Source organism: Hyperolius riggenbachi, chromosome 2 (assembly GCF_040937935.1).
Source record: "Hyperolius riggenbachi isolate aHypRig1 chromosome 2, aHypRig1.pri, whole genome shotgun sequence".
In the NCBI taxonomy this organism is placed as follows: domain Eukaryota; kingdom Metazoa; phylum Chordata; class Amphibia; order Anura; family Hyperoliidae; genus Hyperolius; species Hyperolius riggenbachi.
In genome coordinates, this window is record NC_090647.1 from 541,941,917 (window position 1) to 542,086,095 (window position 144,179).

General features: G+C 44.2%; 1 protein-coding gene across 4 annotated transcripts; it reads left to right on the forward strand.

Moving 5' to 3' along the window:
- The first annotated feature begins 9,395 nt into the window (after window positions 1-9,395).
- Window positions 9,396-113,404, forward strand: LOC137547311 (transient receptor potential cation channel subfamily V member 3-like). Of its 4 annotated transcripts, none has more exons than XM_068270760.1 (22): window positions 9,396-9,483; window positions 21,266-21,334; window positions 31,632-31,706; window positions 32,137-32,211; window positions 32,468-32,560; window positions 37,114-37,188; window positions 37,304-37,384; window positions 41,969-42,090; window positions 46,531-46,707; window positions 60,034-60,210; window positions 64,490-64,630; window positions 75,183-75,460; window positions 83,639-83,815; window positions 84,974-85,129; window positions 90,290-90,382; window positions 94,966-95,039; window positions 96,800-96,965; window positions 97,925-97,991; window positions 99,708-99,982; window positions 108,760-108,869; window positions 111,256-111,335; window positions 112,460-113,404. In XM_068270760.1, the coding sequence occupies exons 2-22, from the start codon at window positions 21,315-21,317 to the stop codon at window positions 112,552-112,554; spliced, it is 2,607 nt and encodes an 868-aa protein (XP_068126861.1). In that variant the 5' UTR covers window positions 9,396-9,483; window positions 21,266-21,314; the 3' UTR covers window positions 112,555-113,404. The 4 variants fall into 4 exon arrangements, with proteins under 4 accessions (XP_068126861.1, XP_068126860.1, XP_068126862.1 ...); XM_068270759.1 differs by lacking the exon at window positions 9,396-9,483 and adding an exon at window positions 19,118-19,242; XM_068270761.1 differs by lacking the exons at window positions 9,396-9,483; window positions 108,760-108,869; window positions 112,460-113,404 and adding an exon at window positions 19,118-19,242.
- Window positions 113,405-144,179: the final 30,775 nt, after the last annotated feature.

Genomic DNA, 144,179 nt, shown 5'->3' on the forward strand with positions numbered 1-144,179 from the left:
ACTGACAGGCTTCAGCCTATCATATGCCGACTATTCCCAGCCAATCAGAGGCCGGGGATCGCCGATCTCCTTTGGGCCAATCAAAGCGCCGGGATTTCTTCCCCACGTGTTTACATTTAGCTTTCGAGCTGCGATCGGCGGCTCGCAGGCTTTTCACAGAGACACCCTCCGTAAACTGGCATGGAAAGGCAGCTCGAACAAGCGGCCGTTTCCATGCTAAACCACTAACGACCTGCTGACGCCCATCGACCTTAGGCGGTCGTTAAGTGGTTAAAGCTCGCTATTGAAATTTTTGGGACATTGGGCTTTTATTCATCAAGCAGAGCAGAGCTAAAGCAGAGCAGCTTAATGAGAGGAGCGCGAGCTCAGTGCACGCTATGCTGCGGTAGTGCAGCATAGCGTGTGCTGGCAACTTACGCACACTCCTTGTAACTAACGGCTCCACTCATCCCGCCCTGAGTCCCGGCGGGTCCAGTGGTGTTCTAGGACGTGATCTCTGCATCTTGATTGGCCCAATCGTCAGCCAATCGGGCCAATCAAAGTACTGGGATCACGTCCATTAAAGCCACTTCAACTGCCGGGACGAGTGGAGCGGCTGTTAGTTAGCCCTGGGCTCTCTCCAGGCCCTAGTCACCTGCCTAAGTTGCCTTGTGGGTGATCTGGCTCTGTGTGCATCCCTCTGTGCCTCCTTCTACGCACATTTTTTCTGTACATTTTCGCATTTACGCTTATACGTAATTACGATTTGTAAATTCAATTGGTCTCATATAGTCATGTGTTATTTCGTCTAAAATGTTGCGTAATTTTTGCGTAATTTCGTGCTGACTTTGGCAGTGAATAGCAAAGCCCCCATACATGGTAGTGACACCAAAATTACTACATATGTTAAAGGGAACCTAAACTGAGAAGGAGATGGATTTTTCCTATTAAAATAATACCAGTTGCCTGACTCTCCTGCTGATCCTGTGTCTCTAATACTTTTAGCCACACCTCCTCAACAAGCATGCAGATCAGGTGCTCTGACTGAAGTCAGATCGGATTAGCAGCATGACTGACAAGGAGCAGCATGACTGATAAAGAGATCAGCAGGACTGACAAGCAAGTGGTGTTGTTTGAAAGGAAACATCCATAACCCTCTCAGTTAAGGTCCCCTTTAAGGAGAATAGTGGGTACAAGTCAAAAAGTTAGTGTAAAGGGCACTTCAGATAGTGTAAAGAGCGCTTTGTTACACTTCGTTGCGTCAAAACTCATTGCAACTCACATAGTGTGAATGAGCCCTAAGATGTATTAAAGGAAACCAGAGCTGTGGTAAAAAGAAGATTTGATACTCACCCACAGCTTCCTCCAGCAGCATACACACGTCTGAGCCCCACGCCGTCCTCCCGCGGTCTGCCGTTCAGCCGCGATCAGCCCCTGTAACAGGCTCAGTAGTGTCCAGTCTGGGTCTTCTGCGCATGCATGGACCTCCCGCACATGTGCAGTAGTCCGGGACTGACGCGACGGATGCAGTTACCGGGGCTGATCGCAGCTGAACAGCAGACCGCGGGAGGATGGCGTGGGACTCAGACGTGTGTATGCTGCTGAATGGAGCTCCTGAGCACACTGCTGGTCATTCGGTTATCTTGCAGTGTTTAGCGTTTAGCCTAGCTATGATTTACCAAACACACAATTGGTGAAAGTCACTCCCAAACAGTTCTCTGCTGCTTTATACAGCCTGCAGGCTGCTTATAAGCCAATGAGAAATGCACACATATAATACACCTAGCTTGCAGTGATTAATCAAGCAGAAGCTGAGCAAGTCAGCCAGTCAGTTGGAGAGGGCTTCAGTTGCATATAGACAATGGCTATATGACCAGCAGGGGGCACCAGCGTGCAGGATATTCCCTCTCATCTGCCCCCCTCCTGTAACGATCGGTGAAGCACAGAGAGGACCTGATTACCAGTGATCTGCAGAATCACTGGGAATACAGATGTATACCAGATTATACATGATCTGCAGTATCACTGATAATCCGATATACTAGCTAACCTCTGTCCACCTGAGTAGAGTGTAGTGTTTGGTGTAACAGTAACACTTTGAGGACTAGGCCTCAGTGCAGCAAGGAGTACTGCACAGATTCCTTCCGCAGACCTGAGCTCTCCAAGACGGGAGGAGTCAGACTGACAGTAGGAAGGACAGACTGAAAGTAACCTTCAGGAGAAAGGATCACTAACAGAGCGAGGAACCGCCTCTAACAGTAAGGTCGGTTCTCGAGGTCAGACAAGCCAGGTCGTACACACACGGACAGATAAAGTACAAGATCAGAAGGCAAAGGCGGAGTCAAAGTACAGGCAGGGTTCAGCAACGGGGTATCAGAAATATCGGGGTACAAAATCAGGAGGCAGAAGCAGAGTCAAGGAATGAGCCGGGGTTTGGCAACAGAGTATCAGAAATATCGAGGTGCAAGATCAGAGTTCAGGAGGATAGTCGAGGCAGGCAAAAGTCATAACAAATAATCACAATCAAACCAGTACTTTAGCTATCAACAGAATCTAGCTAAGTGTAGGATTACAGCTCCAGCTGGTCCCGGCACACTTGCGGATCTGACTACAGATCTGGGTGCTCCCACATATGTGATCGCACGCCAGACAAAGAGCAAGTGAACAACCAGCAGTATATATACTCTAGGACCTTTCCAAGACCTCCCTAATTGCTGGTCCAATGGGAGCAGTGGAATTTGTCAGCTGACCCAGCTGGTCAGCCGACACCCTTCTAACTGCTATTTAAACTCTGCCTCTGTGCTCGCGCGCGTGTAAGTCTGAATCTTGGTGGACTATCAGTCCCAGCCACACCAGTACTGTTTTGCAATGTATCCAGTGAACTGAGTGCGGGAGCCGCCTCCAATGCGGATTCCGCCATTCCCAATGCGGATTTCGCCGCTCTGCCTAAGCGGCATGCAGCGTTTTTTCCGCGTTGTGACGCCATGCTGGACGCGGAAACAGCCGCCTCGCCTTGAGAGACAGCGGCTTTTCCGCGTTTTATCACACCTCCTAACTAAACTGCATGGGATACTACAATAAAATTAAAAACAATGGTGCATGAGCCAGCCTGGGGCCCCGGGAACTCTCACTGCCCGGGGCCCCAGGTTAGCCTAGCTATGATGTCACGAAGCCTGCTCCACCCGGAGCATTCTGGGAGACCAGGTGTTATTTCGGCTCACTTCGGAACACACAACAAACATTCTGCAGTGATGCACCTTGTCCGCAGTAAGGATGCTGTCACCTGTGACAAATTAAAGAATGTAAATCAGAGTAAGGAAAGATTTTCCAAAGGGCAATAGGAATACTGTAAAAAACAAGCAGTTTTGTTAATCTAGTTGAATTCAGTTCCTCTAACTCCCTTCGTTCATGTGTTCCCAGTTGCTTCTCTGCCATATCCTCTTTCAAGACCTCTCGCTTCCTAAAACTCAATATGAGTAAAACGGAACTGAAAATGTTTCCACAATCTCTAGCTACTCACATAACAATAACAACACTGCATAGGCATAATATGTGATTCCGCTCTCTCAGTTATTCCTCACATTCACTCTTTAACCCCCATACATCATCTTCAACTGAAAAACATATCCCGCACCCCATCCTTATCTCCCCAGGGGATAACTATAATCTTAGTGCATCCTCTCATAATATTTTGTCTTGTCTACTGTAATTTAGGATGTTTCGAAATTCTGCGGAATTTCAGAAATTGGCTTTCTTGGCTGCTAGTTCTGTTATATTTCTTGTTTCCTGTTACTGCAGTATTTTGTTAATTGTATGGTCTGAAAGCCTAGGTTCTCAATGTGTGGTACATGTACCCCAGGGGGTACTTCTGATGGTACCAGGGGGTACTCAGGCTTGATATACTTAACAGGCATGGTCGGAATAGCCCATTTCCGTTTCCGGCACAATTCCGCATTCCGTCATATAGAAATTCCGTTACCGTTCCGACGGTATACCGGGGCAGTTCCGCGGAATTCCGACTTATACGGAATTCTGTCGGAAAAATGTTATGGTCATGGTCATGGTCTAGAGGTTAAGACAGATACCTACTACACACTAGGTCCTGGGTTCAAATCCCAGCTATGGTATATAAGCATGCTTTTCAAAAAGTACAAATTCTTAATCATGCTACTTTTTCTATCGAATTGATCATAATGGAAGTATGGTTTATGCTACCGCCAGCTTTAGCATGTAGTGTGGGTCATGGTCTAGAGGTTAAGACAGATACCTACTACACACTAGGTCCTGGGTTCAAATCCCAGCTATGGTATATAAGCATGCTTTTCAAAAAGTACAAATTCTTAATCATGCTACTTTTTCTATCGAATTGATCATAATGGAAGTATGGTTTATGCTACCGCCAGCTTTAGCATGTAGAGTGGGTCATGGTCTAGAGGTTAAGACAGATACCTACTACACTCTAGGTCCTGGGTTCAAATCCCAGCTATGGTATATAAGCATGCTTTTCAAAAAGTACAAATCCTTAATCATGCTACTATTTCTATCGAATTGATCATAATGGAAGTATGGTTTATGCTACCGCCAGCTTTAGCATGTAGTGTGGGTCATGGTCTAGAGGTTAAGACAGATACCTACTACACACTAGGTCCTGGGTTCAAATCCCAGCTATGGTATATAAGCATGCTTTTCAAAAAGTACAAATCCTTAATCATGCTACTTTTTCTATCGAATTGATCATAATGGAAGTATGGTTTATGCTACCGCCAGCTTTAGCATGTAGTGTGGGTCATGGTCTAGAGGTTAAGACAGATACCTACTACACACTAGGTCCTGGGTTCAAATCCCAGCTATGGTATATAAGCATGCTTTTCAAAAAGTACAAATCCTTAATCATGCTATTTTTTTCTATCGAATTGATCATAATGGAAGTATGGTTTATGCTACCGCCAGCTTTAGCATGTAGTGTGGGTCATGGTCTAGAGGTTAAGACAGATACCTACTACACACTAGGTCCTGGGTTCAAATCCCAGCTATGGTATATAAGCATGCTTTTCAAAAAGTACAAATCCTTAATCATGCTACTTTTTCTATCGAATTGATCATAATGGAAGTATGGTTTATGCTACCGCCAGCTTTAGCATGTGTTGTGGGTCATGGTCTAGAGGTTAAGACAGATACCTACTACACACTAGGTCCTGGGTTCAAATCCCAGCTATGGTATATAAGCATGCTTTTCAAAAAGTACAAATCCTTAATCAGGCTACTTTTTCTATCGAATTGATCATAATGGAAGTATGGTTTATGCTACCGCCAGCTTTAGCATGTAGTGTGGGTAATGGTCTAGAGGTTAAGACAGATACCTACTACACACTAGGTCCTGGGTTCAAATCCCAGCTATGGTATATAAGCATGCTTTTCAAAAAGTACAAATCCTTAATCATGCTACTTTTTCTATCGAATTGATCATAATGGAAGTATGGTTTATGCTACCGCCAGCTTTAGCATGTAGTGTGGGTCATGGTCTAGAGGTTAAGACAGATACCTACTACACACTAGGCCCTGGGTTCAAATCCCAGCTATGGTATATAAGCATGCTTTTCAAAAAGTACAAATCCTTAATCATGCTACTTTTTCTATCGAATTGATCATAATAGAAGTATGGTTTATGCTACCGCCAGCTTTAGCATGTAGTGTGGGTCAAGGTCTAGAGGTTAAGACAGATACCTACTACACACTAGGTCCTGGGTTCAAATCCCAGCTATGGTATTTAAGCATGCTTTTCAAAAAGTACAAATCCTTAATCATGCTACTTTTTCTATCGAATTGATCATAATGGAAGTATGGTTTATGCTACCGCCAGCTTTAGCATGTAGTGTGGGTCATGGTCTAGAGGTTAAGACAGATACCTACTACACACTAGGTTCTGGGGGAGGGGAGAGAGAGATTTTTTTGTGCTATTACGGAAAATTCCGTCGGAATTATAAAATTTCCGCGGAATTCTGTTTGAGAGGTATAGGAATTCCGATTTGACTACCGGAATCGGAATTAACCTGATTCCGGCCGGAATCACGGAATTCATTATTCCGCGGAATTTTCCGAGCATCCCTAATACTTAACCAAGATTAACAAATAATACGATTAAATATATATTTGTCAAGGGGTACTTGTGATAATCTTTACTATGCTAGGGGGTACTTGGTGAGCACAGGGTTTTAAAAGGGGTACATACCAATAAAATGTTGAGAAACACCGGTCTAAACTACTGTATTTTTTGGACTATAAGACTCACTTTTTCTTCCCCCAAGAGAGGGGAAAAAAAGTCCCTGCATCTTATAGTCCAAATATAGTTCCTGACTTGTGATCACCTGCCAATACGAACCTCCAACCCGCCGCAATGTCGGGGACTCCCTGTACTGTGTCCATGCAGAGGAGAACACAGGGGGACAAACAGAGGACACTCAGGGGGACACAAAGGGGCATAGACGGGAACACAAGGAGGACAGAGGTGGACACAAGGGGGACACAGGAAGACACAAGGGGGGCACAGGGAGACACACAAGGCACAAGGGAACATGAGGTACAAAGGAGGCATAATCCACAAGATGCCCCTTTACCGTGGATGCTCCAAGTTTAGTATACATATATTTTTCCCCTGGTTTTTGTCCACTAAACCTAGGTGTGTCTTATGGCCAGGAGCGTCTTATAGTCCGAAAAATACGGTAATTACTCTGCCTCTGACTTCTGTACCAAAGACAGGCTGCCTTACGTGAAATGGATCCCCAGCCACTGTTGAAGGCCATCTGAGGACAGACAGAGAGAGGGGCTGTGCGGCCAAGTTACCAAGAAGATGTACTTCTTTATTAACCACACTCAGGCAAGAACCTGTCTGTTCTGCAAGAAGCTATAACAGTATAGCAATGATAATAAGACACATCAAAGAGTAACAACCCATATGCAAATCACTTTTTCTCCTTAGTTTTCTCCTAAGTGATATTTTCCCACCTTGTCTATAAAATACCCTTTAAACCAGCAGCAAGCAAGAAAATAACCAAAATAATTTTGTATCAAACGCAGATAGAACAGAGGCGCCAAAAAGAGTAAAAACACTATTATTTAAAAACAGTAAAAAGAGGGAAGGTAAGGTGGACTTACCTCCCTCTAGCAGTGGACAACAAAACTCTGAGGTAGAGTAGAATGCATTTATTAAACAGTGTAACTCCTAAAGATGCAACGCATTTCGCGGGCCACAGCACCGCTTCCTCGGGCTATACAGGAGTTCAAAAAAGCTGTATCCAATTCAAGTATTGAATGAGCGCCTCTGACAGAGACAGAGGCGCTCATTCAATACTTGGATTGGATACAGCTTTTTTGAACTCCTGTATAGCCTGAGGAAGCGGTGCTGTGGCCCGCGAAACGCGTTGCATCTTTAGGAGTTACACTGTTTAATAAATGCATTCTACTCTACCTCAGAGTTTTGTTGTCCACTGCTAGAGGGAGGTAAGTCCACCTTACCTTCCCTCTTTTTACTGTTTTTAAATAATAGTGTTTTTACTCTTTTTGGCGCCTCTGTTCTATCTGCGTTTGATACATATTACTTATTCACCCTTGGTGGAGGGGTACGCCCCCTTTTTTCTCCTGTCTACAGAGAGCGACTTTTATACCCGAGTGGGGTCGGGTACCAATTCTCCCCACCTGCCTTTCAAGTGGTTGCCTGCTGGTGACCCTTTTTTGTGAGTACAATTCTGCACGAACTATCTAGACAGATTTTCTCTGTTAAAACTATATTGCACTATTGGGCTCTCGGTGCCCTGTTTTTTCTTTTGTTTTAAAATAATTTTGATAGTACTTTTTCACCTATATTTTGGTATTTTTTTCGATTACAAAATGCTAAAAAAGAACTTGAAAAATGATCTCCTAGGAGAAAACTCTTTATAATTCAAACCACACTGGTCCTTTCTACTCTGGTTCATTACCCGTCATATTAACATTTGAAAATAAGAAATATAATGTGATAAAACGCGGAAAAGCTGCCGCGTGTACTGGCGGCAAGGCGCCTGATTCCGCGTCCAGCGCGGCGGTTTGCACGCAGCAGCGTGCGTCTGAGGTGGCTTGGTCTGTTAGTTCACACAGGCTGAGAGGCAGAACCTTCATGACAAACAATGAGGGATCAGCTGACCTCAAAGCAAGTGGCTATTGGTTGATCGCTGATGGGTGGCGCCGGAGAGTGCCGCGCTATATATAGTCACTGCTGGTCAGTCTCAGGTTGTCTGCCGTTGCGAACACTTACGTGGAAGCACTCAGACTAGTTCCAGGGTGTCGAGACCACGGACCTCACACCAAAGATTAGGGACTTTGTGTTATCATTGTGTTATACTTCTGACTAGTTCCAGGGTGTCGAGACCACGGACCTCACACCCAAGATTAGGGACTTTGTGTTATCATTGTGTTATACTATTGACTAGTTCCAGGGTGTCGAGACCACGGACCTCACACCCAAGATTAGGGACTTTGTGTTATCATTGTGTTATACTTCTGACTAGTTCCAGGGTGTCGAGACCACGGACCTCACACCCAAGATTAGGGACTTTGTGTTATCATTGTGTTATACTTCTGACTAGTTCCAGGGTGTCAAGACCACGGACCTCACACCCAAGATTAGGGACTTTGTGTTATCATTCTGTTATACTTCAGACTAGTTCCAGGGTGTCGAGACCACGGACCTCACACCCAAGACTAGGGATACTGTGTACCATCATATTATACTCCAGACTAGTTCCAGGGTGTAGAGACCACGGACCTCACACCCAAGACTAGGCATTGTTTGATATCTGTTATGACCTATTGCTTTTCTGACTATCCCTCTGCTTTCTGATTCGGTACCTACGCATATCTGATTATCTGTTGCCAACCCTGCCTGCCTTTGGATACCGAATCAGCCTTCTGTCTCTGTACCTTGTCTGTCCGTGTGTTGCCGACCTGGCTTGCCCGACCTTGAGAGCTATCTCTCTTCTTAAGAGATGGTCTCCAGACCTGCTAGTGACATCCACCTTTCAGGTGTCACTCACTCACTGGTCTTTCCTAATTTCAGCCTGGGACTCCACCCCTTTGGAGGTCTCAGGCTGCTGGAAGGTTTTTGCACTTCTCAGAAGGCAGTATCGCCCATACTGCCAAAGACCACCTGCTCCTCGGGTGGTCTTACTCAAAGTCATTACTGTTGCACCAAACACTCACATTATTAAGGTGTCCAGAGGTTAGTTATACTTAGATTATCGGTGATTCTGCAGATCATCAATAATCAGGTATAATCTGTATTCTTGGTGATACTGCAGATCACCAATAATCAGATTCTCTCTGTGTGCTGACACTGATGCTGGCCAGCCTTCCTGCTCGCTGCACATTATTTTGGCAGTTGGATGAAGAAACTGCCATTCACTAAGTGCTTTTAAAATTAATAAAACCCTGAGATCCCCCCTATGAGAAGATCGGCTAGTCCAAAATCTGTTGGTAATGTCAGATTTCTACTACTTACTGTAATGATCGCTGCTGCAGCAGCTATTGCTGGAAGTAGTGCTGCAGCTCAGGCAGTTCTGATCTATTTCCGTGCAAGCTGCATAGATTTGTCTGTCTTTCCCTGCTGTCAGCTTGTGACTGATTATCATTCACCTGTGTGGGAATCTGCATGTCTGCTCCCATTGGATGACCTCAGTATAAAGATCTGCTTCCTGCAGGGTTTCCTTGGGTTTTCATAGCTTCAGCTTAAGCCTGTCTTGCTGTCGCTTTAGCCCCCGATCGTGTTTCTTGTTAAAGATACTTTGCTGGTCTTTGCATCATATATTGGTTCATTGCCAATATATATGCATACCAGCACGTTTATTATTTTCCTTGTATTTGTGTTACGTTGATATATCAGTGTTGCTGATATATACGTACACGAACTGTTTATTTCCTGTGTTCAGTTAGTCAGTTTTCCAGCACGTTTTGGTAGTTTGCGCGTACCGTGAACACCCGTGCTGAGCTAGTTATCCTGTTCCTGGTCCTGTTTGTGGATTGCGTTCATCTCTGCGAAGAGATAACGAATCCTTCTGAATCCTGTTCTGTTCCTGTTTGTGGATAGCGTTCATCTCTGCGAAGAGATAACGAATCCTTCTGAATCCTGTTCTGTTACTGTTTGTGGATTGCGTTCATCTCTGCGAAGAGATAGCGAATCCTTCTGAGTCCTGTTCCCTGTATTACTCCAGTCCTAGTCAGCGTTCCTGCTTATGTCATATATCAGTTCATTGCCGATATATACATATGTTAGTCAGAAGTTACAAATAGTTTCATTGATAGCTGTAATTGTAATACGCTAGGAAAACATACTTATTGTATATTTATCTGTGTTACGTTCATCTATCTTAATCCTGCTATTTTCTGACTGTCCTGTCCTGTCTTTGTGAGGCACGCCATCGCCGCAGCGCATTGGCTGCCTCATTCCAGTCTGTCTGGTTTTGGACGCTTGCTGTCGCTAAGTAGCCGCTAGCTAGCAAGCGTTCATTCTGTCTACCTGTCCTGATCTCCTCAGTTCTGGTTTATGCGCTCAGCGCTACTTTGCGCTGAGACGTTATAACGAAAGCATTGTTTGTGGCTGTCAGATCTGCACCGGCTCTGTGCGCCACAATCTCCTATTGGAGTCAGTCCTCCCCTCCACTATACTAGGGATAGCCTGTTTCCTGGTGCTAGTGTGTGTACCTCCTCCACGCCAGCTCATGCGTTGCATGCTGACTGTGGAGAATACACCACCAAGCCTTACGTTATGAAAACCCCATTACCAATCCCCATTGTGGGGGGGATTCCCAGAAAGTATGACACTGTTAATTATGGTTCCTGTTCCTTTAAGAAATTTGAAGAACTTAGCTCTGAAACAGAAAATGAGTTTTTCTCTGAATGTACCAGGTTCCTGACCAATCCTGATCTCCAAGCGACTCCTGTTTCAACCTGGGCACTCCAACTAAGTTATATTTTGTTTAAAGGGGAATTATTCCAGTGGGCATTTGATGTTCTCAATCATTCCGATTTGAAAGATAGACCGCTGGAATTTCTAGCGTTTGTGATCCATAACTGGTTGCGCATAGATCCATTGCCTTTTCCTCTTAATGAACTCCTGGCAGCAAGCCAATCAGCTGCTCCTTCAATTGCTTGCAAGAATGAGCAGCAAGCAGAAAGTGTTACTGATAATTTTCCTGCAGCTTTGAATAAATCACCAAAAACCGCAAGGTCAAAGGCAAAACGCAAACGTTCTAAGAAACGTGTCCAATCTGCAGAATCGTTATCCTTAGCGACTGAGACCTATAATGAGATTCTGCCATTAACAGATAATGAAATGCAATTGTCTTTCAGGGGAGTTAAATGGACTTATGAAACTACTAATGAACTTTCCTCCCTGGCTAGGGAAAATAAAGATTTTTGTTTAAAAGAATTATCTGAGTATGATTATGATGAGATATTACAGAGTATTGAACAAATCAACTTATTTGTGAACCAAGGGAAGTTTGCATACACTACAGTTCAACACTTGCTACAGGTATTGGAGATTCTTAAGAATAAGGAATCTGCCAATCACCTGCTAATTAACCCTATACATGTGCCTGCCACAATCATATCTGCAAACCATGATCTGCCTGTTAAGTATGCATGGGATCCTCCATTCGAGAGGGGAGAGATGGAAGCCCTGGTCTGTGAATGGAAGAATGATTCAAGTTCATTTTGTCAATTTTACAGTGCAAAAAGTGAAATGGTATTGAACGCATGCATTAAGTCAGCCTATAACCTAATAGAGGCTGGTGTGTGTAGGTATGACTGTGTGGCTCCCTTGATTGATGTGTGGGAACTGATTTTGGATGATTTTTATGTGACTCCGAATTCGCAAATTTGGCGTTCTGACCCGCCTGCTTCAGCACCTTTGGCTGATTCAGCAGGTGATTCGGAGCTCTTTTTGTGTGAAATTGAAGTTCCTGCAATTCCACCCTGTACCATGGATAACTCAGTGTTACTTCCCAGTAAAACAGAAGCCACTGATACATTCTTAACCTTGCCCTGCGCAAATTTCTCAGCAGAGAATCCAGAGGTCCTGCTGACTTCCGAGTCCAGCCTAGCCAGTACTCATGACTCTTTGTTTAGTGAAACAGACACCAGAAAAATCTTGCCTGTCTCTGCAAACACTTCTGCAGAAATTACCTGTGTTAATAAAGTTCAACTCCTGTCTGATCCAGCAGATGCCAATAGATGCACTACATCAGTTTCCGAGTCCCAGCAATCCTGTCTAGTAAACTCAGAACCCCAGCATCTGAATTTTCCAATTTTACAAATGAATGCTGATTCAGATGCGCAAACATTGTGTCTTGATCTTCCTGTTTCTACACCTCGCTCTAGTTTCGTGAATAGCTCAGAGCATCTGCTATGTGAACCTGAAATCGCAGAATTATTACCTTGTTCAGAAAATTTTCCAATAAATTTGCCCTGTACCATGAATTGTGCAGTAGATCTCTCCAATGAAACTCAGGTCACAGAATCATTATGCTGTCCAGCAGGTGCTTCCATGGTTTTGCCCTGCAATATGGACTGTTCAGTGATCCTGTCCAGTGAAGCTGTGGTCGCAGAGTCTTATGCTTCACCCAGTACTTTGGATACTTTAAACCCTCTAGCAGAGGAGGCTGAAGCACTGCTTACCTCAGTTGGTGTTGCAGTAATATTCACTTGTCTAGCAGCTGTTTTGGAATTACAGTCTGCTCTAATAAAACTTGATGAATTTCTGCCCAGCAAAGCAGAAGCCATTGAAATATTGTCCTCGTCAGCAATTGTGTCAGATACCTTGCCCTGTACACAGTCTGATTTAACCAATGTTGAGTCCCTCTCCAGTGTTGTAACAGCCGAGGAACTCCAGCCCTGTCCTCTGAATGTTTCAGAAGTCTTGCCCTGTAACATGGATAATTCTGATTCTCTGGTCAAAATAATAGAAATCTCAGAATTTCAGTCCGGTCTGATGTGTGTTCCTGAAACCCAGCCCTGTATCCTGAAAGATTCTGGTTCTCTGGCCGCTGTGGCAGAGGTTCCAGAGTCCCCTTCCTGTCCAGGGAATTCCTCAGTTTTGCCTAGTCCAGTGGGGGCTGCTGCAATGCTGACTTGTTCTGCAGCGCCTCATGAGCTCCAATCCAGTGTATTAGATGAGTCTCTGTCCAGTCCAGAGGTAGTTGTGGAGTCCCTATCTGGTTCAGTGCATACATCAGAAGATTTGTCCTGTCTTGTTAGTGCCCCTGAATCTGATTTGTTACTGACTTTGCTGGAATCAGCGACATCTAAGTCTGATCCTGCATTCTCGTGTAAAAATCCAGTAGTTGCGAAGTCTAGTCATGATGATTTTTTTTTGGCCAGTCCTGGTTTTGGTCCTGTCTTGGCTGACCCTGAGGCTCACAGTTCCTTGACATGCCCAGAGGTTTCTCTTGTGCCAGTGTGCCCAGATGTTCTTTGTGTGCCAGAATGCCCAAGTGTGTTTAAGGTGTTAGCGTGCTCTGATGCTTCCTTAGTGGGAACATGTTCTGATGTTGCCAGTCTGCCTGCATGCCCAGAGATGGTTCTGGTCCCTGAAAGCCCTGATATTGATGTTTGTCCTTGTGGCCCTGACTCGGGAATTGCCCTAGGTTCCATAGGGGTTCTTGATAGTTCTCCATGTGAGCCTAAAGGGCATTCTGACCTATGGGGATCTCTTTGGAGCTTCAAGGTGTTCTGGGAGGTCTCTGAGAAAACTTGTCCTGGTGCCTTGGACTGGTTCAACAGTGGGTTTTGTGTTGGTAAAGACAGTACCGGTGGGCATTGCAAAGGCTTTGGCGTTTCTGAACGGTTCCTGGAAGGCGGTGGGTATCGCTCAGGGAGTTTCGGAGGGCTTTCTTCTGGAAATCATGGTTCTGATGGGTGTCACACTGGGGCTTGTAGTACTGATGGGCATGGTTCTGTAGGTTCTGGTTCTGATGGGTCCAGTCTTGTGGGGACTGATTCTGGAATTCGGTCTTGCCGGGCTGTCCCGGTCATCATGAATTATCAGTCAGACTGTTTTGTTGGAAATTTCAGTTTTGAAAAGCGTCTGGAATCCGCTTTTAAAGGCGGGGGTACTGTAATGATCGCTGCTGCAGCAGCTATTGCTGGAAGTAGTGCTGCAGCTCAGGCAGTTCTGATCTATTTCCGTGCAAGCTGCATAGATTTGTCTGTCTTTCCCTGCTGTCAGCTTGTGACTGATTATCATTCACCTGTGTGGGAATCTGCATGTCTGCTCCCATTGGATGACCTCAGTATAAAGATCTGCTTCCTGCAGGGTTTCCTTGGGTTTTCATAGCTTCAGCTTAAGCCTGTCTTGCTGTCGCTTTAGCCCCCGATCGTGTTTCTTGTTAAAGATACTTTGCTGGTCTTTGCATCATATATTGGTTCATTGCCAATATATATGCATACCAGCACGTTTATTATTTTCCTTGTATTTGTGTTACGTTGATATATCAGTGTTGCTGATATATACGTACACGAACTGTTTATTTCCTGTGTTCAGTTAGTCAGTTTTCCAGCACGTTTTGGTAGTTTGCGCGTACCGTGAACACCCGTGCTGAGCTAGTTATCCTGTTCCTGGTCCTGTTTGTGGATTGCGTTCATCTCTGCGAAGAGATAACGAATCCTTCTGAATCCTGTTCTGTTCCTGTTTGTGGATAGCGTTCATCTCTGCGAAGAGATAACGAATCCTTCTGAATCCTGTTCTGTTACTGTTTGTGGATTGCGTTCATCTCTGCGAAGAGATAGCGAATCCTTCTGAATCCTGTTCTGTTACTGTTTGTGGATTGCGTTCATCTCTGCGAAGAGATAACGAATCCTTCTGAATCCTGTTCTGTTACTGTTTGTGGATTGCGTTCATCTCTGCGAAGAGATAGCGAATCCTTCTGAGTCCTGTTCCCTGTGTTACTCCATTCCTAGTCAGCGTTCCTGCTTATGTCATATATCAGTTCATTGCCGATATATACATATGTTAGTCAGAAGTTACAAATAGTTTCATTGATAGCTGTAATTGTAATACGCTAGGAAAACATACTTATTGTATATTTATCTGTGTTACGTTCATCTATCTTAATCCTGCTATTTTCTGACTATCCTGTCCTGTCTTTGTGAGGCACGCCATCGCCGCAGCGCATTGGCTGCCTCATTCCAGTCTGTCTGGTTTTGGACGCTTGCTGTCGCTAAGTAGCCGCTAGCTAGCAAGCGTTCATTCTGTCTACCTGTCCTGATCTCCTCAGTTCTGGTTTATGCGCTCAGCGCTACTTTGCGCTGAGACGTTATAACGAAAGCATTGTTTGTGGCTGTCAGATCTGCACCGGCTCTGTGCGCCACAATCTCCTATTGGAGTCAGTCCTCCCCTCCACTATACTAGGGATAGCCTGTTTCCTTGTGCTGGTGTGTGTACCTCCTCCACGTCAGCTCATGCGTTGCATGCTGACTGTGGAGAATACACCACCAAGCCTTACACTTACTGTAAGTGACAGCAACATAGGAGAGAAGTCATTTGTGGCTCATTTTACTCTGGGAGAAATGTACTTCTTATTTCTATGTGTTTTAAATTTTAAGATTTTCGCGACAGTTCCTCTTTAAGAGGGGACAGTTGGGAGATATGCTGTTTGATTTCTAATGTAGCAGCCATTTTGTCTTCTAGACTCCATCTTGCTTTTAGACATGGATGGATGGATGGATGACTAGATGGATGGATGAGAGCTCTGCACAGCAGACTTGTACCACACGGCATAGGAACAGATAAATAGGAACACTCTTGCCGAATTAGTTTTTGTGGTCAGGATATTGCAGATGAAGATTTCCAGGAACTATACCCAGTTTGATTATTTCAGTTCCCTTTCACTACTTGGAAGAAAAACAATAGAGTTGTGCTGAGAAACTAGAAGCACAGTTAAGCACAAATTATTAAGTGTTTTTTGCAGTAAGATTTCCTTTATAATTATTAGTAACCATTTCATCACTTCATGAGAATGACACGATATTGACATAGTAATAAACAGGACCACAGAGTAGTGCAAAATGTGAACAGTGCTTACAGTCATGGTCAAACATTTAGAGAATGGCACCAATTCAGTTTTTATGACAGCAATTTGAATATAATCCAGAATGTTATGAAGAGCGATCAGATGAATTGCAAAATCCTCCCCATAATAAAAAAACAACATCAAAAATATTTCACTGGATTTCAGACCCTGTCACAAAAGGAACTGTGGAGATCTTTTCAGTAATCATCTCGTCAACACAGTTGAGAGCAGGGATGTAACATTAGCTCCTGCAAGCGTTGCAGCCACAGGGGGCCCTTTGGGGGAGAAGCCTGGGGGGGGGGGGCTTGGCACCCCAGGGCTGTTTTTAGGGGAAGGAGGGGGCGCAGTGCAGGAAGGGGAAGCAGCAGGCACACACAGGGATGGGGAGGGGGGCCCCAACTCCCCCCCATCTTGGGCTCCCCCTTCAATCAGCACTCCCCCCTCCAGCAATGACAGCACCGGCATCGGGCAGGGAATGCGCACTCACCTCATCCGCAGGAGGTCCGCTCTTCTCTGCAGAGGCTCACTCTACTCCATGAGCTAATAAGGAAGTAGAGTGAGCGGTGCTGCAAAGAAGAGTGGATGTCGCATGAAACGCGGAAGAGGTGAATGGGCTTTGGTGAGAGGGGCACCCAAAGTTTTGCAGGAGGTCCCAGTGATTTTTAGTTACACCCCTGGGTGAGAGTGTTGAAGAGCACAAGGCTGGAGGTCATTCTGTACAATTCTGGAGATCATCATGTCATGCTGAGTTAGAATAGCAGAGTGGCCACTTGAAAAGGGAGGGTGATGCTTGAAACCATCCTTCTTCCTCTGTTAACCATGATTACCTGCAAAGAAATGTGTGCAGTCATCATTGGGCTGCATTAAGAGGGCTTCACACAAGTCATTTTCTCTGAAGAAGCCCCTTTCCGAAAGTTTGGGGCATCTGGCAAAATTATTTTCTGAGGAAGAAAAGGCGAGTCCTACCATTAGTCCTGGTTTATGCCAAAGCAAAGTATTGTGAGACCAGGATTTCTTTTTTAAATTATCCAAAAAAAAATGTACAAAATAAAACGTATCCATTTAATGATGAGGGGGTGGTGTGTGTGTGTGTGGGGGGGGGGGGGGGGGAGGGGGTGGCTGCCGCGCAAAGGGGAAGAATGCATATGGAATAGGGAGACTGCAAATGAGGAGACACAGAATGGGATGGGGGGTCTGCTGCACATGGATAATCCACATAGAAGAGGGGGCTACATGTGGAATGGGAGGGACTTCTGCACATGGAAAGGGCAACATCAAGAACAATTGCCTAAAGACGTAAAATGTACAAATTTGGACTTAAAGAGAGTCTGAAGCCAAATTAAAAATGACTTTTAAGCTTATATTCAGTAGGGGCCTGTTTGCCCCTGCTAAAACGCCGCTATCCTGTGGCATAACGAGGGGTCTTTACCCCCCAAATCCCCCCTGCTACCTCCGGGAAGCGCTTCCGTGTGAGGCAGGGCTATGAGCTGCAGCCCTGCCTCACATGCGTCTATCAGCGGCGGATCTCCGCCTCTCCCCCGCCCCTCTCAGTCTGCCTTCAATGAGAGGGGCGGGGGAGAGGCGGAGATCCGCGGCTGATAGACGCATGTGAGGCAGGGCTGCAGCTCATAGCTCTGCCTCACACGGAAGCGCACAGGGGCAGCAAAATCCACAACCAAGTTGGTCGTGTATTTTGCAGGGGGAGATTTGGGGGGTTAAGACCCCTCGTTATGCTGCGAGATAGCAGCGTTTTAGCAGGGGCACACATGCTGAATATAAGCTTAAAAGCCATTTTTTTAATTTGGCTTCAGACTCTCTTTAAATGTTTAAAACTAGTAAGGCTTTGTTCACATTTAAAATCAAAATCGCTGACAGCAGCGATTTTTGATTTTTTTTTTTAGCATTTTTTCACCCCCTCCCCCGCGCTCCACTGCATGGTACGATTTTGTAAGCGCTTTTGCAGAGCAATTCCGTTAACCATGGGGAGGGTAGTGAGCCATGGTTAAAAGCGCATCAATACTAACCTGTGCAAAATCGCATGCAAAATTGAGGTAAAATACGCATGCGGAATCGCACCCGCATGTGATTTCGTCAGCGGGTAATCAGCGGCGATCCCGCACCACACAAGTGGAAACGGGTCCTAAGGAGGCTGGCTGGCATCTTAGCAAAGCATAAAGGTAATACTGAGATCCCCCATTAGGAGATGGACTAGTCCAAAATCTGTCAGACATGTCAGTGTATTACTACCTACTGTATGTGAAAGCAACATAGAACAAAAAGTAATGTACGAAAACTAAAATACATTTTACTATGTATTTTACATTTTAGAGGGAATCTGAAGTGAAAATAAACGTATAAGATAATGAATTGTATGTGTAGTACATCTAAGAAATAGAACATTAGCAAAAGAGATATGAGTCTCATATTGTTTCCAGTACAGGAAGAGTTAAGAAACTCCAGTTGTTACCTATGCAAAAAAGCTTCACTGAACGCTTTGACTTTCAAAGTTGCAGAGAGCTGTCTTCTGAAGCTTATTATCTCAAGTGTCTGTCACTATATTTTGTTTTTTTCTGCAGAGGAAAGTTCAAAAGATCACTAGCCTGCTCTGTGAAATCATTTAGAATGCTGAGTGTAATGTGTACACTGCACATATTAGAGAATGATGCAATGTTATAAAAAAAGCTATATAACTGAAATTTTTTTGACTATTTTCTTTGCTGCTAATGTTCTATCAACTATCTATACTACATAACCGATTCATTATATCATATTTTTTTTCCGCTACAGTGTCACTAAGATTTTCATGATAGTGATCTTTTCTTATCACTAATTAGAAGCAGATAACTCCAATATTGTATAAATACAAATTAACTTTTCTCAAGTAGTGGCAAGAAATGCAACTTACTTCCCTCATCTGTAACAAAACAGACTGGGTGACTTTCAGGAGGAAGTCCCTCCCCCACTTTGAAACCTTCTAGCTGTTTGTACATATTCAGTGCCCTATCAGTCAGTGCTGGAGGCATGCTGAACCTGCTAGACACGCAGGGTGAACAGACTGGCATTAAGGTTTACTTCTTCTAAGCTGTTTATGTTGCCTTATCACAATGACTTCTGAAACACTCGACACATCATTCACCACGACTGAGAATTCTCATGTCATTGAAGGGTATGTAGATATAGTACATCTTTCTTTTATGCTAAATGTGATTTTACTGTATTTATTTATTTTTTTAAGAAATGTATTTGAAAGATTTGATCACAATGTTTAAAATTCATTATTCACACATTTTATATCTGGACAGCTCGAGTCTTCTTTATGTGTGTGTGTGTATTAGGGATGGCCCTGCTTAGGAGAACTCATGGAGAAGCATGTGATCAGCTGATAGATTTGTAAGGTTCTGATTTGCTGGTCCTCACCAAGTGTTAAATAGGAAGTCATCACAGCAAATCAGGACCTTACAAATCTATCAGCTGATCACATGCTTCTCCATGAGTTCTCCAGTCCTAAACTGGGCCATCGTGTGTGTGTGTGTGTGTGCGTGCGTGCGTGCGTGCTTGCGTGCGTATTCTGCCCTAGCCTGCCACCTTTAGCTATCAGCACCCAGCCACTCACCTACACATCCGCACTCAGCCAAACACCTATCAGCACCCATTCACTCACCCATCAGCATCCAACTGAAAACAGGTATAGGGTCATAAAATGTCAAAATCAGCACCACAGTAAATGATGGCACTATATACACCATCATTAACCTTTTAGCAGCCCTGCCCAAGTTGCTTTGTTATGGACAACTTGAGGCAAGACAATGTAGGCCAGCAAAACTCAGGCTGCCTAATGCAGAGCGGGTGCAGGGAGCACTTTCATATTTACCTGTCTGGACACTGGATTGGCTCTCCTCTTCCTATGGAACTGGTGGTGCAATGCCGACATCATCTTCTGGGTTCCGATCACATGATATGACAAGATCGAGATCTAGAGGATAGTGTCAGCATTGCATCACCCCTTGGTGGTGGAAGAGGGGTGGCTGAAGGCATTCATCTAACCGCGAGCATCACTGCAATGCTGACACCATCCTCTGAGTCCCAATCATGTCATATCCTGTGATCGGAAACCAGAAGAAGATGTTGGCATTGCAGCACCTGTTCCGGGGACCAGAGAAAGAGGAGAGCTAATCCGGAGAGATAAATATGAAAGCGCCCCCTGCACCCACTCTGCATTATATCTGCTGGGGGAGGCACACTGGAGAGCCAAACTGAGGGGAGGAGTTAAAACAATGTGGCGCACACTGAAAAAAAAAAGTTAATAATAATAGTGATTATATTTTTGGGACTAGAGCTCTCATCAAACACATCACAAGGTGGACACAATTATTTTGTTTATTTTCCGTAAGTAGTATATAGTACCGGACTTGCTATAGTAGCAGGTGTTGTGGCCACACTTTTAAAGTGAATGGGAACCCGTATTAAAAAAAAAAAAGTCAAATACTCACCTAAGGAGAGGGAGGCTCTGGGTCCCATAGAGCATTCCCTCTCCTCTCCCAGTCCCCGCTATTGTCCTGGCTCCCCCATAGCGGTATTCGACCGTTTTGGTCAAATACCGCTGTCTCCCGGCCGAAGGGAGGCTTTGGAAATGCTTCGGGAGCCCGAGTGCTCCCAAAGACGGGCCGCTCTACGCTGCGCACGAGCGCGCGCCCTTTATGATGCACTCACGTGTGCGCCGCCTGTCTTCGGTAGGACTCGGCTCCCGAAGACTTCCGAAGTCCGCTCGGCGGGGGATGTGAACGGAGGAGCCAGCGCAGCACCAGGGGCACCGGGAGAGGAGAGGGATGGCTCAATAGGACCGAGCCTTCCCTCTCCTTAGGTGAGTATCTGACTTTTTTTTATTTAATAACCGATTCCCATTAGCTTTAATGTGTGGAGGAGTCATGGTGGCAGCACTGTTATAGAGAAGATGATAGAGGCCACACTATTTACCTAATCCATTACAGGTGCACCCCTAGACATCAGTAAAGTTCAGAATTTGCAGAGTAATCCATTTTAACCTTGACTGATGAATGCAGAGTGGTGAACCATGGATGAATTTTTTAATTGTACCTATTTCAAGTCATATGTTACTAATGCAACTGTGTGTAAATTGCAAATTTGTACTTGAATTTAAATTATAACACATTTATGTATCTCCAATTCAGTCTTTATGGACCTGAGGAATCTATTGCACTTCAGCACATCAGCATCCCTATGGAATGTATTACTGAAGGGTATGTAGACACATATATGTATCTCTTTTCTGCTCAGAGAGCTTTTAACCACTGCAGCTCTCAGGTTTGTTTTCCCCTTATGGACCACAGCCACTTTCACCTTTCAGTGCTCTTCCCATTCATTGGCCTATAACTTTATTACTACTTATTACACCTAAATGATATGGGTTTTTTTGACACAAATTATACTATTGTGGGTGATATTTGTTTTAAGTAATTATGTTATTTTCTATGCATTTTAAATGGAAAAACAAGGAAAAATTGAAAAATACACTATTTTTCCAATTCCACCCCTTATAGTTTTAAAATAATCAATGCTACCACATATACAAACCAACACATTTTATTTGCCTATTTGTTCTGGTTATCACAACATTTATTATGTTCCAAGTACAACACATATCGACAATAGATTATCTGGAAATAAAGATGTATTTTTTCTGCATTGTGGCTTTGTGTTTTTTGTTTTCTTACAATAACCTATCAATAATTGCAAGCCCTTATTTGCAAAAATAACAGTAATATACTCTCATGACATACATATTTAAAAAAGCTGAGTCCCTAAGGTCACTTTTTATGTTTTTTTTTTATGCTGACACTTTTTTGTTTGTTTTGTGTAATGATCGCTGCTGCAGCAGCTATTGCTGGAAGTAGTAGTGCTGCAGCTCAGGCAGTTCTGACCTATTTCCATGCAAGCTGCATAGCTTTGTCTGTCTTTCCCTGCTGTCAGCTTGTGACTGATTATCATTCACCTGTGTGGGAATCTGCATGTCTGCTCCCATTGGATGACCTCAGTATAAAGATCTGCTTCCTGCAGGGTTTCCTTGGGTTTTCATAGCTTCAGCTTAAGCCTGTCTTGCTGTCGCTTCAGCCCTCGATCGTGTTTCTTGTTCTAAAGATACTTTGCTGGTCTTTGCATCATATATTGGTTCATTGCCAATATATATGCATACCAGCACGTTTATTATTTTCCTTGTATTTGTGTTACGTTGATACATCAGTGTCGCTGATGTATACGTACACGAACTGTTTATATCCTGTGTGCAGTTAGTCAGCTTTCCAGCACGTTTTGGTAGGTTGCGCGTACCGTGACCACCCGTGCTGAGGTAGTTACCCTGCTCCTGGTTCTGTTTGTGGATTGCGTTCATCTCTGCGAAGAGATAACGAATCCTTCTGAATCCTGTTCTGTTACCGTTTGTGGATTGCGTTCATCTCTGCGAGGAGATAACGAATCCTTCTGAATCCTGTCCTGTTACCGTTTGTGGATTGCGTTCATCTCTGCGAAGAGATAACGAATCCTTCTGAATCCTGTTCTGTTACTGTTTGTGGATTGCGTTCATCTCTGCGAAGAGATAACGAATCCTTCTGAATCCTGTTCTGTTACCGTTTGTGGATTGCGTTCATCTCTGCGAAGAGATAGCGAATCCTTCTGAGTCCTGTTCCCTGTGTTACTCCATTCCTAGTCAGCGTTCCTGCTTATGTCATATATCGGTTCATTGCCGATATATACATATGTTAGTCAGACGTTACAAATAGTTTCATTGATAGCTGTAATTGTAATACGCTAGGAAAACATACTTATTGTATATTTATCTGTGTTACGTTCATCTATCTTAATCCTGCTATTTTCTGACTGTCCTGTCCTGTCTTTGTGAGGCACGCCATCGCCGCATCGCATTGGCTGCCTCATTCCAGTCTGTCTGGTTTTGGACGCTTGCTGTCGCTAAGTAGCCACTAGCTAGCAAGCGTTCATTCTGTCTACCTGTCCTGATCTCCTCAGTTCTGGTTTATGCGCTCAGCGCTACTTTGCGCTGAGACGTTATAACGAAAGCATTGTTTGTGGCTGTCAGATCTGCACCGGCTCTGTGCGCCACAATCTCCTATTGGAGTCAGTCCTCCCCTCCACTATACTAGGGATAGCCTGTTTCCTTGTGCTAGTGTGTGTACCTCCTCCACGCCAGCTCATGCGTTGCATGCTGACTGTGGAGAATACACCACCAAGCCTTACATTATAAAAACCCCATTACCAATCCCCATGGTGGGAGGGATTCCCTGAAAGTATGACACTGTTAATTATGGTTCCTGTTCCTTTAAGAAATTTGAAGAACTTAGCTCTGAAACAGAAAATGAGTTTTTCTCTGAATGTGCCAGGTTCCTGACCAATCCTGATCTCCAAGCGACTCCTGTTTCAACCTGGGCACTCCAACTAAGTTATATTTTGTTTAAAGGGGAATTATTCCAGTGGGCATTTGATGTTCTCAATCATTCCGATTTGAAAGAGAGACCGCTGGAATTTCTAGCGTTTGTGATCCATAACTGGTTGCGCATAGATCCATTGCCTTTTCCTCTTAATGAACTCCTGGCAGCAGGCCAATCAGCTACTCCTTCAATTGCTTGCAAAAATGTTCAGCAAGCAGAAAGTGTTACTGATAATTTTCCTGCAGCCTTGAATAAATCACCAAGAACAGCAGGGAAAACAGCAGGGTCTAAGGCCAAACGCAAACGTTCTAAGAAACGTGTCCGATCTGCAGAGTCGTTATCCTTAGCGACTGAGACCTATAATGAGATTCTGCCATTAACAGATAATGAAATGCAATTGGCTTTCAGGGGAGTTAAATGGACTTATGAAACTACTAATGAACTTTCCTCCCTGGCTAGGGAAAATAAAGATTTTTGTTTAAAAGAATTATCTGAGTATGATTATGAGGAGATATTACAGAGTATTGAACAAATCAACTTATTTGTGAAGCAAGGAAAGTTTGCATACACTACAGTTCAGCACTTGCTACAGGTATTGGAGATTCTTAGGAATAAGGAATCTGCCAATCACCTGCTAATTAACCCAATATATGTCCCTGCTACAATCATATCTGCAAACCATGATCTGCCTGTTAAGTATGCTTGGAATCCTCCATTTGAGAAAGGAGAGATGGAAGCTCTGGTCAATGAATAGAAGAATGATTCAAGTTCATTTTGTCAATTTTACAGTGCAAAAAGTGAATTAGTATTGAATGCATGCATTAAGTCTGCCTATAACCTAATAAAAACTGGTGTGTGTGGGTATGACTTTGTGGCTCCATTGATTGATGTGTGGGAACTGATTTTGGATGATTTTTATGTGACTCCGAATTCGCAAATTTGGCGTTCTGACCCGCCTGCTTCAGCACCTTTGGCTGATTCAGCAGGTGATTCGGAGCTCTTTTTGTGTGAAATTGAAGTTCCTGCAATTCCACCCTGTACCATGGATAACTCAGTGTTACTTACCAGTAAAACAGAAGCCACTGGTACATTCTTAACCTTGCCCTGCGCAAATTTCTCAGCAGAGAATCCAGAGGTCCTGCTGACTTCCGAGTCCAGCCTAGCCAGTACTCATGACTCTTTGTTCAGTGAAACAGACACCAGAAAAATCTTGCCTGCCTCTGCAAACACTTCTGCAGAAATTACATGTGTTAATAAAGTTCAACTCCTGTCTGATCCAGCAGATGCCAATAGATGCACTACATCAGTTTCCGAGTCCCAGCAATCCTGTCTAGAAACCTCAGAACCCCAGCATCTGAATTTTCCAATTTTACAAATGAATGGTGATTCAGATGCGCAAACATTGTGTCTTGATCTTCCTGTTTCTACACCTCGCTCTAGTTTCGTGAATAGCTCAGAGCATCTGCTATGTGAACCTGAAATCGCAGAATTATTACCTTGTTCAGAAAATCTTCCAGTAAATTTGCCCTGTACCATGAATTGTGCAGTAGATCTCTCCAATGAAACTCAGGTCACAGAATCATTATGCTGTCCAGCAGGTGCTTCCATGGTTTTGCCCTGCAATATGGACTGTTCAGTGATCCTGTCCAGTGAAGCTGTGGTCGCAGAGTCTTATGCTTCACCCAGTACTTTGGATATTTCAAACCCTCTAGCAGAGCAGTCTGAGGCACTGCTTACCTCAGTTGGTGTTGCAGTAATATTCACTTGTCTAGCAGCTGTTTTTGAATTACAGTCTGCTCTAATAAAACTTGATGAATTTCTGCCCAGCAAAGCAGAAGCCATTGAAATATTGTCCTCGTCAGCAAGTGTGTTAGATACCTTGCCTTGTACACAGTCTGATTTAACCAATGTTGTTGAGTCCCTCTCCAGTGTTGTAACAGCCGAGGAACTCCAGCCCTGTCCTCTGAATGTTTCAGAAGTCTTGCCCTGTAACATGGATAATTCTGATTCTCTGGTCAAAATAATAGAAATCTCAGAATTTCAGTCCGGTCTGATGAGTGTTCCTGAAACCCAGCCCTGTATCCTGAAAGATTCTGGTTCTCTGGCCGCTATGGCAGAGGTTCCAGAGTCCCCTTCCTGTCCAGGGAATTCCTCAGTTTTGCCTAGTCCAGTGGGGGCTGCTGCAATACTGACTTGTTCTGCAGCGCCTCATGAGCTCCAATCCAGTGTATTAAATGAGTCTCTGTCCAGTCCAGAGGTAGTTGTGGAGTCCCTATCTGGTTCAGTGCATACATCAGAAGATTTGTCCTGTCTTGTTAGTGCCCCTGAATCTGATTTGTTACTGACTTTGCTGGAGTCAGCGACATCTAAGTCTGATCCAGCATTCTCGTGTAAAAGTCCAGTAGTTGCGAAGTGTAGTCATGATGATTTTTATTTGGCCAGTCCTGGTTTTGGTCCTGTCCTGGCTGACCCTGAGGCTCACAGTTCCTTGACATGCCCAGAGGTTTCTCTTGTGCCGGTGTGCCCAGATGTTCTTTGTGTGCCAGAATGCCCAAGTGTGTCTAAGGTGTTAGCGTGCTCTGATGCTTCCTTAGTGGGAACACGTTCTGATGTTGCCAGTCTGCCTGCATGCCCAGAGATGGTTCTGGTCCCTGAAAGCCCTGATATTGATGTTTGTCCTTGTGGCCCTGACTCGGGAATTGCCCTAGGTTCCATAGGGGTTCTTGATAGTTCTCCATGTGAGCCTAAGGGGCATTCTGACCTATGGGGATCTCTTTGGAGCTTCAAGGTGTTCTGGGAGGTCTCTGAGAAAACTTGTCCTGGTGCCTTGGACTGGTTCAACAGTGGGTTTTGTGTTGGTAAAGACAGTACCGGTGGGCATTGCAAAGGCTTTGGCGTTTCTGAACGGTTCCTGGAAGGTGGTGGGTATCGCTCAGGGAATTTCGGAGGGCTTTCTTCTGGAAATCATGGTTCTGATGGGTGTCACACTGGGGCTTGTAGTACTAATGGGCATGGTTCTGTAGGTTCTGGTTCTGATGGGTCCAGTCTTGTGGGGACTGATTCTGGAATTCGGTCTTGCCGGGCTGTCCCGGTCATCATGAATTATCAGTCAGACTGTTTTGTTGGGAATTTCAGTTTTGAAAAGCGTCTGGAATCCGCTTTTAAAGGCAGGGGTACTGTAATGATCGCTGCTGCAGCAGCTATTGCTGGAAGTAGTAGTGCTGCAGCTCAGGCAGTTCTGACCTATTTCCATGCAAGCTGCATAGCTTTGTCTGTCTTTCCCTGCTGTCAGCTTGTGACTGATTATCATTCACCTGTGTGGGAATCTGCATGTCTGCTCCCATTGGATGACCTCAGTATAAAGATCTGCTTCCTGCAGGGTTTCCTTGGGTTTTCATAGCTTCAGCTTAAGCCTGTCTTGCTGTCGCTTCAGCCCTCGATCGTGTTTCTTGTTCTAAAGATACTTTGCTGGTCTTTGCATCATATATTGGTTCATTGCCAATATATATGCATACCAGCACGTTTATTATTTTCCTTGTATTTGTGTTACGTTGATACATCAGTGTCGCTGATGTATACGTACACGAACTGTTTATATCCTGTGTGCAGTTAGTCAGCTTTCCAGCACGTTTTGGTAGGTTGCGCGTACCGTGACCACCCGTGCTGAGGTAGTTACCCTGCTCCTGGTTCTGTTTGTGGATTGCGTTCATCTCTGCAAAGAGATAACGAATCCTTCTGAATCCTGTTCTGTTACCGTTTGTGGATTGCGTTCATCTCTGCGAGGAGATAACGAATCCTTCTGAATCCTGTCCTGTTACCGTTTGTGGATTGCGTTCATCTCTGCGAAGAGATAACGAATCCTTCTGAATCCTGTTCTGTTACTGTTTGTGGATTGCGTTCATCTCTGCGAAGAGATAACGAATCCTTCTGAATCCTGTTCTGTTACCGTTTGTGGATTGCGTTCATCTCTGCGAAGAGATAGCGAATCCTTCTGAGTCCTGTTCCCTGTGTTACTCCATTCCTAGTCAGCGTTCCTGCTTATGTCATATATCGGTTCATTGCCGATATATACATATGTTAGTCAGACGTTACAAATAGTTTCATTGATAGCTGTAATTGTAATACGCTAGGAAAACATACTTATTGTATATTTATCTGTGTTACGTTCATCTATCTTAATCCTGCTATTTTCTGACTATCCTGTCCTGTCTTTGTGAGGCACGCCATCGCCGCATCGCATTGGCTGCCTCATTCCAGTCTGTCTGGTTTTGGACGCTTGCTGTCGCTAAGTAGCCGCTAGCTAGCAAGCGTTCATTCTGTCTACCTGTCCTGATCTCCTCAGTTCTGGTTTATGCGCTCAGCGCTACTTTGCGCTGAGACGTTATAACGAAAGCATTGTTTGTGGCTGTCAGATCTGCACCGGCTCTGTGCGCCACAATCTCCTATTGGAGTCAGTCCTCCCCTCCACTATACTAGGGATAGCCTGTTTCCTTGTGCTAGTGTGTGTACCTCCTCCACGCCAGCTCATGCGTTGCATGCTGACTGTGGAGAATACACCACCAAGCCTTACATTTTGAAAGTGTTTTCTTTTGGTAACTACTGGGGAGGAGGGTTAGAAGGGGTTTATAACTATACTAAATGTATTTTTCTATGTATTTTTATTTCAGTTTTAATCATGTTGCAAGGAAGTGTTTGGTGTCTTTTTCACAATCATTTTTACTTTCATTTTTATAATGAATATGGTTCCTGATTGGAGTCACGTTCATTCATGCATAGGCACTTTAATTGGCTCAGGAAACACATGTTAACATTCCCCAATCAACCACATGTAACTAATTACAATTTGGGATTTCCATTGATTTCTTGTAATCTATTTGTAATTTTACATAGCCAGGATCAGAGTAAATGGGATCTTGTTGGACGTCTTCTGCATCAGTAATGGTACTAGACAGGGCTGCCCCCATTTCCCATTATTATACATGATGTGCAGCAAACACTTTGCAGAGGCACTTAGACCATATCCCAAAATTAAGGGCTTACAAACAAGAGGAGGAAATTCCAAATTAGCACTATACACCGACGGCCTTCTATTATACATTCACTTACCCACATATCTCTTTCCCAAATTTGTTAAAGGTGGCTGAGATTACATTTTAATGTAATTAAAAGATTATTCCTTAACTTTATCTGGAAAGGTAAACGGGCCAGAATAAAATATGCCGCTATGGTTCTTTCCAGGTTACAAGGAGGTTTAGCAGTACCAGATGCTAGGAAATATCATGCTGCTGCCTGCCTGGTCAGGATGGTCGATTGGCATAGGCATACTGCTCAGAAGAGATGGATACAAGTAGAATCTGCCTTGGTTGATCAAGATCTTACACTTTTACCTTGGTACTCAAAGTCTCCACCTACAGAATCTCTATCAGTTAAATCTACTCTAAGTAACCTTTCGAAATATCGCATGTTAAGCAATCTTTCCCCTTGGCCCTCACCCTTAATGCCTATACTAGATAACACAATGTTCCCCCCAGGTTGTCGCAGTAACGCATATGTACCCTGGAGGATGGGCACTGCTCTTAGGGCAAAAGATCTCCTAGTAGGTAAGACATGGCGTACAATTCAGCAGTTACAAGATCAGCGCAACTGCCCATTTCTAGACCCATGGAGTCTGATGCAATTTATCCATTTTGCGCACTCAATCGGAACGAGGGACCAACTGTCCAGACCTCTAACACCTTTTGAACTACTATGTAGTGGCCAAGGTCCAATAAAAAAATCTCTGACCTGTATATATCAATTATTATGCTCTGATGAGACCTGGTCACACTCTTTGAAGGGAAAATGGGAAACAGAACTACAGGTTTCCTTTACAGATGAGCAGTGGGAAAAAATAATCTTATTAAACCATAAAACCTCGATATGCTCAAGGGTACAAGAATCTAACTACAAAATATTAACTCGCTGGTATCTTACACCCAGCAGATTACAAAAAATATATCCCACTGCGGACCCAAAGTGTTGGAGATGTAAGCAACATACAGGGACGTTGCTTCACATCTTATGGGATTGTTATTTGATTAGAGATTTCTGGACTAAGGTACAACTATATATCAAGGAGCTCACGGATGCAGATCCGATATCAGATCCCGCTTTTTATCTATTATACCACACACAGAAACCAGTTAAAAAAGTCAAAAAATCCTTAATGAAACATCTACTGCAGGCTGCACGAGTCTCTATAACCAGACACTGGAAAGATACTAATCCTCCATCAATCCTAGAATGGATAGCAGAGCTCAAATTTATCTGTGAGATGGAATCATTAACCGCCTCCATTCATAACACTACTGAGCAATGCTCCCGCACCTGGATGCCTTGGCATGAATTTTTGGAATCTGACAAATATAAGGATCTGCTCTCTGCCTCTCATTCGTGAGCACTTTGACATAAGCTTCCCCTCCCCCTACATTGTTATTCAATGAAACTAGGTGAGCTAGCACCTATCTTACAGCTTGTAGGGAGGGAGGTCCCGCCACATAAACCTAAATCTAAACTTTCCTGTCTTGCTCTTCTCTTTTACTTTTCTTCACTCTCTCTTTCTACTAATGTCCCTGTTCTCAAGATTACTCATGTTCAGCTAGGATGAGTTCCTAGAAGTATCTCTAAGTAAAAGTTTTACGCCACTACGTTATAAATAAAGCCCTGGCGTAAGAGATGTGGGCCCTACTATCTTATAATCTCTATAGGTGCCCTGGGATGTGAGTTCCCCTTTGGGCTCCCAGACACCTAACAGTTTTTCTAAAGGCTAAAGACCCTCATCTGATGTGCTATTCTAATCGGATAGCGTTATTGTTTTATCTTGTGTATGTGAAACTTGATAGGTTATGTATACATTCCTATAGGTTCAGCGCTGGCTTGCTGAAAAATTGTGCATTGTATTTATCGCACTTATACTTGACCATTTGTTGTATACTCCTCCTAGATATAAGATTGTATCAATGCAAATATGGCTTTGTATATCCTTGTTATACTGTTAAAAAATAGTTAAATAAAGAATTTACAAAGGTGGCTGAGATTGTCAGCGACCTCAGCAACTTTAAAATGAATTTCTAAGTCAGAAGCTTGAAATATCTCTTGGACAGGGATATTGGTTCAGTCTGTTTGAAGACCTGTCTGGTGATAGAGTTCGACATACTTTTAATCTATGTCTACCTATAATGCCCATACTAGATAACATGAATTTTGGCCCGGGTCTACACTTGAATTCCTTTGGCCTGGGATAGAGCTACATGGCCCCAAATATGTCAGTTTGTCTCGGGGAGGCCTTAGTCCATCAGCAATGGCCCATCTCCCAAGATATACCTAGCCCCACCTAGTTTCTCCAATTACAGGTCACCCAATAGTATCGTTCTCTCAAGCCATCTCACTTAATACGTAGATGCCTGACAGAGTTTAAAAACCTCTAAACCACTAAAAATAGGTCTGAATAGGTTGTCTCTCAGATATAGTCGACACTGGTAGTCCTTTGCAGTGTTACCTTCAAAAAAAGCAAAGATAAGTGGCACCTTGATTTGGGACAAAGAGGACTGGGACAAGGCTTTAACTTTATTATACAAACGGCCAATGCAATTCACTTTTCTCCTAAGCTTTTGTTATAACGTGGCACTGCATGGTGCTGAAGTCTGACACTTTGCTCAAGGATGACACCGTACCGGACTAGATCTTGTCCAATATTGGTCCTATGGAGGAAAATGCCAATGTTGGACATAGTGTGACATAGGATTTTAAAGGGTTTAGGACATTGTTGGACATTGTGCGTATCTGTTCTTTTTCATTGAACATTGTACTGGGTTTGGCATAACTTAAGGTCCTGCACTGTCCACTGTTGTCTTGTGTGGTTCTGAGCGGCTATCTGGATTCTCTGATTTCATGAAAGTTGGTTAATGATTTACAGTATCTTTGTAGACCTTACTTGTGTCATATTTATCAAGTTAATTCAGTCGAGGTTGTAGAAATCTGGAATTCACTCATGAGATTATTCTGTACACACAATGCAAATTATAATATTACTGTTTTCTTTGTTGATCATTTTTTATAGCAAAACACGTGAAGAAATGGAGTCATTGTCATCTGAAAAGGAGTCCATTCACTTGATTGACAAAAGGGAGGCAAGGTACTTACTACGAAGTAGAGGTCGCCAAACATATGCCGTTGATACAGTAACATATATGAAATCAAATATTGTACATACATTTGCAGCAGACACAGGGTTTTCAAAGGTGATAAAAAAAAGCAAATTGAATAATAATCAAAAATGTATATTATAAATAAATGAATTTTAAATTTAGCAACACTCAGAAAATCATGTTTGGATATACAAAATACATAAGATACCAATAGATAATAGTAGTTTTTTAATCACTGGGCCCCCCTATGATCGTAGGTACTGCTCCACTTTAGTTACGACCCTGTTTGTAGACCTTACTCGAGTCATATTTATCCAGTCATTTAAGTTGAGGTTGTAGAAATCCGGAAAATGGCTCATGAGATCATTCTATAAATGTATTTTTTATTACTGTTTTTTGTTTATCATTTCATCATAGCGAATCACATGAAGAACTGGAGCCCCCTTCAGGTGAAGATGAGAGAAACAGCTTGGTTGGCGGATCAGACACCAGGTACTTAGTACAGAGTTGAGATGGTCTATGAGATGTTGCTAACAGTGTTTGTGAAAAAAAAATTGTGAAAAACGTGAAATATAACAGAACTTATTTTCACCTCAAAAATCGTATTTAACATTGTTTTCGTGAAAATTCATGCAAAAAAAATATTGGTATTTTCACACATCAATGGTTGCTAATTATATCTAACTTGCATTTTCTTACACCGGAGGTCTACTTTAATAAAAAACACCTTTATGTGTCTCAAATTCAGCCTCTCGGGACCTGAAGTACCACCTATGGCTTTCTTGAGTGCTCGCCACCTATCATTCAGCGCCCCTATGGATTCTAATGTAGATGTAAATAGGTAGGTAGACCTATGTTTTTGTTTTGTTTTTTTCTTGTTGCTTTTGTTTTGGCTGAAAGAGATTTTAAAGTGCTTTTTAACCTCATCAGTACCATGGGTCGCTGGCCTCTTAAAGCGGATCTGAACTCAGAACTTCCTCTCTGCTCTAAAAGAAAAGCAATAATAACCTTTAAAGAAAAACATTTCTTTGTTACTGCTTACAGAACTCCTACAATAAATCTACAGTGTCTACTACTTGCTTTCATGGAAGCAAATTAACGGTTAACATCCTGTGTTTACAAATTAGCTGAGGCTGCCAGGACTGACAAAATCCCTGTGCTGACACACCTGAGGGCTCAAATTACATTGTGATTACTTGCAGCTGAGGGGGAACACAAGCAAGGTGGATTACTCTGTGTTTTCCTTGTGTTGTGAATGAGTTCAGGCCCAAATCTGTAATAAACAAAAAGAGCCCCTGGGGGGTACTTACCTCGTGGGGGATCCTAATGAGGATTCCCGGTCCTTTTCACCCTCCAGGTTCCAGTGCTGACAGCCCCCGAACAGCGGCTGAAATATTGACCTTCCACACTCCTGCACAGACGCAATAGCTGCTTTCCGATGGGCTTCGGTGAAAATAGCTGAGCCCGATCGGGTCTACTCTGCTGTGTAGGCAACTTGCTACTGGACCTGCGTCACAGCCAGCTGATTTTTCAGGGGCTGCAAACGCTGGATTCCGGATGGTGAAGAGGACATGGGAAACCTCATTAGGATCCAAATGCTTTCCCCCTTCTGAAGTAAGTATCCCCAGGGGCTCTCTTTTTTTGCTACAGTATGAATTGTAAGTTTAAAAAAAAAAAGATACACTCCCAGAGGTGGCCTTAGAGTATGCGGGGCAGGTGCAAGTGTCATATGCAGGGCCTAGAGCCATAAGTGTAGGCCATATACCGTACCACCACAGTCACGGGCTTGTCCACCTCTAATGCAGTATGCCTTATTATTGTTTAAAAACTTGGCCACTAAGCCAGCCAATATAGGAACTGACCTAAATGCCCCTGGGCCTCTCAGGCTGAGGCTCTTGCACGTTACCTTAATCTTAATCTGACATTTGGCAAGCTTCATGTCAGAGCAGAAATTTATTACAAAAATGAAAAAGGCATAGTACAGTAAAGTATGCTGAAGACAAAAACCTAAGCAATAAAAGGGAGGTTGGTGCAAAATATAAGGTGCATAAAACAAAATAGGAAGATCTGAGTATTTGTAAATGAAACACTTCTCAGAACACGAACAACTAGACTTCTGTAGACCTTTCCTTCACCACCACCACAATGAGTATGGTATAGCGGGCATGACATGCGGGGTTCTCTTCAGATGCGGGGCTTGGGACAATGACCCAACTTGCCCCCCCAAAGGCTGCCTCTGTACTCACCTATGGAGAGGGAAGGGTCTGGGTCCTGTAGAGCCTTCCCACTCCTCTCCTGGCCCCTGCATTTCAGCGTTGTCACCCCGTAAGCAGCATCCGACTAATCGGTCGAATACTGATCCCTGCCACTGCGGGAGGCTTTGGAAGTCATTGGGAGCCCGAGTAATTCTGCAGACGTCCAGCTCCGCTCACACATGCGAACTACAGAAGTGCAGGTCATTGTAAATTAATTATTTTTTAAATTTAAGTTTTTATTGAAACTAGCCAAGAACATACAAATTAGATCAAACAGGTCCTCAAACAAAGTACAATTAACAGGGCTTATATTTAAAGAGAACCAGAGACGAAGCACCCTCATGTATTTTATTACATTTATCAGTGGGAACATGACAGTAAACAACTACCCTGCTTTTAGTTTTATTCTTCTCTGCCTAATCTGTCTGTTATCAGCTGTGATAAGAATCCCCGACTGAGCATTCAGTCTAGGTTTGACCTGGAATCATTACAGCTGAGTCAGTCTTCTGTGGAGTCTTTTCAAGCCCAAGCCTGCCTCCTTGTGGCTCAGCTTTCCTGCTTTGCATACTTAGAGCTCTGATGACATGGGAGGGGCTGCTGCTGCCGAGAAAGATGCTCTGAAACAGACAAGTGTATCTGTGTGCACTGTGCAGCCTGTCATTATCTACTGTATGCAGTTTAATTTCTATGAGAGACACTTCCTACAGGCAGCCACACATCATACCAGAATAATAAAGTTGAAAGCACACAGATGAAAGGCTGCAGTAGCAGCCCTGCTTGTCTATAGTCTCATAGAGGCTAGACAGCACATCCAGAACAGCTTATAACCTGGAAGCAGAAGGGATATGAGCCGGCGGCCATATTGGATTTTTCCTGGAGCAATAATGGATAAAAAACACTCAAAAAGGCACACCAGAGTGGCGAAATTATCAGGTAGAGCATTTATTCTTTTCAAGCTATCAACTGATATGTTTATTTTGTGTGAATCATTCATCTCTGGTTCCCTTTAAGAGTTTCTAACATAGATAAACTATGCCGAGAACCCATGTGAACAGTATTCATCACCAAAGTGCTTATGTAACCATAATTTTTGGGTTACCTCTGAGCCAATTTAGCAATCCTTAAGTCAGAGAGAGAAGAAGAAAGAAAAAGTGAAGACCATACGACGAAAACAGAAGGTCCTCACGTCAGTCATGAGACAAGCAATAGCAGATGTGGAGAAGGATACTGTGTGACATACCTTAGAGAACAATAACTAAGGATCCTCACTCAGATTCCACGGAATTGGAATTTCGGCATTTCCCATCGGAAAACGGAGTTCTGCTAAAATACTGCATTACCACAAATCAGTAATTTTGGACCAGTCACAGAACTCAAAAGCATTGGACCAATCAGACAAGGCAGAATTTTTATCGCAATAATTTTAGACCAATCACAAGAATTCCGAGTATCCCCGAGTTTTGTGAATGGCCTATAATTTCCATGGTATTCTGATTACTACAGTAAAATTCTATTGTTTCGGATATAAAAACCGGGAGTGCCCTTTAAATTGCTTTAAAAACGTTTTTAAGGGTAAATGAAGCATGTAGCATCATTATTTTTTAAAGGGGAACACTAACTGATGATGTTGGGACTTAAAATCCCCCCCTCCCCCCCCCCCCAAAAAATGGCTGTCAATTAACATTAGGCCTAGGTTCCAGACAGCGGTCGTGCACCCCACATTGTGTCCAAAGTCCAACCGCACAACTGGGACATGGCAGTTTTCAGCCAAGACACCTCCAAAAAATTACAATTGCAATTGTGTTTTAGGTTAAATATAGGTGGTATCAGTGGCCTGTGGCATCCTGGCCTGGCGGTGGGAGCTGCACAGGCAGCAGGAGCAGGGCAATGCAGCAGCAGGTGTAACGTGTGCCAGGAGCATGCCGGACATGGCACATGGCAATTGGCACTTAGAACGTGTCACTTGCCAAGTGCCGAGTGACAGTCAGACAGCAGAGGAGAAGACACTAATGCACACTAACTGTCACACTGCCACTGCTCACAGCACAGCAGTTCTGTAGAAAGCTGACACAGTAGTACTACTACTCTAACAACTACTAGCACACTGACTGCAGTACTACAGTACTAACTACACAATAACACAGTAATCCTCCTATCCCCTAATCCCTAACCTACCTAACCTATACCTAAGGCTAATAGCTGGCCAGCAGGCAGCAGCTGGCCTGGTCTGTGCAAAGCACACAAACAGACACATAGCAGCTGCCTGCAGCACACACTGACTGTCTTACAATGACATCAATCAAGCTAATTAACGATTTAACAATAGTGTAGTGGTAGTGAAGGGGTTAATCACTGAACAGCTTATCACTGTGTACAGCCCTTTCTACTAGGCCCAGCAGCACTGGAGCACACACTCTGACTGTCACAGTATGACATCAGTCAAGCTAATCAACAATTTAATAATAGTCTGGTGATAGTAGTGAAGGGGTTAATCACTGAACAGTTTTAGGCTTTAGGTTTCTAACTGTGTACAGCCCCCTTGCTAGGCCACCAGCACTGGAGCATGACTCTCAGTGAGCATTCAGCAAGCTAAGACGATATGTCTCATCATGGCAGCCCTCCTTATTATACAGGGGGGGTTGGCCAGTGTTCCTTTCTGTGATTGGCTGCCAGGGTGTAGGCTGGGAGCCCTCGGATTGGCTAAATGAGGTTAGGTGGGGCTGGTCAGGGTTCCCCTCTGTGATTGGTTGCTAGGGCTTCTGCTGGGAGCCCTCTGATTGGCTCCAGGATGTCATCTCCTTAGTTACAGTATTTCGTATCTGGATATCCGCAATATCCGCAGATATCTGGGTTATGCGGCTAAATATCCGCAGATAGCTATCCGGATTTCTATAGAAATCCGGAATCTGATCCAGATAGCGTAAAAATGTTTGGATATCAAGGTTACCCAGATATACGGAATCCGGATGAGCACCCCTGATGTATACAACTATTTGTGCGGTTGGTTGTGCGTTATGCTGACGTGTGTATGAGCCTTTACTTAAATCAGATTTATGCAGTCATTTAGGTTGAGGTTGTAGAAATCTGGCAAATGGCTTATGGAATTATTCTATTGTATTAATGTATAATTTTCTCATAGCGAATCACATGAAGAATTAGAGCCCCCTTCAGATGAAGATAAGAGGATCAGCTTGGTTGGCAGATCAGACACCAGGTACTTACTACAGAATTGAGATGGTCTGTAAGATGTTGTTAATTATATCCTACTTACATATTTTTACATCGGAGGTCTGCTTTAATAAAAACACCTTTTTGTGTTTCAAATTCAGTCTCTGTGGACCTGAGGAAACTATTTCTTTTATGAGTGGCTGCCTATTATTAAGCTCCTCTATGGATTCTGTAGATGGAGGGTATGTAGACCTATGTTTTGTTGTTTGTCTTGTTTTTGCTGAAATAGATTTTATAATACTTTTTTTAAGAAATGTATTTGACAGATTTGATCACAATCTAAACTTCTCTCCATTCATCCCTCCTTATATTCATAAGGTTAAAGAGAAAATGTAGATTGGCACCAGATGCAGGGCAAACCTTCTGGGAGGTCTTTGGTGACTCACTGTTCCTCCGAACCAAGTAGTAATGATACCATGCAGAAGGAAAAAATTCCGGGCACCAGATGAGTTGCAAAGCAAACCACCGCTTTATTTCATCCCACCATAACAGATACAGCTACAAAAGATGGTGGCCTGACAGCCGTTTCGCAAGCACAACGCCTGCTTCCTCAGAGACTAAACCCATCACCGTTACAATGCAATCTTAAATACATACATTAACATTAGGACAAGGTCAGGGGAGGGGAAGGGGAGGGACTCATCGCTACCATATGCTTCCCATTACCGAGCATACAATGCAATCGCACCGCTCCGAGCCATCCAAACCACCATGCGGGGAAACAAAAGATCCACCCCTTTTCCGGAGCTAATCCAATTGGATTCTCCTCTATTCACCGCCACAGCCTTCTCAGCTAGTGATATCAATCTGCACGCCGGCAGAACCTTCAACAGTATCAATGGGAGGCCACATACGTTCCAGCCTGGTATGTTATTATGGCAGCGCTAAATAACGCGGTAGTCTATTCTCCCTGCAAGAAGAAAGATGAAAAGAGAACAATTAAAAACACATACATTGGGAATGAGTATACATATATAAATATAAACTCCAAACAACTTATAATATACAGATAACTCAAGTTATTGTAACGCTCGGTGAAGCACAGAGAGGTCTGATTACCGGTGATCTGCAGTATCACGGGAAATACAGACGTATACCAGATTATATGTGATCTGCAGTATCACCGATAATCCAATATACTAACTAACCTCTGGTCACCTGAGTAGAGTGTGTGATTGGTGCAACAGTAATATAGAGGACAAGCCTCAGTGCAGCAAGGAGAACTGCACAGATTCCTTCCACAGGTCTGAGCTCTCCGAGACGGGAGGAGTCAGACTTACAGTGGGAAGGAAAGTCCGAAAGTGACACTCAGGCGCAAGTGTCACTAACAGGACGAGGAACCGCCTCCAATCGTGAGGTCGGTTCTCGAGGTCGGACCAGCCAGGTCGTAAACACACGGACAGATAAGGTACAGATTCAGTAGGCAGAGGCGGAGTCTAGGTACAGGCAGGGTTCGGCAACAGGTATCAGAAATATCGGGGTACAAAATCAAGAGGCAGAGGCGGAGTCAAAGTACAGGCTGGGTTCAGCAACGGAGTATCAGATATAACGAGGTACAAGGTCAGAGTTCAGGAGGATAGTCGAGGCAGGCAAAGGTCATAACAGATAATCACAATCAAACTAGTACTTTAAGCTATCAACAGAATCTAGCTTAGTGTAGGATTACAGCTCCAGCTGGTCCCGGCACACTAACGGATCTGACTAACGGATCTGGGTGCTCCCACGTATGTGAACGCAACGCCAGACGAGGAATGAATGAACAGCCAGCAGTATATATACTAAAAGGTGTCCCCCAGCACCTCCCTGATTGCTGGACCAATGGGGAGTGGAGCTAGAGTCAGCTGACCTGCCTGGACAGCTGACTCCCTCTTGAGTGTACTAAGTCCTGTCTGAGTGCGCGCGCGCGCGTCACTCTGAACCCTGGGGGACTACGAGTCCCAGCCACGGCAGCCCCGCTCTGCGGTGTCTCCGCAGCGGGGACCTGCCGGCTACCCGCCGCATCCAACGCGGCGGTTTCGCCGCGTTCTGCAGGCTGATGCACGGAGGCAGCCGCCTCATGATGCGAGGAGGCGGCTGCCTCTCCATGCGAGTAATTGCTGAGTGCGGAAGGAGCCGCCCGCCGCTGGCTCATGGCGGCGGCTCCTCCGCGCTTTCTCACAGTTATATATTCAGTTTGACACATGATCTGTACTGGAACTGCACTATTATTTAGTATTATTTGGTATTCGGTGGAGGCGGTGGGGGTGGTGTCCTGTGAACACCACTATACTACATGGTTGAGGCATTGAAAGCGGTGTCCGGGCTGGGAACACCATTATACTTTATGGTTGAGGTGGTGGGAGCGGTGTCCGGGCTGGGAACACCTTTATACTTTATGGTTGAGTCGGTAGAAGCGGTGTCCGGGCTGGGAACACCTTTATACTTTATGGTTGAGGTGGTGGAAGCGGTGTCCGGGCTGGGAACACCATTATACTTTATGGTTGAGGTGGTGGGAGCGGTGTCCTGGCTGGGAACACCTTTATACTTTATGGTTGAGTCGGTAGAAGCGGTGTCCGGGCTGGGAACACCTTTATACTTTATGGTTGAGTCGGTAGAAGCGGTGTCCGGGCTGGGAACACCTTTATACTTTATGGTTGAGGTGGTGGAAGCGGTGTCCGGGCTGGGAACACCATTATACTTTATGGTTGAGGTGGTGGAAGCGGTGTCCGGGCTGGGAACACCTTTATACTACATGGTTGAGGCATTGAAAGCAGTGTCCGGGCTGGGAACACCATTATACTTTATGGTTGAGGTGGTGGGAGCGGTGTCCGGGCTGGGAACACCTTTATACTACATGGTTGAGGCATTGAAAGCGGTGTCCGGGCTGGGAACACCATTATACTTTATGGTTGAGGTGGTGGGAGCGGTGTCCGGGCTGGGAACACCTTTATACTTTATGGTTGAGTCGGTAGAAGCGGTGTCCGGGCTGGGAACACCTTTATACTTTATGGTTAAGGTGGTGGAAGCGGTGTCCGGGCTGGGAACACCATTATACTTTATGGTTGAGGTGGTGGAAGCGGTGTCCGGGCTGGGAACACCATTATACTTTATGGTTGAGGTGGTGGGAGCGGTGTCCGGGCTGGGAACACCACTATACTACATGGTTGAGGCATTGAAAGCGGTGTCCGGGCTGGGAACACCATTATACTTTATGGTTGAGGTGGTGGGAGCGGTATCCCAGCAACACCATTATATTACATGGGGCGGAGTCTACAGGGGTGCAAGGCGAAGGGAGTTTTAATGGAGACGCAGCTTGGCATCTGAGGAACTTGGATTGCAGAGGTTGAGGCGGTGGGAGCACTATACTACATGCTCATATTCTCCTATAGGTATATTGTGAGCACAATATCTGGTTTTAACTTTTTTTTAAATAAACAGTACGTCACTATTATTGATATTTTTGAGTCCTAGTGCATTGCAGATTGGAGGTCATTTAGATCCCGCTGCCTGTCAATACATTACTGAAAAAAACCCTAAAGCGATCTATACTCCTCTTGCCTAAGAGGATGCCGGGGTGAGTGCGTGCTGAGTGGGGGGTGCCTATCTCTTATCAGGTGGTCTGTTATCTTGTGAAGGTGGCATTTTGGATCACAGGTGTAACGGTGATGGGACTTTGAGTCTGTACAGTGCTACCCTATGCATATTTTCTCAGGGACATATTTGTGACTGATATTGTGGTGAAACCCCTCCCATAGTGTGATGGCAGGGCCATGGCCATGACAATTTCCTGTCTGTGTGAACCTCGTTGCATTGTGCTAAATAATGGCCATTTCTTACTTGCAAGCAAGCAGTGCACTCTCAGTTACCGATCATTCCGCAGAGATCACGTGGCAGTATTAAAAATGTTGCCATCTGTGATTAACTTCAGAATGTAGATCGGGGAGAGGAAAGATTTTACAACGGGCAAACACTGACTAAGTAATCTATAAATTAATATTGTAAAAATAAAAGACCTATATTCATTATTTTCACTACAGTTCTTCTTTAACCACTTGCCGACCGTGCACTCATACCGCGCGTCGGCAAAGTGGCAGCTGCAGGACCAGCGACGCAGTTCTGCGTCACCGGCTGCAGGCTAATTAATCAGGAAGCAGCCGCTCGCGCGAGCGGCTGCTTCCTGTCAATTCACGGTGGGGGGCTCTGTGAATAGCCTGCGGGACGCCGATCGCGGCTCGCAGGCTAAATGTAAACACAAGCGGAAATAATCCGCTTTGTTTACATTGTACAGCGCTGCTGCGCAGCAGCGCCGTAAGGCAGATCGGCGATCCCCGGCCAATCAGCGGCCGGGGATCGCCGCCATGTGACAGGGGACAGCCTGTCACTGGCTGCACAGGACGGATAGCGTCCTGTGCAGCCCAGATTGCCAGGGGGGACAGGGATGAGAGGGAGGGGGGGAATTTCGCCGCGGAGGGGGGCTTTGAGGTGCCCCCCCCACAACACACAGGCAGGCAGAAGCGATCAGACCCCCCCCAGCACATCATCCCCCTAGTGGGGAAAAAAGGGGGGCGATCTGGTCGCTCTGCCTGCACCCTGATCTGTGCGGGGTAAAGGGTGGGTCCTCAAGTGGTTAAAGCCTGATTAAATTTGGGCCACTTGGAAGAGCACTGTGAAATCTCTCTGGGCTAATTTCTGCAGTGGCAGTACATTTCTCATTGGGTGTGAAATGCAAATTTGTATTTGATGCTAATAAAAACATCTTTATATGTCTCTTTTCCTTCCCATTCTAGGAGAAATGACTTCACGGAAAAGCGACGGGATTGTAGGCGCCTTTTATCACAAGCTTTTTCTGAAGGGCGCAGTGAATCAGTCAAGAAACTTCTGAAAGATATAAAAGATCTATCTTCAAAAGGTAATTAGCAAGTATGAAAATAACTTTTTCATTTTCCATTTCAAAATAACATGAGAAAACACAAGAAAACGAGTGGCTATGTGTTGGATGTAGACAGAAATTGAAAAAGTCTCTATATCTGATATGACTTGTTAGCTTTGATAAGTTTCCCTTCCCTTTCGGCGCCCAGCGGATCATTCACAAACAGCCTTATCAGTCTGCCGACAGTGCGTACACACGCGCTACTGTCGCCTGAAAGTCCGCCCAGCGGGAGGGTCTGACGGACTCGTCGTTGGCGGCCGTAGTGCGTGTGTATGCACCTTTAGTCCTTGTGTCCTTTAACAGAAGATGGAAGGCAGATAAAATAACTCACCTAATTAGACTTAATTCAAACACTTTAACGCACCCAATTAGACTTAATTACCCACAAGCGTAGATCAAACAAATCCATTAAGCATTATGGGGGGGGGGGGGGGGTATGAGTAAAAAGATTGTACTTCGAACAGAAACAATAGCCACACATGAATTTTACACCAAACCTTGGAAATTCGCAGTGAAAAGGAAGCAGGGTGGTTAACATCTCAAACATGGCAGCCCTTTCAGCTATTTGACACCAGGAGCTGCTAAGATCCCTTTAAAGAGGAACTCCAGTGAAAATAATGTAATAAAAAAATGCTTCATTTTTACAATAATTAAGAATAAATGATTTAGTCAGTGTTTGCCCATTGTAAAATATTTTAAATCCCGGATTTATATTCTGACATTTATCACATGGTGACATTTTTACTGCTGGCAAGTGATGTAGCTGCTGCATGCTCTTTTTGGCAGTTGGAAACAGCTGTAAACAGCTATTTCCCACAATACAGCAAGGTTCACAGACAGGAAACTACCAGGAGTACGTACTCAAGAGTCACTACAATATCAGTCATACAGCCCTGATGGTCTGTTTGTGAAAAGGAATAGATTTCTCATGTAAAAGCGGGTATCAGCTACTGATTGGGATAAAGTTCAATTCTTGGTCGGAGTTTCTCTTTAAGTGCTTTTTTTTTTCTTGTAGGGTGTTTAAAATGATTTGTATGCATACGGTTAAAATCAGATAAGTTATGAGGTTTTGTGCAGGGAGGTCACTACAGGGGACTGAGGGGAGCAGCCCCTGCGACTGTAGGGGGGAGGCAGATATAAGAAAGGGGGGGGGATATAAGGAGTGGGCAACCACTAACCTTCCCTCCCTCCCATACTCCAGATCAGGTGTTTTCATGGCTGCACTTGTTATGGGTGGGAAGATCCTGATGGCCACACTTGTTTTGTGGCCCATATAAGATGTAAGATGGTGAACCTTGGTGACCCTAACAGCATGGTGAGGTTCATCAAGGGGAGGCAAGGGAGAGGTTATGAACATTAACCTCCTTGGCAGTAACGAAGAGCTCAGCTCGTCCATTACTGCCGGAGGGCGGCGCTCAGGCCCTGGTGGGCCGTTTTTTGTTTTTTTTTATAAATACACGCAGCTAGCACTTTGCTAGCTGCATGTCTACCTTGATCGCTGCTGCCCGCCGCCGATGCGCCACTACCCGCTGCGTTAGAGGGCCCCCCCGAAACTCCGTGCTCAGCCTGGCCAATCAGTGCCAGGCAGCGCTGAGGGGTGGATCGGAACTCCCAATGACATCACGACATCGATGACGTCATCACGATCGTCGCCATGGCGACGGGGGAAGCCCTAAAGGAAATCCCGTTCAGAACGGGATTTCCTTCTGGGAAGACGACGTGGCGGCAATCGGAGGGGCTGGGCGGATGCCGCAGGGAGGGGAGAATCATGTAGCTAGCGCTAGGCTAGCTACATGATAGAAAAAAAAAATAAAAAAATAATGCTGCGCATCCACCCTGGCGCATTTAATAGAACGCCAGGGTGGTTAAGGGGGGCCCATCAAAGTTTTGCTGGGGGGACGGGGACATGATTTGTAGTCATGCCCCTGGTTTTGCATAACAGCCCCCTTATGTGTTTATCTTACAGACTATCTCCAAATACCAAGTTATGTGATTTGAGTTTTTTTTTAACACACTGCAGGGAATAGGTTGTGAAATTCTGTACAAAAGCCATGCTGCACTGGCAGTCTTGCATGTGGTTTTGCACACGTTTTACAATGTCTGTAGGGTGTCAGGCTACAAAGACAAATTAGTCCTCAAGCTCCCAAGACAAAGAACCCCATCTCACATTACACTTTGATTGCGTTCTTAAAGAGAACCCGAGGTGGAAAGTAAAAGCAAAATCTGTGGAATTGGAAATCGTAATTTCCGACCTTCCCTAGTGGTCCCTTTGTACTCTTTACCGCCCAAGGCCACTGTCACCAGCCGCCTCCCTTTGGGATAGGTAGCGAGATGACCCCTCCCCCCTTTCCTTCCAGTATAGGTAACCAGATGATTCCCTTAATCCCTCCTTCCCCTCCTCCCCCCCCCCCCCCTTTCAGTATAGGTAGCCAGCTCGCCTTCACACCGCAGCAGCTATCAGTGTCACTCATTTCTCTGCTCATATCCAGTGCAGAAGCACTTCCTTTCTGTCTCCAATGCTGCCCAAGTCCATAGCCGCCGGCCACAATGCAAACACAGAGAGCAAGGTAGCAGCTGCACAGGCAGCTAGCAGCAGAGTACCGCGTTCAGACGTTCACCTGATCTCCCTGCACTGCAGCATTTGCAAGCTTGCACCATTTTACCCGGCAGCTTTGGTGCCCTTGCTCCTGTGGTGCCCTAGGCCATGGCCTAGACGGCCTTGCCTTAAATCCGGCCCTGCTAGTGGTGCATGTGCAGCTTCCTCTGCGCTAATTACATACGCCACCTAAACCAAAAGGCTTGGGTCCCACTTGTGCAGAAAACCTACCCGATCGGTACATTTACTGCACCTCCGCTACACGCAGAAAGCAGATTTTAGTTTTAAAAATAGGATCCTCTTGTAAAAAAACAAACAAGATGCAGAGTCCCAACCTGCCGCATTTTTCTGGAACGGATCACACAGCGCCGGGTGCATGGACGCAATTAAAGCCAGACAATGTCCATTCCCACTAGGCTGGTCAGTACATCCACTACATCTTCTCTGAGTGTGATTGCTGCCACGCAAATATACACATGTCCCCCGGTCCTGCTGTTGACCCCTCCGCTCAGCCCCGGTAAACAGATCGGTGCCAGGCAGAAGCATGGGAAGACCAATGAGAATTCTCAGCAACAGGGAGGATTCTCATTGTTTTATGGTGGACCAACTCAAAATTTCCCTGTTGCTAGGGAGACTTAGTCTCCTGTAATCAATCCTATGAGGAGACCCATGCTCCTGCCATCCTCCGGTCTGTGTGCTTCAGGACAGAGGCGCTTAACTTGAATCCTTGTGCAGATCGCTTGATACTCCTCCCTGTATTGCCTGATGAAGCGGGATTGAGCCTGCGGAACGCGTTTAATTTTTTTTGGGGAGTTTCTAATAAATGTGTTTGACTGTCTGAATCGCAGTAGTTGTCGTATCTGCTTGAGGGAGGTAAGACCACCACTTCCTCCTTCAATTTTGCCAATTAAGTTGGTTTTTAAGCTAATTTCATCTAATTTTATACTCTTGGCGCCTCTGTTCATTGTATACCATTCAGGACCAGGGGGATGGGTCAGCGGCTGCAGAAGTGAGGGACACGAGAGCATAGCGTCGATATATGTGGGCGGGGCACAATGCGATGGAGCAGATGCAAAACGAATAGGGCAGGTGCGGGACGGAGAGCAGCCAGGGCCGGATTTACCATAAAGCACTGTAGGCACATGCCTACAGGTGCCTATTCATGAAAAGGCATCTCACTCCCCTCCCCTAGTGCCTTCCTCCCTCCTTCCCTATGCAGATTCCTGCTGAGAGTGTAAATGAGAGGTTACTCTCCCTGCTCTCAGCATTCCACTGACCTATCATTTTAGTCCGGGGCACCTCTAGCTACCTAATACTTTGGGGGACCACTGGCTACTTAATACTGAGGATAGCTATGGCTACCTAATGCTAAGGAGCACCTGTAAATACCTATGACGGGCAAAGGAAGTAAGGGAGAAGTGACAGCTAGGCCAGCCAGCTCCCCTGTGGTACAGTTTGGTGTGTGTGTGTGTGTGGGGGGGGGGGTTGTAGATTCATGGAGAGCGAAGTGTAGAGCGCCAGGACATCTGCGCCTCTAGGCTTCTGTGAGGTTAATCTGGGCCTGAGTGCATCATTGCGCTTCCCGTGCTGTTTTGCAACCACTCTAATGGGATCCGAGCCTTACTCATTGCAGCACCCATAGCTGGTGCCTCTCCCGCCTCTGCCTTGACCGACCCTGACCTCTAACATAGTTTTACATTACTGTGTGATTTTTTATTGTGTCTTCTCAGTAACAACGCCAACTGCACAATAAAAGATAACGCTGATTGCTATATCCCGTCTTCTCAGATCGTAAACCTAACAAAGTGTGCATTTCTTCACAGATTTTTTTCTGGATACATTCACATTACAGGACAACGGGCGAACCTGTTTGGTGAAAGAGTTACTGAAGATAAACAACAACAGACTGGAAATCGTGCACATCCTGGTCTCATTCACTGCAAAGCATGGATTCTTAGAGCAATTCCTTAATGCTGCCTGCACAGATGAGGAATACGAAGGTAACTCACATTGTGCCCAGAGATGACTATTATGCAACACACAAAACTGGTGTATTATACTGTACAAGTAGAAGTTGCCTGTTACGGTACGGGGACTGTTGACCGCCCCACTGCTGTTTGGGACACCTGAGCACAGAATCTAAGTGACCACGGGTCTTCACCCACGACCCCTTGAGGGGGAAGCAGGACCACAACCCCAGGAGGGGGCTGTGGGAACTTCGCTGCCTAGTGCCCACCAGGTTGCGCTCAGAGTAATCCCACAGTGGGTTGGAGAACAGGAGACACTGCGGTATGGAGGAGATAGTACACGTAATCCAGTAACAGGCCGGGAATCAAGGCAGGCGGCAATCAGCGGAAGGTCGGAGTCACAAGCAGAGGTCAGGGCAGGCAGAGATCAGAGGATAATCGGGGTCACAAGCAGAAGTCAGGCCAGGCGGAGATCAGAGCGTAGGTCGAGGTCACTAGCCGGGGTCACAACAGGAAATAATCAGGATAATAATGGCAGGAGCACAATAGCCAAAACTGTCAGAACCAACAGCACTGCCATAGAGGGCAGTGCTGTTTATATACTATGGTTAATTGAACTTGGCGCCGAAACTGACGCCTGCGCATGCGCAGTGCGCCGTGCGTCATGCGCGTCATGATCTGCGCATGCGCGCGTGCCCGCTTGTGCGCACGCACGCACGCCGTAGCGCCGTACGCCCGGAGTGAGGAGTGTGGACTACAAAGCCCAGCGCACCCGCGCGCGCGCGCGTAATGACACGCGCCCGGGAACGCCAGACAGGAAACCCACGGTGAGTATAACATTGCCCCCCCCCTAGGGGCAACCTCCGGGTGCCCTCAGGACATGGTTTGTCTGGAAATTTCTTATGAAATTGTCTAATCAACCTGGGAGCGTGAATATTCTGGGCTGGTTCCCACGAGTTCTCCTCAACCCCAAAACCCCTCCATTTGATCAGGTACTGAACGGAATTTCTGATCCTTCTACTGTCCAAGATCTTTTCTACCTCAAACTCTTCCGTTCCATCAACTAGAACTGGAGGAGGTGGACTGGAGGAACGGTTGGCAAAAGTACTGGGTACCACTTTTTTCAGGCAAGAAATATGGAAAACTGGATGGATCTTTAGCGTGTCTGGCAAGGATAATTTAAAGGCTACTGGGTTTATTTTCTTGATGACTGAGAAAGGGCCAATGAATTTAGGACCCAACTTCTTAGAAGGCAAACGAAGTCTTAGGTTTAAAGTAGAGAGCCAAACGAGATCTCCCGGAGAAAGATCCGGGCTCTCTCTCCTCAATCTGTTGGCAAATCTCCTTCCCTTTTCTTGTGAGTGTCTTAGTTCTTCCTGTAATTTTGAGAAATTGTCCACCAGGGCTGTGATTCTTTCTTGTACCTCAGGAATATTGGAATCAGGGCAAATTCCGGGCAGAAAAGAGGGATGGAACCCGTAGTTTACAAAAAACGGAGATTGCTTGGTTGATGAATGCACAGCATTATTAAAAGCAAATTCAGCAGTGGGTAAGAGGGAGGACCAGTTGTCTTGGGAGGCTGAGGTAAAACACCTGAGGTACTGCTCAAGAGTCTGGTTAGTCCTTTCAGTCTGACCATTTGTTTGCGGATGAAAACCAGAGGAGAGGGAAGTGTGGATTCCTAGACTCTTACATAGTCCTTGCCAGAACCTTGAAGTAAATTGAACGCCTCGGTCAGACACAATATCAGTAGGAAGTCCATGGAGTCTGACAATCTCTTTAATGAAGACTTCCGCGGTCTCGGCCGCGGTTGGTAAGCCCCTTAAGGGTAGAAAATGGGACATTTTAGAGAACCTGTCTACTACTACAAGGATGGTGGTAAATCCCTTGGAAGATGGTAATTCCACAATAAAGTCCATGGCAATACTCTCCCACGGCCGTGTGGGAATAGGTAAGGGGTTTAGTAGACCCCAAGGCTTGGCACGAGAGCTCTTGGATCTGGCACAAGTCTCACATGAGGTGGTAAAGTGGTTACAGTCCTTAATCATTTCAGGCCACCAGAAGACTCTCTGAAGTAACTCCAAGGTCTTAGAGATCCCAAAATGTCCCGCTAGTTTGTTGTCATGACAGGCCTGTAGAACAAGGAGACGAACCTCTGGCGGGACAAAGATCTTGTCTTTGAAGTAAAGAACACCTTCTCTGTTGATCAAATTGGTAGGAACATCTTGATGGGAAGAGGATTGTTTAATAGCTTCCAGCAGACCGGATTGCAGAAGAAGAAAGTGCTGCGGAGAAAGGATGTGTTCTGGCGTTGACTGGGTAGTAGACTCAGATTGAAACATGCGCGACAAGGCGTCTGGCTTTGAGTTCTTGAGGCCCGGACGGTAGGTCACATGGAAATTAAACCGGGAGAAGAAGAGGGACCATCTGGCCTGTCGGGGTTTAAGTCTCTTAGCGGAACGGAGATATTCAAGATTTTTGTGATCGGTAAGAATCAGTACAGGATGCTCTGCTCCTTCCAACAGGTAACGCCACTCCTCCAGGGCTGCCTTGATAGCTAAAAGTTCTCGATCGGCAATGTCATAATTCCTTTCGGCCGAGTTCAGTTTTCTGGAGAAGAAGGCTATAGGATGCAGCGTGGCCTTAGGATCAAAACGTTGGGAAAGGATGGCTCCAATGGCGATTTCAGAGGCGTCTACCTCCAGAATGAAAGCTCTAGACGGATCAGCGTGTCTTAGAACTGGAGCGGACGTGAAGCATGATTTTAATCTTTCAAAAGCGACTTGGGCTTCGGATGTCCAACGGAAGGTCTGGCGGGTGCTCGTCAGCTGGGTAATGGGAGCCACAATCTTAGAAAAGTTCTTTATAAAACGCCTGTAGAAGTTGGCGAAACCAATAAATCTTTGTACAGACTTTCGATCACATGGTATTGGCCAATCCAGGATAGAAGCAACCTTTTGGGGGTCCATCTTGATTCCTTCAGGGGATAACTTCAAGCCCAAGAACTGAATGGACTCCTTGCCAAACTCACATTTCTCCGCTTTTGCATAGAGTCTATGGGTCCGAAGACGGGCCAGCACCTTTTTGACGTGAGTATGATGTTCTTCAATGGAGGAGGAAAATACGAGTATATCATCGAGATAGACCACCATGAAGTCATCGATAAAGTCCCGGAAAATGTCATTGACAAAGTGCTGGAAGGTGGCCGGGGCATTGCATAGGCCGAAGGGCATCACTAGATATTCAAAGTGCCCAAAACGGGAGCGAAAAGCGGTCTTCCATTCGTCTCCCTCTCGGATTCTCACCAGATTGTAGGCCCCCCGAAGATCTAACTTAGAAAAAACTCTGGCCGTGCGAAGTCTCTGAAACAGGTCAGGCATGAGCGGTAAAGGATATCGGTTCTTAATAGTGATATTGTTCATTTCCCGATAATCAATACAAGGGCGTAGGGATCCATCTTTTTTTTCGACAAAGAAGATGCCCGCTCCTGCGGGAGAAGTAGATGGTCTGATGAACCCTTTCTTTAGATTTTCATCGATGTAGTCCTTTAGTACTTGAGTCTCAGGTTCAGATAATGGATAGATCCTCCCAAAAGGAATGGAAGCCCCGGGCTGCAAGTCGATAGGGCAGTCATAGATGCGATGTGGTGGGAGAACATCAGCCCCCGTCTTATCAAAGACGTCCAGGAAATCATGGTACACGGCTGGGATAAAATCCTTCTTGGGAGAGTTCAGACAGAACAGAATGCCGGCCCGGGGGTAGCAATGTCGTGCACAATATTCAGAACGGAGGGAAACTTCACCGGTTCTCCAATCAATTACGGGGTTGTGGGTTCTTAGCCAAGGCATGCCCAGAATGACTGGGAACAAAGGGGAAGGAAGCAAATCAAAGCATAGGTATTCCTGGTGTTCCTCCTGGATAGTGATTAGAAGCGGAAGAGTTTCAGCAGTGATAGGACCAGAGTGGATGGCCGATCCATCGGCCAATTGGATGGTCAGGGGCAGGCTTTTTTGACGCGTAGGAAGCTGAAGTTGTTGGGCGAGTTCAACATCAAGGAAGCAGGAACAGGCCCCAGAGTCTATGATGGCTCTTATCTTAATGATCTTTCCTTGGAGGCCCTGCAACGAGAGGGTAAGGGGTATATGAGAGGAGGTCGGGGTGATGGGAACATTATCAATGAAGCTTGGAAACAGAGGCTCACCCGTGGGTCTAATCGGGCAGTTGACTCGGAAGTGTCCCGGAGCCCCACAGTACAAACAGAGGTTAGATGCTCTTCTGCGCTGTCTTTCTTCTGGAGACAAGGCCGGACGGGCCAGACCTAATTGCATAGGCTCAGGGATGTCGAGAGCAGAAGAAGAGGAAGAAGGCACTGGAGCATTCATAGCTGAGGATACATCAGGAACGGTGGGAAACCAGATAGGACGTGATGATCCGGACCTCTCCAACCGTCTTTCTCTGAGTCGGCGGTCAATTTGAATCGACAGATGGACCAGTTCTTTTAAGGTTGTGGGTACACCGACCCTGGCCAGTTCGTCCTTCAATTGATCGGAGAGTCCTTGCCTGAACTGAAATTTAAGGGCCGACTCATTCCAGCTGGTATCTCCTGACCAGCGGCGGAAATCTGTCACATACTCCTCTACGGGTCTTTTCCCTTGGCGGAGGGCCTGGAGCGCGATCTCAGCTGAGGCGGTTCTTCCAGGATCGTCATAGAGCTCACTCATAGCCTCAAAGAAAGTATCCAGGCTTCCGAGGGAAGTGTCACGTTCTTCGACCAGACGGAGGGCCCAGGCCTGGGGTTCCCCCTGGAGAAGTGATATCACCGCCCCGACCTTTACTTCTTCATTAGCGAAAGTTCTAGGCAGCAGTGAAAAGTGCAACCGGCAGGCGCTCTGGAACAAACGGAACTTCGACCGATCCCCAGAAAACCGATCAGGCAGAGGTAACTTGGGTTCAGGAATGATGTTAGCGGCTGCCTCCATAGGAACAGGTCTCGGCAAGACTGCAGGAGCTGGAGCGGCCATTTGAGCTGGAGCAGATGCTGAGCCCGGAACTGGGCCACGTAGCTGTTCTCTGATTTCAAGGTAGCCTCTCTGGACTTCATCAACGGAGATCCTGAGCTGAGAGACCAGTTCACAGAGAAGTTCCATCGGAGAATTTCCTCCATCAGTGTTCATACTGGCTGTTGGTTAACTGTTACGGTACGGGGACTGTTGACCGCCCCACTGCTGTTTGGGACACCTGAGCACAGAATCTAAGTGACCACGGGTCTTCACCCACGACCCCTTGAGGGGGAAGCAGGACCACAACCCCAGGAGGGGGCTGTGGGAACTTCGCTGCCTAGTGCCCACCAGGTTGCGCTCAGAGTAATCCCACAGTGGGTTGGAGAACAGGAGACACTGCGGTATGGAGGAGATAGTACACGTAATCCAGTAACAGGCCGGGAATCAAGGCAGGCGGCAATCAGCGGAAGGTCGGAGTCACAAGCAGAGGTCAGGGCAGGCAGAGATCAGAGGATAATCGGGGTCACAAGCAGAAGTCAGGCCAGGCGGAGATCAGAGCGTAGGTCGAGGTCACTAGCCGGGGTCACAACAGGAAATAATCAGGATAATAATGGCAGGAGCACAATAGCCAAAACTGTCAGAACCAACAGCACTGCCATAGAGGGCAGTGCTGTTTATATACTATGGTTAATTGAACTTGGCGCCGAAACTGACGCCTGCGCATGCGCAGTGCGCCGTGCGTCATGCGCGTCATGATCTGCGCATGCGCGCGTGCCCGGTTGTGCGCACGCACGCACGCCGTAGCGCCGTACGCCCGGAGTGAGGAGTGTGGACTACAAAGCCCAGCGCACCCGCGCGCGCGCGTAATGACACGCGCCCGGGAACGCCAGACAGGAAACCCACGGTGAGTATAACATTGCCATACACTGGTCAGTGGCGCCTCCAGTTTAAAATTTTTTGAGGGGGCACAAAGGGGGCACAATGGCTGCTGGTGGGGCCATTTTGGTGATAAAAATCGATGTTTGTATGGCGAGCTTTAGATTTTTTGCCTACTCAGGTTATTAAATTAAAGAAAACCTGTAACGAAAAAAAAAAAACCTCCCCTGGGGGGTACTCACCTCGGGTGGGGGAAGCCTCCGGATCCTATTGAGGCTTCCCCCATCCTCCTCGGTCCCACGGCGGCGGTGATAAAGTTCCCCTAACAATGGGGATGTAAATATTTACCTTCCCGGCTCCAGTGCAGGCGCAGTATCGGCTCTCCGCTTGGTGATAGGCGGAAATAGCCGATCGCTGTCGGCCCGCTTTACTGCACAGGCGCAAGTCTCCTGCGCCTGGGCAGTAGAGCAGACCCGACAGAGATCGGCTATTTATGCCTCTCTCCGTGCGGAGAGCTGCAACAGCTCCCCCGCTGGAGCCAGGAAAGGTAAATAAATCAGCTCTTATCAGCGCTTGTCAGGCTTGTTGAGGGAGGATTGCCGGACACTGGCGGGAGAGCCAGCGCTGGATTGCCTGCAGCTACAGGGGAGGGGGACCCTGAGGCTTCCCCCTCCTGAGGTGATTACCCCCCAGGGGAACTTTTTTTTGTTACAGGTTCTCTTTAAGGTATCACAAACACACCTCAGAGGCTTTTGAGCAGAGCAAATTATCCAAATGAAGATGTTATTATGGAAGAAACAATATCTACAGATGTACTTGGCTAGTTTGCTGGCATGCTTTAATCCTTACTCGCTAACAAGCTGCTCCTGTGTGGACAGATCACAAACAAATCATTCCAGCCCCCATATCTATAAGAAAACGGAGAGGGAAGAGACAGGAGGGAGAGAAACACTGTGTGTGTAATGAAGAAAACAGCTAAAATTTACTGATCACCTTGCCAAATACCAATTCACTAATTACCACAATAAAAAGTAAAATTACTGACTAGTGAGGTAAATTACCGACTTGTGCGATACATAGCTCAAGAAATGTCAAGAAATTGCAATTCACAAAGATTAAAGGATTCGGTAAATCAAGCAAAAGTGTTTGGCATTTACCTCCAGCTCTGACCAGCCAGCCACTCTCTCCATGTGGTAACATTGACAGATGTAGCGGACAGACAATAGGGAGAGCCACACAGCCCTGCTCCTCACCCCATTTGGTCAGATACTCTGGAGGGCCGGACTTCAGAATGCAGAGCAGGGGAAGGAGATATTTTTAGGCTTTGTTCGCATTATAAATCGTAAGAGAGATTTATTGAGCTTTTCTAAAATCGCTTTTCAATGCGCTTTGTGCTTAAGAAAGCGTTTGCTGAGCCATTCATTTTTTCACTTCCTGACGTCAGTAAGGAAGTGAACTCTTTGACCCAGAAATAAAAAAATACAATGTATTTATTCATAAAAGCGCTCGGGAAATCGCTATACAAAACACTTTTTCAAGTGCTTTGCGATTTCGCCATTACGCCAAAGCGCTCAATGGAAGGTAATGGCGCTGCAATTTCAAAGAAAACGAAAAGCTTACATGTTAACACTCTCATAGGTAAACATTGCACAAGTGCCTTTAGGACGATTTCTAAAATCGCCAGCGCTTGAAAAAAAATGAAACGCTCATAGTGTGAATGAGTCCTTTAACTACCTTGGCGGTAATGACGAGCTCAGCTCATTGGCGGTGGATTGCTCAGCCCCTGGAGGGTCTTTCTGCACCAAATTTTCGGAGGGGGTGTAGCTAGCACTTGGCTCCCTACATCACCTCTCCAATCGGTGCTGGCCTGCTCTGACCCCCCCCCATCGAAATTACAAATTATTAATTTTATGATAATTACAAATAACAATTTTGTGTCATAATTACAAAAATGTGAAATTTTGTCGCTAGTTAACTCTAAAACAAGTGAGGTAACAATAATGATTAATAAAAAGAACAGGTTTGAACCAGTCCAAATCTACATGACGATCAGTTGAGATTGTTTGAATTGGTAGACATACTGTAAATGGCACACTTATTACATTAGCTAACATCAGGGGCGTAACAATAGACCCTGCAGGGGATGCAGCCACAGGGAGGCCCAGAAGCCGCAGGGAGCCCCATGGAGAGGAGAAGTTTATTTTCCCTGACCTGAGAGACTGACAACTAAGGACAGGGAGAGAAAAGGCTTTCTACTCCATGCACAATTGTTCTGATGACTGCTTCTGCTCAGTCACTGATAAAGTTTTGTAGACAGAGATTTGTAGACAGTCCCTATTCAGTGTGCAGCAGGCTCTTCTGTACAGTGTCCAGCCCCCAGCCTCTCTACCCCTCCCCAAGTGCTGTGTACTGTAGTGATGCTGGAGGAGTCTGCAAAATCAGTTCTGCTCCATCAGAGATGGACAGAGTGAGTGTAAGAACCTGTGGCTGGGAGAGCACTCGTGTGTCAGTTTTCTGTAAGTGTTTTTTTGCACAAATGGGGCTTGAGTCACTAAGCTGTGAAACTCAAATATCACACTTATGAAAAGATATCACACCTTATCAAAGATATCACACCTTATGAAAATATATCACACCTTATCAAAGTTAACACGCCTTATCAGAGTAGTATAACGAGCGCTACGAACCCGCAGGGGCTCAGGGCAGGACGAGTGCCATTGCCAATTAGCAGGCATACGTTTGTAGCGCTCGATATGCTACTCTGATAAGGTGTGATATATTTGATAAATATTTGATAAGGTGTGATATCTTTGATAAGGTGTGATATCTTTGATAAGGTGTGATATCTTTGGTAAGGTGTGATATCTTTGATAAGGTGTGATATCTTTGATAAGGTGTGATATTTGAGTTATCACAGTTTAGTGAATCAAGCCCATGTGTGTCTGTTTGTGTGAAAAATTCCAGTTTTATCTAGGGATGGTTGGAAATGCCAATTTCCGATTCCGCGGTAAATCCGCATTCCGCCATTGCCAATTACCGATTCTGCTTTCCGCTACCAATTTCCGCATTCCAATTCCATTCAGAAATCGTGGAAATTCTGCTCGACTTTAGCATCGATTTTCTCAAAAACTATAAGGTCTTTTTGAAAACTTTTTTTGCATCTTGTTTACAAGATTCAGTTTAATAAACCCTGAAAATTTGGTGTTTCTAGGACTTACGGGGGCTTTGCTATTAACCGCTAAAGTCGGCAGATTTTTACTGTAATGTAAAATGCAGAAAATGGGCAGATGCAGATTTTCTGCATTTTACATGACAGTAAAAAGCCGCCGACTTTAGTGGTTAATAGCAAAACCCCCATAAGTCCTAGAAACACCAAATTTTCAGTGTTTATTAAACTGAATCTTGTAAACAAGATGCAAAAAAAAGTTTTCAAAAAGACCTTATAGTTTTTGAAAAAATCGATGTTAAAGTCGGGTGGAATTTCCGCGATTTCCGGCGCACTTGCATTACCGATTTCCGCATTCCGATGCGGAAATGCATTTCCGATCGGAATTTCGGAAATTGCATTTCCACGGAGTCCGAATGAGCATGCCTAGTTTTATCACAGAGGCTTATGTAATTGATAGAGAAAATGCCTGCAGTGCTTCACTGCTGTCATTTTTTTATCTGCATAGGGAAAACACATTAGTTCTAAGTTTAGCTGTGCAGAAAGTGGGGAACTGGGCGAGGTGAGTGGGCTCCATCCAAAGTTTTGCAGGAGGGCCCACTGATTTCTAGTTATGCCCCTGGCTAACATATATGGCCACAAAAAGGGTCAAGGTAAATTTATTCAAAACTCAATACAGTGGAGTCCGGTTATCTCAATTAACCAGCAGTCTCCACCATCAGCACAAATCACCGGCAGCAGTACTGACAGTGGTGCAGTACTTAAAGACTGGCTTTCATCTGGTCTTAATGGCTAGCAGCACACGGTTCTTTGGCGCGTGTGAGGAAGATAGAGTCATCGACTCCTATAGCATTCGGGGATGGCAAGTTCACCTATTATTGCAAATGTTATTTTGTATGCTCGTTAGTCAGACCTACATGTATATAAGTTGAGTGTTATGGATGTTGTTTTTAATGGAAAAATAAATCGGTTTTAAATGGTTTTACACTATTGAGGCGTATTCTTTTGCATGATTTATGGGAACATCACATCCTTTTGGAGAACCTTATGCTGCTAGCCATTAAAGAGAACCCGAGGTGTGTTTAAAGAATGTTATCTGCATACAGAGGCTGGATCTGCCTATACAGCCCAGCCTCTGTTGCTATCCCAAACCCCACTAAGGTCCCCCTGCACTCTGCAATCCCTCATAAATCACAGCCGTGCTGTGAGGCTGTGTTTACACCTGTAGTGTCAGTCTCAGCTGCTCCCCCGCCTCCTGCATAGCTCCGGTCCCTGCCCCCATCCCTTCCCTCCAATCAGCAGGGAGGGAAGGGATGCAGGCGGGGACTGGAGTTCTGCAGGAGGCGGGGAGAGCAGCAGACTGACACTATAGAGATAAACACAGCCAGCTCTGACAAGCTGTTTGTCAGCAGCGTGGCTGTGATTTTGAGGGATTGCAGAGTGCAGGGGGACCTTAGGGGGGTTTGGGATAGCAACAGAGGCTTGGCTGTATAGGCAGATCCAGCCTCTGTATGCAGATAATATTCTTCAAACCCACCTCGGGTTCTCTTTAAACAGAATCTGTACTCTCAAATTCTTACAATAAAAAGCATACCATTCTATTCTTTATGTTCTCCTGGGCCCCTCTTTTGGCCGTTTCCACCGCTCCCCGCCGCGATCCTGGCTTATAATCGCCAGTTTTAGGCAGTGTTTACAAACAAAAATTGCCCGCTAAACAGCAAGTGATGTTTGTAGATATCTCATGTTACAGTATACTACAAGTTTTTATTACATAGAGAATTATCTGCACTCCAGTCTGGAATTCCCACAGTTCTCAGCATGAGACAGGCAGCTCCATCCCCCTCAGAGAGCTCTGTCTGTGAGAAGTAAACAAAGCACACAGAGCCTGGAGGGGGCGTGGAGGGTGTGTGTATAACTTCTCCCTATCACAGCAGAGGCAGCACATTCCTCCCTGGATGGACAAAGTTTGACAAAGAAAAGAAGATTAGATATATTACAGAGACAGTGCAACTAGAAAAGGCTGCAGTAGTCCAGACCACATTAGAACAGGTATAGGAACTTATAGGATAGAAGAAATAAGGCTGAAAATTTTGTTACAGAGTCTCTGTAAGACCAGACAGCTCTACATTTACACGCTTTATGACAGTGTGCTCTGTCATTACATCTGGTGAGTGAGCACCGGAGTAGGGTGTGGAGGAAGCCTTCAACTATATGACTAAAGTGCACGTTTACAAGCTTGTGGATTCAGCGCCAGATCGTTCTGTTTACTTCTGCATAATGGTCACAGTGCCAATAACGAAAACAACATTTTCTCTGAACTCTCTAACAGTGCTATCATAATAAAACCTGACTCCTCAGGAAGGGAAAAGTCACGGTGAATGTGCTAACTTCCGGCCTACCTTCTTGATTAACACGTATCTAAAAATAAACAGAAATTCTAGCATTTTGATTGGACGGTATAACTGAAGAACATCTAGGACCTCAACAAACATAAATTAGAAAAAAACAACTGTGCAAAAAACATCTATTTATACAGCAATAAGCTTCATTTAGCAATGTCAGAGCAACCAAAGAGAGAGCATTGTGGTCACAATCGATGCCAAAATATCTTTTGACCGACTTACTGTAATGGAAGTTTTATCTTTGATGCACTTTAGAATTATGTTCTTGGTGTCAACTTCATTGAAAAAAATTTGTAGATTGCTTTACTATATGATTTTTATTGTAGCTAGTACATAATAATGTTAACTGCACAATCACGGCCTATTTCCACTGTGTGCTGCATCTGTTTTTGAATTGGTCCCGGTACCCGTGAGGCTGTGAAGTTGCCGTCCAATTGCCACAACCGTGCCATGTGCGACTTCAGGGATTCGGATGTAGTCTGTGGAAGATAGGTTCGTGATTTTGTATGCAGCCTATTGATTTCAAAATAGGGGGATTTTTTGGATTTGTCAGAGGCGCCCCCATTATGAAATCTTTCATGATTTGTATTTAAAGGACCTCTGTGTTGAAAAACATAAAATTTAAAATACTTGTAAACACGTAAAAATAAGAAGTCCATTTCTTCCTGAGTAAAATGAGCCATAAATGACTTTTCTCCTATGTTGCTGTCATTTATAGTAAGTAGTAGAAATCTGACATTACCGACTAGCTTTAGGACTAGCCCATCTTCTTATGGGGGGGTTCTCAGGGTTTTCTTTATTTTTAAAAGCACTTAGTTAAAGGAAGTTGCTCCGTCCATCTGCCAAAAACGTGTGCTGCGAGCAGGGAGGTTGGCCAGCATCATTGTTTAAATCTTTTTCAGGAACTGTCTTTATAAAGAATAAAAGCCATGCTGAGAATCCCCCAGTCATCTCTGTCAGATTTCTACTACTTACTGTAAGTGACAGCAACATAGGAGAAAAGTCATTTATGGCTCATTATACTCTAAGAGAAATGTACTTTTTATTTGTATGTGTTTTTGCGACAGTTGCTCTTTAAAGGGAACCTTAACTGAACGGGGGATAAAGAGTTTCACTTACCTGGGACTATTACCAGCCCCCTGCAGCAGTCCTGTGCCCTCGGAGCCGCTCTGGAATCCTCCGGTCCCCCGCTGTCACTTAGTTTCGTTTTTGACGACTCACCAGTCGGCCGGCCGCCATGCGTATTATTGGACGCATTCCCTACTGTAATTAGCGTTGTTGCAGACCGCAATGCGTACAAAGATACGCATTGCCACATATCTACACGTGCGGAATGCGGCAACGCGTATCTTTGTACGCTTTACGGTACGCAACCACGCTAATTGCAGTAGGGAATGCGTCCAATAATACGCATGGCGGCCGGCCGACTGGTGAGTCGTCAAAAACGAAACTAAGTGACAGCGGGGGACCGGAGGATTCCAGAGCGGCTCTGAGGGCACAGGACTGCTGCAGGGGGCTGGTAATAGTCCCGGGTAAGTGAAACTCTTTATCCCCCGTTCAGTTAAGGTTCCCTTTAAACATAAACAAAAGAGGTATCTTACATCTTCAGATGAATAACATCAAATTGTGAGAAAAGATTTTTATTGAAACCAATTAAACTGTTGACAACGCATTTCAACAGTCTTTGCCCTCTTCTTCAGGTCAATAATCCCAGATGAAAGCCTTATCTTATCAGCTATACAGAGCGCAGGCATCTCTATAGTCAATAGGCTGCGATTCCGCATCTGAAATCGCATGAGGAAAGCAGCCATGATTTACAGTTAGTGGGGATAGGCCCTAAAAGATAAAGCAGTTTGTTATGTCTTGCGTTGTTAAATCAGAAACTGTGACTAACAATGTCTGCATTTGATTTCAGATTTTTTTCTGGATAAATTAACATCACAGAAGACTGGGCAAAACTGTTTGATGAAAGCCTTACTCAACATAGACAGCGACACGCCTAAGATTGTGCGCACTCTAATCTCATCAGCTGAAAAACATGGATTCCTAAAGCAATTTATTAATGCTGAATACACAGATGAGAATTACAAGGGTAATTTACATGTCAGTCACCTGTATAATATCCAATCATTATCAGAAACACCTGATCTGCTGCATGCTTGTTCAGGGTCTATGGCTAAACATACTGCATTAGAGACAGAGGATCAGCAGAAAAGCAAGGCAACTAGTATCACTTAAAAGGAAATAAATATGGCAGGGTCCACATTTATTTATTTTTTATTTATTTATTTATTACCACTTGCTTCAGGTTCCCTTTAAGTCAAACAGTTGTCTTGTATTTGATGTAGAGTGTGTGGTACCAATGGAGTCCGAGGTCCTTCCAAAGAAGACAAAAAACGAGACAGGGACACCAGGAGCCCTTGATAGTGTAGCACATTGAGGGTATGGGACACTCAACAACAGTATGTGCAGAATACTCACAAGAATAGATAAGACCAGCAACTACAGTGTAACGGCTGGTGAGGAAAACCCGTCCTCACTTGGGTTCTTTGGTCTTCGTCAATGTAGGTCGCTCTCCAGGAAAAGAAAAAGGGGTGTAAGGGTTCCAAGGAACCAACATACACGGCCAACACCTCGAGCAGAGGGGGTTGGTGTGAGATATTACTGGGAGGGAGGAGGAGCCCCAAGATGTGATGTGTTGAATGGATAATATTAGCTGGATAAAACATACAAAAATAGGCTTACCTCTAAAAGAAGAGGGTAGCCCAAAAAAAAAAGGAATAACATTTTTAATATAAACCAGACACTTTAATGATAACGCGTTTCGCGGATCGCAGTCCACTTCCTCGGATCAAATAACAAAAGTGTTTCAATACTAGCGATTTGCAAGCAGGGAGCGCCTCTATTTAGCCTCTTTCTATCTCTATAACACCAACAACAATAATGTCAGTAACGTCTGATCTGCTGCATGCTTGTATAGCTAAACATAATAGAAGCAGAGGATCAGCAGGGTAGCCAGGTGACTGGTATTGCTTAAAAGGAAATAAATGTGTCAGCCTCCACTCTAACCTCTAATTCACTTTAGACTATGCGCTACTGCTACTATCATATATGTGTCACACTGTCCAATCTTGGATGTATCTATAATGATAGGAGTTTCAGCAGAATCAATATGATTGCTGTAAGTTAACGTAGACTAATTCAACTTTCACCACAAGATGGCAGTAGTACATAAATGAATATTCCAAAAAAGCAGAACTATAGTGCTCACTTGTCATCCCATATAAAGAGGAGGTTGCTTACCACTGTGTATTTATTCAACTATTAGAAGGCCCAGTTTATTCAGATGTTAAAGGGAACTTAGACTGAATGCAGGAGAAAGTTTCACTTACCTGTGGTTTCTGCCAGCCTCTTGCAGCCGTCCTGTGCCCGGGCTGGCCCTCAATGATCCTCCGGGCCTTTCCCCCACGGCTCAGTGTTGCTTCAGCCAACTGATCAGTGGGCGGGGCACAATGCCTGCGTGGCTGCGCGTGTCTTCGTTCGCACTCCTGTCATCGACCGAGTCTTGCGTAGCAAGAGAAAACCTTGCACTGAGCCTGCACATGGCACTCTCACCGTCAGGAGCACGAACGAGGACGTGCTCAGCCAAGGCCATGCAAGCGCAGTGGCCCGAGACATCAGAAGCGAAACGGAGCCGCGGTGGGGGACTGGGGGATCTTTGAGGACCAGCGCGGGCACAGGACCGCTGCAAGGGGCTGGCAGAAGCCAAAGGTAAGTGAAACTCTTTCTCCTGCGTGTATTTTAGGTTCCATTTAAAGCGGTATAAAACCCTGACATAATATTCAATAAAAACATGTTTTCCTACTTTTTATATGCCATACAGTTAGCATATTTGCTTTTGTGCATAAGTATATTATTCATTTCGAAACTATACATTTCTATATACACTTATTTTACTCTGAGAGCTGCCTTTGCATTTTATTTATAACTGCTTTATTCATCCTCTAACTTAATCAGAAAGCATCAGAAAGCATTTATGCTTGTCAGACTTTGTTCAAGGGACCCCGCAGTGTGAGAGAAGGCTTTGTTTACATTTCTCACTTGATACAATTAGAATGTCCACTTGAAGCAGGCACCACCAGTATAAATAAACGTCTCTTTATTGATCACATCAGTTAAAAGCAGCTATACAACCACAGACCGCTGTTTCGAGCTTCCATGCTTGATACAATTAAACACAAGATAACATTATGTAAAGTTCAGAAGCGGCAGGCTCTGCAGGCATGGAAGCTTCTAAAGCCTGTGTTAACCCTTTGAATGCAGTTCTAGTAGAAAAAAAATGCTTTTTGTATATAATATGCTGTAAATAATCTATTAGAGCAAAGTAGAAATGCTGGGTTTCATTCCGCTTTAAAGAGACACTGAAGTGAAAAAAATATATGATATAGTGAATTGGTTGTGTACTATGAATAATTACTAGAAGATTAGCAGCAAAGAAAATATTCTCATATTTTTATATTCAGGTATATAGTGTGTTTTCTAACATTGCATCATTCTCTAATATGTGCAGATTACACAACACTCAGCATTCACAGCAGAAGAAATAGAGAAAAATATAATCGTATTATAGTGTGATTGCTTTTCTCACTGCAAAAGGGCCCTTAAAGGTGCATACACATGTCGGATTTTTTGGACGTTTGAACGTCCGGTCATTTGGACGTCAAATCGGGCTTATGTATAATCGGTCGTTCACCTGATAAGACTGGTTTTTGCGGATCGTTCAAATCCAGTCTTATCAGGTGAATGACCGACCGTACACACGCCCGATTTGACGTCTAAACGACCGGACGTTCAAACGTCCAAACAACCGGTCGTTTGGGAAAATCTGACGTGTCTATGAGCCTTAAAGGATACCAGAGATGACATGTGACATGATGAGATAGACATGTGTATGTACACTGCCTAGCACACAAATAACTAGGCTGTGTTCCTTTTTTCTCTTTCTCTGCCTGGAAGAGTTAAATATCAAGTATGTAAGTGGCTGATTCAGTCCCGACTCAGACAGGAAGTGACTACAGTGTGACCCTCACTGATAAGAAATTCCAACTATAAAACACTTTCCTAGTCGAAAATGGCTTCTGAGAGCAGGAAAGAGATAGTCAATAGTTCATAGATTTTAGCTCTGGCATATTTCAGTGAATGTGTCATTGAGCAAAAACAATAAAACAGTGATGTAAACATAAAATAAAACTGTGGAATATCTTAAAAAGTCATTTTAGGAGAAGGAAGATAGATACAATTGTTTTTTTCATTAGTTTTTTTTTCACCTTGGGTGTCCTTTAAAGCTTGATTGTCAACCATAAAATCCATTTACCCACTGCTCTGTGTTTATTATGCAGCCTGAAACCTGACCCTGCATTGCAAGCATTCCAATATAGTCATAAATGTTTGTGCTGTACAAAAATCTTATCTCAGTCAGCTTGGCGTACATTGCCGATGAGAAGGAAGCTTGTTATCTCCCCTCCTACATTCCTGCTCCTCGGTGATTGGCTGAGGGAAGTTCAGTGTGACATGAGGATGAGAGGTGAAATACACCTTATTCCTCTGCAGAAGCTGCTGAAATATGGTATGCTCACATGTGTTTACAAATCAAGCTAGATATGACAGTGCAGTTGCTAGGAGAAAAAAAGAGTTAAGGGAGGAAATGTACTCAGAATTGGCTTCAGTCAGAGGCAGCAAAGATGGAAAATGTCTAACTTTATTTACTATATAAAATTCACTGAGATCAAAACAAGGACAGTACAATACATGTGTTATGTAAGTAAAACACATTTATCTACTTATATATGTGTGTTTTTTTCCTGGGTTGGGATAGTATGGCTGGCCCTGCTGCTTTAATATTTTTAACGTTTTTTTGCATAGGACTGATCAGCAGCCATGGGCTCAAATTCGGATTCGGGTGATCCGGATAGTTGCTATCCGGATTTCACCCAGTAATGCTGTGCGGGCTCAAGCTTACATGTCTGATGTCTTTTTTGGTGGTCCGTCCCTCGGCGCCTCCCACGATGCGGTCCACGCACGTCACGTGATTACAAACACTTCCTCCTTCAACCCGGAAGGAGGAAGTGTTTGTAATCAAGTGACCGCCGCTTGCAGCGCATCGTGGGAGGCGCTGAGGGGTGGACCGAAGAAGACATCAGACAGGTAAGCTTGAGCCCCGTCCCCCCCCCCCCCCCGCCCAGCCCGCACAGCATTACTGGGTGAGATCCGGATAGCAACTATCCGAATCACCCGAATCCGAATTTGAGCCCATGGCTGCTGATCAGTGAAGGCACACATGAATAGGAACAATATTATTTATTGTATTTTAGGTCAGACGGCCCTACATATCGCTATTGAAAGAAGACAGCTAGATATCGTGGAGTATCTCATTGAAAAAGGGGCTAAGATAAATGTACTTGCACAAGGTCGCTTTTTTCACCCGAGAAATAAAGATGGAGGGTTTTATTTTGGTAAGTATACAATATTCTTGTCATCTGTAATTAAAATATATAGGAGAAATGCAGGGATGAGCAGAAACTACGCCAGTGTGAATTTAAGCATCGTAGTTTGCATCTACGCATCGTAGTTCGTAGGTGAAGTGGCAGAACTACGCTTACGAATTTACGCGTAGCGAAGTACCGCTACGCGTAGCTTACGCTTACTATGTGTAGTTAACATGTGTATTGCGCGTGTCTATTTTTCTGCGTACGATTGTATGCTTACAAATTTACGCAAGAGTTCCCGGGATAAGCATTTTAAGAGGAATTAATGCGTAAAATTTTCTGCATACGGGCATAAGCATCCGCATACGTAGTGTAGCTTCACACTACGCGTAATTGCGTGTTTTAACGCGTATTCTACGAAATGCATACCAAGCGAATATTTGATTTTAAAGCCGTAGTTTGGCGAAGCGTAATTGCATAAAACTACGCGTAGTTCCAGCGTAGCGAAGTTGGCTGACTATGACCATCCCTGGAGAAATATGGCTGAAACAAACTAGGCATGTTGGGATCTGGTGGATTTGGTACAGAGGGGTTTTAGGAATTGGTCTTTTTGCCATTTGCAGTAATACTGCAGTGTGGTGGGTGGCACTGGTACGGAGGTGAAAAGGAGATGTATTCAAAAGATCTTAGTGAAGGTATGGGGAATTGGGGTGTCTGCTACTAAGTCAAGGGCCCATATGCAATTCACTTTTTCATTTGAGTTTTCTCCTATGTGGTATTTTCAAACTTGTAAATAAAATGCCTTTGAAACCACCAGCAAGAAAGAAAATACTCAAAATAATTTTGATAGTACTTTTTTGGTACTTTTTTTGGTACTTTTTCAATTGCAAAGTGCTGAAAAGTTATTCTAAATCAAAGAAGAAAAATTATCTCCTCAGCAAAAACTAAGGAGAAAAAGTAAAAAAGTGAACTGCATATGGACCCTAGGGCCCTATAGATTAGCCACACTATTATAAGTTGTCATAATAAACTTTTTCATAAATGCATGTAAGGGTTAATAGGTTTAGTTTCACTTTGGGCTGGGATTCTCAGCTATGTGCTGGACTGAGCCCAGTGAGCTCCACAGGCCCCCAAAGATTGCTGATTTATCTTTGATTTTAGGAAATCAGAATGATTTGCACCAAAGGGCTTTTATGTATAAAGCAAACTGATAGAAAGTTGTACATATCAGAAAAATAAAAGACTGAACTGGATATTCCATCATCATCATACAAGATGGCAGCTTTCAGTACTAACTGCTGTGAACTGTGGAGGATTGTCATTTTCGCACAGATAACATTTCTTTGGGTTAAAGAGAATGGCTGAGCGCCTTAAAAAAAAACAAAAAAAACAAAAAACAGGCACAGTAGTTCTGTGCCTGCGCAGTACACTCCAGAAAACGTGGACTTGATTGACATAGGGCTCTTGTAGGCGCAGTAGTTGGCCTTTGCACCGGTGGGGACCTTGGGCCGGCGGCTGAGAGTGGAGCTGCGGCGTGGGACATATTGGCTGCAAGGGGCTGGAGGAAGTAGATTTTTTTTTTTCAAGAGCTTGGACATTCCCTTTAAAGGCGGGTGAGATTACAGTGCTGTTGGGAGAAACCAGACTCTAGTTCTACATCAAGTTTAGATAAAGAGGGTCGGGGGGGGGGGATAGGATTGTTGGTGGATGAGTGAGAGTAATTTACTCTGTTAGGGCTGTTAATCTAGGGTTAACTACAGGAAGAAGACATCAGTTAGGAAGGTAAAGTTAAAGGGGAACTGAAGAGAGAGGTATATGGAGGCTGCCATGTTTATTTCCTTTTAAGCAATACCAGTTGCCTGGCAGCCCTGCTGATCCTCTGCCTCTAATACTATTAGCCATAGCCCCTGAACAAGCATGCAGCAGATCAGGTGTTTCAGACTTTAAAGTCATATCTGACAAGACTAGCTGCATGCTTGTTTCTGGTGTTATTCAGATACTACTGCAGAGAAATAGACCAGCAGGGCTGCCAGGCAACTAGTATTGATTTAAAGGAAATAAATATGGCGGCCTCCGTACAGGGCCGGCCCTAGACTTTTTTCCGCCTGAGGCAAATTTAAGAGAAATATGCCTCCGTATACCGCTTACTTCAGTTCCCCTTTAAAGAAAACCTGTGTGATTCAGAACACAAAAATATAGATACTTATTTTGGTAAAGGGGAGACTCTGGATCCTCCAGAGGCATTCTATGTTCTCCTCCGGACCACTGATCCAGCTGTGGGACCCTAAGAAGTTTGTAGCCCTGCTTTTGTTTGTGAACGAGTGTGGTGATGCGGCCACTCATTCATGGACATGAGTGTGGCTGTGCGCTTCTCATACAGGCCTTGTCAGCATGGTTTCACGGTCCCAGCGCTGGATCGGTGGAGGTTGGGGGAGGGGAGAAGACTCTGGATAATCTATTAAGGTAAGTACCCATTTGGGGCATGTTTTTCCCCAAATGGGTACTTACCTCAATAGATAATCCAAAGGATAAGCAAGGCAAGAAATTAAATCTAGCTATACTTACCTGGGGCTACTTTCTGCCCCTAGAAGTCGCACTATGCACCCGGTGACGTGGGCGCATCCTCGTGGGGGGCGGGCATACGCCCGTTCATGCGGAGAAGACAGCGTTCCTTAGACGCTGTCAGCATGACCCCGGAGAAAACCGGAGCTGTGGTGAGGGACACACGTGACTTCTAGGGGCTGGAAGAAGCTCCAGGTGAGTAGATTTAATTTCTCGCCTCGCTTGTCCTTTAAAGGCTGACATCCGGAATAGGGATGGTCAGAATTGCTGAAATCTGAATCCAACAAAATTCTGACATTTCCCACGGAATTATTAATGAAGTCCGAATTACATGGATTCTGAGTTTACATAGCAAAATCAGAATTTATTGTGAATATATTTTCACACTCACGTACAATTAGTAATGGTTAGTGCAAATTTGTAAAAAAAATATGTTCACAATAGCGTACAATTTCCTTTACAAATGTTGCATTCTCTAATAGAAATTTTTCATTCAGGTCCCTTGGGAATGCTCAGTAGACATTTTCATTATTCATGCAAAATAACAGAAGGTAAAAGATGTGAATGGCACCCAACACAGATAGGCAAACTCACTCCGGATTACACAGCTCCACCGTGCTCACAGCAGAACAGCAATTGAATTGATCCAAAGTAGAGAAGAGCTGGGCACCAATGGGTTAATGCTAGGTGAATTAATTTTATTCCTTAAAGTGTACCAGAGCTGATAAAAGATAAAAGTTTTATACATACCTGGGGCTTCTTCCAGCCCCATAAGCTCGGATAAGCAGTCTACGCAGGAGAAGTGCGCCCTCTACGTATCTCTGTTGGAGAGATACACAAACAGCGCACTTCCCTTATGCCAGACTGGCTCCGACTGACTGAAGTGACAGGACCCAGTTCCTAAAGCTGCGAGAAGCAGAGGACGGCGGCGTGGGAGCGATCCAAGAGGATGGAGCTGGAGGAAGCCCAGGTATGTACACAACTTTATTTTTTTCAGCTCTTTAAAGGGATACTGTAGGGGGGTCGGGGAAAATGAGCTAAACTTACTTCTGGAATTTCTGACTTTAAAGTCAGAAAACCACTGCGCCTGCGTTGCCGTGTCCTGGATCCCGCTGATGTCATCAAGAGCACACAGCGCAGGCCCAGTATGGTCTGTGTCTGCGCAGTACACTCCTGGTGACATCAGCGGGAGCGAGGACACGGCAACGCAGGCGCAGTGGTTTTCTGACTTTAAAGTCAGAAATTCCAGAAGTGAACCGGAGGCGGGGCCGAAGCATCGGTGAGTGGCTGCACAGGCACAGGATGCCTGCGGGGGACCATTAAAAGCCCCTGGTAAGTTCATCTCATTTTCCCCGACCCCCCTACAGTATCCCTTTAAGGAACATACAATACAGACAACAGGAGGGAAAGGATGGACTAATAGCCGTTTCACAGGGAACCCCCGCTTCGTCAGAGGCCTATTTTAGGCCTCTGACGAGGGGGGTGGGGGTTTCCCCTGTGAAACGGCTATTAGGCCACCCTCTCCCTTCTGTTGCCTGTCTTTGATGTACCTTACAGAATAAAACTATTTCAGCATGAACTCATTGGTGCCCAGCACTTTTCTACATTGGATCAACATAACATCTGTGCATTACACAAACATAATTTCAAGTAATGGAGTTTATGTGGCGGAATTTTAGAATTCCAACTTTCCAACTTCCAAATTGTACAATTCCGATGCAGAATTCGTACGTCCATCCTTTATCAGTAATGGTACCCATACACGGTACAATAAAAAAGTTTGATTTTCCAGTTTTTTCGACCAAAACGATTGAATCGAATGAAGGTTGAAATTTATCAGTTTTTTTTTCTATAAAAATCCAATCAGACATGTTGGAAAAATCTTTATATTTGATCTAACAGAATAATCAAACTAAATTATCTAATCAAAAAAATGAAAGAAAAAAATGAAAACTTTTTTGAATTGTGTAACATAATGAATGAAATTGCTTTTTTTTTCTTTACAATATTTATTTATAAATCATTTAGTCAGTTTTTGGCCATGAAATTTATTACAGGTGTTGACATCGTTATTGGTGGCAGATGCATCCCTGCAAAATTTTTGTTTACTGTGTGTTCTGAAGTCAGCAGAAATACAGTTGTGTTCAAAATTATTCAACCCCCAATGCTGTAAAGGGTTTTAGGGAATTTAGTGTACATTTGTAATTGTGTACAGAATGAAATCTTACAAGGACTTTTTAAAGAACCAAATGCAACTAAAATGACATCAATTGTTTTTGTAATACAGTATTAAATGTTTTTTTGTGTGTGTGATTTCTTCATTGACACAATTATTCAACCCCTTAAACACTACCACTCTTAAAGGAGTTGTCAGGCAATCTATAGTAAAATGAGTGGTACTTACCGGGGGCTTCCTCCAGCTCCTAGGATGTCCCTTGCCGCAGCCCTGCCCGCAGCCGTTCGCCGCAGGTCTGTCCCGGGCCCCGGCGATGACGTCAGAGCGACCTCCAGGCCGCTCTGTACTGCGCCTGCGTGAGTGACGCTGTCAATCACAGCCACGTGGGACTGCGCAAGCGCAGAACTACTCACAGCCGATCGCGCTGATAGGTTGGCCAGGGGAGGGAGAGAGGACGGGTAGTAAAAAAAAAAAAAAAAAAAGCAAGATTATTTAAAATAATACAAATAAATATTTACATATGAAAAAAACAAAAACAAAAAAAAAAAACACAACATCTGGGGGACGATCAGACCCCACCAACAGAGAGCTGTGTTGGTGGAGAGAAAAAGGGGAGGAGGGGGAAATCACCTGTGTGCTGAGTTTTACGGCCCTGCAGCTTGGCCTTAAAGCTGAAGTGGCCTATTTAACCACTTCCCGACCGCCGTACATACAATTGGCGGCCGGGAAGTGGACCCCGCAAGGACCGCCGTATTGACAAATGGCGGCGGTCCTTGTAGGGGCATGGGCGGAGCGATCGCGTCATCAGTGACGCGATCCTCCGCCTCCGCCTGGCGCCGCTCACCCGCCGCAACATCCCGCCGGCCATACGGAAGCGCCGGCGGGATGTTTACAAAGTGTATTATACAGGCTGCCTCCTGCCCTGGTGGTCCCAGTGTCCGAGGGACCACCAGGGCAGGCTGCAGCCACCCTAGTCTGCACCAAGCACACTGATTTCCCCCCCCCCTGCCCCAGATCGCCCACAGCACCCATCAGACCCCCCCCCTGCCCACCCCCCAGACCCCTGTTTGCACCCAATCACCCCCCTAATCACCCATCAATCACTCCCTGTCACTATCTGTCAACGCTATTTTTTTTATCCCCCCCCCTGCACCCTGCTCCCTCCTGATCACCCCCCCACCCCTCAGATTCTCCCCAGACCCCCCCCCCCCAGACCCCCCCCACCCCATGTACTGTATGCATCTATCCCCCCTGATCACCTGTCAATCACCTGTCAATCACCCATCAATCACCCCCTGTCACTGCCACCCATCAATCAGCCCCTAACCTGCCCCTTGCGGGCAATCTGATCACCCACCCACACCAATAGATCGCCCGCAGATCCGACATCAGATCACCACCCAAGCGCAGCGTTTACATCTATTCTCTCCTCTAAACACCCACTAATTACCCATCAATCACCCATCAATCACCCCCTATCACCACCTGTCACTGTAACCCATCAGATCAGACCCTAATCTGCCCCTTGCGGGCACCCAATCACCCGCCTACACGCTCAGATTGCCCTCAGACCCCCCCTTATCAATTCGCCAGGGCATTATTTACATCTGTCCTTCCCTGTAATAACCCACTGATCACCTGTCAATCACCCATCAATCACCCCCTGTCACTGCCACCCATCAATCATCCCCTGTCACTGCCACCCATCAATCAGCCCCTAACCTGCCCCTTGCGGGCAATCTGATCACCCACCCACACCAATAGATCACCCGCAGATCCGACATCAGATCACCACCCAAGCGCAGCGTTTACATCTATTCTCTCCTCTAAACACCCACTAATTACCCATCAATCACCCCCTATCACCACCTGTCACTGTAACCCATCAGATCAGACCCTAATCTGCCCCTTGCGGGCACCCAATTACCCGCCTACACGCTCAGATTGCCCTCAGACCCCCCCTTATCAATTCGCCAGGGCATTATTTACATCTGTCCTTCCCTGTAATAACCCACTGATCACCTGTCAATCACCCATCAATCACCCCCTGTCACTGCCACCCATCAATCATCCCCTGTCACTGCCACCCATCAATCAGCCCCTAACCTGCCCCTTGCGGGCAATCTGATCACCCACCCACACCAATAGATCGCCCGCAGATCCGACATCAGATCACCACCCAAGCGCAGCGTTTACATCTATTCTCTCCTCTAAACACCCACTAATTACCAATCAATCACCCATCAATCACTCCCTATCACCACCTGTCACTGTTACCCATCAGTTTAGACCCTAATCTGCCCCTTGCGGGCACCCAATCACCCGCCTACACGCTCAGATTGCCCTCAGACCCCCCCTTATCAATTCGCCAGGGCATTATTTACATCTGTCCTTCCCTGTAATAACCCACTGATCACCTGTCAATCACCCATCAATCACCCCCTGTCACTGCCACCCATCAATCACCCCCTGTCACTGCCACCCATCAATCAGCCCCTAACCTGCCCCTTACGGGCAATCTGATCACCCACCCACACCAATAGATCGCCCGCAGATCCGACATCAGATCACCTCCCAAGTGCAGTGTTTACATCTCTTCTCTCCTCTAAACATCCACTAATTACCCATCAATCACCCATCAATCACCCCCTATCACCACCTGTCACTGTTACCCATCAGATCAGACCCTAATCTGCCCCTTGCGGGCACCCAATCACCCGCCTACACGCTCAGATTGCCCTCAGACCCCCCCTTATCAATTCGCCAGTGCAATATTTACATCTGTTCTCCCCTGTAATAACCCACTGATTACCTGTCAATCACCTGTCAATCACCTATCAATCACCCATCAATCACCCATCAATCACCCCCTGTCACTGCCACCCATCAATCACCCCCTGTCACTGCCACCCATCAATCACCCCCTGTCACTGCCACCCATCAATCACCCGCTGTCACTGCCACCCATCAATCAGCCCCTAACCTGCCCCTTGCGGGCAATCTGATCACCCACCCACACCAATAGATCGCCCACAGATCCGACGTCCGATCACCTCCCGAGTGCAGTGTTTACATCTGTTCTCTACCCTAAACACCCACTAATTACCCATCAATCACCCCCTGTCACTGCTACCTATCAGATTAGACCCCTATCTGCCCCTAGGGCACTCAATCACCCGCCCACACCCTCAGAATGCTCTCAGACCCCAGCCCTGATCACCTCGCCAGTGCATTGCTTGCATCTATTCCCCCCTCTAATCACACCTTGAGACACCCATCAATCACCTCCTGTCACCCCCTAACACACCTACCCATCAGATCAGGCCCTAATTTGCCCCGTGTGGGCTCCTGATCACTCGGCCAAACCCTCAGATCCCCCTCAGACCCCCTTCCGATCACCTCCCCAGTGCATTGATTGCATCTATTTTCCCCTCTAACCACCCCCTGAGACACCCATCAATCACCTCCTGTCACCCCCCTAGCACTCCTATCCATCAGATCAGGCCCAATACAACCTGTCATCTAAAAGGCCACCCTGCTTATGACCGGTTCCACAAAATTCGCCCCCTCATAGACCACCTGTCATCAAAATTTGCAGATGCTTATACCCCTGAACAGTCATTTTGAGACATTTAGTTTCCAGACTACTCACGGTTTTGGGCCCGTAAAATGCCAGGGCGGTATAGGAACCCCACAAGTGACCCCATTTTAGAAAAAAAGACACCCCAAGGTATTCTGTTAGGTGTATGAGGAGTTCATAGAAGATTTTATTTTTTGTCAAAAGTTAGCGGAAAATGACACTTTGTGAAAAAAACAATTAATATCAATTTCCGCTAACTTGTGACAAAAAAAATAAAAACTTCTATGAACTCACCATACTCCTAACGGAATACCTTGGGGTGTCTTCTTTCTAAAATGGGGTCATTAGTGGGGTTCCTATACTGCCCTGGCATTTTAGGGGCCCTAAACCGTGAGGAGTAGTCTTGAAACAAAAATGACCTGTGAAATCCTAAAGGTACTCATTGGACTTTGGGCCCCTTAGCGCAGTTAGGGTGCAAAAAAGTGCCACACATATGGTATCGCCGTACTCGGGAGAAGTAGTACAATGTGTTTTGGGGTGTATTTTTACACATACCCATGCTGGGTGGGAGAAATACCGCTGTAAATGGACAATTGTGTGTAAAAAAATCAAAAGATTGTCATTTACAGAGGTATTTCTCCCACCCAGCATGGGTATGTGTAAAAATACACCCCAAAACACGTTGTACTACTTCTCCCGAGTATGGCGATACCACATGTGTGGCACTTTTTTGCACCCTAACTGCGCTAAAGGGCCCAAAGTCCAATGAGTACCTTTAGGATTTCACAGGTCATTTTGAGAAATTTCGTTTCAAGACTACTCCTCACGCTTTAGGGCCCCTAAAATGCCAGGGCAGTATAGGAACCCCACAAATGACCCCATTTTAGAAAGAAGACACCCCAAGGTATTCCGTTAGGAGTATGGCGAGTTCATAGAAGATTTTATTTTTTGTCACAAGTTAGCGGAAATTGATTTTAATTGTGTTTTTTCACAAAGTGTCATTATTTGAAAAATGTCAGCACAAAAAGTTAAAAAAATCATTTTTTTGCCAAAATTCATGTCTTTTTTGATGAATATAATAAAAAGTAAAAATCGCAGGAGCAATCAAATAGCACCAAAAGAAAGCTTTATTAGTGACAAGAAAAGGAGCCAAAATTCATTTAGGTGGTAGGTTGTATGAGCGAGCAATAAACCGTGAAAGCTGCAGTGGTCTGAATGGAAAAAAAGTGGCCGGTCCTTAAGGGGTAGAAAGCCCTAGGTCCTCAAGTGGTTAACTAAAAAGGGCCTGGTCTTTAGGGGGGGTTAACACTGCGGTCCTCAAGTGATTAAAATAAACACATGACGTACCTGCAAATCAATATTACATACTTACCTCACCGTCAGTTCCTCTTAGAAGCTCACCATTTTCTTCAAACAATGATTCCTTCCATTTGAGACAAGATTTTGTCAGAACTGAAATATATCAGTTGATGTCAGTTATATATCAGTTGCTGTCAGTTATAACTGAAAGGACAACTAATGTGCAAGGTAATGCCCATGTTTCCTTATGGCTCAAGTGGGTGATATTACATTTTAACAGTGTGCTGACCCGGAAGCTGTTACAGGGTCATTGCCATTTTTGATGGAGAATTCCATTGATCACAGTAGACAAATGGAATGGCAGGAGAGGAGAAAGAGTTTGAGGAGTAGACTACACCGGAGGTAAGTATGACATGTGTATGTTTATTTTGACTTTTAATTTTCAGTTCAGGTTTGCATTAAAGAGGTGAAAATAATGTAATAAAAAAGTGCTTTATTTTTACAATAATTATGTACAAATGATTTAGTCAGTGTTTGCCCATTGTAAAAACTTTTAAATCCCTGATTTACATTCTGACATTTATTACATGGTGACATTTTTACTGTTGGCAGGTGATGTCGCTGCTGCATGCTTTTTTGGCAGTTGGGAACAGCTGTAAACAGCTATTTCCCACAATGCAACAAGGTTCACAGACAGGAAACTGCCAAGAATACGTACTTTTCTTGTTTCTTGTGGGAGGGGTTTCACCACAATATCAGCCATACAGCGCCCCCTGATGGTCTGTTTGTGAAAAGGAATAGATTTCTCATGTAAAAGGGGGTATCAGCTACTGATTGGGATAAAGTTCAATTCTTGGTCGGAGTTTCTCTGTAAGGCTAGTTCAGAAGTACTAATGAAAATACTGTTTAAATGGAATATAAATTAATACAAAAGATAAAATAAGCTTCTTTTTTCCCTTGAGGTGAAACCCCTTTGGCCCTTGCCGCATGTACCAACCAACCAGACATAGTGGACCTGCTGATGGAGAAAGAACCAACCTGTGTCACCATGCAGGACTCTGCCGGGAATACCGTGCTCCATGCTCTGGTCACCACTGCTGAGGAGTCAGAAGTTCAGAATAAATTTCTAATAGACATGTATGAGAAAATCACACGTGGGTGTAATCATAAGTTAGAAGACATTCGCAATAATGATGGCTTTTCACCAATGCAGTTAGCAGCAAAGACTGGAAAATTGGAGGTGAGCTCTTTTTGGTTATTTATCATAATTGAATTGCTTTCAATAATCTCTCTACAAATATGTAAGTTGTTTTTTTGCCTTTAAAGTGAACCTTAAGCCAGAAAAAAAATGAGTTTTACTCACCTGGGGCTTCTACCAGCCCCCTGCAGCTGTCCTGTGCCCTCACAGTCACTCACTAATCCTCTGGTCCCCCGCTGCCAGCTAGTTTTGTTTTTGCCGAGAGGCCCGTCAGGACTGGCCACGCATAGCTTTTTCCGCATTCCCGACTGTAATTAGCGCTATTGCGGGCCGCAACGCGTACAAAAATACGCGGTGCCGAATATCTATGCGTACGTAATGTGGCAACGCGTATTTTTTTATGCGTTGCGGTCCGCAATAGAGCTAATTACAGTCGGGAATGCGGAAAAAAGATAAGCGTGGGCAGTCTTGATGGGCCTGTCGGCAAAAACGAAACTAGCTGGCAGCGGGGGACCAGAGAATTAGTGATGACTGCGAGGGCACAGGACTGCTGCAGGGGGCTGGTAGAAGCCCCAGGTGAGTAAAACTCATTTTTTTTTTCTGGCTTAAGTGTCTCTTTAAAGGAAGGCTGTTAGGACAGAAAATAGCAGCCGTTGTCATTGTCAAAGGCAAATACCTGTATAATCATTGCTGGCTGTCTGCATGTGTCTTCACTCTGCCCCCCTTCCTCTGCTGAATAGACGTGTCGCCCTGGACACAGCTTTGTCACTTCAGCAGAAAAGGAGGGGGGAATAGTGAAGACACATGCCTTAGAGAGCCTCAGCTGGCAAAGATTACATTTGCCAATGACCAGAGATAAACAAGCTCCTCTTGCTCTCTGCAGTAAAAATACTTTTGTATGTTTTTGCACACAGGGAATGCTTGGGAATGCTTTCATTTTTTTATGTAACTAATGGTGCCCATACACGATACAATAAAAACGTTCGATTTTACCTTTATTCGATCTAAATGATCGAATCGAATGAAAGTTGAAAATATTTTTTTTTCCATCAAGATGTTCAAATGATTATCCCGTTTGTTCGAGAAAAATCTGATCGGACATGCTGGAAAAATCTTTATAATCGATCTAACGGAATAATCGAACTAAATTATCTGATCGGAAAAAAATGAAAAATTGTACCATGTATGGGCACCTTAAGAGTAGTTAAGCAATTTTAGTTTTGGGAGTATAATCCCACTTTACGTGGTCCTGGTCATGCTGCAGAAGAAACCTTACTTATGGCATGGTTAACATGCTTGGCTGGACCTCTAAATATAACAACAGATCCCTGGTGACATCTGACATCTAGTTTTGCTTGGTTTTTGTGCACATTTTTGTACATTTTTGTACAAACATGGATGCTTTATTTTTAATATACCCAGTCTGTTCCTCCAGACCATTTTTTGAATCGTGCCATCCGTACCATCCAGTGTCTGAAGGTTTTGATTAAGAGATGTTGGTATGATCTCCCAGCAAGAGATAGATGCAAATATAATGCATGTGGTATGCAACTTGGAATTGTAACAGTCAAAATTTACAGGAAGCAGATTTGATTGGCCCTGATCTACTGTGCATACAATTAACATGTTCCTGCAAGCAGAATGTATTGACATGTCAATGGCCATCTCTTCTCCTCGCCCTTGGCATTGGATACTCAGATTGGTGCAGAATGGGTGAGTGTTGCTATAAATCACCTGATGTAATCCTATATAATAAAACCCCTCTGTCCCTGCTTCATCCTCCTGCCCATGTGTCCATGTGTTTTAGCTACTGCGCACGTGTTGGGAGAGGAGGAGGACGGGAACAGGAGAGCGGGTGGGCGTTGGTGCGCGCGGCGGACAACGCGGCTGTGTGCTCACGTGCAGTGGGAACCATGGCTGGGCACGTGCACGGCATGGAACGCGCCCGTGCGCCCTGGGGTCACGTCACAGCCCTATAGCCCGCTATTTAAGGTGCGGGCTAAATAACCAGTCATTAAATACTTCTGGACGAACGGTCGCATTAAAGAATCCTGTTAGAGTCTCTTACCAGCTCCAAGATGTTTTAATGCGTTGCTCGTTCCCGCCGCCGATGTGCATGCATGCGCGCCCCCGTGGCTTGTTACCGTCGGGACACCATGATCAGCGATTGGGGAAGGGGAATGATCCAATTGCAATGCCTGGAATGAATGGACATGACCTCGATCAGGGGCCATGTCCATTCATGAAACAGGAAGTAGTTAAAACATCTAGTAGAGTGTGTAAAAAAAGTGAACACTTCCTGTAAAACAGGACAGTGCTTGCATCACCATCTAGTGGCCAAAAAGTTAAATTGCACGCACATACATTCGAATACATTTATAATTAAAAATGAATCCCTTGCACTTCCAAACCGACCCCCCACCCCCAACACACACACAGAAAAAAAAGTAGAAAAAAAAATAATACATAGATAGTTGCCTTGGGGATTCAACTTTTTTAATATGTATTTTAGAGAGTATATTTCTGTTATTTTACTACATAAGGGCTTGACATTATGGACCTGACACACACAAAAAATAAAAACAGAAAAATTACACCTATATTTCCAAATAATGTATTATCAGCATACATTGTGATAGGGACATAATTTAAACAATGTAATAACCAGGACAAATGGGCAAATAAAATATGTGGGTTTTAATTATGATAGTATTAGGGCTAAAAACTGAGAAATAATGATTTTGTCTCATTTTTTTCCGTATTATTCATGTTAAATTGCATCCTCTATAATAAAACCCCTTTGTCCCTGCGTATGCTGTCTCTGTGTAGCTGGGTCCGTGCTTTTTGCTACTGCACACGGACACAGCCTAACAGAGACAGGAGGACAGGGACGGGGCCAGGGAGCCAGGCGGACGTGTGAGCGGGCAGCCGGGAGTGTGCACGCAGCGGCTGCACGCACGTGTGCGTGCGCTGTACATGTGGCGGGCAGCGCCGAAAAACACAGACCCTAGAGCCAGTTTTTAAATGGGCCTGGGTCCGTTAGTTTAGAATAAAATAGTGTGTACCACCCAAAGAAAGCCTAATTGGTGGCAAAAAACAAAAAAACAAAAAAAACAAGGTGTAGATGGGAGGAGCGCTGACAGGTGATAATTGCTCTTGTCCATTAAGAAAAGCCACTCAGGGTGAAGTGGAGAAAGTGTAACTATAAATATAGTTGAGAAGAATAGCATTATGGTAGTGAATATGTGTTAAATATGTGTGAATATCGGTTAAAGCTATGGTCTTCCCAGTAGTAACATATGACTGTGAATGTTTAACCACTTAACGACCGCCCCCAGCCGATGGGCGGCGGCAAAGTCCTGGCCCAAACGACCGCAATACGCCCATCGGCGGGGGCGGCTGCGGGAGTGGCTATGCGGCGATCGCGTCATTTGTGACGCGATCAGCCGCCGGGGACTGGCTCCGCCCACCGCTCGCTGTAACCCGCCAGCCGTTCGGAAGCGCCGGCGGGTTACTAGCTGCCCGATCGCCGCACGGAAAGTGTATAATAGGCTTTGTAATGTATACAAAGGCTATTATACTGGCTGCCTCCTGCCCTGGTGGTCCCAGTGTCCGAGGGACCACCAGGGCAGGCTGCAGCCACCCTAGTCTGCACCCAAGCACACTGATTCCCCCCCCCCTGCCCCCTGATCGCCCACAGCACCCCTCAGACCCCCCCCCTGCCCACCCCCCAGACCACTGTTTGCACCCAATCACCCCCCTAATCACCCATCAATCACTCCCTGTCACTATCTGTCAACGCTATTTTTTTTAGTCCCTAATCTGCCCCCTACTCCCTCCTGATCACCCCCCCACCCCTCAGATTCTCCCCAGACCCCCCCCCCAGACCCCCCCCCCCCCCGTGTACTGTATGCATCTATCCCCCCTGATCACCTGTCAAAGTGTCAATCACCCGTCAATCACCCGTCAATCACCCCCTGTCACTGCCACCCATCAATCAGCCCCTAACCTGCCCCTTGCGGGCAATCTGATCACCCACCCACACCAATAGATCGCCCGCAGATCCGACATCAGATCACCTCCCAAATGCAGTGTTTACATCTCTTCTCTCCTCTAAACACCCACTAATTAACCATCAATCACCCCCTATCACCACCTGTCACTGTTACCCATCAGATTAGACCCTAATCTGCCCCTTGCCGGCACCCAATCACCCGCCCACACGCTCAGATTGCCCTCAGACCCCCCCTTATCAATTCGCCAGTGCAATATTTACATCTGTTATTCCCTGTAATAACCCACTGATCACCTGTCAATCACCCATCAATCACCCCCTGTCACTGCCACCCATCAATCACCCCCTGTCACTGCCGCCCATCAATCAGCCCCTAACCTGCCCCTTGCGGGCAATCTGATCACCCACCCACACCAATAGATCGCCCGCAGATCCGACATCAGATCACCTCCCAAATGCAGTGTTTACATCTCTTCTCTCCTCTAAACACCCACTAATTACCCATCAATCACCCATCAATCACCCCCTATCACCACCTGTCACTGTTACCCATCAGATTAGACCCTAATCTGCCCCTTGCGGGCACCCAATCACCCGCCCACACGCTCAGATTGCCCTCAGACCCCCCCTTATCAATTCGCCAGTGCAATATTTACATCTGTTATTACCTGTAATAACCCACTGATCACCTGTCAATCACCCATCAATCACCCCCTGTCACTGCCACCCATCAATCACCCCCTGGCACTGCCACCCATCAATCAGCCCCTAACCTGCCCCTTGCGGGCAATCTGATCACCCACCCACACCAATAGATCGCCCGCAGGTCCGACATCAGATCACCTCCCAAGTGCAGTGTTTACATCTCTTCTCTCCTCTAAACACCCACTAATCACCCATCAATCACCCCCTATCACCACCTGTCACTGTTACCCATCAGATTAGACCCTAATCTGCCCCTAGGGCACCCAATCACCCGCCCACACCTCAGAACGCCCTCAGACCCCAGCCCTGATCACCTCGCCAGTGCATTGCTTGCATCTATTTCCCCCCTCTAATCACACCTTGAGACACCCATCAATCACCTCCTGTCACCCCCTAGCACACCTACCCATCAGATCAGGCCCTAATTTGCCCCGTGTGGGCTCCTGATCACTCGGCCAAACCCTCAGATCCCCCTCAGACCTCCTTCCGATCACCTCCCCAGTGCATTGATTGCATCTATTTTCCCCTCTAACCGCCCCCTGAGACACCCATCAATCACCTCCTGTCACCCCCCTAGCACTCCTATCCATCAGAACAGGCCCAATACATCCTGTCATCTAAGAGGCCACCCTGCTTATGACCGGTTCCACAAAATTTGCCCCCTCATAGACCACCTGTCATCAAAATTTGCAGATGCTTATACCCCTGAACAGTCATTTTGAGGCATTTGTTTTCTAGACTACTCCTCGCGGTTTAGGGCCCCTAAAATGCCAGGGCAGTATAGGAACCCCACAAGTGACCCCATTTTAGAAAGAAGACACCCCAAGGTATTCTGTTAGGTGTATGATGAGTTCATAGAAGATTTTATTTTTTGTCAAAAGTTAGCGGAAATTGGATTTTTATTGTTTTTTTCACAAAGTGTCATTTTTCACTAACTTGTGACAAAAAATAAAATCTTCTACGAACTCACCATACCCCTAACGGAATACCTTGGGGTGTCTTCTTTCTAAAATGGGGTCACTTGTGGGGTTCCTATACTGCCCTGGCATTTTAGGGGCCCTAAACCGTGAGAAGTAGTCTAGAAAACAAATGCCTCAAAATGACCTGTGAATAGGACGTTGGGCCCCTTAGCGCACCTAGGCTGCAAAAAAGTGTCACACATGTGGTATCGCCGTACTCAGAAGAAGTAGTATAATGTGTTTTGGGGTGTATTTTTATACATACCCATGCTGGGTGGGAGAAATCTCTCTGTAAATGGACAATTGTGTGTAAAAAAAATCAAATAATTGTCATTTACAGAGATATTTCTCCCACCCAGCATGGGTATGTGTAAAAAAAGACCCCAAAACACATTATAATACTTCTCCCGAGTACGGCGATACCACATGTGTGGCACTTTTTTGCACCCTAACTGCGCTAAGGGGCCCAAAGTCCAATGAGTACCTTTAGGATTTCACAGGTCATTTTGCGACATTTGGTTTCAAGACTACACCTCACGGTTTAGGGCCCCTAAAATGCCAGGGCAGTATAGGAATCCCACAAATGACCCCATTTTAGAAAGAAGACACCCCAAGGTATTCCGTTAGGAGTACGGTGAGTTCATAGAAGATTTTATTTTTTGTCACAAGTTAGCGGAAAATGACACTTTGTGGAAAAAAAAATTAAAATCAATTTCTGATAACTTGTGACAAAAAAAAAATCTTCTATGAACTCACCATACTCCTAACGGAATACCTTGGGGTGTCTTCTTTCTAAAATGGGGTAATTTGTGGGGTTCCTATACTGTCCTGGCATTTTAGGGGCCCTAAACCGTGAGGAGTAGTCTTGAAACCAAATTTCTCAAAATGACCTGTGAAATCCTAAAGGTACTCATTGGACTTTGGGCCCCTTAGCGCAGTTAGGGTGCAAAAAAGTGCCACACATGTGGTATCGCCGTACTCAGGAGAAGTAGTATAATGTGTTTTGGGGTGTATTTTTCCACATACCCATGCTGAGTGGGAGAAATATCTCTATAAATAGACAATTGTGTGTAAAAAAAAAAAAAAAAATGTCATTTACGGAGATATTTCTCCCACCCAGCATGGGTATGTGTAAAAATACACCCCAAAACACATTATACTACTTCTCCTGAGTACGGCAATACCACATGTGTGGCACTTTTTTGAAGCCTAACTGCGCTAAGGGGCCCAAAGTCCAATGAGCATCTTTAGGCTTTACAGGGGTGCTTACAATTAGGCACCCCCCAAAATGCCAGGACAGTGAACACACCCCACAAATGACCCCATTTTGGAAAGTAGACACTTCAAGGTATTCAGAGAGGAGCATAGTGAGTCCGTGGCAGATTTCATTTTTTTTTTTGTCGCAAGTTAGAAGAAATGGAAACTTTTTTTTTTCTTTTTTGTCAGAAAGTGTCATTTTCCGCTAACTTGTGACAAAAAATAAAATCTTCTATGAACGCACCATGCCTCTCACTGAATACTTTGGGATGTCTTCTTTCCAAAATGGGGTCATTTGGGGGGTATTTGTACTTTCCTGGAATTTTAGCCCCTCATGAAACCTGACAGGTGCGCAGAAAAGTCAGAGATGCTTGAAAATGGGAAAATTCACTTTTGGCACCATAGTTTGTAAACGCTATAACTTTTACCCAATCCAATAAATATACACTGAATGGTTTTTTTTTTATCAAAGACATGTAGCAGAATAACTTTCGCGCTCAAATGTATAGGAAATTTTACTTTATTTGAAAAATGTCAGCACAGAAAGTAAAAAAAAATCATTTTTTTGCCAAAATTCATGTCTTTTTTGCTGAATATAATAAAAAGTAAAAATCGCAGGAGCAATCAAATAGCACCAAAAGAAAGCTGTATTAGTGACAAGAAAAGGAGGTAAAATTCATTTAGGTGGTAGGTTGTATGAGCGAGCAATAAACCATGAAAGCTGCAGTGGTCTGAATGGAGAAAAAGGCTCTGGTCCTTAAGGGGCGAAAAGACTGTGGTCCTGAAGTGGTTAAATATAAACAAAGTCATGTATAGAAAATTGATGCTTTTGAATTTTGGGTGTGGAGAAAACTACCGAGAGTTCCCTGGACTGCCAGCAGATCTAACTAGTCAATACTTGAAGGAATAAAACCAGAGAGTTCACTAGAACGGCTGATACTACTATTACAACTGAAATACTTTGGTCACATATTGAGAAGACTGGAATCTTTGGCGCAATCCTTGATGCTTTTAAAAATAACGGCAAAAGAGGAAGAGGATTGCAGAGGCTAAGAAGGATAGGCAGCATGTGTGAAGCTATGAACATGCCTATGCAACAGCTGAAAAAAAGCAGTGATTGACAGAGACACCTGGCGTGCAGAAGTACATTTCGTCACGAAGAGTCGGACTCAACTAAACGAATGAGTAGAATATGTGAAGATGGTCACCTTCATTCCTTGATCAATTTTAAAGTTGCCACAATGTTTCATTTAACCTCTTCTAAAGTTAGTTTCCTCTTTATAGGTTCTTAAATATATTCTGAGCCGGGAGATAAAGGAAGGAGAAAACAGGGTTCTGTCCCGGAGGTTTACAGACTGGGCTTATGGTCCAGTCTCCTCTTATCTGTACGATCTCAGAGATGTGGATACAAGCTCAAAGAACTCAGTACTGGAATTAGTCGTCTACAACCAAGATATTGATGTAAGTCACATAAAAAGTGGAACATATTATAAAAAATGCTTGACAAATGGGGAGAGAAAAAAATAAGAGCCCAGTATAGTGTAGTAAGTATGTATTAAAGGACCACTATCGGGGAAATCGTAAAATGTTAAATAGATGTAAACACATACAAATTACTTCCAGAGTTAAATGAGCTATAAATTACTTTTCTCTTCTGTTCCTGTCACTTACAGTAGGTAGTAAAAATCTGACAAAACTGACAGGTTTTTGGACAGGCACATCTCCTCATGGGGGAGGGGAGGTCTCAGGATGTTCTTTATTTTCAAAACCACTTAGTGAATGGCAGTTACTCTGTCCAACTGCCAAAATAACTAAACATGCAAAATGGAAAAAACGCACTTTTATTGCCAAAGAAAATATTGTCGCCATACATTGTACTAGGGACATAATTAAAACATTGTAATAACCAGGATAAGTGGGCGAATAAAATGTGTGGGTTTTAATCACAGTAGTGTATTATTTTAAACTTATAGATGCTGAAAACTGAAAAATAATTTCCTTTAAAATGCATGTTATTATTTTGTATTTATATAGCACTGACATCTTCCACAGCACTGTACAGAGTATATTGCCTTGTTACTTAAGTGTCCCTCTGAAGGGCTCACAATCTAGTCCCACCATAGTCATATGTCTATGTATGTATGGATCATAGTCTAGGGCCAATTGTAGAGGGAAACCAATTAACTTATCTGTATGTTTTTGGGATGTGGGAGGAAACCAGAGTACCCAAAGGAAACCCACGCAGACACGGGGAGAATATACAAACTCCTTGCAGATGTTGACCTGGCTGGGATTCGAACCTAGAACCCAGCGTTGCATGGTAAGAGTGCTATCTACTACACCACCGTGGATAATAAAATGATAAAATGATAAAATAATTCTTAGCAAAAAGTACCACCCAAACAAAGCCTAATTGGTGGTGAAATAGACCATTTAGGTTAGGAATGATAAGTAGTGGTAAAGTTATAGGCAACTGAATGGGAGGAGCGCTGAAAGCTGAAAATTGATTTGGTCCATACAGGGAAAAACCCCTTAGTGGTGAGGTGGTTAAAGAATGTATCATAACATGAATAACAGCATCCGATTTCATTTAAAAATATTTTTGCTTTTCCTTTTTAGAACCGCCATGAACTGTTGGCTTTGGAGCCTCTTCATACGCTGCTTCATATGAAATGGAAATCCTTTGCACGATACATGTTCTTCATGTCGTTTCTTCTGAATTTTCTTTATAATACAACATTTACTTTTCTCTACTACGACCCTGATGAAATGGAGGTATGTCGCTATATGTCGTAAAAATAAAATATATATGTACGTTTAAAGTGAACCCGACCCGAAGCTCAGGTTCAAAACAAGTTATTATTATTATTTATTGTATTTATAAAGTGCCAACATATTACGCAGCGCTGGACAATAAACATATACAATGATACAAGGATGACAGACATAAGAAGGTTATACAACATAGAACAAAGTTATACAAGGCAAATTGTACAAAATACATGATCATGTGATATGAGCTGGTTAGGTAGGACCAGTAATACAAGTACAGGCTGCCATGGGACAGGAGCACCTGTAGATTACACTAAGGAAGGGGGGACCTTGCCAGAGGCATACAATCTAAAGGGGTGGGGCTGTGGAATACATATTCAGTAGGTAGTTACTGTGTGGTAGGGGGTGGGTAGGCCATCTTAAAGAGGTGAGTTTAGAGGGCTTGCGTGAATGTGTTGAAGGAAGGAGCATATCTGATGGGTGGTGGAAGGGCGTTTCAGAGGGTGAGGGCGGCTCTTGAGAAATCCTGCAGGCGGGCATGGTAGTGGGAAATGCGTGGGGCGGTGAGGCGAAGGTCATTGGTGGATCGGAGGGGACAACCTGGTGTACACCTGTGAACAAGCTCCGAGATGTAGGTAGGGCAGGTTTTGTGCACAGATTTATACGCCAGGCATAGAATCTTGAAACTTATCCTGAAACGGATGGGAGCCAGTGCAGGGATTTTCAGAGGGGAGATGTGGATGTGGAGCGGTGCAAAGAATGGATGAGTATGGCAGCCGCATTCATCCCTGATTGAAGTGGGACAATGCGTTTCAAGGGGAGGCCAGAAAGGAGGGAGTTACAGTAATCAAGGCAGGAGATGATGAGGGCATAGATGAGCAGTTTGGTCATGCCCGGGGTTAAGAAGGGGCGAATCTTGGAAATATTACGGAGGTGGAAATTGCAGGCTCTGATGATGCTTTGGATGTAGGGGAAGAAGGAGAGGTCAGAGTCCAAGGTGACACCCAGACAGCGAGCCTGGGAGGTAGGGCGAATGGTTGCGTTGTCGATTGTGAGGTGGAAATCTGGGAGGGGTGCAGCAGCATGTGTGGAAAGATCAGGAGCTCGGTTTTGTCTAGGTTAAGCTTCAGGAACATAGCTGACATCCAGGAGGAAATTGCTGAGAGACATGAGGTGACCTTGTTCATGGTGGTGGATGAGAGATGGGGGGTATGGAGGTAAATCTGAGTGTCATCGGCATAAAGGTGGTATTTGAAGCCCAGGGAGGACATAAGTTGCCAATCGAGGAAGTGTATATGGAGAACAGAGAGAGAAGCCTCAGGATTCTATTGTGGCTTCCCTCTCTTGCCGGCAGCACCCTGTTGCAGAGCAACCCCGATTTGGAGGGCGTCCGCTCAGCTTCACTTCCTTAATCATGGCCCCGCTGTAGCCTCGCGAGCCCACCCGCTCATGCGCAGTAGCACGAAGCCCGCAGCTCTGGCTTACTGTGCATGCATGTGCGGGCTCAGTCGGCTATTGCGTGGCCATGAATAAGGAAGAGAAGCCACACGGGCCCGATATGATTAGCGACAAGGCCTTATTGTTAATCTTTCGAGGGCCCGTGCTCAGCAAGGGGTGACATCAGAATAGAGAGGGAAGCCTTAACCTGCTGGGCGGTCTGGACGAGCTCAGCTCGTCCAGTACCGCCGGAGCCTGCCGCTCAGGCCCTGCTGGGCCGATTTGGCTGAAATAAAAAGCAGCACACGCAGCCGGCACTTTGCCAGCCGCGTGTGCTGCCTGATCGCCGCCGCTCTGCGGCGATCCGCCGCGAGCAGCGGCGAAAGAGGGTCCCCCCAGCCGCCTGAGCCCAGCGTAGCCGGAACAAAAAGTTCCGGCCAGCGCTAAGGGCTGGATCGGAGGCGGCTGACGTCAGGACACTCCGCTCGTCGCTATGGCGACGATGTAAGCAAAACAAGGAAGGCCGCTCATTGCGGCCTTCCTTGTTTATTCTGGGCGCCGGAGGCGATCGGAAGAACGCCTCCGGAGCGCCCTCTAGTGGGCTTTCATGCAGCCAACTTTCAGTTGGCTGCATGAAATAGTTTTTTTTTTATTAAAAAAAAACCCTCCCGCAGCCTGCCTGGCGATCTTAATAGAACGCCAGGCAGGTTAATAGGCTTCCCTCTATTTGGGTAAGTATCTGATTTTGTGTACCTGAGCTTCAGCTTAGGTACACTTCAAAGGTGTAACATTTTAAAACTAATAGGCACCATTTTATACCTGACCACCAACCCTGCATTTTTTTAGCACATCGCCATGCAGTAGAGATGCTTATTCGGATTTTGCGGGAATTGAGATTTTCACATTTCTGATCGAAAATTGGCATTTATACCTACTGTACCTTTTAGAAGTTTTTTTAAATCTTAAGTGCTGAAAAAAAGTTATATTTTAAATAAATTAAAAATTATCTCCTGTGACTAAACTAAAGGTGCCACTTACGATCCAATTTCAAGCGAAAAATCGTTTGAGCAATCAGATAATTCTAATCAGAAGAAAAATCGTTCACTACAGCATCAACAACCCAATCTTTGCTTCCTGTCTATCACAACCAACAAGAAAATCCAAATTTTGGTTTGATGAAAACCCAATCGGACAACTATTTTTATAATCATTCTTAATCGATTGTGCCCATCAACTAAACAACAAACAACACAGAACATTAATATTGCGCCTTTCTCCTGGCGGACTCAAAGCACCAGAGCTGCAGCCACTAGGGCGCGCTCAGTAGGCAGTAGCAGTGTTAGGGAGACTTACCTAAGGTCTCCTACAGCAGTGTTTCTCAACATTTTTTTGGTATGTACCCCATTTAAAACTCTGTACTCACCAAGTACCCCCTAGCATAGTAAACATTATCACAAATACCCCTTGAAAAATATATATTTCATCGTAGTACATGATAATTGGTTCTAAACAATTTCCAAACATTTACTATTGCTTTTAATTTGCTAAAATACCAACTTATTTTCGTTTAAATTAGATTTATCATTTTCTAAAACTCTAAATTTGTTATTCTTTGTTAAGTATATCAAGTCCGAGTACCCCCTGGAACCATCAGAAGTACCCCCTGGGGTACGCGTACCACACGTTGAGAACCCATGTCCTACAGAATAAGTGCTGGCTTGCTGAACAGGCAGAGCCAAGATTCGAATCCAGGTCTCCTGTATCAGAGGCAGAGCCCTTAACCAGTACACTATCCAGCCACTATCAACTGAGATTATTTACAACCAATCCGATCAGAATTTTTCGCTAGAAATTGGACTGTTAGTGGTCACCTTAAGGGGAAAATGTTTTTTTCAATTAGAACCGCCACTTTATCTCCTGCTGGCCCCCGATCTCCACTGCCCGTCGGCATAATTCAAACCGCAGATCAGCGGTGAACTGCGGTGAAGGCAGCTAGAATTTCACTGTAAAAGCACTCCCATGTACAGGAAGTAAACAGAGATGTCACTTCCTGTACACGAAAGTGCTGTTACAGTGAAACTAGCTGCCTTCACCACTGATCTGTGGTTTGAATTACGTTGACAGGGAGTGGAGAACGGGGCAAGCAGGAGATAAAGTGGCGGTGGGGGAAATCAGCAGTTTACTGCTGATCTGCAGAATGATTTATGCCGGACGGGCAGTGGAAAACAAGGCCAGCAGGAGATAAAGTGGAGGTGGGGGAGTCAGCAGTTTACCGCTGTTCTGTGGTTTGAATTATGTTGACGGGCAGTGGAGAACGGGGATGCAACTTTTTAGAGGATTTGTATGTAGAACAGAGGCGCCAGCAGGATAAAAGTCAATAAAGTTTTAAAAAATTGCTTGGAGGAAGTGGTGGGCTTGCCTCCCAAAAGCAGACACGACATCCTGTCTTCATATAAATCAATACATTTATTATACGGTACCCCAAAAACAGTGCAATGCGTTTCGCAGGACCAGCCCGCTTCATCAGGCAATAAAAGTGGGGACAAAAGAGAATTTCGGCAATAGCAGGTGTAGCGCCTTTTATTGTCTTTTATCCTGCTGGCGCCTCTGTTCTACATACAAATACTCTGTGTCCACTCCTGGTGGAGGGGAGTGCTACCCCCTTTCTTGTTTCTTTACTACAGAGAGCGATTTCTTAATCCTGAGTGAGGACAGGTCTAATCTCCTCACCTGCCTATTGAGTGGTTGCCTGAATGGTAACCCATGTTTGTGAGTATAAATTCTCTCACTAAACCACTTACCAATTGTCTTTAACATACTACACCATATTGGGCTCTCGTTTTTTTCTATTTTAGAAGTTTTTAGAGGAGTGGGTCAGCAGGAGGTAAAGTGGTGGTGCGGAAAGGAGGGGGGGGAAAGGGGGGGGGCGGCAGGCGGACGGGACAAGACTTCCACAGCCACTAGGGCTTATTTTGGGGTAGGGCTTATATTTTGAGCATGCTCGAAAAATATGTTCGGTCTTACTTTAAGGGGATGTCCTACTTTCAGGGAAACACGGCAGTGCTATATAAATACATAATAATAATAATAATAATAATAATAAGGTAGGACATTAGGCTGTGACTATGGTAGGGATTAGAGTGTAAGCCGAGGACAGTGAGGGTCGTGACCATATTCTCTGTACAGTGTTGTAGAAGACATATCTGTGGTCTCTGTAAAGTACAGTGGGAGATGTATGCAATTAAATAGATCTATATAGCTACATAAACATAATAAGCGTGAGTTATGCTGCCCTTTTGTATGAATCCTCCTCAGCTTTCTTAGAATTAGTCGGGAACAAGGTATATCTTGTACAGTTATTAAAATTTAATTTTGATTTTAGGAAGTTGAATTTTCACAACAGTGTTATAAATTATTTAGAACTAGTTGACCTAAGCCCGTTTAAAAAGAGCTCTAGGTCTCTGTGACACCGTCGCAAGCACTGCATGTTAGTGCGCATGCGCGCGTACTCGCTGTGCACGCACCCTTCCGACGCTCGCCCGCCCGCCCAGCTCCCTGGCTCCGTCCTCCTGTCCCAACGCTGTCCGTGCTGCACATGCACAGTAGCGCAAATGCACGGACACAGGGACAGGATGACACAGGGATAGTTAGTCTTTATTATATAGGATGTCTCATTTCTGTGATATTATGTATATATAAAGTGTTATTTGTATTTCCTCATTTTAGGCACTGAGAGGACGCATTTGGAGAGGTGGTGTTCTTCAGCTGATTGGACAAGTCTATACTTTCACTTGGGCTTTAGGCCTAACTATTCAAGAGGTACTGTCAGAGTCGGATTAAGGCCAAATAGGGCCCTAAGCAAAGTAGCAGATTTGTTCGTATATACAGTGTATATATATATACAGTAGATATATATATATGTTGGTGGCCACTGCATCTCATCCTCTTCAGTCCTCATGCATTTATCCACAGCCCCAGGCCAGGCTGACAGCAAACTGCCTGCCAGTGCCTACTTATTGTCTTTAAGTAAGGCCGTGGGTGCCATCCGAGTTCTGGCTTCTGAAGCAGTGTAGACCCTAAGAGGGACGTTCTACCAGGAGAAGGGGGCGGGACTCACGCAGGCAGAAACTGACATCAGTAGTGTCAGTCAGACAGCCACAGTAATTCAATATTCACCTTGGAAATCAGTCTAGCCACCTTGATTAGGCAGCACTTGCCGGGGCTCTTTTCCTGCAGGTCCACCACTCCTGCTGACTAGATACTGCAACACGGTAGAAAAAGGCACTCCACAGGCTTCAAACTTTTGTTTGTGGTTTATTCTAGCATGGATACATACATGTTACGGGTCACCTGACCCTTCAGGGTCAGGTGACCCGTAACATGTATGTGTCCATGCTCGAATAAACCACAAACAAAAGTTTGAAGCCTGTGGAGTGCCTTTTTCTACCGTGTTGCAGACAGCCACAGTAAGCATAGGCTGACGTGATACACGCTGACTCTCCGCACACAGAGCCTGGTCACCTGGTGACCTGAATTCTCACACAGACTAGAGAGAGTGGCACTTCCTAGCATGCGGTGACAGCGTCATCACCATGGCAACTGGTGCTGCTTGTTGTAAATGTATACCGCAGCGACAGCAGGTTCAAGATTTCAGGTGCTGGTGGATACCCGGGCTGGATTAAGTGCCAATGAGGTCCCTTAGACTCTGACTGGGGCCCTGATCAGCTGCTTGTTAGGAAATGAGCAGCGCTACTTAAAAACAGATAAGAGCCTACCTGCAAGAGAGTGCAAGCCCCACTTGTGGGGTAAAATACACACCTAGCATACACATGACCTGTCTACCACTGGAGGATGTTGGTTTCCTGTAACAGCTTGCATGCAACTTAAGTACTCGTCCCTCCCACTTGGTGGCCTGGGTGCACCACCAAGTAAAATTGAAAATTGCGCAAATGGTGGTTTGGGTTCAAGGTGCGTTTGCAGTTTCGGGGGGGGGGGGGGGCTCAGTGCACCTCTGACTGGAGGCCATTCGGAGGCAGCCTGGTGCTGATCCATCTTTTGCGCAATTTTCAATTTTACTCGGTGTCGCACCCAGGCTATGCATATGCATAGATTAGGATTTAGTTAGTGTTAGATCCCCTCCAATCGAGGATGACTTCTTCGCAGTGGGAGGGACGAGTACTTAACAAGTTGCATGCAAGCTGTAACAGGAAACCAACACCTTCAGTGGTAGACAGGTCATGTGTATGCTAGGTGTGTATTATATCCCACAAGTGGGGCTTGCACTCTCCTGCAGGTAGGCACTTATCTGTTTTTAAGTAGCACTGCTCATTTCCTTGCCATGTACTATTTTTTTAATATAGTTTTCCAAATAAACCTTGCAGTTTTTGAGAAAATCAATTTTAAAAATGCAAAGCAAAATTTAAATTTAAAAACCATTTTTCTTTTTCACAATTTTCTCAAGAACTACAGGGTCTTTTTTATATTTTTTTTTTTACTCGTACCAACTATTCTCCTTAATATATATAGCAATTTTGGTAGCAATAGCATGTATGGGGCTTTGCCATTAACCACTAAAATTGGCACAAATTATGCAAAATTACACAAAAATTGTGCAAAAAATGACATGAAATTATGAATTACATACAAAATTAATAACGATTTTACCCAAAATTTCGCATTATGATTATGATGTGTAATTACGCATAGGCATAATTTCTGCTCATCTCTTCTCGTGAGGAAGAGAAGACCTGACGTGGTGAGAGCAGATATTTACACACCTCTGCTGTGCTCTGCAAGAGGGAAGGGTGAAGAAGTGGGCCCACATAGCTCCTGGGCTCCCAGAAATCACAGGGGCTATTGTCACTTGCCTGGAAATAGATACTGTGGAAGTTAGGGCTGGCTGAGGTGGGTGCCTGAACCAGCAGCTTGCAAGTGTTTGCAAAAAAGCATTTGGCAGCGCTTCCCATTGTTCATTCTATGTGTCGTGGTTTTTTATTAATGTAATTTTTTTATGAGCCATGCTTTTGACAATGAAGCACCGCAATTGCAAATCCTGGATGATGCAGGTTGCATCCAGGAAAAAACAAGACGACCGAAAAAATTGGGTACGAGACACATCGTTTGCACAAACGACATTAAAAAAAGGTAAATAACTGTACCATTTGAATAAGACAGCGCTTTCAGGATGAGCCCTTAAAGGATGAGCGCTGCAGCTGCTGTTTACTGCTGTACAGATGCCCATTTGAACCGGCCCTTAGATAACTAGGAGGTACCAAATATTCATGAAATATTTAAAAATAGTTCAACCACTTCAGCCTACAGTGCTGTTTCACCTTATGCATCCAAGCAACTTTCACCTCCCATTCATTCGCCAATAACTTTATCACTACTTATCACACTGAAATGATCTATATCTTGTTTTTTCTGCCACCATTCGGGCTTTCTTTGGGTGGTACATGTTTCTAAGAATTATTTTATTCTAAATCCATTTTAACAGGAAGATTAAGAAAGAAATGAAAAAAAATCATTATTTCTCAGTTTTTGGCCATTATAGTTTGAAATTAATACATGCTACCATAATTAAAACCCATGTATTTTATTTTTCCATTTGTCCAGGTTATTACACCATTCAAATTATGTCCCTATCACAATGTATGTCACCGATATTTTATTTGGAAATAAAGGTACATTTTTTCAGTTTGGCGTCCCTCATTATTAGAAGCCCATAATTTAAAAAATAACAGTAATATACTTACTACATGCATATTAAAAAAGTTTAGTTCCTAAGGTAGCTATTTATGTATTTTTTTAATTATATTTTTATTTTTTATTTTATTTTTTTTTACAAAAAAATGTTGTTGTAACTATTGGGGAGTGTGGGATTTAAGGGACTATTTTTAACAGTAAAAAAATATTATCTGGAAATTTTTATTTCCAGATATAATTTTACTATTTGGCCACAAGATTTCCTCGGAGCTTACTTCTGCACACATAGAATTACTACGCAAGCGGAAGTAAAGCGTGGCCGGGACAGAAGGGGATTTATGAAAGACGGAGTCATCTCGCTGACGGTGTTGGTCTTTCATACGGAGATTTAGGTCAAACTTTGTACCCATTTATTGATCTCTGGGCTAATGGAGGCCAGCAGGAGCACATGTGGAAGCGCACATGATCATGCGCCCGGCGCAGTGGGAGCAGGGCAGGCTATCTGGACAGATATATCTGTCCAGATAGACCTAAGTGGTTAAAAAAGGATAGTATTTGCTTGCCTTCACCCTGGCATGAACAAACAAGGGGTACATTGGAAAAAAGTTCTGCAAAATTATGATGCAAGGTGATGAATCTAGCATTATTATACATTGCGTTCTCCCGGCGATCGCGTCTCCTCCACTTCCTGGTTAGTTTGCAGGAGTCCTGCAGCCAGCCAATCACTATGCGGGGACTGAAGTCGCATGGTGATTGGCTGGCTGCAGGACACCTGCGAACTAACCAGGAAGTAGAGGAGAAGCGAACACCGAGACAAGTTAATGTACAACTACAAACCATGCCTACTCATACACTGAACCCTTCTCTACCTATGCCTAACCCTAAAGACCCCACCTGGTGCCTAACCCTTAACCACTCTACCCCATGCCTAACCTTAACGTTTAAGGTTAGACTTGGGGCTGGAGTGGTTAAGGCTTAACCACTCCACCCCCAAGTCTAACCTTAACCACTCCACCCCCATTCCCAACTTTAAGCACTCCACCCCTGTGCTCAATCTTATCCACCCTTCGCCTAAACCTAACTACCCGCTGTCTAACCTTTACCTACCCCCTGTCTAACCTTAACCCACCCACTGCCCACTATTTATCTTGTGCTTTAATTTAACTTCATTGCTAGTGGCAGCTATTACTATTACCACCTATGGCGGTGCCATTTTTATTGGCATTCGTCCTGCGCTATTAAAAAGTTGTTTATCGAGCACAAGGCAGTTTGTGAACCTTAAGTCCAATAAAGGTGTCTGGTGGCCAGTGGGTAGCAGTGGCTGAAGATAAATGTGTCAGAGGCACACAGTGAATTGCAGCTTGCCGTGCATCAGCAGTGTCTATACTGAACCTTCTCCACCACTGAAGGCACCTACAGTGGGCATGATAGAATGAATCATGTGGTTGTTACCCACCTAAAGATTGATGCAGACAAAATAGACTTTTTACCTCAAAGGTATTCCATGACAGAGTATTTAAAGGAAGAGTGCCTGATACCACCTTCTTTGGTCTTGTGGAGTCCATGCTCCCATGGGTCACAACTGTACCAAAACACAGAGGGAGCTACACAACGTTAGGCTGTAGATTTTGATGTGTTGCTTGACCCATAAATCATGTTTTGCATATTATGTATTTTTACTCTTCTCTCCTTTCCAGGGGATTACCATCCTCAGGTTCAGGCCGTCAGACCTAAAGTCTATCTTAACTGATGCCTGGTTTCATCTTCTTTTGTAAGTTTCATAACAATATTATGTTTAATTTTATACTTGTCTTGTGTGTATATACATGCACACACACACTTTACAAAGGGGGTAGCATAATGCCTGATTTTCTATCACACCAGTGACATAGGGATCACTACAGCAGCCATAGTGGGACCAGAAGCAATGAACATGAATAATTGGGGGGGGGGGGGGGGGGGTCCATTTGGCTACCTATACGGGTAGGGTACTTCTGCCTACCTATGCTGGACATCAAGGTGCTTCCGTCTGCATAAACTACCTACATAAGCTTGGGGGGTGTCTGCCTACCTATCCTAGAGACCATCTGTCTACCTCTGCTTGGGGGGACCTTCTGACTAAGGGGTGGGGGCAACTACTTTTGGCTACCTTTATTGGGGAGGAGTGCTTCGGCCTTCCTATACTTGGGAGCTACTTCTGGCTACCTACCTGGATCTGTCTGGGGACTACCTCTGGCTACTGATACTGGAGGGCCACTTAACTACTTCTGTACCAGCAGTCTCTGCCCCCTTAAAGGAATACTATCGATACCCAAGTGTTCTAAAATGACAGTGTACAAATAATGTCTAAGTAGCTGTGTAAACATTTTCCTACTTTTCATGTTAAATATCAGAGGCAAAAGCTGTAATTTATTGAGGGTAGGATTTAGCTATATTGGGACCAATCAATTGCAGAAGGGGTGTCTGCTTCAATGCAAAGCCAGAGTTGCATATCAAACTACAGAAAGCAAATATCAAACATATTAAACTGTGAAAGCAAAAACAGTATGAAAAGCTGTGACAATTAGTTACATTTCCTCTGCTCTCTTCAGACACTTCAGTCATAAACACAGGACACAGAAGCTGCAGCTGTTGGAAGCTTTCTCTCTGTTACACAGAATTAACTGATTAAGTGTGAGGGGAATTTCCCCTCTCCTCATGACTCAGTCTGCCGTCAGTTTTGGCGTCAGTAAAGTTTGAAAGTATTTTTATAACAGTAAACAAAGAGGTTGCTACTAAAATGTATACACCTGTACTTAGCAGCTCTTCGCAAACAATTCCTGTGTCAATTGAAAAAAATATGTGAATCAATAGTATTCCTATAAGGACAGAGACTGCTGGTACCGTAAAATGGTGCTTACCGGCGAATCGCCGCAATCATCTGTCACCCCCATCGGTCACGCCATTCTAACCCTGCCACAAGTCTCTCTCTCTGCCGTCCCTATGATGGCAGAGCGCGGTGTGCCAGTCAGGAGCCACTTTCATTGGGTCCTGATGCTGTCAATCAATGTAAGCCAATGGGATTGGCTTACAGTGATGACAGGATCAGAGCCAATGAAATCGTCTCCTGACAGGCTCACACAGCTCTGCCGTCATATAGATAGCTCAAATCTATGAATTATTGACCCTTTTCTCTTTCCTGCTCTCAGAAGCCATTTACTGGCAGGAAAGTGTTTTATGGCTGTAATTACTTATCAGTGAGGGTTATGTTATAGTCTGACCCAGTCTGACCTGGACAGAAACTGTCACCTGCATACCTGATTTTTAACTTTTTCAGGCAGAGAAAGAAAAAAAGGAACACAGCGCAGTTATTTGTGTGCTTGGCACTGCACATACACATGTCTATCTCATTATGTCACATGTCACCTCAGGTATCCATTAAGAGGGTCAAATATTGGGGTTGACTTATAAACGAGGTTGACTTATATTTGAGTAAAACATGCATGCTGCACTGAATATTACAGTTGTACGGTAGTGTATTTTGTGTTTCAGCTTCACACAAGCCCTGCTGGTTATCACCTCAACAATCTGTTTTGTGATTGGAGTACAGGAGCAGCTGATCTTTATTGTATTGGCCGTGGTTCTTGGCTGGATAAACATGATGTATTACACAAGAGGAGTTCGATCACTGGGAGTATACAGTGTTATGCTACAAAGGGCAAGTAGCAATGCTTAACATATTATAAGGAACTTATCTGTGACTGTGAATGCTGATGCTTATGCCAAGAACTGGGGGGAATCCGCTGCTCCCGGCTCTCTGCACTTGTTCCCCGCTGATGACGTGCAGGCTGGGACACAGGCTGAGGGCACGTTCTCACTCAGTACGCCCCCCGCTAAAGGTAAACAATAGTCAGCAGACTGCGGTCAGCTGACAGCACAAGCATCAGCTGATTATTCAGCTGACACTCAGGCAGGTGTGTCTGCTGTGATTGGATGTGCGGATTGTGGCCGGCCACTGATTGGAGGGAAGTTGTATTTAAACGCGCAGAGTGCTCCCAGTCATCACCCATGATAAGCATAGCTTGGCAGGCACTTGGAAAAAGCTGTTATTTCCCACAATGCAATGAGGTTATCTGACAGCAAACTGTCAAGTTTAAAAGCAGGGACACACACTCACAGGGACAGGATGCACAGATACAGGTGATTTATTACACTAGTTGACCTAAGCCCGTTTAAAAACGGGCTCTAGGTCTCTTCACACCACAGCCGCCAGTCAGTGCGCGCGCACAACCGCCTGCCGTCCACACACACGTCCGCCCGGCCTGCCCTACGTCCTGTCCCAACGGTTGTCAGTGCTCGACATGCACAGGGACAGGCGCAGGGACACTTCTATTTTATTATATAGGCTAGGATGACAGTTGCAAGGTTGTCACGGTGAAGTCTCAGCTTCCGCATCCGTTCATATTTACAACCTTCGGTTAGTATATAGGATGTGATATAGTCACAGAGTTTTTTTTGTTTTTTTCTGTTCTGTTTTGCAGTTGTTAGATCACTTATGCCCGTCATAAAAAAAAAAAAAAAAAGCAAAATTTCATTAAATGTCATCAGTTAAAAAACACAGACAAACTATACTTAAACACTGGACATTTAACAGAATGAAACAATTTTTACTTCCAGGTGATTTTACATGATATCTCAAAATTCTTACTAGTGTACTTCCTGTACTTATGTGGATTTGGCGTAGGTAAGTGACTTGTCTTCCTTTCATAACTTATTCAAATAATTTATAAACTATTGACCATTTTTATCTATCCTCAGAAATGCAGACATCAAACCAACAAATGTTGATGTACGGTTGTGATCCAGTTCTTTATAATGCCGGAAAAAGAAACGTAACGTTTCGAAAGCTTGCATGTACCATGTACCTTTAGTCATTAAAGGTATCACCGGAATCAACATTTCTTGGTTTGAGGTCTGCATTTCTGCTCCTCGACTAACACCGGACCACAATTCACTTGCTGCACTCAGAAGATGCTCTCTACCAGGAAAGAGTTTTATGGTTGTAATTCCTTATCAGTGAGGGTTACGCTATAGTCTGACTATGTCCCGACAAGAGAGACTCACTCATCACTCTTTGAGGCAGAACAAGGAAAATAAATGAACCTTGTCTAGTTATTTGTACGCTTGGCACTGCACATACACGTTTATCTCACTATGACACATGTCAACTCATGTACACTTTTAGGCTACTTTCACACACTCCCCTGCCACTCCCCTGTTGCCGTGGCCATTAGTCAAGGCACACTACCAGTGGTGCGAAGCGATGTGGCGGAAGTGGTCACGGCGCGCATGCGTAAGGGGGGGGGGACAGTGATGTACTTCCTGCACGTCACTGTTCGGCGGCGGCACTATGCATATTGCCCTGTTGGCAGACTCTGTTTGGAGGGTCCCAGCGCTGGATAGATGGAGGTGAGGAGGATGGGTGAAGCCTTTGGATTTTTTCTTATAGGTACACTTTTAAGAGGTCCCCCTTCCTATAACAGGTAGTATTGGGAGGTAATTGAATGACAGGGCTTCACCAATATATCTGGGAGTCACAGGGTGGGTGGTGGCATAGAAGACACTGGAACACTCAACATGTGGCACTGCAGCATCAAAGGGGGGTCGTCAGGGGATCACCGATTGTCCAACTGCATTAGGGAGCCTGATATTTTCTCCTTACGTGACCCTGTTTTTAGAAGGATTTGTATGTAGTATAGCTGTATCAATGAAAAAATAAAAACACCCGGATAAAAGGGAGCAGGGGCTTGTCGCTAGTAGAATATCAATAAAATTAGCGATATTCCTCTACTGGATTCCGATAGCAAAATATTTTTACCAAAATTAAAGCCTAACTCTACTTTCACACAGAACCCTCACACCTAACCATACCCGTCACTTGTTGGTGCCTAACCCTAACTGCACCCCCAGTGGTGCCTAAATCTTAACCCTACCCTTCCTGCCGCAGAGCCAACATGGCCTCCAAGCGCCCAATTTTACTGTCATTGACACAAATCACGGCTTTAGATGCCTATCCCTAGCCCCCCCCCCTTCTGGTGTCGCCTAACGCTAAACCCCCCTCCCCCGGTGAAACATAACCCTATGATGAGAGTAAATTTAGGTGTAGAAAGGCACCCAATAGAACATCAGGCACAGGGTCTTGCCTCTATACAAATTGCAGCTTTGCATAGCCGCGATTTGCATAGCCAGAAGACTCAGCGCCTGAGAGGGACAGAGCCAGCAGGGAGTGCATGGAGGTCACACTCCTGGGGTCTTAGTGCTGGAACAAGACTGTGCAGGAGAACGGTAGAAGCCTCTTTAGGATCCAGAGTCTTTCCCCTCCTGAGGTAAGTATCTATCACTATGCCATTGCCAATAAGATTATGGTGCTTTAGTTAACTAAAACATTCTTTTTCCGTAGCACTTGCATCATTAATTGAACACTGCCCCGAGGATAAAAACGTATGCATGAGGTATAGCAGCTTCAAAATGGCCGTCATAGAACTGTTTAAACTCACCATTGGATTAGGAGACCTGGAGATACAACAAGAGTCCAAATACCCGGTGCTGTTCCTGGGGCTACTCATCACCTACGTCATCCTAACGTTTGTCCTTCTTCTAAACATGCTGATCGCACTCATGTCAGAGAGTGTGAGCAACATTGCCAAAGACAGCAAGAATATTTGGAGACTCCAGGTTGGTATATGTACTCATTTTGACTAAGTTTTAATTTGAAACTTGAACTGCCGGCAAGTAACACAATTTAAAGCAACCCTGAAATGACTGAAATACAAGAGTGGGATACTTACCTATGGAGAGGGAAGGCTCTGGACAGCATAGGGCCTTCTCAGTCCTCTATCTCCTTGCCCTCGTTCCTCCAATGTCCCTCGTTGAAATGACTTTATTGGGGACTCCTCATAAAGCTTTCCCCTAGTGCTTCCAATGGGAACAGAGGCATAACTAGAGTGAAGAAGCCCCTGCAATTGCAGGGGGGCAGAGCTGTGGGGGGCCCCAACTAACCTTCCCTTCCGCCGATACAGGGGACTATACTTCAGATCAGGTGTTTTTGTGGCTACACTTGCTATGGGTATGAAGATGATGGCCACACTTGTTTTACGATCCTTGTGAGATGGGCCCCCAGGCTGTGAGGGTCACCAAGGGAAGGGGTGTGAGCATTGTGGTGCCCCATAAACATTTTGCTGGGGGGCCACATAAATTGTAGTTACGCCACTGGATGGGGTCATCCGTCTCTAATGTCTCTACCATCAAACAAGGAATGGTGTCCACACACTGCCCTATCAAAAATGTGCTAGGGCTAGAAACATATATACACCCACAGAAGAACAGAAAGCCCCCCCCCCCCCCAAAAAAAAAAAACAGCACCACTCAGTGAAAGTTTGGAAAAATTATAAACAGGATCTTTATTACAACATGATCAATGCGAATTCAATGCCTTATGATAGTACAATACAATTAAAAACACATTACAAAAAGGCCAATAAAAATCTTTGCCATTCCAAACAATACAAATATATATATACTAGCTGATTGCCCGGCGTTGCCCGGGTATGTATTTGGCTGGTGTTGGCTCCGCCTACGTTTTCTAACCCTAACACACAAACACTCAATGACCAAGTTTGTGAGCTTTGCGGTCTTTGGTATCAATAATCAGCATTGAAATGAAACAAATCTGATTGGCTGTGTGTGGCTCCACCCCCTTTTCTGAATTTGAACCCCAGTCACCCAATAACCAATTGTACCAGGTTTGAGGCCTGTGCCATTAACAGTTCAAGAATGGTAGCAATTAAATATTACCCTTGAAAAGCAACAGGTGAAGTTTGATTCACTTTTGTAGGCTCCACCCACTTTTCTGAATATTAATCCCAGTCACCCAATGACCAACTGTGCAAAGTTTAAAAACCCCGCCATTAACAGTGTAAGAATGGCTGCAGTTTACATTTTCCCAGTGAAATTTGTATTTGTCTCCACCCACTGATGACCCGGCGTTGCCCGGGTATGTATTTGACTGGTGTTGGCTCCGCCCACTTTCTAACCCTAACACACAAACACTCAATGACCAAGTTTGTGAGCTTTGGTGTCCTTGGCATCAATAATTTGTATATTCCCATAGAAATTAAACAAATCAGATAGGCTGTTTGTGGCTCCGCCCCTCTCCAGCATTTGAACCCCAGTCACCCAATGACCAACTGTAGCAGGTTTGAGGCATCTGCTATTAACAGTGTAAAAATGGCAGCAATTTAAATATTCCACTTGAAAATCAACAGGTGAATTTTGATTGGCTATTATAGGCTCCACCCACTTCCCTGAATATTAATCTCAGTCACTCAGTGACCATCTGGGCAAAGTTTGGGAACCCTGAAATAAACAGTGTAAGAAAGGCTGCAGTTTACACTTTCCCAGTGAAAATTGTTTTTGGCTCCGCCCACTTTTTGTAACCTGGACACAAAGTCACTACTCAATGCCCAAGTTTGTGAGTTTTGGGGTCCTTGGCATCAATAATTTGTATTTTCCCATGAAATGAAACAAATCTGATTCACTGTTTGTGGCTCTGTCCCCTTTTCAGAATTTGAACCCCAGTGACCCAATGACCAACTGTACCAGGTTTGAGGCTTGTGCCATTAACAGTGCAAGAATGGCAGCAATTTTAATACTCTCCTTGAAAAGTGACATGTGATTTTTGATTGGCATGTTTAGGCTCCACCCACTTTTCTGAATATTAATCCCAGTCACCCAGTAACCAGCTATGCTAAGTTTGAGAACCCTGCCATTAACAGTGAAGAAGGGCTGCAGTTTACAATTTCCCAGAAAAATCAGTTTTTAACTCCACCCACTTTTTGTAACCTTGACACACAGTCACTACTCAATGACCAAGTTTGTGAGCTTTTGGGTTCCTGGCATCAAAATTGTGCTAATGGAAGCAGTTTATCCAGCAAAGAAATCTGGCTGTTTTTGGCTCCGCCCCTTTACTGAATTTGAACCCCAAACACTTAACGACCGACTGTAGCAGGTTTGAGGCCTCTGCTATTAACAGTGTGAGAATGGCCGCAGTTTCAATATTCCCCTTGAAAATCGATAGGTGAATTTTGATTGGCTGTTGTAGGCTCCACCTACATTTCCGAATATTAATCCTAGTCACCCAGTGACCAACTGTGTGAAGTTTGAGAACCCTGCCATTAACAGTGTAAGAAAAGCTGCAGTTTACATTTCCCCATGTAAAAAGTTAGTTGTTTTTGGCTCCGCCCACTATTTCTAACCTTGACATACAGTCACTTAATGACCAAGTTTATGAGCTTTGGGGTCTTTGGCATCAATAAGTTGCATTTTACCATTGAAATTAAACAAATCTGATTGACTGTTTTTGGCCCGCTCCCTTCAGAATTTAAACCCCAGTCTCCCAGTGACTGACTGTAGCAGATGTTAGGCCTCTGCCATTAAGAGTGCATGAATGGCAGCAATGTAAATATTCCCCTTGAAAATCAAAAGGTGAATTTTGATTGGCTGCTGTAGGCTCCACCCACTTTTCTGAATATTAGTCCCAGTCACCCAGTGGCCAACTGTGTCACGTTTGAGAACCCTGCCAATAACAGAATGGCTGAAATCAATCTAACAAATCTGATTGGCTGTTTGTGGCTCCACCCCTTTAGTGAATTTTGACCCCTGTCACCCAATGACTGACTGTATCAGGTTTGAGGCCTCTGCCACTAACAGTGTAAGAATGGTAGCAATGTGAATATTCCCCTTGAAAATCAATAGGTACATTTTGATTGGCTGTTGTAGGCTCCACCCACATTTCAGAATATTCATCCCAGTCACCCAGTGGCCAATTGTGTAAAGTTTGGGAACCCTGCAATGTAAAAAATAAAGTTGTTGGCACTGCCCACTTTTTCTAACCTTGACATACAGTCACTCAATTATCAAGTTTATCAGCTTTGGGGTCCTTGGTATCAATACTTTCTATATTCCCATTAAAAATAAACAAATCTGGCTGTTTGTGGCTCTGCCCCCTTCCTGAATTTGGACCCTAGTCACCCAGTGACCAACTGTACCAGGTTTGAGACATCTGCTATTACCAGTATAAGAGAATGGTAGCAGATGAAATATTCCCTTTGAAAATCAAAAGGTGAATTTTTATTGGCTGTTGTAGGCTCCACCCACCTTCCAAAATCTTAATCTGTCACCCAATGACCAACTGTGCAAAGTTTGAGAACCCTGCCATTAACGGTGTAAGAATGGCTGCAGTTTATATTTTCCCTGTAAAAGCTGTTTTGGCTCTGCCCACTTTTTTGTAACCTTGACACACAGTCACTCAATGACCATGTTTGTGAGCTGTCAGGTTCCTGACATCAAATTTGTGTAAATGGAAGCAATTTATCCACCAAGGAAATCTGATTGGCTGTATGTGGCCCCGCCCCTTTAATGACCGACTGTAGCAAGTTTGAAGTCTCTGCCATTAAAAAGTGTAAGAATAGCAGCAGTTTAAATATTCCCCTTGAAAATCAATAGGTGAATTTTGATTGGCTGTTGTAGGCTCCACCCACTGTCCTGAATATTAATCCCAGTCACCCAGTGACCAAGTGTGCCAAGTTTGAAAACCCTGCGAGTGTAAGAATGGCTGCAGTTGAGATTTTCCCATTTAAAATGAATGGCTGAAATTTGATTGGCTGTTTTATGCTCCGCCCACTTTTCCTGGAATTGTAACCTCGGTCACCAAGTGACCAACTGTGCCAAGTGTGGGGACTCTGGCTTGATTACTGTGAGAATGGCAGCCTTTTACATTTTTTCCATTGACATGAATGGGTGGAATCTGATTTGCTGTTTGTAGCTCCGCCCAGGTGTGCAGGGGGGACGCGAGACCCCCAGAACGTATCATCCCAGGTAGTAAGGGATCTGCATACCAAGTTTCGTTCAAATCGGTCAAGCCGTTTTTGCGTGATCACACACACACACACACACACACACACACACACACACACACACACACACACACACACACACACACACACACACACACACACACACACACACACACACACACACACACACACACACACACACACACACACACACACACACACACACACACACACACACACACACACACACACACACACACACACACACACACACACACACACACACACACACACACACACACACACACACACACACACACACACACACTCACACACACACTCACACACACACTCACACACTCACACACTCACACACTCACACACTCACACACTCACACTCCCCCTCCAGGCCGCCATGGATAGTGGGGGAATGATATAATTCGGTTTCCAGCGATTGCTGGAGGTCGAATTATTGTGTTTTTTTAAGCAACTTCGGCTCCGTCTTCTGACGGCGCCGACGTTACTCACTGAGCGCCGCTATAGACTGATTCCCATTACAGTCTATGGCGGCACTCGCTGCGCCCAAATCTAGCAGTGCTGAAAAGCACTGCTCCACGACCGCTTTGCAGTATTGGTTTTTTGACCCTGCATAGTTTGACATGCGAAAGCAAATGCATATTTGCATGAGCATTGCCTCATGAATAGTCAATTAGGCCAGATTTGCAAAGCCAGACTTGCTAGGGTTAAGCCTCCTTTCCACAGACTGTTGATAGGCAGTGAAATGCCTCTCAAACTCTCTCAACTGCTCACTGCTGCCTAGTAACTGCTTGTTGCTGCCTGATAACTGCTTGTTGCTGCCTGATAACTTCTTACTTGTGCCTGGTAACTGCTTGCTGAGCACACAGCTCAACAGTCCGTGGAAAGGAGGCATCAAACTTGGTCTTTGAGCACGCATACATTTTCTCATGCAAAGTACTTCTTCTTCTTGCTGGAAGGTTGAGGCCCTTATTCAATTATGAATAGCCAATTAGGCCAGATTTGCAAACCCAAACTTGCTAGGGTTAGGCCTCCTTTCCACGGACTGTTAATAGGCAGTGAAATGCCTCTCAAACTCTCTCAACTGCTCACTGCTGCCTAGTAACTGCTCACTGCTGCCTGGTAACTGCTCACTGCTGCCTAGTAACTGCTTGTTGCTGCCTGATAACTGCTTGTTGCTGCCTGATAACTTCTTACCTGTGCCTGGTAACTGCTTGCTGAGCACACAGCTCAACAGTCCGTGGAAAGGAGGCCTCAAACTTGGTCTTTGAGCACGCATAAATTTTCTCATGCAAAGTACTTCTTCTTCTTGCTGGACGGTTGAGGCACTTACTGAATTATATATATAGATAGATTATTTGATATGTTTACTTTGCACATTGATTATTTTTTTTTTTATTATTTCACTATAGCATGTATGCATACCTCTTTTGGAGCCAGGAAAGAGGGACACTAAGACACGCTCCTGCCACACCTTTAACCACGCCCCGATTTTTTAAAACCACACCCCTCCCCTATACAGTTTTCTCTATGCAGAGATTGGTGTATGGAGCAATGGTAGGCAAGAATCACAGCACACATATGTATTAAAGGATATACTGTAAATTAGAGTAAACAGCTCTACAAGAAGAGTTATGAATATATTAAATAAGAAAATAAAGTCAAATGTGCAAAATATTACATTCTGTATTTCTGGCAAAAAACTTCACATATCAGAAATGTTAACACAGTGCCTACAATTGCATAACTCTAGTCCCAGGACTGTTAATGCATAAAATCACACAACGATCCCTAATTAAGGATCTTGTATCACAATATGGGTAATTAATAAAATCAATAGCACAAAGGAATGCAACCAATATGATTGATCCATACAGGATTTCTAGCACTTCACAAGCATATTGAAAGATAAGATATCCACCTCACTGTTCAGATGCTCTGTAACCAGATAGCCAGGGTAGAGATCCCTGTCTCACTCTCTCTCAAGGTCAGACATTCCTTGCTGAGGCTGGAGTTTTATGTTGTTGTGCTGATGATGAAGTTCAGCGTGAAGCAAAGCTGCAGAGTGTGATGTGATGCATGTATTGTAGTGTTCTCTGCAAAGATTCTAGGCAGTGAAACAGTTAAAGGACACCCGAAGCGAAAATAAACGAATGAAATAAACAACTGTATCTATCTTCCTTCTCCTAAAAATGACTTTTTTTAAGATATTCCACAGTTTTATTCTATGTTTAAATCTACTTTTTAAGTTTTAACTGTTTTATTGTTTTTGCTCAATGACACATTCATTAAAGTATGCCAGAGCTAAAATCTATGAACTATTGACCCTTTTTTTTATTTCTTTCCTGCTCTCAGAAGCCATTTCTGCTAGGAAAGTGTTTTATAGTTGAAATTTCTTATCAGTGAGGTTCACACTGTAGTCACTTCCTGTCTGAGTCCGGACTGAGTGAGCCACTTACATACCTGATATTTAACTCTTTCAGGAAGAGAAGGGAAAAAAAGGAACACAGCATAGTTATTAGTGTGCTAGGCACTGTACATACCCATATCTATCTCATCATGTCACATGTCACTTCAGGTATCCTTTAACTGCAAACTCTCCTGCTCTGTGAAGAGGTCGGGACATTTGACCAGTGCCCCATGATGCCGTGATAGTGTCAACGAAAACGTCTGGTCTGTGTATGCATTGCATCAACATTCTTATATCACAGTGAATCTCATCATTAATTCACTGAACCCGGGTTCAATCACACAGAGGTTCATTTTGAACCTCTGATGTTGAACGTACATTGTAGTTGGGTAGTATAATTATAATAGGTTACTGTGTCATGACAAAGATTTTTATGGAGTTTTTTATGCATTTTTAGGGCTGGTTCAGACGGACGCTTGCGGAGTGTTTACCGCAAGCGTTCGAAACGTCGTGGTAAACGCTCCCATTCAAGTGAATGGGAGCGTTTACACCGAGCTTTTGCGCGCGTTTACAAGATCGTGGCGTTCAGGTCCCGATTTTCGCTAGCGTTCGAGCTGCCCCTCGAAGCGACATGTAGCTTCCAGGGGGCGGCCAACCGCGACGGCTAATGTCCCCCTAGGGGAAGAAAAAATGCGACCGCATCGGAACGCGACACGAAGGCTACTGAAAGCCTGACCGCGCAGCCGCCGCAACGCCCCCAAACGTGACGCCACGCAGACGTCCGTCTGAACCAGCCCTGAATTGTATTGTGCCATCATAGGGTATTGAATTAGCATTGTTCATGTTATAATAAAGATCTCGTATATCATTCTCTAGATGTATAATGTCTCTACATTATTACCGGGATTATTATTATTATTATTATTATTATTATGTGTTTATATGGTGCTGATCTTTTCTGCAGAACTTTACAGAGTACATAGCCATGTCACTAACTGTCCTCAGAGGAACTCACAATCTAATCCTACCGTAGCCATAGGCCTCAATTCACTAAGCTTTATCAAACACTTTATCAAACATTTGATAATTTACCTCTTGGGCAAAATCTAATTTTGATATCACTAAGGTGTTATAGATTTATTGAATGTTTTATCGATAAAACGTTCAATAAATCTATAAAACTTTAGTGAATTCAAAATTAGATTTTACCCATGAGGTAAATTATCAAACGTTTGATAAAGTGTTTGATAAAGCTTAGTGAATTGAGGCCATAGTCTAATGTCCTACCATATTATTATTATTATTATTATTATTTATATGGCACCGACATCTGCAGCACTTAACAGAGTACATAGTCATGTCACTGACTGTCCTCAGAGGAGCTCACACTCTAATCCCTTCCATAGTCATAGTCTATCGTCCTACCATATATCATTATTATTATTATTATTATTATTATTATTATGTGTTTATATAGCACTGACAACTTCTGCAGCACTTTGCAGAGTACATAGTCATGTCACTGACTGTCCTAACAGGGGCTCACAATCTAATCCTGCTATACTCCTATGCCCATCGCTTTTTTGCCTATCGCAATTCAGGGAAAAGCCAAGTAACTTAGCTGTATGATTTTGGGATGTGACAGGAAAAGCATCTTATCAGGTGCTCTTCTAAGCTCTTCATAGCTCACTGCTGCAGCCTAAATATACATAAAATTACTGAAACCTATCTATGGAGGGAACCTCAGAGCCTTGTATGTGAAAAGCACTGCAAAGAAATACAACGTTTTATTTATGTTGCACACAATCACCAAACTCTTTGCCTTCATAAACCTTTACTGTAGTAGTATTAGTTATTATTATTATTGATTTATAAAGCGCCAAATATTCCATGGCACTGTAAGAAACAAACATGGGTTACAAAATAAAACAGACAATGGTGTACACCAATATACAAAATACAGAATTGGTACAAAGCACAGAAATAACAGTAACAACATTAATATGAACCTAGAGGCAGTGTGATTTAGCTTATATAGTAGGAAGTACAACTTGGACAACTTCATTAGAATCTGATTAGTTGTAACCAAAAGGAAATCTCTTGTTTTTTTTACTTCCCATAATAAGAAAATATATTATTTATACATTTTTCAGAGAGCTAGGACAATCCTGCAGTTTGAGAAATGTTTACCAGTGTGCTTAAAGAATAAATTCAAACTCGGAAAGACGTGCAAAGTAGGAAAAGAGGAGAAACTATGTTTAAGGTAAATTATTATTATTATTTATTTATATAGCGCCAACATATTCCGCAGCGTTTTACAAAGCACAATGAGACGACAGGGGGAACATAGATACAACTAACAAATGTACAGCAGAGTTCCAAGCAGCACAAACATTGTGACAAAAACAGTAAACATTAGGAGGATGACCCTGCCCTTGCGAGCTTACAATAAAACTGTAATGATCGGTGTAACACAGAGAGGATCTGATTACCGGTGATCTGCAGTATCACCGAGAATACAGATACATACCCGATTATTGATGATCTGCAGTATCACCGAGAATACAGATATATCTCTAACCTCTGGACACCTGGGTAATAAGAGTGTTTGGTACAACAGTAATACTTTGAGGACTGCACCTGAGGAGCAGGTGCACAGCAAAAAGGAGTACTGCACAGTAACACGTTCCTTCCGTAAGCCTGAGACTCTCCCGAGGGAGGGGTCAGGCTAGGAGTAGGAAGGACAGAGTGTGAGTGACACCAAGGAAGGATGTCACCCCCAGGTCTGTGAGCTATCTCTAGACTGGGGAGATAGCTCTCGAGGTCAGGCAAGCCGGGTCGGCAACAGACAGACAGATCAGGGACAGAGACAAGAGACAGATGCGGAATCCTAAGACAAGCCGAGTTCGGCAACAGAGTATCAGATATAGCGAAGTACCTAATCAGAGATCAGAAGAGTAGTCAGGAAAGCAGAAGGTCATAACAAATAATCAACAATGCCTAGTCTTGGGTGTGAGCTCCTTGATCATCTACACCCAGGAACTGGTCTAAATAATAACACAGATAATATCACAGATACTGACAAGGTCTGAGTGCTACCACGTAGTGATCGCAACGGCAGACAACCAGAGAATGACCACTCCCTTCTGGCTGTCATAAAAGCTCTGCCTCTCAGCGCGCGTGCGCGTCCTTCTAAACCTGTGTGGACTATCAGTCCCAGCCACACCAGACCTATGCTGTAAACCATCCGCTGTGCTGGGCACGGAACCAGCCGCACTGCTAGCAGAGCATGCGGCGGTTCCTCCGCGTTCCGCCATACTGTCAGATGTAGGCCTATGCGTGCAAACTGCCATGTCGGACGTGGAATCCGCTGCCTTGTTCTCAGGACATGCGGCGGTTTTTCCGCGTTCAGTCATGCCAGCAGATGCAGGCCTATGCGCGCAACCTGCCGCGTTGGAAGCGGAATCAGCCGCCTTGCTCTGAACACTCGCAGCGGCTTTTCCGTGTTTTCTCACAAAAACATTGTCGAAATGGGGGCACCTATACCAAGCTACCTGTACTGAGGGCACCTATACCTGGTTACCTATTCTGAGGGCACCTATACCTGGTTACCTATTCTGAGGGCACCTATACCTGGCTACCTATACTGGGAGCACCTATACCTGGCTATCTATACTGTGAGTATGTTTTAGAAAAAAATATATATATCCTGCCTGGCCTAACGTTCCAATTTCTGTTTTTTATTTATTTATTTATTTTTTTAGGGGGGGGGGGGGGGCTGGGTGGTGAGGGTGCATCCAAAGTTTTGCAGGGGGGCCCCAGTGATTTCTAGTTACGCCCTTGGTTTACATCTGGTTAGCTTTCAAGGGTGAAAGCTCTGTGTTTGCACTTTATTTAGGCAGAAAATGTTCTGTTGTATCCATAGGTAACAGAGAAGCTCCCCTTCTTTATTCGCTCACCAATTGTGAGTGTGCAGTCAGGGGCGTAACTAGAAATCATTGCCCCCCCCCTCCCCCCCAAAAAAAATACAGAAATTGGAACGTTAGGCCAGGCAGGATTTTTTTTTTAAACATACTCACAGTATAGATAGCCAGATAGAGGTGCTCCCTGTATAGATAGCCAGGTATAGGTGACCCCAGAATAGGTAACCAGGTATAGGTGCCCCCAGAATAGGTAGCCAGGTATAGGTGCCCTCAGTATAGGTAGCCTGGTATAGGTGCCCGCAGTATAGGTAGCCAGGTATAGGTGCCCGCAGTATAGGTAGCTTGGTATAGGTGCCCCCAGTATAGGTAGCCAGGTATAGGTGCCACAAGTGTAGGTAGCCAGGTATAGGTGCCACAAGTATAGGTAGCCTGGAGGGGTGAGCAGTGGACACAAACAGCCACGGGGAGGGGGGCCGACTCCCCGCTTCCTCACCTCCCTCTGCGTGCTGCCGATCTTCTATATCTCCAATGCCACTGACTACAACCTGATTAGCAAAAGTAGAGTGAGATGCAGTGATGAATAAGCTGAGAGAGATCATTTGTGAAATAAGTTTCAGTCTCAGCTCCATAGATTCCTATACCTCCCCTTCCAGTATGCTCTCCTGAATAAGCAGCATTGTGTTACTGGTCATGATTAACCATCACTGTACCCATCATCACTTGCAGAATAAATGAAGTGAAATGGACAGAGTGGCACAATCAAGTTACTTGCATCAATGAGGAGCCCGAGCTTCCGAAGTTAAATAGTAAGTATTGTTTAGAATACATAAAGGTTACATTCACAGTGGTGAGTTCCATTGTGTTCCATGCAAAAACAAGAAGGCAGTGAAGCATATAGTACATAGAAACAATGCTTTACTGCTACTTTTAACCCGCACGTTATGCAGTAATGGGATGGAAGGGCAGAGAAACATTGGTATCTAACGTTAGTGGGAATCAAGTATGAGGCTACATTCACAGTGGGATTTACATTGCATTCTTGTAAAAACGGCACTGCAAGTTATCTGCGCTTTGTGTCACGTACAGTGAAGCATACAGTCAATGAAAAGTAGGCTTTACTGTAACTGTTAATGTTGCCATAGATAGACACCTAAGCTTGTCTATCTATACTGGATACCTGTGCCTGGCTATCTAAACTGGCGACACCTAAAAAAGACAAAACTGGTCCTTTAAGGGGGTTTTAGATGCCAGTCCTCAAGTGGTTAAGCTACGTACACACATCCGATACAACAACAAAACATTTGCAATGTGCTTTTCTCCCATAGGATGCAAAGCGCATAAGCTTGTATTACATCAGTACATAGTGATGTGTACAGGGGAAAGGTTATGTGATCATAAATGCCAGACTAAACAGGTGGGTTTTCAGTTTTAATTTAAATGTGTCCAGGATTGGAGCTGGCTTGGTTAAGTTTGGCAGGCGTTCCAAAGGGTAGGGGCAGCATGACAAAAAGCTCTGGCTCCAAACATTTTTAGTTGGATTCTGGGGGGGAATGATGCTGTACAGACATATGCCAATTCAGGGAATGATTCTGTATAGCCTTGAGGCTAGCGATATGTTCTGTTGCTATGGAGGGGGTGGAGGGACGACGATCAACACAATGCGGTGCGCCTTCTATCGGTTGGAAGGTATTGAAAATAGCATTGTTATTGGTCATTGATCGGCAGTCACTGTATATACATAATTTGCGCACGTATCTTTTCACCTATTGTACAATGTTTATGGCACAGGTCTTATTAAAGTTGGTGTTTTATATCAGATTTAAAAAATTCGTTTTTGGTATCCCAGCAAGTCGGTGAAAAATGTATTTTGATGGGAGGTAAAGAAAAGATAGATACCTATTGTAACAATAATCTTTTCTTCTTTTTAAAGCTTCAAGCTACTCTGATTTGAGCAACATCAGTGGATGGGATCAACACAAACTAAATCCTCAGATTAAAATTCAAGTTGATGATCCAGAGGACTAACTTACGGAAAGTGGCCAACAATGGTTTTGTTTACAGGAAACATTGGGCTGGATTTACAAACCTCAGCTTCTTTTTTTACAAGATGGTGCTTTATTTTTGGCCCTTTTCTTCACACCGAAAAACATTGCACGTACCTCCCGGTGTTTATCAATGTTGGACCAATGGAAGGGCCCACAGCTAATGTTTTCCTATGCACTTGAGGACTAAACATGCTGCTTTTTCTGCACATTGTTTGCTATTTATTTTTTATATTTTGCTGTGCTACCGCCAAAAAATATGTGCAAAAATAAATATTGTACATCAGAGCAGGATCATCCCTTAGGCAACCTAAGCAAGTGCCTGGGGCCTAGTATGTGTCAAGAGGCCCATCTGCCACCTTTTCTGACCTCTCTTCACTTCGGCTTACCTACCTAAGGACCACAAGGATGCGCCAAACCTAATACCTTGCCTAAGGCCCCATTACATTTTCCATCTCTGCTGTACATCAACATAAGACTGGAGTGGAACCCCAACCTGAACATAGACTTAAGCCTGGTACACACATCCTGTTATGACTGGCCAATCACTGGCCAGTTTTGCCACTTCCATGTAGTATTAACAACAGATATTCAATACTATGTGCAGATTGTATAGGTAGGCTTTCATACTACATGGAAGTGGGAAAATTGGCTAATGATAATTGGTGTGGGTCCCCAAGGTGGCCATACACGATTCAATTTTTTTTCAACCAGAGAAATCCCATCACTTTTCTGATTGATCGAATCATCTGAGCAATCAAACCAACACACCATAAACTTATGATCGTTTTTTCTGAATATATATTAAAGATATTTTAGATTATTCTATACAATTGGCCGGAGTGTGTGTATGTAGTGTTGAGCCGAAATTTTCGAAATTTCACGTTACTATAATTACGCATGCGAAATTTGCTATTACGATGCGAAATTATGGTAGCGTAATTGCCATTAAAATCATAATTGAAAATACCGTAAGCGTAATTTTCAACGCGTAATTTCGCGTTTCGTTCATAACGTAACTTTGCGTTAAACCATAACGTAATTTCGCATTTCTTCGTAATTTCGCGAATTTCGTAATTACTTGTTAGCTATAAAAAGAAGGAAGCCCTTTCTCTGCCCACAGCAAAAACAGAGCGGGTTAAGGTATGCTAAAGCACATTTGGACAAGCTAGCTTAATTTTGGAATAAGGTGCTGTGGACTGATGAAACTAAAATTGAGTTATTTGGGCATAACAAGGGGAATTATTCGTGGAGGAAAAACAACTCAGCATTCCGTAACGCGAAAACTACACGAAAAGTAACGCTTACAGTAATATGAACTACTGAGCAGGTAAAAAACCCAGAATTGGTACTTACCTGGGGCCTCGAGGCCCCCCGCGCACGTTACGCGTCATCATGCCGGCTGGCGTGAGAGTTCTGTGCATGCGCAGTTCTCTAACTCTGAACCGCGCATGCACAGGACTCTCACACCAACCTGGCATGATGACGCGTAGCGGCTGGCATGATGACTCAAAACGTGCGCTGCGGGAACTTGTAGTGGCAACTACAGGTGGAAGTCGCCAATTAACGGAGGCGCCGGCGGGACCGAGAGATGAGCCAGGAGGACGCGGGGACCTTGTGGCCTACGGTGGGCTGGAGAAAGCCCCGGGGAAGTACCAATTCTGTTCTTTTTTTACCTGCTCAGTATCCCTTTAAGCATTTGTGTGGGTGGTGGTGGGCTGGCATGTTACCTTACTAGAGGCTCCAAATCAATCAACAATGACATTGCTTAAAGAGGAACTCCAGTGAAAATAATGTAATAAAAAAGTGCTTCATTTTTACAATAATTATGTATAAATGATTTAGTCAGTGTTTGCTCATTGTAAAATCTTTCCTCTCCCCGATTTACATTCTGACATTTATTACATGGTGACATTGTTACTGTGGGCAGGTGATGTAGCTGCTCCTAGCTGTTTTGGCTGTTAGAGACAGCTGTAAACAGCTAATTCCTGTCTGTGAACCTTGTTACATTGTGGCAAACTGTCAAAAGTACCGCGGTCCTCAGAGCTTCTTGTGGGAGGGGTTTCAGCACAAAATCAGTCATACAGCGCCCCCTGATGGTCTGTTTGTGAAAAGCATTATATTTCTCATGTAAAAGGGGGTATCAGCTACTGATTGGGATAAAGTTCAATTTTTGGTTGGAGTTTCTCTTTAAATTTTCCTTACAATAAAAAAAGAAGAGCCAAACAAACTAGTTTTTATGGAACAGACACTGTACACCACTGATCAGTGGTATACCGAATGTATAGCCAAGCTGTCACGTGCTTTATTCTAATAATTCTATTATTGTGAGTATACTGTATATATCTAAGTTAATTCCATGGCTACGGATGAGCAAAAATGCCCCTGACGTTAAAGGGGAAAAGTTTGTTTTACTTACGACTGTTCTGCAATTATACAGGAACTACGTCGGAAGAAGGCTCATTAGCTGAAAGCTTACTTTTTATTTACTTCTAAGTTAGCCAATAAATGGTTACATTTAAAAACTCTTGCTTTTACTGATGGCTAACACAGTAAATACTTTACTGCTTTACCATCCCTATCCTACATAGACAATTTGGTGGTTCTAACAAAACCACATATATAAGTAGATAAATACTTGTTCTACTTACATAACAGATGTATTGTACTGTCCACATTTTGATTTCAAAGAATGTTATACAGTAAATAAAGAGAAAACTGTTTCATGCATTTTCCATCTTTACTGCCTCTGAATGAAGCCAATCCTGATGTCATTTCTTACATTACTTTTTTCTCTTCTAGAATCTGCACTGTCATAGCTAGCTTGCTTTGTGAACACATGTGAGCACAGCCAGCATAGATCAGATTTCAGCTTCACGCTAAACTGCTCTCAGCCAATCAGTGAGGAGCAGGAACGTGGGAGGGTGATGACAAGCTTATTTCTCATTGGCGATGGTGAGGCTGACTGAGATAAGATTTATTACAGCAGAAACATTTCTGAATAGATTGAAGTGCTTGCAATACATGGTAAGGCTGCAGGCTGCATAATAAACACTGAGTGGTGAAATGGATGATTGATTTTGTGGCTGACTATCCCTCTTTAAAGTTGGCCCATTGACTTCAATGTAATTCGTAAAAATGTTTCCTCGAAAACTGGCAGAGTGGTCATAAGTAAAACGAATGAACAATTTCGCTCATCCCTAGACATTTAAATACATGTACTCAAAACAATACTGTAGAATTATTAGAATAAAGCATGAGCCAGCTTGCCTATGCATTCCATATACCACTGGTCAATGGTGTGTAGTGTCTGTTTCATAAAAACTAGTTTGTTTGGTTCTTCATTTTTGTCATTGCAAGGGAAGTGTAAGCAACGTCATTGTTGATTGATTTGGAGCCTCCGGCAAGGTAACATGCCAGCCCACCACCACCCACACAAATACTTGCAACATGCACAAAAACTTTGCTGCAAAGACAGTGTCATTGCTTATTGAACTTAGGCAGGGGTTACACTTGTCGGCTTTCGTGTGCGTTTTCTGCACAGAAAAACTGTTTTCAACTGAGAACTCATGTTAATCAATGAGCTAGGTCACACTTGAGGCAGGGGTCACACCGGCTTTCGTACGCATTTTCTGCACAGAAAAACTGACTTCAACTGAGAACTCATGTTAATCAATGGGCTAGGTCACACTTGAATGTAGATTTCGCGCGCAGAAAAAAAACTGACATCTTGCGCAATTTGTCACTTTTCTCTATAAATTACATTAGCTGTTGTAAGGTAGAGGTCACACTTGTCTTTCAGTTTTCTGAAAAGTGTAGAAACTGAAAGACAAGTATGACCCCTGCCTCAAAGCTGAATTTCTATGTGATGAAATAATGACACAAAGGATCGCAAAATATTCAGAACACCTCCGGCACCACCGAAGAAGGGGAAGTAGTGTTTTGCAAAGGGGGTTGGACGCAACATAAAAGTGCATAAACTTGGGTAGCATCCATTTCCAAGGAAATGAAAGTCACACCCACTGTTATCGTTTTGCAGGCTGAGAGGGGTCCCCGTATAATTTTTTTGTATGACTGTATGGAAGACAACACACCAAAAATACATAGTAACTTACCAAACAAGCATGAAAAGCATGACAAACTCCAAAGATGTGCATATACTACCAGTAACAGCCAGATATACTGTAAATGATATGCAGTCATTACCTAGGATAGCAAGATGTTGGTAACATGTATATACTACCCTTTAGACACCAGGTAAGCCGTAGGGAGGGAGGGCCACTAGAACTAGGTATGCTGGGGGGGCACCATTAGACACCAGGGAATGCTATATGGGGGAAGGTGGAATCCATTAAACACCAGAGAAGTAATATGTGGACCTTAAAAGTAGTGGTCTAGATTTCTACCCCAGGCATATACTTGAGTCAAACTATTTTCCTGTGTGTGAAGTAGCACAAATTACTCATAGTTGCAATTTCGCATAAAAATTCACAATTACAATGCAAAATCGTAATGCGAAATTTCAGGAAAAATTTTAATTTATTTAGACTGTAATTTTAATTAATTATCACTTAATTTTCATGTAATTTCGTGCCGGTTAATAACAAAGACACCATATATGCTATTGCTACCAAAATTGCTACATACGTTTAGGAGAATAGTGGTGGGTACAAGTAAAAAAAAAAATTTTCAAAAAGACCTTGTAGTTTTTGAGAAAACTGATTTTAATAATGCAAAGAAAAAATGGTTTTAAAACTAAGTTTTCTGACTTTAAAAACATTTTTTCTTTGCATTTTTCAAATCAATTTTCTCAAAAACTACTAAGGTCTTTTTAAAAAAATGTATGACTTGCACCCACTATTCCCCACAACATACTGTAAGTAGCAATTTTGGAGACAATAGCCTATATGGGGACTTTGCTATTCACTGCTAAAGTCGGCACGAAATTACCCCAAAAATACGCAACAATGTATGCAAAATTATGAATGACTGTACGAAATCCAGTGAATTTACAAACCGGAATTACATATACTGTAGACGTAACTGCAAAAACCTACGTGAAATTTTGCGTAATTATACCTAGCTGATTACAGTCATCACTAGTGTGATGTGAAAAGTGAGTACCTCGGTTTATACTTCGATCGATTTATATCCTTACAGAAAATATATGTACGTTGGGCAGTGCACAGGTTGTTGGTTACAGTTGGCGGAATTAGCACAGACATTGGTATGGGCAAATTTGAAAATCGTAATAATAAGAATGAGCACAGATATAGCATATCACTATAATATCCTACTAATCCTACTAATATAATAAATGGGAAAGTTCGGATGTTTGGATGTTTGTTACTCGATCACGCAAAAACGGCTGAACGGATTTGAATGAAATTTGGCACACACATAGTACATTACCTGGAATAAAGTATAGGATACTTTTTATTCTCATAACCAAAAAGAGACAAATACAAATTTCACTGGAAAATGTAAACTGCAGCCTTTCTTACACTGTTACACTGGAGGTGTGTTTAGCTTCTAGGGGTAGACTGGTTAATTTGCATATATTCAGCAGTGATGCACTGGGAGACATCTCAAGCTCACTCCAACCAGAATTATCGCAAAAATCTTTCTGTTTTAAGAAAGCAAACGTTTTTATTTTCTTAACATCTTAGTAAGGGGGCTTTTAGGACCATTGTAGTCCCTTACACACTCCAATGAGTTCTGGGTCACCATGAGCTTGCTGGTTAGTCTGTACCTCTCAGTGTACAAGCCCTACAAGTTTTCTGACTTTAAAAACATTTTTTCTTTGCATTTTTCAAATCAATTTTCTCAAAAACTACTAAGGTCTTTTTAAAAAAATGTATGACTTGCACCCACTATTCCCCACAACATACTGTAAGTAGCAATTTTGGAGACAATAGCCTATATGGGGACTTTGCTATTCACTGCTAAAGTCGGCACGAAATTACCCCAAAAATACGCAACAATGTATGCAAAATTATGAATGACTGTACGAAATCCAGTGAATTTACAAACCGGAATTACATATACTGTAGACGTAACTGCAAAAACCTACGTGAAATTTTGCGTAATTATACCTAGCTGATTACAGTCATCACTAGTGTGATGTGAAAAGTGAGTACCTCGGTTTATACTTCGATCGATTTATATCCTTACAGAAAATATATGTACGTTGGGCAGTGCACAGGTTGTTGGTTACAGTTGGCGGAATTAGCACAGACATTGGTATGGGCAAATTTGAAAATCGTAATAATAAGAATGAGCACAGATATAGCATATCACTATAATATCCTACTAATCCTACTAATATAATAAATGGGAAAGTTCGGATGTTTGGATGTTTGTTACTCGATCACGCAAAAACGGCTGAACGGATTTGAATGAAATTTGGCACACACATAGTACATTACCTGGAATAAAGTATAGGATACTTTTTATTCTCATAACCAAAAAGAGACAAATACAAATTTCACTGGAAAATGTAAACTGCAGCCTTTCTTACACTGTTACACTGGAGGTGTGTTTAGCTTCTAGGGGTAGACTGGTTAATTTGCATATATTCAGCAGTGATGCACTGGGAGACATCTCAAGCTCACTCCAACCTGAATTATCGCAAAAATCTTTCTGTTTTAAGAAAGCAAACGTTTTTATTTTCTTAACATCTTAGTAAGGGGGCTTTTAGGACCATTGTAGTCCCTTACACACTCCAATGAGTTCTGGGTCACCATGAGCTTGCTGGTTAGTCTGTACCTCTCAGTGTACAAGCCCTACTGCATAGAGCCAAATTGATCCATGCCATGCACTGATGAGGATCAAACAATCCAAAACAGTCTGTATGCATGTTGGATTATTATGGCTCTGTACAAATTAACAAACTGACACATCATTACATTCCAGCAGTTCTAGAGGTGTGTTTAGCTTTTAAGGGTAACAATGGTTAATTTGCATACATTCAACAGTAATGCACTGGGAGACATTTTAAGCTCACTCCAACTTGAATTATCGCAAATTCTTTCTGTTTTAAGAAAGCAAACTTTTGTTTTTCTTACACTGTTAATGGTAGGGTTTGCAAACTTTGGTATATATTTCCCTGGTACTTTTCTCGGCTAGTGTTTGCTGATGCAAACTTTGCACAGTTGGTCGATTTTCAAGGGGAATATTTCTGCCATTCTTGCACTGTTAATGGCACAAGCCTCAAACCTAGGATAGTTGATCATTGGGTGACTGGGGTTCAATTTCAGAAAGGGAGTGGAGCCACAAATAGCCAATTAGATTTGTTTCATTCCAATGCAAATTATTGTTGCCAAACACCGCAAAGCTCACAAACTTGGTAATTGAGTAATTGATTAATTGTGTGTTAGGGTTAGGAAAGTGGGCACAGCCAACACCAGCCAAATACATAAGCGGGCAACGCAGGGTCATAAGTGGGCGGAGACAAATACAAATTTTACTGGGAAAATGTAAACAGCAGCCATTCTTACACTGTTAATGGTAGGGTTCTCAAACTTTGCACAGTTGGTTACTGGGTGACTGGGATTAATATTCAAAGTGGGTGGAGCCTATGAAAAACAATCAAAAATTACCTATTGATTTTTCAGGGGAATATTTCATTGCTGCCATTCTTGCACTGTTAATGGCACAAGCCTCAAACCTGGTACAGTTGATCATTGCGTGACTGGGGTTTAAATTTATATAAGGGGGTGGAGCCCCAAACAGCCAATCTGATTTGTTTCATTTTAATGCAGGTTATTGATGCCAAAGCTCACAAACTTGGTCATTGAGTAATTGTGTGTTAGGGTTAGGGTAGAAAAATTGGGTGCAGCCAACACCAGCCAAATACATAATCGGGCAATGCCGGGTCATCAGTAGGCGGAGACAAATACAAATTTCACTGAGAAAATGTAAACTGCAGCAATTCTTACACTATTAATGGTAGGGTTCTCAAACTTTGCACAGTTGGTCACTGGGTGACTGAGATTAATATTCAGAAAAGTGGGTGAAGCCTACAAAAGCCAATCAAAATCCACCTATTAATCTTTAAGGGGAATATTTAATTGATGCCATTCTTGCACTGTTAATGGCACAAGCCTCTTGCACTGTTAATCACCTGTACCTGGTACAGTTGGCCATTGGGTGATTGGGGTTCAAATTCAGAAAAGGGGTGGAGCCAAAAACAGCCAGATTTATTTGCTGGATAAACTGCTTCCATTAGCACAATTTTGATGCCAGGAAACCAAAAGCTCCCAAACTTGGTCATTGAGTAGTGACTGTGTGTCAAGGTTAGAAAAAGTGGGTGGAGTTAAAACAGATTTTTCTGGGAAATTGTAAAGTGCAGCCCTTCTTCACTGTTAATAGCAGGGTTCTCAAACTTAGCATAGCTGGTTACTGGGTGACTGGAATTAATATTCTGAAAAGTGGGTGGAGCCTAAACATGCTAATCAAAAATCGCATATCACTTTTCAAGGAGAATATTAAAATTGCTGCCATTCTTGCACTGTTAATGGCACAAGCCTCAAACCTGGTGCAGTTGGTCATTGGGTCACTGGGGTTCAAATTCAGAAAAGGGGACAGAGCCACAAACAGTGAGACAGATTTGTCTCATTTCATGGGAAAATACAAATTATTGATGCCTAGGACCCCAAAACTCACAAACTTGGGCATTGAGTAGTGACTTTGTGTCCACTAAAGGGGGCGGCACCACAAACAGCCAATCATATTTCCTTGGTGGATAAACTGCTTCCATTCACACATTTTTGATGCCAGGAACCTCAAAGTTCACAAACTTGGTCATTGAGTGACTGTGAGTTAAGGTTACAAAAAGTGGGCGGAGCCAAAAACAAATTTCACTGGGAAAGTGTAAACTGCAGCCCTTCTTACACTGTTTATTTCAGGGTTCCCAAACTTTGCCCAGATGGTCACTGAGTGACTGAGATTAATATTCAGGGAAGTGGGTGGAGCCTATAATAGCCAATCAAAATTTACCTGTTGATTTTCAAGTGGAATATTAAAATTGCTGCCATTTTTACACTTTTAATAGCAGATTCCTCAAACCTGCTACAGTTGGTCATTGGGTGACTGGGGTTCAAATGCTGGAGAGGGGTGGAGCCACAAATGGCCTATCTGATTTGTTTAATTTCTATGGGAATATACAAATTATTGATGCCAAGGACCCCAAAGCTCACAAACTTGGTCATTGAGTGTTTGTGTGTTAGGGTTAGAAAATGGGCAGAGCCAACACCAGTCAAATACATACCCGGGCAACGCCGGGTCATCAGTGGGTGGAGACAAATACAAATTTCACTGGGAAAATGTAAACTACAGCCATTCTTACACTGTTATGGGCAGGGTTTTTAAACTTTGCACAGTTGGTCACTGGGTGACTGGGATTAATATTCAGAAAAGTGGGTGGAGCCTACAAAAGTGAATCAAACTTCACCTGTTGCTTTTCAAGGGGAATATTTCATTGCTACCATTCTTGAACTGTTAATGGCACAGGTCTCAAACCTGGTACAGTTGGTTATTGGGTGACTGGGGTTCAAATTCAGAGAAGGGGGTGGAGCCACACACAGTCAATCAGATTTGTTTCATTTCAATGCAGATTATTGATACCAAAGACCGCAAAGCTCACAAACTTGGTCAGTGAGTAATTGTGTTAGGGTTAGAAAAAGTAGGCGGAGCCAACACCAGCCAAATACATACCCGGGCAACGCCGGGAAATCAGCTAGTACTTTTTTAAAGGGGGTAGTGGTGGACTTACCTCCCCACTAAAGACAAACAGATAAGTCACTTTCAATTAACAACAAACCTTTATTCTTACTCCAACAGCGCTGCAACGCGTTTCGCAGGTCAGCAGCCAGCTTCCTCAGGCAATAAGAGGAGCAACTAAAAAGACACAAAAAAAATCAAACTAAAACAATGCACGGTAGCTACCTACTCGAGCATCAGACAGAAATGGTGTACAGGAAGTACCTATACAATAATTAAATGAAAGGGCCAAACCTCTCCAACGCAACTAAAGGATGATATAATAGTATACACATTCATTTTCTAACATAAGATGGCTAATTCAAAACTGCAGATCAACCTGTATCAACATTACAGGCCACAGACTTGCAAAGTTAAATGCTTGAGAATGGTAACCATATTTTTTTCTTCTTTTTAAAGCTGCAGGACCATCTCTCCCAACATTACTTCGGGGCTACTGATCAACCGAGAGAAGATTGTCACAATAAACACAATGCATCTGACTAACTGAAAATGGCGGATAACCATTTTGTTTTTTTTACCTAATGTGAAAGTCCGCTATCTTTTCAAAAATGTCAGTTGCCCAGCTGTTATGCTCATCTTCTAGTGCAGGCATGGGCAAACTTGGCCCTCCAGCTGTTAAGGAACTACAAGTTCCACAATGCATTTGCCTTTGAGTCATGACTGTGGCTGTCAGACTCCTGCAATGCATTGTGGGACTTGTAGTTCCTTAACAGCTGGAGGGCCAAGTTTGCCCATGCCTGTTCTAGTGTTTATTCACATCCAATGTGTTTACAGTTAGTTTGTCCAGAAATGTGACTAGAGTTTGATAATGTGGACACGTTTAGTACCTCTATAGGAGTGCTTGGCTGGATTAAGCAATCCAAACCTCAACACCAAAGCCCCATTAGATACATTACTATACATAAACAAGGGCAGACCAGACCAAACCCAAATTATCACTAGACCTATAAAATATATATCGATTTTTCTTTATGTTCCTATCATTCCTCTTCTTTTGTTTTTTATTTTTCTTCTTTTTTCTTTTGTTTTTCTTTCTCTTTTAGTTCTCTTTTGTATTTCTCATGAATCTCAGATATTGTTATATCTGATTTAAACTACAACTAAATCATTATCTGAGCTATATGTAGAAGCCGACTATATCCGCAAAAATGTAGATCTTAATGTCCCGATTTTAGACAGACTTAATATATGGGTCTATGTTACATTCCGCTTCATGTATTATTCTCAAGTCATTTTACTTGTATACCTTGGATAATAATAAGCTATTAACGGTTTCATGCATTTTTTGTAAACTGTACTCAATATACTATATTCTTCAATAAAAACAGTGTTACAAAAAGAAAGTACACCAAAGTCACAGATTAATCCCTTACTCACTACAAGTCACAAATCGTTAGCGCAATCGCTAGCGTTTTTAATTAGCGCTTTGTAAGCGACTTCATGAGTGTTTTGGGAGCATTTTCAAAAAGTGTAAGCTTTTTGTCAGCGATTGTGTAGCGATTAGTGAATTTAATTCTGATTGGTCCTTTCAAATTATTATTATTTTTTTTAAGTTCGCAGTAATTTAAAGGGGCACTTAAGTCTGTGGAAACATTTTTTACTCACCTGGCGCTTCCAGCAGCCCCCTGCAGCTGTATTGTGCCCACGCCGACTCCATCAGATGCTCTTGGCCCCGCCGGCAGCCAAACGCTCCCAAAATGCTGCATGTCCTGCGATTGTGGAATTTGTTACATTTATTTCCATTGGCAGAGCGTCTAGGGAAATCACTAGCAATGTAAAGTGCTCCCTAAACCCTCAACAAAGAACTCTAGTGGATTTCAGGCCTCATTCCCAACGTAAATTGGTAAGGTAGTGGCTGGACTGCCTGTATGCCAGCTGGCGGTGATGTAGCCATTATCAGAAGCCTGCAGGTATCAGAAAGCAGGAAGCATGCAGGTTTTTGTTTTCATACTTCTGTTCCTGACCTGTTCCTGCACAGGATGGTATGTGCATGCTCAATATGAGGCTGAATGGAAGATTATGCTTGGAAGCATTCATGCAGTCACATAAATACATATATATAAAATGTACAGTCTCCCAGTGTAAAATGCATTGTAAATTACTTTTCCTGTGTCACCGTCACTTAGGGCTGGTGCACACCAAAAACCGCTAGCAGATCAGCAAAATGCTAGCAGATTTTGAAACGCTTTTTCTTCTTTTTCTGTAGCGTTTCAGCTAGCGTTTTGCGGTTTTGGGAAGCGTTTTTTGGTATAGTAGATTTCATGTATTGTTACAGTAAAGCTGTTACTGAACAGCTACTGTAACAAGAAACGCCTGGCAAACCGCTCTGAAGTGTCGTTTTTCAGAGCGGTTTGCGTTTTTCCTATACTTAACATTGAGGCAGAAACGCATCCGCAATCCAAAGTCTGCAGCAGCCCGGGAGTATGCGTTTCTGCAAAACGCCTCCCGCTCCGGTGTGCACCAGCCCATTGAAATACATTACCCAAGCGGATCCACACCCGCAAGCGGATTGCAAACCGCAGCAGAACCGCTCTGGTGTGCACTAGGCCTTATAGTAGGTAGTGAAAATCTGACAGGTTTAGGACTAGTCCATCTTCTCCTCCTAATCAGTTATTTTTCTTCCAGAGAGTGCTTTTGTAAAGAATCTCCCTTGAATAGATGGACTGGTCAAAACCGTGTCAGTTCTGTGAACTTTTTTCTACCTACTTGGAGTGATAGGTTTAGCAACATGAGAGAAAGTAATTGATAGCTCATTTTACTCTGGGGAAAAATGTGCATTTTATACGTATGTTTTTTTTTTTTTTAAATGTTACAACTTTTTGCATTAGTGGTCTTTTAATAATCTTTTACTCTTCGCAAAGTCTTTTAAAGCAAACCTAAACTGAAAATAAACGTATGTATTTATTATGTATGTAAAGTACTAAAATAAACTGTGTTTTATGTATGTAGAAAACTAATAACTAAACAGAACATTTTGTAACATAGAACAGAGTCTCATATTTTTATTTTTCAATTTTAAAGAGTACATCCTCTAGAGTGTAGGTCCCCAACCTGTGGGCCGTGGCCCACTGGTTGTCCGTGGTCAGTTTTCTGATGGGCCGCGGCGGATCTGGCCTTTCTCCCTCTCTAAAGCGCACCTCTTTTGTACAGAAAAAAAAAACCTGTGATACGCTAATACTTGAAAGTTATAATTGCCTGGCAGTCTGGAATAATGGTTATGGCTTCTCCCACTGGTTCAGGAGTACGAGTGCTGCAGAGGGAACACTGCTGTCCTCTAGAAGATTGTTGCTTCTGGTGAGACCAGGTTTGGATTCACCATAAGGCAACAAAAGCAGTTGCTGTGGGCCCAACTGGTGCTAGGAGTGGTCACACCCATGTTCAGGTAGACTGTGTTGTCACATATGTAAACATTGACAGCTGAGCATTATGTAGAAACAACATGCCTAGAATCCTCCACAGCAACCCTTCCAGGCTGACTGCAACAATGATTGTTCCATCCTCACAGTATATTCTGGAGGCTACTGCGCAAAACTGGTTGTCATCGGAGATCAGCGCCTAACAGCAAAGCATCTCCAGACACAGTCAAAACCGCTGAGGGAAGGGAACTCAGACATTACTAGCTCCAACACTGTGCACAGCTTGGGTGTTTGATGGGAAATTCAACTTCACGAATCAAATGTTGGCTGTTATGAAATATTCCTTCTTTCACCTAAGGAATTTTGCAAAAATTAAGCACCTCATTCCTTCAGAGGATCTTACAATCCTAGTTTACACCTTCATCACATCACAGCTAGACTATTTGCAATGTCCTGTATGCAGATCTTACAAATACTGTAACTACATCATCTGCGGCTCGTAAAGAATGATGCCGACTCAGCCATTGCCACATAACGCCAATCCTTTGCTCACTACACTGGCTACCCATAAAATGGAGAATCCTTTTCAAAATTGGCATGCCAACATTGAAATCCCTACACAACTTAGGCCCTGGATATCTGAAGGAATTGTTGCAACTATGTCACACCTCTAACAACCACAGATCAAAAGGATCCAATAACTTGACCACCCCCAGAGACCAACTAAAAACCTTTGGAACCAGAGCTTTGTCATGCTGACCCAACCCTGTGGAATGCCTCACCAAACTTAATCAAGACTGATCCAACCCTGGACACGTTTAATTCAAAACTCAAAACCCACCTGTTTAGTCTGGCATTTTTGATGACACAACTTGTTCCCCAGTAACCCATTCACTGTGTACAGATCTGAGACATGCGTATGCGCTTTGATTTCCTCAGGGCGAAAAGTGCTTTACAAATGTCTTGTCATTGTAAACTTAAATTCAATTCCAGAGGATAACACTTGCAACTGAAACTAATCGCCATAATTCCCATGAAGAGTGAAAAATGTCAAACCTGTAATGTACGGCTCTCTGTTAATGCTGCCAGAATTGGTGGTCAGGGATGCTCTCACAAGTAAAAACGAGTGTGTAAACACTCAAATTCGTGATTTAAATGCGTATTCATTAGCTCAGGTGTGCGGCGAGGACATAAGTGGTTAGTTACCCATAATTCTGCATCCTCCCTGTGCTCCAAATAGCTTGCACGCTTCCTATTGGACACATTGCAAGCCTCACTGCGGGCACTTCCTCCTTCAAGCCAGGAGGAAGTGATGATGAGGCTTGCAACGCATACAATAGGAAGCGTGCAAGCTATTTGGCGCACAGGGAGGACGTGGATATATAAATAACCCTTTATTTCCTCGCCGCACACCTTAGCTAATTGATACTCATTTAAATTGCGAATTTGAGTGTTTACATACTTATTACTCGTGAGAGCATCCCTGTTGGTGGAAGCATTAATGACTCACCCTTGTGCCTGGACTTCATTACACATGTATTTATCATAGCAATGCATGAGGCCCCATTCACATTTAAAAGCACAACGTTATACGCAAGTGATTTTACCATGATTGGTATGGTAAAAACCACTGGACACTTCCGCGATTTCAGAGCGATCCTAGTCAGTGCTTATAAGCACTGTACCCCGATCGCTCCAGAATCACCCAAAAATGCTGCAGGTAACACATTTGCGATTGGCGCCAATCGCGGCAGTGAGAACACTGACATAGGGTAACAAAGCACTAGCGCTTTAAAGTGAACCTTAAGTCTAAAAAAAAAAATGAGTTTTACTCACCTGGGGCTCCCTCCAGCCCCTACAGCTGATCAGTGCCCTCGCCGTGTCTCTCTGATCCTCCCGTCCCCGCCGGCGAACACTTTCGGTTTTGCCGTCAGGACCCGACAGGCTGGGAACGCGAGTGATTCTTCGTGTTCCCAGCCACAATATCTCCCCTTATGCTGCTATTGCAGCCTTCCTTGCCGCAATAGCAGCATAGGGGGCGATATTGTGGCTGGGAACACGAAGAACCACTCGCGGTCCCAGCCTGTCGGGTCCTGACGGCGAAACCGGAAGTGTTCGCCGGCGGGGATGGGAGGATCGGAGAGACACGGCGAGGGCACCGATCAGCTGCAGGGGGCTGAGGGAAGCCCCAGGTGAGTAAAACTTTTTTTTTTTGACATAAGTGCCTCTTTAAAAAGCGATAGAGCTTTAGCGATTAGCAGGAATCTCCCACTAATCACTTAAGTGTGAATGGGCCCTAATGCTGGGAATACACGGCTCGATTCTGAGTCCTTTTGATGGCTTGATAGATAATTTCCGACATGTCTGATCTTCCGTACGATCGTTTCGACGCTCAATTCTGCATTGACAATGGAAAAAGATAAGAAAAACAAGCGGAAGATAAAAGAATCGCCTGCAAAATCAAGCGGGGAATTGATCGAGTGGAAGAATCGAGCGGCAAAATCAAGCCGTGTATGCCCAGCATAACAGTCAGCAACATATTCAGAATTGTAACTAACCCTCCTTATGTAGCTCTACATACCATGATGCAGAGGTGACATCTAGTGGAGGAACAAAACATTTCGTGTGGAGTTATAAGAATTTTTATCTATTTTATGCAATTTTATAAGTTGGCTACACATTCCTCATAACAATTTTTGAGGCGGATTCTTACATGGGTTCCATGCATATCAGCAGGTGTGATTAGATTTGGCCAAGTAATAATTTTGTGTATACTGTACAGAACTATTTTGAAAGGCAACATCATTTCAGTATATGACCCATCAATTTATGTGTGTCTGCAAAATGGATTAAAGGGAAGGTTGACTGTGGTTAAAAAAAAAATAAAAATGCTAATCCACTTACCCGGGGCTTCCTCCAGCCCGTGGCAAGCAGGACGTGCCCTCAGCGCCGCTCCGCAGGCTCCCGGTCTCCTCCAGTGGCGCACCCGACGTGGCAGGCCGGCTGCCAGGTCGGGCTCTTCTGCGCTCCAAAATGCGCCTCACGCGGGCGCGCTGACATCATCGGACGTCCTCCGTGCTGTACTGCGCAGGCACCGTGGTTCTGCGCCTGTGCAATACAGCCCGGAGGACATCCAATGACGTCAGCGCGACCGCGTGAGATGCGCGTTGGAGCACAGAAGAGCCCGACCTGGCAGCCGGCCTGGCCAGGTCGGGTGCTACACCGGAGGAGACCAGGAGCCTGCGGAGCAGTGCCGAGGGCACGTCCTGCCTGCCACGGGCTGGAGGAACCCCTGGGTAAGTGGATTAGCATTTTTTTTTAACCACCGTGAACCTTCCCTTTAAAGCAAACGTGGTGAAAAAGAATCAACCAAGGGGTTGATTCATCAAATGCTGGCAATACTGGGGTGCACGGAAGTATTACCGTCACTTCCGCATGCAGCACCGTGAGTTATGCCAATGGCAGGGCTACTCGAGTAGAGTCCCACTACTGGCTAACTTGAGGTGCTTCATGCGGAAGTGTGTGCTACGTTTGCACCGCAGTACTACCGGCATTTGATGAATCAATCCCAAAGTTAATTACTTATTTCAGTAGAGGTAAAGCTATGGATGATGCAGAAGCTTCTCTGATCCTCAATCAACCTCAACTCTCTCCTTCGTGGCCATGCTCCCTTCTAAGTACGCGCACAATAGCACTGCGCGGGTGCAAGGAAAGCCCGAGCCTGTGCCATGGCACAGAGGAGCGCCGGTGTCGGTTGTCCTTATGCCTGCGCAGTATGACCATGCTAATAAACAGAGGGCAGCACGGCCATGTGAACTTATTCAACAAGCCCTTATTTAAATATGTTCAGGGTCACAGCGCTAGATCGGTTAGGCTGAGGCCTGAGGAAAGCCTTTGGATTATCCAGAGGTTTTTTTTTTAACTCAGGTAAGCATCTAATTTTGAGCTTTATTTTGCCTTCAGGTGCCCTCTAAGTGAACCTGAAGGGAAAAAAGTGCCCCTAGTGGGTACTTACCTCGGGAGAGGAGAGCCTCTGAACCCTAAAAAGGCTTCCCCCATCCTCCTCAGCCGAGGTCATCCAGCACTGGGACCCCTGAAAGTCGCTGCGGCGTGCTGGCGCAGTAGTGGCTTCACAATCTGCGCCTGCACAGTAGAGCGCCCCCGATCCAGCTCGGCTATTTCCAATGGAGCTTGAGTCGAATGGAAAGCAGCTTCTGCCACTGCTAGCAGCAGCTCATTTTGTTCTTGGGTTTACTTTTGTGGGGCGGGTCCCAGCGCTGGTTTGGGTTAGTGGAGTAAGATGGAGGGAGCCTCAATAGGATCCAGAGGCTTCCCCCCCCTCCTGAGGTAAGTATCCGATCCAGACATTGCTTGTGTTGAAGTATCATGTTTGGTTTTTTTTATACTTGCAGTTTACTTTAAGGGCTGGGACCCACTACAATGGAAACCTATGAGAATGATTCAAATGTGGCGATCGTGGAAAAATTGCAAAAATGCTGCACGCAGCATTTTAAAAGTGATCACATTCAGGCTGGGTCTACACTAGAAGCGCTTTTGTGAGAGTTTGCATTTAACCACTTCAGGACCACAGTGCTAAACCCCCTTAACCACATAATGACCGCAGAATATTGCACAGATCTGTGCTGCGTGGGCTCTTCAGCCCCCAGCATAGATCAGATTTCACGCAGGGCGACCAGTCTCCGACCCCCCCCCCTTTTTTTTCCCACTAGGGGGATGTCCTGCTGGGGCGGTCTGATCGCCGCCGAGCTGTATGGCCGAGCAAGGGGGTGCTCCTCAAAGCCCCCCTCCGCAGCGCTATTCTGCCATCCCTCTCCTTCCCTCCCCTCCTAGCTGTGGGCGGCACAGGATGGCGATCTGTCCTGCGCCGCCTCTAATAGGCTTCAGCCTATCAGATGCCGGCAATCCCCGGCCAATCAGAGGCCGGGGATCGCCGAACTCCTTTACGACGCTGCTGCGCCGTACGATGTAAGTACCGGGGATTTCTTCCCTACATGTTTACATCTAGCCTGCGAGCCGCGATCGGAGGCTCGCAGGCTGTTCACGAAGACACCCTCCTTGAACTGACATGGAACGGCCGCACGAACGAGCGGCCATTTCCATGGAAACACCACTGCGACCTGCGTCCGCCTATCGGCTGACGTTTGTCGTTAAGTGGTTAAAGACCAGGCTATTTTTCAAAATAGACCACTGCAGCTTTAATGACGCACAATACAGCACACTAGTGATTTCCCCCTCCCCTCCCCACCAACAGTGCTCTCTGTTCGTGTGGTCTGATCGCCTCCCTAGTGTTTTTTGTTAGTAACAAATATTTGTGTCATTATTTTGTGAATATTTTTTACTGTTTATTTTTTTTCAAACCCCTCCCTTCCCTCAGCCAGCCAATCCTGGCGATCAGCTGTCATAAGCTTGTGCCTATGAGAGCCAATCGCTCTCTAGTGAACCAGGGGGACTGCAGATCGCAGCACTGTACACAATTATTAGACGGCGAAACAGTCTCCCAAGGGGCGCTCAAAGACTGAAGGCGGGGCGGAGCTCTGCCTCCCAAGCAGGAGATCCGCACACAGCCTGCAGGTTATCTCTTGCAGTAGCCGGCCCCAGGACTTGACGCCAATTGATGTTAGGCGGTCCTGGGGCTGCCGCAGTGGTCATGCTCATTGGTGTGACGCGGTCTTGAGGTAGTTAATTAGCCCTTGCTGAACGCTTGTTAAAAAAATCACTCCCATTCGCTTTCATGAAAATCGTGGTAAAAATCGCCGCAATTGCGTACATGAAAAAAGGCCGTGATCGTGGCGATTTTTTATTGCGATTTTCATGAAAGTGAATGGGTGCGATTTAACAAGCGTTCAGCAAGAGCTAATTAAACGCAAATGCTTACAAAAGCGCTTATAGTGTGGACCCGGCCTCAAAGCTAAATAGCAAATGCTTCAAATCGTGCTGAGAATAGCAATACTTTGTGATTTGAAAACCCCAGTGATTTCTGGATCGGAAACGCAACCACTAATGGGCCCCAGGACCCTCTTTTAGTTTGTCGCCATGCCCACCCATCTGCGTGAATATGGCTGTGCATGCGCAGGAGGATTCTCGTGCTTGTGATCAGGGCTGTGGAGCCGGTACAAAAATCCTCTGACTCCTCAGGTTAGGATTCCACCGACTCCAACTCCTCTAATTTGCATACGGTATTACAATTTTGTTAATTGAAAGTATGTAACATAAAATGCATCTCTTAACTGCAAACGCTTAGAAATTTTAAAATGCAACTGAACTGAGAGGGATATGGAGGCTGCCATATTTATTCCTTTTTAAACAATACCAGTTACCTGGTTAGCCAGCTGATCTTCTGCCTCTAATACTTTTAGTCATAGACTAAAACTAGTCCTTGGTAAGGCCCAGTGCACACCAAAACCGCTAGCAGATCCTCAAAACGCTAGAGGTTTTTGAAGCAGATTTCAGAGCTATTCTAGGCATGTTTAGAGAGGTTTTCTAAACATGCCTAGTGTTTTTAGAGCGTTTTTGTGTAGCAGATTACAAATATTGTTACAGTAAAGCTGACATCACTCCTCCCTCCCTCCCCCTCCATCATGGGCCCCCTCATGAGTCCCCTATGAAATGCAGAGATCGTGTGCAGCGGGCGTTTAGTTTACATTACCATTCGGTGACCGTCTGCTTTCTACTTCCTGTTTCCCATGACGCAAAACAGGAAGTAGGAAGCCAGCCGCCGGAACGGTAATATAAGCTAAACGCCCACTGCGCACGATCTCTGCATTTCATAGGGGACTCACGAGGGGGCCCATGATGGAGAGGGAGGGAGGAAGGAGTGATGTCGGCTCTGCTCCCTGCTGCATTAGTACACATCTGCGGATGGTGCCTTGATCTTTTTTTCCTCTTCTGCCCACTGGCACCCTACAATCCACCCCCAAAGAGTGCCAGCCTCCAATCCACCCACAGTGGCACCCTCCTACCCAATCACCCACCCAAAGTGGCACCTTCTTACCCACCTACAGTGTGGCACCCTCCTACCCACCCACAGTGACACCCTCCTCCCCACTACCAGTGGGCACCCTCCTCCCCACTACCAGAGTGGCACCCTCCTAAATACCCACCCAACCAGCCACCCATCCAAAGTGGCACCCACCATGGCACCCTGCTAACCACCCACCCAGAGTGGCACCCTCCTACCCACCCAAAGTGGCACCCTCCTATCCAACCATAGTGGCACCCTCCTAACCACCCATCCAAAGTGGCAGCCCCCTCGCCACCCAGAGTGGCAGCCCCCTCGCCACCCAGAGTGGCACCATCTTTCCCAACCACTGACACCCTCCTCCCCACCTACTGGCACCCTACTCCCCAGGCAGAGTGGCACCCTCCTCCCCACCCTCATCCCGCCCATTGTCACCCGCTCCCACCCTTCTGAAAAATCTAGGGTGTGGCTTAAGGCCGCACAGGGGGTGTGGCTTAAGTGTCCCTCTTTTTCATCTTCCAAAGTTGGGAGGTATGTTATGTGTACATGTAAAAGTGACGTGCAGGTTCTCTGCAGGGGAATAAGGGCCTTCTTCCTCTATTACACATTCTTCATGCACAATCCGAACATGGATTAGTCCCTAGGCAATATAACTGTGGGTACATGTAAGGCCCAGTGCACACCAAAACCGCTAGCAGATCCTCAAAACGCTAGAGGTTTTTGGAGCAGATTTCAGAGCGATTCTAAGCATGTTTAGAGACTTTTTTTTAAACATGCCTAGCGTTTTTTGGAGCGTTTTTGTGTAGCAGATTGCAAATATTGTTACAGTAAAGCGGTTATTGAACAGCTTCTGTAACAAAAACACCAGGAAAACCACTCTGATCTAGCGTTTTTCAGAGCGGTTTGAGCTTTTCCTATACGTTACATTGATGCAGAAACGCTTCTGTAAACCGCAAAAGTGCTGCTAAAAAACGCAAACCAGCGGTGTGCACCATCCCATTGAAATACATTAGCCAATCGTTTTCCAAGCCGGAAGCGGTTTGCGGATTGCTTCAGAAACCGCTCGGTGTGCACCAGGCCTAAAAGAGTGATGTGCAGGTACTCTGCAGGAGAATAAGGCTATTCTTCCTCTATTACACATTCTTCATCTACAATCTGAACCAGGTTTATGGGTGATAGACAACACCTCTATGTTCAATGTGCACAACATTCTCAGTGGATTCCCTGCAGTTCTGTTGGGCGTGCATATGTAGAGTATAGTACTACTGTGTAACAAAGTAAACCCGAGAGGGAAATTAAAGTTTTATACATACATGGGGCTTCCTATAGCCCCCTTCAGGCTAATCAGACCCTCGCTGTCCTTCCGCCACCTGGATCTTCTGCTATGGGTACAGGTACTTGAGCCAGTCGGGCGTAGTGCGCATGCACACACTCCGCCGCCGGGAGCATACTACACCTGCGCAGCACTATTGCGCAGGTGCAGAATGTTCCTGGCTGTAGGAGCGGCATGCGGCCGGACAGCGCTGACTGTCAGAATTACCGGGACTCATAGCAGAAGATCCAGGTGATGGAGGAGGACAGCGACTGGATTAGCCTGAAGGGGGCTGGAGGAAGCCCCAGATATGTATAAAACTTTTCCTTTCATCCGTCTCAGGTACCCTTTAATTCATAGTCACCAAATGTTAACATATCAAATTACCGTATATACTCGCATACAAGCCGAAAAGGGGGGCAAAAGTTGGGGGGTCGGCTTGTATGCGAGTCTTTCCTGGTGGTTGGAGGTCCGCGGCACCCGCTGCTATTACTTGTTTAGGCAGCGACTTCCTCTTCCCCAGCGCTTCCTCTTCCCCGCTCTCACGCACGTATGACGTGATCACAGCAGCACGCCCGGCGCTGCTGCTGTGAGGATGCAGGGGGCAGGAAAGAGCGGTTCCCCTGGTAACAGTGTCACAGATCGCCGCTACAGGGAGCCGCACTCTTTCCTGCCCCCTGCATCGTCACAGCAGCAGCGCCGGGCGCGCTGCTGTGATCACTTCATACGCGCATGAGAGCGGGGAAGAGGAAGCGCCGGGGAAGAGGAAGCCGCTGTCTAAACAGGTAATAGCAGCGGGGAGCTATACTGGCCACTACCTACCTATGCTGGGCACTACCTACCTATACTGGGCACTATACTAGCTAAACTGGGCACTATACTAGGCACTATATTAGCTATACTGGGGCACTACCTACCTATACTGGGCACTTTACTAGCTATACTGGGCACTATACTAGCTATACTGGGCACTATACTGGCTAAACTGGGCACTATACTAGCTATACTGGGGCACTACCTACCCAGAGGAAGCGCCGGGGAAGAGGAAGCCGCTGCCTAAACAGGTAATAGCAGCGAGGAGCTATACTGGCCACTACCTACCTATACTGGGCACTATACTAGCTATACTAGGCACTTTACTAGCTATACTGGGGCACTATACTAGCTATACTGGGCACTATACTAACTATACTGGGCACTATACTAGACACTACCTACCTATACTGGCTAAACTAGGCACTATACTAACTATACTGGAACTATATTAGCTATACTGGCCACTATACTAGCTATACTGGAGCACTACCTACCTATACTGGGCACTATACTAGCTATACTGGACACTACCTACCTATACTGGGCACTATACTAACTATACTGGGCACTATAGTAGCTATACTGGACACTACCTACCTATACTGGCTAAACTGGGCACTATACTAGCTATACTGGAACTATATTAGCTATACTGGCCACTATACTAGCTATACTGGAGCACTACCTACCTATACTGGGCACTATACTAGCTATACAGGGCACTATACTAGCTATACTGGGCACTATACTAGCTATACTGGACACTACCTAGCTATACTGGGCACTATACTGGCTAAACTGGGCACCATACTAGCTATACTGGGACACACTGGGGGGATCACACGGCCTGCACCAATCCAGCATTTCCTACCCCCGGCTTATATGGGGGTCAATTATTTTTCCCTGGTTTTTCGGGTAAAAGTTGGGGGGTCGTCTTATATGCGAGTATATACGGTATTTGATTTCATGAGCGAAGGGAGTGCATACATTTGCATAAACCAGCATCAGCGCAGAATTATTAGCCTCTCATTGACCATCTCTATTAGTGACACGGCTACACATCAGGCTTTATTCTTACAGCATAGATTTATGTAGACATCATATATACTGTACAGTCACCATCAGATATGTATATCTGACTTTAAAAATACGGGGACTGCTTTATTGAAGCAGCACAAGTAACTATTTTTGATTGCTTTATTTCACAGCTATTGTATACTAGCTGATAACCCGGCATTGCTCAGGTTTTTAAAGCAATAAATATACTGTAAAAGGAATAAAATGAAGATACTTTATATAGTGGTGAATAAAAAATTTTTTTTACAGCTTTATTAAAAAAAAAAAAAAAAAAAAAAGTACAATAAAGTATAATGAAATATTTGACAAAATGAATACAATACAACTAACACAAAACGTGATTATAAACAACATTTTTTGTTTCACCTCCAGGAGCAAGAATATATATATTCTTGGGTGAACCCACCCTTGAGGGGGGGGGGGGGGGAGGAGATCTTAAATCCACTCCACAGTATGTAATAGTCTGTTCCTGTGACTTGATTGTGATGGGGAATGCTAGTCTCACTGGAATTTGCTATCTCTTGAACTGAAAAGGGAGATCTGTTGGAATGAGTGGTATCCGTGGGATAAATACAGTTTCACCCTGTCCCTTTCCAGTTAAGATAGTTGCTTCAATTACATTGGCCAGTAGCCTCTTTACACAAAGCCTTGTGCCATTACAAAGTTTCGGTGGGTCGAGGTGACGAATTAAAATAACTGGAGATCCCACTTTAAGTAAAAAAAAAGACGGTGTGGTGGTAATCCGGCTGGATCAAGTGAGTTTAGGAATTCTATTGGGAAATTGACCTAATCGGCATCTACTACTGTATCAATAGACTTGTATTCAGTCACTGGTAACATGGCAAGTATTTGATGGTTTATTTCAGGACATCTTCATTTTTAGAAGCAAGAATGGCCCTTTCTCACAACCAGTTGAAATAGCTATAGTTTTCTCTAATTGCTGGATAGACTGCATCTATTAGCTCTGCAACTGATGACACCAAATTACAAAAATCGAAAGCCAATTTTATTTTGCCAGAAGACTCAACCTACCTACCTTCTCCAATTTCAAGTAGTTGATTTGAGAAAATTAGAGCACTTTCATCCCCCAAATCTACTCAGGTTTTGCTTTAAAAGTTATTTGTTGCACATGTCTCCACAGAAATGAATGTTTTAAACATGCATGTATCTCATCAGCTGGTGTCGACTTTGGGATGACAGGCAGAGTTTGACAAAAATCTCCACAGAAAAGTACCAGAGCTCCTCCCATCAGGTTGTCATTTCCTCTCAGATCTCTCAGTGACATGAAGTGCCTCAAGAGCTTTCTTGTGAGTCATGGTGCATTTATCCCATACAATCAATTTAAAGGTTTTGAGAATTTGTGCACAGCCACTTGCCATAGACCTCTTTTCCACGAACTGTTAGGCAGTGAAATGCCTCTCAAACTCTCACAACTGCTCACTGCTACCTGGCAATTGCTTGCTGAGCACAGAGCTCAACAGTTTGTGGAAAAGAAGCCTCACTTATGTTGCATGTAGGATTTTCTTGCCTGATAATGTCAAGTGGTAATTTGAGCGCTGAATGGGCTGTCCTACCTCCTTCCATTAATGTTTCATCAATTCCTGAAGAGGCGATGGCAAGAGCAACTTCTCCCTGAGCCCTGATTGTGGCCAGAATTAAATTATTCAAAAATGTTTTCCCTGTACCCCCAGAAGCATCCAGAAAAAGGATAGCATCTTCTTGTTTTGCTATGTGATTCATGATAATAATTTGGTATGCTATTTTTTGATCTTTGTTCAGAAGTGGCTTGGCAACATATGCACTCAGGTCTTTGATATTATAGTTCTTTTCACGTATGTAATCGGTGTAAAGTACGTCTTGTGGTTCTCGGACTGGTGCAGGCAGGCCAAGTTGCAGTAATGTTTTATTGATCATGGCCACACACTTGTCTTCAAGAATAATCAGTGCCTTGTTGAAAATGTCAGGACAGAAGGTAATTTCTAATGTCGGATTTTCCTTCTGGACTTTGGCAAGTAAATCCTCACTTAGGAACTCTTTATATTTTTCCCATAAACTATTTGGATTGGATGGACTGTATGTGGTCAATATAATAGCAAAAAAGTTTCTGATTTGCTGTAGTAGGGAGATTAATTCAGCTTCTCGCAGTGTGCCATCCCAGTGCTGGTCTCCTTCCAGTAAACCCAGCTTCTAACATGCCTCTCTAAATGTCTGGCAGACTTCCCACTGTTCTTATTTCCGTGAAAGATGTGGGTCCTCAAACTGAGTGAAGTTGCATCCTAAGGAAAAAGCATTCTGCGTTATTGGGGTAAACGCGCCCCAAGTCATCACTTGTGAACACATGTCCAGGGACAAGCTTGCCAACTTTTCTTCTACAGAAAACTTTCCTGGATATATTCCATGTGTAATATCTTGGAATTTCAGGATACAACAAAGTCCTTTGCAAAAGCATCCTGCTGACAAAGTTGAAAGCATGCTGTTAAGGTTGTATTTGGTGGCTGATCAACCATTCTAGATGCGCTCTCTATTGTAAAATACACTCTGACCACTTTCTAAATGGACACTGAGGTGAAGAACAGCAGGATGTCTTTGATGAATGGGAAATGTAAGAATTCGCCAAACTGCCTCGTTACTGTATCTTCCCAATTAATACCGCATCACTTCTTCATTTGGACTCTGATTGCTTAGGCCTCAATTCACGGAGCATTATCAAACGTTTATCAAACACTTTATCAAACGTTTGATAATTTACCTCATGGGTAAAATCTCATTTTAAATTCACTAAAGTGTTATATATTTATCGAATGTTTTACCGATAAAACGTTCAACAAATATATAACACCTTAGTGAGATTTTACCCATGAGGTAAATTATCAAACGTTTGATAAAGTGTTTGATAATGCTCCATGAATTGAGGCCTTAGGCTGAAAACTGCCATATCACTACCTTTGTTAATATACTTGCACACATATTTGATTGATTTTACACTGTTACAGTACTCCGTTGATGTGTGCCTGAAATATTTTGATAGCAATGGCAAATATGGCACAACCCATCTATTATCGACTTCTATCTCTGTTTTGCTGCACAACTTTAGTTTTGCCTTAATCCTCTATCTTCTGCAGCTCGCCGTCTATATGAATATATTGTTCAACTCTTAGTTTACGTTGATTTAAACGAATATACAAAAGACGCTCACTCTCAATTTTAGCATACATATCAACCATGAATTGATGGAACAATTGCCTGCAGTTTAATATGTGGTTCTGCTCTTCATCTCTAATCATTAGTCTGTAGGCATAAAAATCCATTGCAGAAACTTTTTTTGCTGGTTGTTTCACCTGTTCTTGGGTTGACTTGCCTCACATTAAAATTATAACCATCTTCACCACGAGGGAATATCAGGGGGATACTGTAGACCATCATAAGATCAATGTGTTTCTGAGATGGGCTGCAATGATTCAACCCATCGTTAAATTACAATATCCCTCTCTTCAGAAGTTTCTCGAGTACGCTGTTCTTTCATCTTTTTAGCTTTGGATTGCAGTTGGGCAACTGACTTACGTTTTCTTGTAGGCATTTTTTTGTGGAAGTACAATCTGTGAAAGAGTCCAAAAAGATTTGTGTAAAAAACATCAGCAAAAGATACATCAGTGAGCAAATATATTGTAGTTAGAGAATACACAACATAAAAAATAAACAGAAGTATCAGTATTGATTAAAACAACTCTATATGTGGAAACTCAGGTTGAACAGAAACTCCATGCAGTTTTTTTCCAGGCTCAGGATGGAACCGGTGTTCCTAGTTCAGCATGTGAGTATTCATGTAATGGAAGGTAATAACATCATGAACTGTGGTGCATGGAGGAAACAGTTACAAACACAGTGAGAACATACAGGCTCCATGGCCTCTATTCATAAAGTATTCCCGCATGCGGTAATGCTCAAAACCGCTGACTTTCCCTACCATTTAGCAAAGTGTCCATTCATAAAAGCTGTTTCCACATGAAAAGCTACAATTCCTGAGCAGTGCGGGAAAAAACCGCCTTGTGCGGAGATTATCACATCATGTCACTGAAGGTTAATTCACAAAGATTAGAACAGGCGGAATCAGCCCAGAGAACACCGACTGTTTAGAGAAGGAGATAAGCCAGCGATAACAGGCAAGCTAATGGAGAGACAGACCTCCCAGGCAGCTGCAGTGAGAGCAGAACAAAAACTGCATCCCAGAATACCAAGGCTGTGTTTTTAACCCCTTGGGTACCGGTTTTCAGATATATTTCACATCAGAAAGCCTGCATGTGTAATATTTCTTGAAGTTCTTCTAAGCTGCAGCAATTAAATAGATTGTTTAGAAAGACTATTAGATTCAGCGCAGATTCAGGGCAAGGAGAGACAAAAAAAAAAAATGCACATGTAAAGGGATGCTGGGGCTGCCTCCTTTATACTTTCTGTCTCTGCACAGAGAAAATGTATCAACTCAGGCAGCACCGCTAGTTTAGTGCGGGAATTCCCCGACCTATTATCGCAAGTGTAAACTTTATGAATTAGCACACAAAAGTCTAAAATACCATGCGGTATTTTCCCTCCAAGATTTTTCCCCCGCAAATGTTTTAGGAATAGAGCCCCATAGGTATGGTGTCCAGGGCTAGGATAAAAACGGTGTCCCTAGTGGTTAGTGTTATTCATGTTAGCCTGTAAACAATGCATCCAACAGAAATATCTGCTAACCCATACAAATCTAGTTAAATATATGAACTCCATGTAGATGGTATCCAGAGCCAAAATTGAGCCTATAATGTTAGTGCTGCAAGGGTATTATGTTCAAGGAATGTGGGCGTGTCCACGTAAGTGATGTGGCTGCGATTATTAGTCATCTGTAGACAGCATGTAACTGGCCAATGGCCAAATAGTGAAAATATAATTTGTACAAAAAACACTTGAAGTACTAAGGAGAGCTGCTGGCTACTCGGAGTATGAATAGCAGCAATAGGACTGATGATGCACAGGGTGGGAGAACATGACTTACTTGCAGTAGGTTGAGCCTTGAGTCAGTCTATGTCCTCATTATCATTCAGTTGTAATCTATTAACCCTTCGCACACTCACATGCAAATGTTCACACAATTGCATTCACAGATTCACTCATCCAGGCACAACTGTTATCCCTACAGCTAAATTAAAAGCCAGGGTTTTAGTTCACAGAAGAATGCATTCTTATGCTTAATCACCTATACTGCGCAGAAGTACCCAGGTAAACATAGGTGTCCTAACTCTGGCCCTGTAACATGCATAGTGCAGACATGCGCACTTCTGCGCAGTATAGGTGATTAAGCATAAGAATGCATTCTTCTGTGAACTAAAACCCTGGCTTTTAATTTAGCTGTAGGGATAACAGTTGTGCCTGGATGAGTGAATCTGTGAATGCAATTGTGTGAACATTTGCATGTGAGTGTGCGAAGGGTTAATAGATTTTTGCTGTTTTCTAGCCACACCCCCTTCAGCACCTCCCTTTCCCTAATAATTTATTTAATGTCCTAACTAGAGGCGATGTGCCTGGATATATGTATGTTTATTCTTATCATTCAGTTGTGATCCTCTTCTCCTTGGTCTGTGAAAAAGCGACAAACTGAGATTAAACATACAAACTCCATGCAGTTAGAACGCTAAGGAGGGCTGAAACATTGTGTGAATGGTAGCAATAAGGCATGGTAAAGTGGTAAAACAGGATGGGGGGGGGGGGGGGCACATAGCTTACTTGCAGTAGCCTGAGAAAGAAACATTGTGAAACCCATACAAATATATTAAACACACAAACTCCATGCAGATTGTGTGGTAACGAGGGCTGTCACCCATCTGTAGCACAAATAGCAGAAACAGTCTGGTGGTTGGTGGGGCTGGTACATACATTTATTGCAGCAGACTAATGCTTCACACTTGCGATAACTATCATTTGCAAAGAACGATAGTTACCAGACGAACGATATTGGAAAGATTGGAATGCAACGATGGGATGCAGCGATCATCATACACATTTTAACGATAGTTCTCGCAGAAAAGAACGATCAGTAGGAAATGTTGCGTACATATTTATATAAAATAAAAAAAAAAAACACTGACATGGAGTTACAATAGATACAAATATATGATTGTTAACTTGAAAACAAAGTTTAAATGAAATGAGCAATGTAACAATCTTTACGGCCGCGCTACAAAGGAAGTACTGAAGCTGGGCAGAATTCAACGCAGGAGCATTGGCCCTTGTACCGATCGTTCTCGGCCGATGTCTGTACACACTATAGTTTTGTAACGATTGTTGGTAGATATGATCCGTCAGGTTGGATATTTCCATCTTCCCGATGTCGTTCTTTTGTCGTTTGTGTTAATGATCGTTGGGTAAAGTTCTTTCCCCGATTCTCGGCGGAACGGTCGTTAATGAGCTGTTTCAAACGACCATAGTCGCCAGTGTGTACGCAGCATAACACAGCTTTGTTGTGTAAATCACACCAATCTATATAAAACATACAACCTCCATGCTGATGGTGTGCTAAGGTGGGCTGTTGGCCATGTGTAGCACAGAGAGCAGCATTATAACTAGTGGGGTGCAAGGAAGGGACATATTTATTGCAGCAGAGTAAGGCAGCTATATTGTGTAACCCACACTAAACTATGAAAAAATATACAACCTCCATGCTGATGGTGTGTTAAGGCGGCTGTCTTCCATCTATGGGATAAACAGCAGAAATATGGCTAGTGAGCACAGGGCAGGGACATTACTTATTTTCAACTGGCTAAAACAGCAATATTGTTTAGCCCACACAACTGTATGTGAAATAAGTAGTTTGCAGCACAAACAGAAATAGTGGGGTGGGGCACAGGGAAGGGATATAAATGTATTTCATCAGGCTATGATAGCAATATTGCGTCACTCACACAAATCTATATACACAAACTCCATGCAGATAGTGTGCTAAGGAGGGCTGTCTGCCAAGAATAGCACAAATAGTAGAAATAGTGTGGTGGGGCACAAGGAAGGGAAAGAAATCGACTTCAGCAGGCTATAAGCAGGGGCAAACCCAGGATTTTTAAGGTGGAAGGGGGGGGGGGGGGATTCCTGAAAGGTCTCCGCACAATGCAGTATAATAATATGGTAGGACATCATGCTGGGTACACAATGCAATTTTCAGTCCAACTGACAATTATTTCCTAAATATATCCGATCTGCTCCCGATCCACAAAAAAAATCAATCAGGAGCAGTTTGGATACAGATAATAATGAGGACAGCCAACATTGCTAATGAAGGGGAAAGTTAAGCGTTCAAACAGCAGGGCACAGGGCTGTGCTCATACCTGACTTTACGAAGTTCCCCAGAGCTGCTCCATGCTCTGTACACACACTGCTGCTCTATACAAAGTCAACTATAGCAGGGAAAGTAGCAGGGAAAGAAAGGGGGCAGTGCTGCGAGCTGCAGGATACCTGGTCTGAGGGGTGGGGAGGGAGTGGATTCTGGACAGCTGTAACCCCCCCCCCTACATTTGCCTATGACAACAGCAATAGCGTAACCGACACAGCACAAACAGCAGAAATGGGATGGGGGAGAGCAGAGAAGTGACATGAATCTATTTCAGCAGGCTAAGAGCAATATTGTGTAACTCATAAAAATGTAACATATACAAACTCCATGGACATGGTGTGCTGGTACATAAGTATATTGTAGCAGATTTAGAGCCAGTGCACACTAAAAAGCGCTAGCGTAATTGCACAGTGCTTTCTGAAGTAATTTTTAGTGTTTGTGAGAAAAAGCACGTTGCTGTGGTGTGCTCCATCCCATTCAAATACATCAGCCAAGCGCTTTTTAAAAATCACTCAGAAGCGCTCTTGGTGCGGAGCAGTGCTTTTCAGCGCTGCTAGATTTGGGAGCAGCCGGCGCCTCCATAGACTACAATAGGAATCATTCCTATTGCAGCGCTCAGTGAGTAACGTCGGCTCCGTCAGAAGACGGAGCCAAGGTTGCTTAAAGGGAAGGTTCAAGCAAAATAAAAAAATGAGTTTCACTTACCTGGGGCTTCTACCAGCCCCATGCAGCCATCCTGTGCCCTCGTAGTCACTCACTGCTGCTCCGGTCTCCCGCTGGCAGCATGCCGACCTCGGAGGTCGGCGGGACGCATTGCGTACATTTTTACGCATTCCCGCTAGTGCAGGAACATTAACACATACATTTTTACGCGTTACTGGATCAATGCGTAAATTTTTACGCATTGAACCAGTAACGCGTAAAAATGTAT

Excerpts from the sequence above, each read along its gene's own strand:
- LOC137547311 (XM_068270759.1), top strand. The coding sequence starts at position 19,181 with ATGACTTCTGAAACACTCGACACATCATTCACCACGACTGAGAATTCT. Across the intron at positions 95,040-96,799 it reads GCCTGGTTTCATCTTCTTTT|CTTCACACAAGCCCTGCTGG; the intron begins GTAAGTTTCATA and ends TTTGTGTTTCAG. Across the intron at positions 99,983-108,759 it reads AGAATATTTGGAGACTCCAG|AGAGCTAGGACAATCCTGCA; the intron begins GTTGGTATATGT and ends TACATTTTTCAG.